Source organism: Excalfactoria chinensis, chromosome 4 (genome assembly GCF_039878825.1).
Source record: "Excalfactoria chinensis isolate bCotChi1 chromosome 4, bCotChi1.hap2, whole genome shotgun sequence".
Classification (NCBI taxonomy): Eukaryota; Metazoa; Chordata; class Aves; order Galliformes; family Phasianidae; genus Excalfactoria; species Excalfactoria chinensis.
In genome coordinates, this window is record NC_092828.1 from 4795648 (window position 1) to 4938897 (window position 143250).

General features: G+C 44.6%; 4 protein-coding genes across 6 annotated transcripts; 1 reads left to right on the top strand and 3 right to left on the bottom strand.

The window, feature by feature from the left end:
- Positions 1-23452: 23452 nt before the first annotated feature.
- Positions 23453-36226, bottom strand: SUCLG1 (succinate-CoA ligase GDP/ADP-forming subunit alpha). Its single transcript, XM_072335655.1, has 9 exons — positions 36069-36226; positions 30878-30981; positions 30175-30291; positions 29429-29641; positions 29283-29340; positions 27052-27135; positions 26250-26401; positions 25164-25352; positions 23453-24503 (listed from the first exon to the last, which is right to left on the bottom strand). Exons 1-9 carry the CDS (start codon positions 36118-36120, stop codon positions 24477-24479), a joined length of 996 nt encoding a protein of 331 aa, XP_072191756.1. The 5' UTR covers positions 36121-36226; the 3' UTR covers positions 23453-24476.
- An 11620-nt stretch (positions 36227-47846) lies between these two features.
- On the bottom strand, positions 47847-62309 carry RPIA (ribose 5-phosphate isomerase A). Its single transcript, XM_072335156.1, has 9 exons — positions 62025-62309; positions 59086-59146; positions 57381-57436; positions 54726-54785; positions 53896-53960; positions 53718-53786; positions 53068-53209; positions 51924-52023; positions 47847-49113 (listed from the first exon to the last, which is right to left on the bottom strand). The coding sequence occupies exons 1-9, from the start codon at positions 62208-62210 to the stop codon at positions 49016-49018; spliced, it is 837 nt and encodes a 278-aa protein (XP_072191257.1). The 5' UTR covers positions 62211-62309; the 3' UTR covers positions 47847-49015.
- A 2725-nt stretch (positions 62310-65034) lies between these two features.
- Positions 65035-103837, top strand: EIF2AK3 (eukaryotic translation initiation factor 2 alpha kinase 3). Its single transcript, XM_072335462.1, has 17 exons — positions 65035-65375; positions 70427-70556; positions 85643-85837; positions 88409-88539; positions 90085-90319; positions 90568-90730; positions 91487-91624; positions 92107-92229; positions 92362-92582; positions 92917-93029; positions 93914-94036; positions 95193-95342; positions 96342-97128; positions 99491-99658; positions 100183-100284; positions 101492-101554; positions 102595-103837. Exons 1-17 carry the CDS (start codon positions 65128-65130, stop codon positions 102769-102771), a joined length of 3267 nt encoding a protein of 1088 aa, XP_072191563.1. The 5' UTR covers positions 65035-65127; the 3' UTR covers positions 102772-103837.
- On the bottom strand, positions 102654-111207 carry LOC140251542 (histamine H2 receptor-like). Of its 3 annotated transcripts, none has more exons than XM_072335463.1 (6): positions 111032-111207; positions 110275-110468; positions 109589-109774; positions 108107-108392; positions 105749-105925; positions 102654-105319 (listed from the first exon to the last, which is right to left on the bottom strand). In XM_072335463.1, exons 4-6 carry the CDS (start codon positions 108373-108375, stop codon positions 104641-104643), a joined length of 1125 nt encoding a protein of 374 aa, XP_072191564.1. In that variant the 5' UTR covers positions 108376-108392; positions 109589-109774; positions 110275-110468; positions 111032-111207; the 3' UTR covers positions 102654-104640. The 3 variants fall into 3 exon arrangements, with proteins under 3 accessions (XP_072191564.1, XP_072191565.1, XP_072191566.1); XM_072335464.1 differs by having other exon boundaries at positions 103810-105319; positions 110275-110433; positions 111032-111082; XM_072335465.1 differs by having other exon boundaries at positions 104247-105319; positions 109589-109743; positions 111032-111093.
- Positions 111208-143250: the final 32043 nt, after the last annotated feature.

The following is a 143250-nucleotide window of genomic DNA, read 5'->3' on the forward strand; positions in this document are numbered from 1 at the left end:
TATGCCTCCAGACATACTAAAGGCCAGAGCTTGGGTGATGTCAACATGAACTGAAGGAAGAAGATCCTCCTCACAGGGGAGGCCCAAGATGTTCATCATCCCATAGAACAGCAGTATGTAGCCTACAACTAAATCAGTTCAGAAGGAGGCTTCATATCCACCAGTTGCTCCAACAGCAGTGGAGCAGGATGGAGGCTCCCTTGTGGGCTGGAACACTTGGGCTGCATGCCTCAATGTGGATCCTCCTAGAGACGTTCAACAACATCCCCATCCTTCAGGTTTCCTTCCTTTTGGGAGGGATTATAAATGAGTTCTGATCTCCAATTGGACACTTTTACCTCTGGTTATCATTTCTAGCCATTTTTTGGGTTGGAATTTAATGACAAGGCACATGCACAGAACTAGGTAGCTAGGAAAATTTGTTTCCTTAGGAAATCAAGCTAAAAAATTCAATTAACAAACCCAACAGCATCAAACTACCTTGAAACTTCAGTTACTTATTAGCTTTGCCTTCGCAGGTGTTGAAGACAATAAAATTCCCAGCATTGAAGCCCTAGTCAGACATAGAAAAGCAGCCAAGCTCCTAAAGGCTGGGTTGCTGGAAATAATCTGTTTCCCTGCCAAAGCCAGAAGAAAGTTAACAAGCAATTTAAGTTTCAAGGCAAGCCATTTTCATGTGTGTTGTTCATTTATTTGTCTTTGCTAGATAGGTGTTTTTTCTTTCCTTCAGTCCTTAACTTTTAAATGTGCAAGGCTGCCAGGGAGGAGAATGATGTGCTGCAGGGAGGATTTGGAAGGAGGTTCAGGCAACATAAAAGCACTTGCTTTAAAGGCAGAGACAGGGGGTGGATCAGGTCAGCTCTGCCAGATCACAACAACCTGATACGTGCAGAGCACTGAGATGCTACCATAAAGAAAGCCATCAGCCCACCTAACCTGAGGACAAGCCACAACATCAATCAGGCAGTGCAGATTCAAGGGTGCTGCTGTATTGATCACATCCCGTAGCTGCGCTGCCTCAGAAGAAATTCAGATTTGATGCACCAGCTCTGCCAACCACAGCCAGAACCACAGGCTCCTACACGAAAAGAAAATCCATCTGCAAAGGGAAAAACAAGGTGCAAGCTCCCAGCAGACTGCTCTGCAAAGGGCCAGAGAGCAATCCAACTATAGCCATGGTCGTTTTCCTAATGATCTCCAGTTCAAAGGAGAACTCACACGGTTACAAACGTTCTCCCCAGTGAATGCCCTGGGAAGGCAGCAGCTCTTCCCATCCTTCACACTCACACTGATTTACTGAAGCCTCTCTTTAGCTTCCTGTAATTCAGGTGCCACTGCTTTTCTATATGGGCAGGCTGCAAGTCACGGCTGATTTTGTGATTCAGCCATCAGAAGAGATTTGAGAGGAGGGGCTGTGGATGCTTTGGCTAAATTCACCCCCCAGCAAAGCTCTCTGGAGCAGCGTATACCTGAAGAGTGACTGAAAGGCAGAACAGTCATTTGCCAACTGGAATTCAGTTGGAGGGATTAACTCCAGAGATACATCTAACTACTCCTCCTGCTTCCTCCCAACATAGTTTTTGAACTCTCTTGGATATCAGAACTCGGGGGCCTTATCAGCTGCTTCCTCTTATTTCTTCCTTTGGATTCCAAACACATCCCTTTAAACAACACATGGCCCGAGTGCAGCTTGGCCAGGCAGGGGAGAGAAGTGCTGCTTGTGGAGTCAGGGCAGCTGTCAGAACTGCCCAGGAGCAAATAAAATCACTTCATCCTTTGGAAGGTAAACAAATGGGGAAGGAGCATCAAAGAGATCAGCACTGCCAAGGTCACACAGAGTCAGAGGGAGGGGACCTCATGCATCCCAGCTGTCTGATGGCCTGGAGGAACAAGTTGTCACTGAGCCTTTTTGCAGGGCAAGGGGTGACTGTGTATGAAAAGCATAGACTCAGATGTTCCAGGTAAGCACCTGCAGTGGTTTCAGTTGGTCTCTCACCACAACCCTCTGTTCCTTTGCCAAAGGGATGAGGTGGGCAGGAAAAAAAAAACAAAAGGCAACGACATTTTGGATCATCAGCTCACTTATTGGAGCCTCACAATTCCAGTTTGCATCTAAGCCACCCACTCCGTCACCGTGCCAAGAAACAACTGGAAATTGTTTTCCCAGCTGTCTTTTTGCAGCTCGGTCACCATCCTTAGCAATCTGTCATACTGCCTTTCTCCCCCCAGAGAATTCTAACTGTTATAGGTATCCTGGAGAACATACAGTCCTTTAACACCTCCAGGGATGGTGACCCCACCACTGGGTCATCTGTTCCAATGCATCGCCATTCTTTCTGAGAAGAATTTTATCCTTAAATCCAACCTGAACCTCCACAAGTACAATTTAAGGCTGTTACTTCTCAACCTAAACGCACACCATTAAATGGCAGCCCAGCAGTATGACAACGGACAACCACATACTCACAGCTCCTTTCTAAGAACAGTTCTCTTTCTCCCACTTCAGACTTACCCACGCCAATACACCAATTAACTTCTGTTTGTTCTTTCCTCCTCCATTGCACTGCTCCAGTGACTTCAGAAGACAACTTAAATCTCAAGGGACTGCCACAATCTCACCCACAGGGAACAGAGTTGATGATGGCTCACATTGTTAGCTCTGGTGGCACCTACACAGCTACCAAAGCTACAGTGTGTTCTATGAGTATAAGGCTTAAAGGATGGACTTCATAGAGTCATATTAGCTACAGATTGTTTTATGCATTAAGCCAGGCTACAGAAGAACTTAGAAATACCTAGATCTCAAAATAAAGTCACTAGAGAGACTGAGAAATACCTGAGCATCGCTAATTAACAGTGAATGTGCGTATCTTCTTATAGCCAAAGTCCTGTGAAAGCCTACAGAAGCCACCTGGTGGTCGGTGTCATCCACATGTGAGAATCACAGACTCTATCACTTGAATCCAGCAGCTTCTGCTCCCTCTCTTCATGGTGGTGACAACACAAATCATTCAGCCCAAGTTCAAACTAATATAAGTGGTTGGGATTAGACATGATGTTGTCATGTGTGTTTCCATCACACCTAAGGACCCCACATTACTGGATAACACACACACGTTACCTGGACAATGTCCATCCCTCAAAGAAATACTCGCTGTATGACACACATTGAGAAACGTCTTCCTGAATCCCACCAAACCTTCTGGTCACTATAGATAATTCCTAAACCCTTAGCAGAAGTCAGGCATCTCCAGCAAGAGTTTTGACTCACCTGAGGGATATGAACAAATTTCCTCATTGCAGGCACTGCGTTCCTGTGAGATGAAGCCCATAGAATCATAGAATTACTCAGGTTGGAAAAGACCTTGAAGATCATCAAGTCCAACTGCAGCCTGTCCCAGCACTTCACACATCTAAGTTCCCCATAATAACAGCTCTGCAAAAGCTGAGGTTCTGTTAACCCAGCTTTAGCACAGTGAAGATGAATATTACCCTCTCAAGCATCTTTCCAACTTTTCTTTCTATAACCACATGCTTAAGTTGGCCAGTGTTATTAACCTTGCTTAAAAGATACCTGCCCTGCATTACCAACATACTGAGTTTTGTTGAGGGCAGCAGGATAACATTTACTCACTGGGGTTCCTCCATGTGCAAAACACTGCATTTAAGCCCTACTTCCAAGGCAACGGAAGGCAAGACACAACTGAGAAGAGATATTAAGCCAAAAGCATCAAGTCACACACACTGCTATGTGTACAGGTTAATAGTGGAAATGAGGTGTAGGCAGATAACAGAGCTCCTGTCTGGTAGAGGCATGAAAACAAACTGGAAAGAAAAAAAACAGAGCCATCTAACTGTATATATCTGTTCCCCTTGTCTGTCGGGAGAATGCAATTAGCAATAGGTAGTCACTCAGCTTAGAAATGCTAGACCTTGTAAGGTAGCTTTTGTGGCATAACACAAAGGATATATAATGTTAAGTAGTTACTCTGCCTCAAGAGATAGTTTTTAGTTAATGCTTAAAAATCACGACTGCAATCAAATTTATCCTTCACATTCTAGTCTAATGGAAATATATCAGCTGAAATTTAGAACAAGAAACTCGCATGGACAGAACCGGAACATTTCTATTACAGTTCCCTGGCATCTCTTTTAGTTTTGCTCTACATTAGAGAAATAGGAGTCCAAAGCCTTTCTGTTTCCTCAGCACACTGAACTTGCTGCAAGGTAGACCTTCCTCCCAGCTCAACCAGCTGATGAGCTCCACAGGCAGAGCATCTCCCCCACTGGTAGATTTGGAGGAGCTGAACCTGATCTACTCATCACACTGATTACATCCTGTAGGAGTAACGCAAGCCAAGGAAGCCAGAGAGATGGTTCCTCTTAATAGTCAACTGTGACCAAGGGCAACTCTTCTGTTTCTTGGTCCAGTGCTCTGTGCCTTTGCATTACAGGTCTTAATATGGCCAGCAGCAGATGTCCAAGCCTTGTGCACTGCAAGGGGATCTTGCCATCTTTAAGCACTGCTACAACACAGTGTTCCTAGTGGTTCCCTAACAATGATCTTGACTGACACACTCGTTCACATCACCCATAGCTTTATAACACAAGCAGAATTTTAACCCACAACCATGACAAACAATACAGCTGGCTGGTGTTGTATGTGGAATGCACCAGTCAGATCTAGGGGACAGCACCGCAAACATTCCTCCTGCTCTGTGCCTTCCACCATTTTCCAAAAGCCAAGACAGATGGATTTATTTGGTCTCGGACTTATTTTAGGTTAGTGCATTGCCTGATTGGCCAAGCTTTCCTTTCAAGGGCTATATTAGAAGTTATGTGAGAAGCACACTTGGCTAATGAGTAACAATGTGTGAATCACTTACCTTTCACAGATGTTATTTGGGTTTTATTAATTAGGCAACAGGGAGGGGGGAAAAAAAAAGCCTTGAAACGCATCTATTGGTTATTTCTGGAATAGGGTTTGTAACCAGAAAATTATTTGACATTTCCAGCTTCGCTGGTTCACAAGACGACTTGGTTTTGATTTCATAGTGTTAGAAATCAATGCACAAGGTTAAGCATGACATTATAATCCAAGGTTTTGTGTAATAAACAGGACTGTGGTAATGCTGAATCAGAGGTAGGCCGAATTTACTGCAGAGTCCTAGACAGCATAAATAGTTAATTCATGGATATTGCATTACCTGGCTTAGAGGTAAAAGAGTTGTTAAGAACAGCTCTGGAGCCGTTCCCCAAGGCTGCACTGCAACTGCTGTCATTCATCTTCCATCCACCCCGCCAAGCTTCTGAGTATTTTGAAAGAGGCATTTTGATTTTAGCAATAAAAATAAGTAGCTTGAGTGTTGCTCCGTTTGTTGCTGTGCAAGCATAACAACCCCCCCCCCACACACACACACACAGCAGCTCCATGAGTTTCAGTTTAAAGGGATGAACCTCTCAAGCCTTGCCAAAGTGCTTGTAATATCATGGCAGAAACAGAAACCTTCTCAGAAACAACAACAACAAAAAAATAATTTCATATAGACATTAATAACAAGCTAAATGGAATGGAAAAGCTTCATATGAGAATAATTAGTACACGTGCAACCACGTCTACAAGCAGTATGCCTATAGCTACAGCCTTTACAGAAAGGGTAGTTAAGCACTGGAATGGGCTCCCAGGGGAGGTGGTTGAGTCACCATCCCTGGGTGTTTAAAAGCCATTTGGACGTGGAGCTCAGCGACATGATCTAGCAGAGGGTTGTTAGAGTTAGTGTAGTATGGTTAGATTGTGGTTGAACTCGATGACCTTGAAGGTCTTTTCCAACCTGAGCTATGATTCTATTCTATGTATAGTAGTGAGATTTCTATGTGCCTTTAATGAAGAAGGGGTTCCGTGCTTGCCTGAGAGTTTCTGTGAAGAACCCAAAAACATTTTGTTCTTGTGAAGGTCTTATGTTATCTTCTCTGTAATGGCTGGGAAAACACACCTCTGAAATCAACCCAATATCAAATACCACGCAAGTTCATTGCGATGCTTGGAGGGTGACTGGTTCAGATACCAGTTTGTTTCTGGAAAGCAGGTTGTTTGACAGAAGTAATTTATATTCCATGAAAAAATTTATATATATATTTTTGGTAGTAACCTTTAAAATCTTTTCCCCCAAATAAATCAAATATTTGAACCTCCTTAGGCTTTCACAGAATTGATTGCAAAGAAAAAGCAGGAATGGAATGAAAACACGCCTTTTTTTCTTTAAATTAGAATTACAAGTGCATGTTGCTTTACTTCAATATTTCCCTTTGAGGGGTAGAAAATAAATAGCTCCATAATAAGATGAATTAAAACAACATCAGCCGGACTCCTGACATTTTTCTTTTAAAGAAAAAATGAAATATAGTTGCGCGTGTAAAGCTGCATTCATAGATTTTGGTTAGCCATTTATTTTATATGGTTACAGCTCCTTACTTAGATTATGGCTCCTCCTAAGATGGCACTGCTCCATCTTACAGGGTCTCTAGATTACTTCAATAGGTTTTGATATAGCTTTGAATATCACAGGAGGGCAGGGGAAACGTAGAAAACTTCAGCTGACTTTTTCCCCTTCAGTCCTCAGCCGTTCCTTTTCACATATATTTATAGCCGCTTCCAGGGATGATAACTTCTTTGAAAGGGTTGCAATTTGAGCATTTTATACACCCCAGGTGCATTGCACCTATATAACTCTTATTACCATATAACTCTTTCTAACTATAAAACTCCTTTAGGGAACATAATATTGTCTGCATTAACTCAGGAACCAACCACCAGCATGTCAGGCCCCTCATACAGGGCATCACACGTGCCCACATCCTTTACTCCTCAATGACACAGGCTCAAGAGCCCTCTTATTCCTCTTAATGGCCAAATAGATTATAAAAACATTTCTCCACAAGAGCAGCTCTGGAGATAAGAAGAGTTTATCAGGATTCAACAGGAGCGAATTTCATTTCAGCAAGTTTTCATCTCTAACTTTGTTATTGTGCACCCAATGCCTTGGCGTGCTCGGCTTAGCAGGAAATAACGTAACGCCATTGCTGGCAACGGGAAGCCAACAGCAGGAGGTGAAGCTGAAAGCCCGTTGCACAGATGAATATTTATAGCCGTATCGTGAGCATCTATTTTTGTGCATTACACCAGAAGATACCATAACGCCACTAAAGGAAACTTACCCTATGACTTCAATATCCACGTAATTGCTGTGCACCGATTTCATTCATCTCCATTTGGCAATATTTTACGTGAACGGTAAGCTCTGTTCTGTCATTATTCTTATTACAGCTAATAAACGTTTTTACCGTAATTAATTAGCAGCTTTCTCTTTCAAATCTGTGATGAACAGCCAGGAGAAAGGTGCAATAAGAATTAATACCCAGGGCATTTAGAAACTGCTTGAACAGCTACACTGCTCAAGATCTTGTGCTAAGGACTTCTTACAGCTAAAATACATCTCTGGCATACCAGTGGCATTCTCGTACTCATTGAAGTGATGAGATCACAACCAAATTAGGAACGTAGGTCCCAATTTTCCTCCAAAAAAGTTTGTCTTAATTGCCTTAAAAGCCTCTTAAAACTACAGCAGAAGAGAAAACTTGGTCGCAATGGAAGCAAAGCTGTTTTTGTGAGTAGTGGACAAAAATCTTTGGTGGGTTTAACCAGCTTCCGAACCATTTAATGAGAAGCTGTGTTAGATCCCCCACCATAAGATAAGGAGATGTATAGGCACAATTCAATGCTCTAAACTGGTACCTTGGTGCATCTGGAATGCATGCACTGTGGTATCAGACAGCCAGCTGGAGTAGGCACAAACCACAAAGAACCTACAGGAGCTCCTCATTCTTCAGTGTTATGCCACATAGTCACTAAACCTGTCAACTAATTGCATGATTTCTACATATTTCGCCCTCACTGGATGGGTAACTACAGCATCTTTAATCACCACGCTCAGCACAAGTAAAGAACAAAACGCAGAGCATTAACATGATCAAACCAATCCCATGTTTGCCACTGATGCTTTTATCACTGCACAAACACAGGAAGCATTATCAGATGGAAACAGTCACCTTTAAAACACAGTGCTGAGAAGTACTTTGAAGCACATCAGGAGTCCATGTGCAGTCCTAAAATTCAGTAAAAGCATAGGTTTCTCTCAACAAAAGGCACAAGTCAGTCTCTTGTTGCCCCTAAAGACACCACGGAATCTGGGTCATCATTAGCCTGACCCAACACCCTGTGGGAGCAGGGAACTGTAGTAATACAGGCGAACGCCTGGAGAAGGTGGCTTGAAACCACTGATCTCCATCTCTTCCAGCTTCATCCATGACCTTCCCCTCAGCTGACTTTCCTTGTACCTCCATTGGTGCGTGCTCAGAGACATAACTGTATTTCAGATATGTTTGTGGGAAGACTGGGCTATTATTACTTTTACAACAGGAGTAGATGCACTGCGGTATTTTACGGCCCCATTTCACAAGGCACCGTACAGATGGGTCTGAAGAGACAGTCCCTTCCCTGAGCACAGTATGGATGAAGCAAAGAAAGACACTAAATTTATTAGAGTTACTCAGCAGCAAAGCAGAGGAAAAAGTGCCACTTCTGAGCTTGGTGTTCTGCCCAGACAGTTTCACCATTCCTGCCTTTTTAATACCTTTAACTTTCCCTTTAGCTGGCATTTTGTTGAAACAAACTTTATGGTCCATAGCATGAGTGGTACCAAAATATGGCAATTAATCACAGCCAGCTGCCAAGTTTCTACCGAGTTCAAGCGTTTAAGTCACAATTAGCAGACACAGTGTTTCAGGATATCAATTTAGACAAAACACTGAAACGCTGAACCGAATTTGATCTATGACATTGGCAGGGTTGCAATGAGTCCATTATCATACAGCTGCATTCATCATAATTTATGGTGAGCACTGCTGCTTTCAGCGGGCCATGAAGGAAAGGCCTATAAGCAATCTTGAATCTGCAGCTGGGATGGTTCAAACCAGCAAATCTCACTGCCCTGTTTCACACGCACCCAATAAGACTCCAAGAATATATACTTCACAGCCAAAAAGACTTAACTTTGCAGTAACAAATGCCAGACCAGCTGCACAGACATTCAGCTCCCAAAACCACAGCTTAAGCAATAGCAACCGACTCCAGAGAGAGCACGGCTCCTAACAGATGAGAACCTGCTCTCACAACTCTCCTCGTTGGTGGAACAAACAACTTCTAAACCTAAAAACGTAAAGGGAAAAAAGCTTACTTTGGGCTGTTGCAGAACGCTTCTTCCTCTCCCTTCTCTCTGCAAAGCTGACACAGTGATTCAGAAGGAGATGCTGGAGACCAAAGAAGAGAGGTGGCTGATGTTAGCAGGTTATGCAGGGTTCAGAGTCTTAAATCAGCTCACCAGCGAATCAGATCTCCTTCAGCATCAGCATTAGGTACAGCTGGAAGGCTGACACAGGTGAAGCACACAGGGCTAAAGTTTGCTCACTGAGACTCATGGCCTGCTTAGGCTGCAGGTGTGCCCATCCCCACTATGGCTGCAAGGGGATCATGAAACACCCCTCCCCATTCATCTCTCTGAGCTCTATTCACTGTTGCCATTGACTCCATTTTCATTTCAGACCAAGCAGAATAAAAGCAGACCGTGCATCTTTCTGTCTATAGCGTTGGCAATTATCACAAAGGAGTATTTCTTGAAAAGAACTTCCCCCTCTCCTTGATATTAATATTAAATTCTTCCCCAATAAAAAAAGTCTTTCTCTACAGGGTAGCTCTCAACAACTTCTTCTCCAAGCCTATACACGTATCTGGGATTACCACTATTCAAGTGCAACACCTTGTACTTGGCCTAATTAAACCTCATTAGATTCTCATGTGCCCACTATTTGAGTGAGTCCACGTCCTGTTGGATGGTGTCCCTCCCTTATATTGTACCAACTGCACCATTCAGCTTGATGTGATCAGTAAACTTGCCAAGGGCAAACTCAATCCTACCGTCTGTGTCGTTGATAAAGATACTGAAGAGCACCAGTGCTGAGATAGACCCCCTGGGGTCTTGGACATAGAGCTGTTGATAACAACCCTCTGTCTACAATCTTCCAACCAATTCTTGATCAATACGATACACTGAGAGATTCAGCCAAGGGCTTTTCCTTTAGGAAGGAGACTCTGATGTTGTCAATCCCACACTTGTAAGTCCATATTTGGATTCCCAAAGCTTTCATGAGGTTGTGCCCAGTGACATTAAAGTTCTGCTTGCAAATAAACAGCATGTAAAGGCACAGAGCATGTCCCACAAATCACATTTATTCCCTTCATCTTCCCATACTCATGGGGATAACTCCACACCCCAAACTCTGCTGGTCAACCTCCATCCACTTGTGCCCACCATCAAAGAGATCTGGAATAGATCAGCAAGGTGCTCTAGGCATTTACTTCACATGTGGGACCACACTGTTTTCCACTCTAGGACAGAAGACATCTTAGACATCCTGAAGGCAGGAATCCATCAGCATCCTCTGCCTCTGAGTTGTGCCATTCCCTGCTGGGCAAAAGCCATTTGGACCACAGCATCTTTTCAGCTTTGATGTGAGCATCTCCAAGCGATCAAAGCAATGGACGTCCCCATCCAAGGCTACATGTGACTAAAATGATCTGACTTCTCCATTTGTCTGGATTTAGAATTCTTATCAACAAGTTGCACAGAACCTATTTCTGACTTGGCCTGCTTTTCTACCCAGAGGACCTTTTATTAACTGATGATGCTCAAGATGATATATGGGTTTCCAAGAGCTAAAGTCAAATCGCATCACTAGGTTATTTTTTTGTTGTTGTTATTATTCATGAAGCCCATTTCAAAGCTCAATTCAAAGGGCATCTGTAAGCAGCCGGTGAAGAGCTGGAAAGCTTATTGCAATGAGTGAATCATTTCTCAGTAGAAAATGAAAAACTTACCATGTCAGCAAGATTGAATGCACATGGTATAGAGCACTGAAAGACAAAATGGGATTAAGGGACTGGAAATGCAAAGAAATCTTAAGATAGAGCAAAACATACGAGTGGAAAGAACCTCAAATGGGGTTACATAGAGAATTGTTCTTATGAAGTTCCTCAGGTGAACCACCTTGCAGACAATATATTCTCCATTCCTGTGGCCATCCAAGCTGATGTTCTCTACAGGGCTTCCAGTTTAACATTATCTTCTGAGCATGAGTTTTATATCTGAGTCATAATATGGACTCCCATAACATTTACAAGGAGATTTACGTTCCCTTCCTGGAAATACAGCTTGCCAATATTAGTGTCTTCTTTATAGCTTCACTGGCTTGGCCAGACACTGCCATCAGCCCAGGCTTCTTCCTCCTCTCATACTTCGTTTTATACTTGTGTTTTGAGAAGGCTGGTCCTTGTTCATGTAGATAACTGCTGAATAAATCTTTACCCTACTTCTGCTTTTCAGCCCCCTTATCTAACACCAAAGGAGGCAGCGATGTCTCTCCAATACACAGATTGCTTTTGAGTAATTCAACAATTAGTACTGATTTAAGGAGATGCGAAGGGCTATCTCTAACACAAGAACATCTCTTTTCACTCAGTGAAGACCCGTCTTCACAGCATAGCTGTTATTTAAACAGCAGGTCTCAGAATCCACTTGCTGTACAGATAACTTTAATATTGGCGTATGGAAAACATCGCACGATTCCTATTGAGATGCACAGGCAAACTCTTCAAGAGAGATGTAGTAACAAATAAAACAAGGAGTTATCCCCAGGTCTAAGTCCGTGTACCAGCAGTTTGCCGTGTGACCCGGCCAGCCCCATAACAAGGCGTGTTGCGCTCCGGGATAGGGAACAGGGTAGGGAGGTGGCAGATGGGTCTAAGAAAAGAAACAGTAACGACCTGAGGAGGAACAGTAATATACTAAAGGCAAGAAAGTCAAACAAAATAAGAGTACCCAAAGTGCGGGTCCTCACAGTAGCAGCCTGCAGGGGAAGCAGCGAGCCGAGCGGAGCACGTGGAGGGCGGCTGCGATCCGGTCCGGGTCTCTTCCTTCCTTCCTCTAAGCGCCAAATCCTCCCCGAATGCCGCCCCTCCCCTCCTCCCGAAGACCCAAAATGCCCATACAAGGCAGCCCACGGAACCAGAACATTAACTCTTTAACTCCCGCTGTTTCACACGGTGTTCTGATGGGGAATCATAGAATCACAAGGTTGGAAAGGACCTACAAGATCATCTAGTCCAACAACAAAAACAAAACGCAAAACTGCAACCCTTATTCCACATCACCACATCATGCTTAACATATATCTATATACATATATATATACATGGGATCACTGACTGCACTCCCCGAGCATCAAATTCCCTTGTACACACTGCATGTCCCCATTTTTCTCCATCATCCACAAAGTTCACCCGTGTCCCTGTGCAAAAGCATGAAGAGGTTTGCCCTTTCCAGAAGCTGGAAGGACCCGAACTGCTTTTCCCAACGTGTTCTTTACATGTATTACAGGGACCGTATCTCCCCCTACATTATGTAGGGAGCTGGATGGTGTAGGACCATCTCAACTGACCGATCTTCTGGTGTTGACCAGCCAGGTGGCTTCTGCCAAATTCTTCACCCAATGATTAAATGTTCCACCTCCCATTGCTTTCAACATGGTTTTTTAACAAGCTGTTGTAGCATTCCATCTTACCAGAGGCTGGTGAATGGAACTGGATATGATAAATCCACTCTATGAGGTGTTTTCTGGCCCAAATATCCACAAGTGAGTTTTTGAAATGAGTCTCATTATCTGACTCAGTTCTTTCTGCGGTGCCATGTCACCACAGGACTTGTTTCTCCAGACCCAATATGGTCCACAGCCAGCTCTCCAGTATTCAGAGAATCATAGAATGGTTGGAAGGGATTTTAAAGCCCGTTCAGTCCCAACCCACTGCCATAGGCTGGTTGTCCCCCCACTTAATCAAGCTGCCCAGGGCCCCATCCAGCCTGGCCTTGAGCCCTTCCAGGGACTCACAGCTTCTCTGGGCAACTTGTGCCAGTGCCTCACCACCCTCTGGGCCAGTGAACTCAAAGGGATGGATCACTTTGGGTATATAAACATACAAAGAAATGATCTCAATCCTTACCAGCTAACCAGGAGATACTGCTTTTCTGGTCTAGCCTTGGATATCATCTCCCAGACCACTCAAGTCAACAGGAAACGTTTCCTGTATAATCAGTTCTTTGTTCCCCTTTGGTAGCTGTACGGACATCTTTGTTTCAAGAAGCTTTGCAGTGTGTGAAACATACAGGGAAAGAGACAAGCCATTTAGTATCTTATTTACATGTTCTTGAGTTATGGAGTCCAAGTGAAAGAAAAGCCAATAAATTCACTGGGCAGATTTTTACAAGCATTCTCTTCATAGAGAACAGTACTGAATACCATACAGCTCTGAAGCAGAAGCACAACTTTGATATTAATTGTGGTGGGCAAAAGCTCTAAGATGTGTTTTTTTTTTCCTCTTCCTTTGACAGTTTGAAGATGAGTCGCTCCATTTCTGGACCGGGCAATGTGTATTTAAGAGCAAAAAGAGACAATTCAGGTGTTCAGGCAGGCAAAGAGCTTACATTAGGTAAATCTACTGGGGGTGCTGCAGAATCAATCCGCAAGTAGAGAACTGAAGTGAGGGACCATATTGGGAGCATAGAGCAGAGAAGTGCAGCTATACTTTCACCTGCAGCTCTGTGAAACAAAAGCAGCTACCAACATGAATTTACTGCAGTGACCCCGAAGCTGACCTTGAGCCTCCAATGGTCTCTTCCCAGCCCATGTTATCCTATGATCCTCTGTCATCTCAGCCCCTCACCTCTTGCTAACTGAGTTGTGCACTTAACACGAGTAGCGTAGCAGACTTTGATTCAAGCTCTCTGAGAACATTTACCCACATTACAAACCCAGAGCGCTGTCAAGCATGGTTTGCAGGCTCAGAAGAAGAAACAAAAAGCACGTTAGGAGTGAACACTGAACTGATGCACTGAATTCTGCAGAGCAGAAGTGATTTAATAGGCGTGTGGGCATTGGATGTCGGAAAGACCCATCATCGAATCTGACTCCTGAATACATGGGCTGAAGTGTTTTAGTTTAGCCAGTGATCTGCAGCAAACACTTCTCTGCAAAGATTATTTTGCTCATAAATGCAGTAGCATGAGAGGCATCTTTAGAAGCCGAAATACCTTGAGGGCTGAAATCCTTTTGAGGATGCCAGCATAGGAAAGAGGCACGGAAATCCTTTTTGCAGGCCTGGTGCTGTTCACTTAACCATTAAAGGGAAAAAGAAAGGAAGCCTGAACTGAGATTTAAGATCTCAGAGAAAAGCATTTGCTCCTTCAGCTGCCCCTGCTCTCTCCACAGGACTCACAGCCTGTGCTTAGGGCTGGGCTCATATCGTATTCAAAAGGGCCGTAAGATTATCCCAGGCTCTGATAACTTCTTCAGTATTTGGGGAATTTAAAGTGACAAAACTCACCCTTCTCTGTGTCAAAATTCACATACGCACCTTTCATTTTTAATCCAACAATATTAAAAATGCTCCTCAGCTCTGGAGCTACCTACATTTTTGCATCCAGACAGAGGTTTCAGCACACTGACCAGGCCGACATATCATCAACAGTGGTCAACATAGCAACCAATTTATGCCAATTTGGATGTCCCAAGCTGTCCCTTGGCCTCCAGCAGCCCATGGGTCTTCCACTGATGCTGCATCTGTGGAAGCTGTGGTTCAAATCTTGGTCTGTTTCACTTCTATTTTGCATGAAAGGGCTTCACCTGGCCATAAAGCAGAGAGCAGGGGTGATTTAATGCTCAGCTGCAAGCAGGAGGCAAACTAGAGGTCATTCCTGGCTCAGTTGAGTCGTCAGACTTTGTGGCCTCTTGCCCTGAAGGGCCCTTCTGTTGCCTGGGATAATTGGCATTTATGAGCTGTTCTTTAGAGCCACATGTGGAGAAAATCGTTTTCAAATCCCAAGGCTGGAATTCACTTTTGTAATGAGACCAAAAGATGCATAAAAACAAATAAGGATAAAAATAGTCACAAATCAAACACCAGCTGGCTGCTAATCGCACCTCCTCTTTGTTCACCTGGTGCGTTTAGCGAAGTCAAACAATGTTCTCATTGATGGGAGCCCCAGCTGCATTCATTCTCTTCGCAGAATTTCCCCAGAGCTGAGCTGACAGGGTACACAGTGCTCTGTATTCCTGTCTCATGGGAACGAGGTGTTTTGTAGGCTTGAACAGAGCAAGAAGTTTGGCAATGCTTTTCTCTTGTGCTCACTGCCAAGGGGAGCTTCTACCCTATCTCTCAGTCTCTCAACTTCCAACTCTTTGACCCTATAAGGATGGTTTCCTTGCTTGCAACAGGGAAGGTTCAGGTTTGATGTTAGGAGAAATTTCTTCTCAGAAGGAGTGGTGATGCACTGGAGCAGACTGCCCAGGGCGGTGCTGTGGTCACCATCCCTGGAGGTGTCCAAGATACAGACGTGGCACTGAGGGATGTGCTTAGTGGGCATGGTGGGGATTGGTTGGGGTTGGACTAGATGATCTTCAAGGTCTTTGCCAACCTAAATGATTCCTATGCCTTTGCCCAATTCAAAAGGATTTTATGACTGCACCCATCTCTGGAGCACACAGTGTAATTCCCTTTCAGTGTCTGAGCTCTTAGGTTGCAGGCAAGGCAGATTTTCAAGCTTTTCTTCACAGCCCTGGGGCAAGAAATAGCAAACTGCCACTCCTGGTACAGATGCAGTCACTGAGAGATGTCAGTGCTGCCTTTGGCTTAAAGCGTGGGCTGAACGCCTCTGATCCCAACCACCTTCAAGTTACTGCAAGACTGACATTCAGATGATCTTCACATTCTAAGGGGAAATGAAACAAAACTCGGTTCGTTACAACAACCCACCAACAAAAAGTTTGATGCTGTAAATCTTGGCGTGCAGACTCTACCAACATAAAAACAATCTATCCAGGCGAAGGCGTTCTTCCCCACCCCACAAGCATTATTCGCACGTTAAATCAGAACCGACAAAGCAATCTTTTCAGCTGAGCTGTTCGCGTTCTTCTTTTATTCTTTTATCACGATGAAATAATGCCCCCTATTTAACCACTTCCAAACGCTCGTACTGATGCATTATGGAAGTGGCAACGCGGGTATCCGAGAGGATGACATGTTGGACTTGTTTCATAGCAGTAAACAGACAGGATGTTAATGAGTTGGAGAAGTATTAAAAATGCTTTTGCAAAAGGAAATGTTTTTAACTGTATAAACCATCGCAGCAGCTATTGATTGCGTTTCCCCCACAACAAGGCAGGCGAAGGCTGATTTATGACAGCAACCCACCCCAACTATCTAACCAGATTTAATATAGTTGCCACTCCGTGACACAATGATGTATCCCTTTGTGGCAATCTAGAAAATAATTTGCAAGGAATAACAGTTTGTTCTTCAGCAATCAGCCATAAAGCTGTCAGGGGAGGGTCTCCAGGCTGGTGATAGGACAGTGATGGAGCGAGGAGGGACTGAGGGGAGAGGGGAGGATCTCAAATTTATGGATATGAGGATTTTCATGAGGCTCTGTTGTTACCGGTTTTATATTAACCATAAACTAAAGGTAACACAGTCTCCATACACGGTGTTCACCCACCCCTGACTTTTCATTGTCTGACAGAAATTCAAATGGGCCTCGCTGTATAAGTTGACGATGCAGTCATCAGTTGTTTGGACTCAGTATTTCCTGACAGCTCTGGAAGCAGCTTTCCCAAGGGAGCCTGGAGGCCAAGGTTACAGAGGGAAGAGGAAGGCAGAATCTCAGTTCACCTACACTTTTTTTTTTGCTTCTTCACTTGAAACATTCAGGTTTTAGCTAAAGCTGAGCAAAATAACAAATACTGAAGTCACTGAGAAAACGATCTCTTCCATACTGAAATACTTTGCAAGTCTAGATGAAATTGCTTTCATTTCATTTTTGTTTGGAGCAAAGCCTTGAATAAAACACAGTGTTTCATGAGGTTGGATCTTATGGGAAAGGCTGCTCAAAATGTCTCCTGGGAGTATCTGCTGAAGAGGACCTTGATATGGGACCAGGGCAGAAAGGACTGGGGTAAGCCAATGGTGTGATTTAACTGCCTCACAAGGAAGAACACCCAAGTTCTGTGCTTCAACCATGACTGTGTTAGAGCTGGGTAGTAAATACAGCAGCACTCATCCCTTCTACCTTTCTCATGCTGCCTTTTCTCTTCCGTCACTGAGACTCTTTGACATCCCAGTTACAAGAGAGTTGGTTATTTTGTGCTTTGTTTCATCGTTTCTTTGCACACTGTTGTGCCACTCACCATTAGGGTACACTGGCTTCCCAACCAAATCTCAAAGCATATCAGGTCCACAGGAGCACCAATATTTCCTAAGGTGCTCTAAGTGAACCTCAAGGTGGAAAGCAAAGAGGTCATGAATATAGTTGCCTGCTTCAGGTGGAGTGTTGACACCTATTTCCCTAAGGAAAAAATCCTTTTAGCGGCCCAGAAGCATTTATGGATGTCTTATTTAACCAGAATAACAAAAACAACAACAGAAACTGAAGCTAACCACTGAACAGAGCCCTGGCTGGAAACAAGCCAGGCATATTTTCTTTAGTTGACTAATTCTTGTTTATTTTCTGAAAGCTGCTGCTATAAAATGCACAATCCAATTACAATTTCCATGCTGAAAGAATGGCTTCTAATTATATTGTTTCCCATCATTGCTACAATCATTGCAAGAAAGAATGGATTAATGCTGTATGATTTTGTTCCCTGTACAAGAATCAGAGAGAGGCATTCTCAAGTGATTTATAAAAGACACGTTAAATAAACAAACAGTGTTTTTGCAACAGAAATAGACTGCGCCATAAACAGGGCAAATTGAAAAATACAGATTTGCTGCTATGTTCCAATGCATCAGAAATGAGGATAACGCAGTAACGACGCACACTGAGTATAAACTGTATGACATGAAATCAGGAGGGAAGCTCGAGTGGCTTCTGAAATGTGAGTCTGGGCTTTGGGAGAGCTGACTTGGGATGCGGCCTGGCAGAAACTTTAAGCATGACTTTGATTAAGTCCTGGCCAAGAGGAAGAGGAGTGCAGCTCCAGAGAGAGCCAGTCTAGCTGTATCCAGGTAAGTGCGACCATTCATGCTTTGGGTGTATGAGTTTCTCTTATGAGGGTTTGGCCAGAGATTTAGTCAGTGTGGATCAATGATCGAATTCGTCTACTTGAACACACTGGGGGTTTTGCTGCCCTTGCTTCATTTCTTGCATGCTTAACTCCAAACGCCCAATTCTGCCATGTCTGAATACTCTGGGAGATGGATGTGGATCTTGACCCAAAATCCTTCAGTCTTTTAGAACGGGGCTGGAACCAGAGTCTAGATTGGCATCCATGAAGCTCCAGTTGGATGCTCGCCTGGAGTAGTGATTGAACTCCTCTCCTACGAGGACAGACAGAGAGCTGGGGCTGTTTAGCCTGGAGAAGAGCAGGCTCCGAGGTGATCTGAGAGCGGCCTGGCAGTATCTAAAGGGGAGCTATGGGAAAGAAGGGGATGAACTCTTTAGCAGGGTCTGTAGTGATAGGACAAGGGAAAATGGTTTCAGGCTTAAAGAGGGTAGATTTAGGTTAGATATAAGGAAAAGGTCTTTTGCAGCGGTAGTGGTGGTGAGGCAGTGGAACAGCTTACCCAGTGATGTGGTTGATGCCCCATCCCTGGAGACTTTCATGGCCAGGGTGGATCAGACCTTGGGCAACCTGATCTAGCTGTGGTGTGTCCCTTCTCATTGCAGGGGAGTTGGCAGCTGGCAGCTGTTGGTAGTTAGCAGCAAGACTTGCAGACTGAAGGCAGAGCAAGAAAGGAGAGGATGACCTTGGACAAAACGCAGCCCTTCAGGTTGAGATTCCCTCAGAGGCATTCCTTAATGCAGAGGCATGCATACATCAGTCACTACCTACACAGTGTCTATTTCCACAGCTCCTAGACCACAAGACCCCTTCCTACCTTTTTGCACAGTCAACCTCCTCCATGCAATGGCTGAGGCTAAAGACCCTGAGCCAAACCGATCTCACCCCACATATCACAGAAAAGCAGGACTAGTCCAGTTCCCAATGGCACTGCTCATTGCTGGCTCCCTTCAGTGTGCACAGCCTGCTGTATGTGACTCCACAGAAGATGCTTCTCTTCCAAGGAGCCTCATCTCTTTCTGCTGTCCTCTAGAGAGTCAGCAGAGAGTGACTATCTCATAGCTTAGTTTATTATGCACTGGTTGGGTTTCTGCTTCTGCTTTTGTTGTTGTGAATGAAAAATATACATATAAAATCTCTCATAGGTGACAATTCGTTTCTCTCCTTCGTAACATCCCCACCTGTGCTCCTCCTCAATAGCCCTCCAGCCTTGGGCAACAGAATAAAAGCAACAACACCAACAAATAGAGCAGGTAAGCTCTGGAAGAAACAGCCCAAGACATTTCTTGTCCACATCAGAACTAAGGTCAGTATTTCTCTAAGGCAGGTCCCATCTGACTGCCAAAGCCACACAGTTCAGACAACTCTACTTGTACCAGACTGAAAAGCAACAAGAAATGGCAGCACTGTTGGCATGCTGAGAGCACAGAGTGGAAAACCAGCTGGGCCTTCTATCACCTCCCCTCAACTCAGATAAATGGATACAATTGTAAATCAATACAACATCCAGAAAGAATAAAGTAGTGCTGTTCTTTGGAAGGGATCTCAAGGATCATGAGTCCCCAACCCCCAGCACAGGTAGAGCCACAAACCTCCATATCTAATATTAGGCCAGGTTGCCCAGGGCCCCATCCAGCCTGACCTTGAACACCTTCAGGGATGGGGCATCCACAACCTCTCTGGGCAGTTGTTCCAGCACCTCACCACTCTCATAGTAAAGAACTTCCCCCTGACATCCAACCTATACCTTCCCTCTCTCAACTTAAAACCATTTCCCCTTGTCCTGCTGTGATTTCTTGTTTTCATCTTCTATTTCTCCAGCACAGTCTCAGTCCCCGAGTTAAGAAAGAGAACTCAGAACTGTTTTAGTGTCAGAACCTGCCACCTAGAGAGCAAAATGAATGCAAACAGGTTGGAGGGTTGCTGTGGGGCTTTTGCTTTTTGTTTTGTTGTTGGTTGTCGTTCTGTTTTTCAAGCAGCCATCTCGTAGCATTAGAGATGCTCTGGAAACTATAAATTCACTGTGCTGTCTTTTACAGCAACAGAACAGATTTTAAGAGACCTTTAATTATGTATCTGCACGGCACAGACATCATTACAGGCGTCTACTCTCAGCACAAACACTGCCTCATGTGGTTTAGTGATTATGGGACAGGAAAGCATTTTTACCCTCCAGTTCCTGAACGTGTGGTTTGTGTAAACAGGCTGATTCATGTATTTCTTTCTGAGATCACATCGCTGCTGCAGAAAGCAGTTGGGTTTTAATCATCAGTTTGGGACACTACGAACGGCAGCGGACTGAAAGGAGGCTGAAAAGAGATGGAGGTCTTCCTCTTCTCCCATTTGGTGGGATGGGAGGTAATGGCTTTAAGTTGTGCCAAGGACAGGGCTGGGGGGTGGGGGGGAATATTGGATGTTAGGAATAATTCCACCCCAACAAAGCAGTAATGCATTGGCACAGGCTGCCCAGAGGGGTGATGGAGTCGCCATCTCTGGAGCTGTTTGAGAACCACGGAGATGTGGCACTGAGGGACATGGGTTAGTAGTAATGGTGGGGATGGGTTGGGGTTGGACTCGGTGATCCTAGAGGCCTTAGTGATTCTAAAACCCTCCCCATCACCATACAGCCGTGGTGCTCAGCACCCGCAGCCCTCAGCCCTGCCCCAGGAGGCACAGCCTGCTGCCAGGTGGCCATAACAGCACAGGGTTCCCCATCACCACCTCAAGAAGCAGCCAGCAGGATCGAATCTTGACAAGCAAGAGGTGGCAGGCAATGCTTCACTCCACAGTTAACAGCTTATTAGCTGGGAATCAGAAACCAGCTCCTGTGGTTGTGCTTGAAATCACAGCGATGCGCCTCAGTGCTCAGATCCCAACGTTTCCCAGTCTATTTTGATCTGCCCATCAGGGCACCCAGCCACCAGCCCTGCAGGGACCAGTGTCAGGGTCACTCACTGCCCCAGGCCAAAGGACATTTTGTAGCTACTTTCAGACCATCTGAATTAGTGGTTTTCTGCCAGAGTGCAACCTCTGACCCACTCGTTACTGGTGAGGCCCATTAGTGAGTGCTCCCTCCTCACCTTAAGGCTTTCAATCTGCCATTCGATCCACAAAGAATCAAGTTTCATCTTCAGTTCAACTAAGATCACCTACACCATCTCAACGCAGCATCCATCCAATTCTAATTAGCACCGCATCAGTGCCAAGAGAAAGCAGGAATCCAAGAGGATAAAACACATACAACAGAGGGGTGAACCCCATGGGGCAAACCCCATAAACCCCATAAACTACAACAGCTGTTGAGAAAATCATCATCATTTTCTCAATAACCCCATATGGTTTTAAGAACATCTTGGTGCTTCGGCGTCCATCTCCTCCCTTCTCTGGCTCCCCAGCACAAAGATCTTATTTAACCAAAGCAATAGGCATAAATGTTTGCTTTTATTAGTGAGTTCCAATGCAATGAGTAATAAACGTCTATTTGCTGGAATCTAACAAGCATCTTTTTAAGTATAGAGAGAATAACATCGTCCTGTCCAAAAATATTACAGAAAATATTGATTCTGGACAACAACAAAACCACAGAAGAAAAAAGATCAGTGGCAGATCTCTTAATTCATCTCAAACTGAAGTATATACATACTTATGGGCAGCCTACATCAAGGAGAAGGGAGGGTTATTCCTTAAAACCTAATGAGGATTTGAACAGCAACCTCAGACATGCCTCTCTTGCACATAGAACCTATTTACTGAGCTGTAAAGTAGCCAGAGGTTAAGGCTCAACACCAGCTTAACCTTTTACTTTAAAGAATGAAACCAGAACAATTTCCCAGTTCGGATTACTTGAGATATTTATTCACAAGCACACGTGGTATGAAACAGAAGTGAATCTGTTCTTCAAAGAGACGCTGTCATTATCAATGACAAACATCATCAGGCTTTTACAAGTGCATATCTTTAGGCAGCGAGAGAAAACTGAAAAGATGAAGCCTTTCTATCATAGTCCGATTTCTTCTCCATCTTCAGAAGATCCTCTGCTCTGGCACTGACTGCATCCCCAGCCTTGTACAGAACCAGGCAGTCGCTAAGGTGCAGACCTGAGCGTCTGCTGTGCCCATTAGAATCAGGGTCACACTTTTAAACCCTTCCTCATATACTAACATATGAGGAACGCCTCCTCAGGGTAAAACAGTCACTGGAGTTTGTGGCTAAGATTGCTGGTGCCTCTAAAATAGCTTCTGTTTGAGCAATCCTTAAGCAGGAAACTTTATTACACTTCAGTTGTCCTGGAAGGTCATTTACTGTAACACTGGGGCAGTGATGGAAGCAAGGTGCTGGCACAGGCTGCCCAGAGAGGTTGTGGATGCTCCATCACTGGAGGTGTTCAAGGCCAGGTTGGATGGGGCCCTGGGCAGCCTGGGCTGGTATTGGATATGGAGGTTGGTGGCCCTGCCTGCAACAGGAGCTTGGAGCTTCATGATCCTGGATGTCCCTTTCCACCCCAAGCCATTCCATGATTCTACAGTCTATGAAATTCAGGTGGTTCCTCAAGAAACATCACCACCCATCCCTAAAGCTGTTGTGGAGAAGCCCACCATTACAATGAGTTAATTTGATGCAGGATTACAAGAAGACAGGCTGCAATATCCCAACATTCACTGGTGAAAAACTACACCCTTGTATGGATTGAGACATTTTAGTACTGATATTTCTTGTACTAAAGGGCAGTGATTTGTCTTTTTTGCTTCAGACTAAATCAGACGCTACTTGAAAACAAGAGCAGATCTACTATTCAATTCCTACCTGCTTTCATAGCTTTTATCAAATGATTTACTGTTCAGTGTTGCTCCCAGCTGTTTAGTGACTTGATTTCAGGTCCACTTTAGCAAATCACGCTCATGTTTTACAGCATCTAACTTCTGCATCCTACGGACCCCATCATCTGACCAAAGTCCTGACCGCATGTGAAGTGCACTAATACACATCCAGAACAGCAGATATATCATCTGTCCTTTTACACATTTCCTTGGGGTTTAACTCTCAGAACTGTAAATGTCAGCTTTGAGATATACGGTCACTGCTTGCATTAGGGAGCAAAATTGCACAGGCTCTTGAGTTAGAAAGCTCACAGCTTTAAACAAATAACGAGACAAGCTTTTGTAACAGCACCTTTATGGAACACAAGGTTAGCTTTAGACAAGTGCCAGGTTACAGGGATTTTCAGTCCTCTATATAAAGAAAGCAATCTTGGGTTTAGCCCATCCTGATAAAGCTTACAACACTAATTTATAGGCACTGTGTTTGGGCTATTTCCAAAGTAAAAAAGGGCTTTCCATTACAGTGCTTGGAGTGGTTAACAAGTAAGATAACTTATTACATTCTTTGTCAGAGATTACTCAATCTTGTCCATTGTGTCCCAGCATTACTGGGATTTCAGAACACACAAACAATGCAATCCTAGCTCAGGTTAAAGAGGAAAGCAAGGTAACGTAAGCCAAAGAAGAAACCATTTTCATAGTTACAATTGTGAATATACAGATTTGCATGGGAAATGAGATTCATTTTTCTGAATAAAAATTCCACCTCTCCATACAATAGAGTTATGTGTTAGTAGAGGATTATGCTGTGCACCGGCTCAGCCTTGAAAAGGAAGTCTGGACTGGAGTCATACCCAGCTACATGGATCAACAAGCAACCCCTTCAGATCCAGCAGCTTTGGTTTAAGTGGACGGAAACTTTGGCCTATTGTTCAAACGTACTTGTCAGCAACAAACAAGTAAGATCTTTAAAAATAAAGCAAACTATCTTATGTGCATAAAAAGTCAGTGCCTTGACCTTTAAAAGCATCTCTATAAGCGACTTTACCTTAAACTGGGCAGTGCTTAAGTTACAAAAGATTCAAGGCTGATTAGTTTCTTTATGATGGCTGAAGAAACGGTTCTGCTTCAGGAACTGAAGAAGTTGAATCAGGTTTAGGTAGTAGGTTTATTAATTTGCTGTGATTTACAGTGCAGTGATCACGTCTGAAACGAGGAGACATCGAAACAGGTTTAGCCAAAATGGTTTATGGCTTCCAAGTCAAATTCCATGACTGGTGTCAGTCATTTGGGCAACTGAAGACTAGCAAACAGAAGATAAGCAGAGGTCAGGTGCTGCACTGATGGTTTGGAGACGGTATTCCAAAGTGTCTTCTCTTACAGCAATTTCCTTTTCTCAAACTCCTGCAAACAGCAAACACATTCCGGATGGAAAAAAAAAGGCTTTTATGACTATTATATTTTAAATTGTTCTGTATTTTTCTTAAAGCTAATTTTAGGAATTAAAACCTGGAATGAAAAACTAAATTGGAATATACTCAATATGTGCAAATGTTCTCTCACCTCACATTAACTCACTGGCTATGAAAAGCAATTGAGCTAGATTGCAGTGATACCAAGGAACCACAGCATAAACTGGCTTGAAAAACACTAATTCTCTGTAAGAGCATACAGAAGTTTTTCAGTTGTGTGCATTCAGCTCTAATTCTGAATTAGTACTTAACAGACATTTCTATATGCCATATTGACTGCACTTTCAAAGCGTGTTTTTATTAATTTAAATTAATTTGGCTTCTTTGCTTCCTCTGATAGAACAAAATACAATTCAACAAGTAGATGTACTCTACAGCAAAACGTAATCATTTCTGTATTTTGCTGTTCACCTTCTTATAAAGGCAATAGTACCTATAACTACTTCTGCACATCATCTAAGTCATACCTACATTAACCAAGCTTCGAGCAACAGAGTATTTGGGTATGATATGCACCGCCAGCTCTTATTCCCTCAAAAGTAGACTCTTGCTTAGTGTGAGTGCATACATATACCAACTTCCAATGACAAACCTTATAGATGGTGCTGCCTAGCTGAGCAGGGGACATGCTGACAACGACACCAGCGCTCTGAAGAGCAGCAATCTTCTCTTTAGCCCCACCCTTTCCACCAGCAATGATTGCTCCAGCATGACCCATCCGTCTGCCTGGAGGTGCAGTCAGACCAGCAATGAATGACACCACTGGTTTGGCATTTGGACCCTGTCAATAAAGAAAACACTGAGTTACGTGGTGAAGGGTAAATGAAAAGAATTCTAGGTGACAGATTTCAAATAATACATCTTTGCCTGGCTAGTTCATACATTGAGGAGCTGGAAACCTCAGACCACATGGAAACATTAGCCTGAGGAGTGTGGAATACTTTACCTCCTAATAAAAAGCAATACTTTACAAAATACTTAACAAGAAAAGTAAAATGTTCCCTACAAATATCACAACAGAATTAAAAATCTAGAGCTGATGCTGCTCTGCAGTTAAATTAAACTGGGAGCTATAATCATGTTAAATTGCTCTTACATCAAGGTATGATAGCATGTATCTTTTGTTCTTTTGTCAGTAGAGGTTAGAAATGGAACTAAGCTTTCTTGTCATGGCAGAATGTGTCCAGAGAAGGGCAAAGAAACTTGTGAGGGGTCTGGAGCACAAGTCTTATGAGGAACAGCTCAGGGAGCTGGGATTGTTTAGCCTGGAGAAGAGAAGGCTCAGGGGAGACCTCATTGCACTCTACAACTTTCTGAAGGGAGGTTGTGACGAGGAGGGGCTTGGCCTCTTCTCCCAGGCAACAAACAGGACCCGAGGAAATGGCCACAAGTTGTATCAGATGAGGTTTAGACTGGACATAAGAAGGAACTTTTTCTCTCAGAGAGTGGTCAGGCACTGGACCGGCTGCCCAGGGAGGTGGTGGAGTCGCCATCCCTGGCAGTGTTCAAGAAGCATCTGGATAAGGAGCTAGGAGATATGGTTTAGTGGTTTGCTGTAGGTATGTATGGTAAAAGGGGGACGGTTGGACTAGATGATTTTGTAGGACCTTGTGATTCTATGATTCTATGAGCAGGGCTAACCAGCAACACATTTGGAAGGAAGCTCTTCAAAACTTACAGAATTATTTTCCTTCAAGAAAGCTGCTGCATCTTCTTCAGCATTTCCTCCAATTTCCCCAATCAATATGATCCCCTCAGTACGAGGATCCTTCAGGAAGACATCAAGACAGTCAATAAAATTTGTTCCATTGAAGGGATCACCTCCAATCCCTGGAAAATGTAAAATTGCATTAAAAAAATAACTCAAGCTAATGACACTGCATTTACATTAACAGCTTCAAAGTAAATTTTAACATGAAGGTTATTCCCAAAGACTCATAAGACAGACAGCTCTCAGAGTGCCAAAGAATCTGCTCTAAAACTCTCTTCCACTGTTCTACAGAGAGCTTGATATCCGAAGTTAAACGTATGTTGATAATCACCTTCCAAACCATAAGCCAAACACCACATCTTATACAGAGACTCCACACAAGATACAGCAGAGTTAAGACTCCAGCAACAGAATTTTATCTTAAGAAAAAATGTAAATGAGCCAACTTGCTCAGAATACCCAACTAAATGCCTAAGGATGCTCTACCCATTTACATCAATACTAAACTTCTCAGAACAATTTGTTTCAAAACTGACACCATGCCTGTTGGCAGCTCTCTGCTCAGAGTTATTTTCTAGGCTTTTATTAATCTCATGTGGAGATGGTAACAGAAAAGGGTTCTATTCTTCACAACAGACAGAGATCTCGTTTCTTAGCATAATGATAAGTCACTCAACAATTTCTAGGCTTGCTGAAAGAAACTGTTTTGAATGTGTTTCTGTGAAGAAAAAGCCAGTGAGTCTAACAGGCTGCCTCTGAGGAAACCTACCAACACAGAAGGACTGCCCCAATCCAACTTGCGTTGTCTGATGAACAGCTTCATAGGTCAGGGTTCCAGATCTTGACACGATACCTTTGGGAACAAAGGGAGGTAAACTTGACACTGAGTGCATGACTACAAGTAGCTGTTCTTAAATTCATCAAAATCACCTTACTGAGCTGCACACAAGATGTTAGGTTTTCCAGTTACCACTGCCACAACATGAAAACTATATAAGATTACATTTGTACTATTTCTTGGTTGGCATTTTTGACACTTAATTGTAAAGAGATTAAAGCTGCCCAGCAAAGCAGTTATGTTGGCTGAGAGGGCATTCTTCACATTACCACTTTACCAGGAAAGAAAGTTGGAAACAAACTAGGATACATACCTTGTCCTGTATAAAAGTAGCTTATACCTTGAAATCAAAACAGGGTTGCAACTCAATTAGGTTCTTCCAGAACCCAAAGAAGCCACACAGAAAGGGCAGATAATAGCAAGACAAGGGGAAATGGTTTTAAGTTGAAGGAGGGAAGATTTAGGTTGGATGTCAAGGGGAAGTTCTTTACTATGAGAGTGGTGAGGTGCTGGAACAGCTGCCCAGACAGGCTGTGGATACCCCGTTCCTGGAGGTGCTCAGGGATGGGGCTGTGGGCAGCCTGGTCTCATATTAAATGTGGAGGTTGGTAGCCCTGCCTGCAGCAGGGGGGTGTTGGAGCTTTATGATCCTTAAGGTCCCTTCCAAGCCATTCTATGACATAAAAGAGTTACCATTACTAAGATACTTGTTGCTGCACCTGAGTTGTTCTGCAATGCATATTTAACATTTATATTAGAGTATTACAAGAGACCACAACCCCAGCTAGACCTAACTACATTTTCTACAGCCAAAGTTATACACTGAATCATAGACTGGGATGTTTTATAGTAGTTTTATCTACTCTTTATACCATAGAAGAGTGCAAATGTCTACCAGCAAATAAGTGGGTTTTTTTTCTTACTCCAGCCCACAAAGAACTTCCTATTTACTATGTTTCAGATTGCGTGAAAGAAACTACAGTCCAAAAACTATTTTTATAGCTCACATCCCAAGATTATCAAATGATTCTTGGATGCCTCAGAGCAAGAGAAGGCTGGGGAGCATTCCACCAAAGGTGAGTGTTAAATGAAGGTGGTAAGATGACAAAGTTCACATCTTTATTCCCTGGCTTGTGGATCACCATAGAAAATGTTTCCAGCAGTAGTAGGACACCAGGATTTAAAACATCCTTTTGCCCTCCATGTGCAAAAGATTCATTCAGATTCCATGGTCCTGTGACTCCAGCAGACACTCAAGATCTTAACAGAACTTTGATTCAGAAGAAAGCCTGAATGACAATATCAAATGTCAGTGTCACAGTCACAGAGCAATGGCTTGATGTTATCTAGAAGGGAAATAACCGCAGTGGTCTGATTTTTCAATTTCAGGTTAGCCACAAGTGTTAATGCTTCCTCCATTCCAGCATTCACCAGGTACAGCTTAATCCTAAGTCAGAAGTGGTCAAGCAGAAGAAAGTTCTTCACGTTAGATAAACTGAGTACGATTAGTTCAGTACGCTGAGCAGCTTTCCTCACAGCAAAAAACACTTTTTACCAGAAGAATTACAAACATTAAGGGTGCCGTGTTCAAGTTAAACGAGCTACCCCACTGAGAGACAATGGCAGTGTATGCTGCTTGCAACATTTCTGAAACTCTATTAAAGTAGCAACGCATGTTTTGGAGCACTTTCTAAATGATGCAATGCAGGAGTTACAATCTGTTCTTATTTCTATCATTTAGGACAAGGAACCAATAGAAATCAGCACACAACACTTGCATGCTACAAGGTTTGTAATTAATATGTGGTTATGAACAATTCACTGCCTTTCTGATCTCAGCTCCCCTGTCTGAGAAGTGGGTGTGCTTGTCGATTCCAGTCACCATGGTAAAACTGCCTGAATTCTCAGGTTAGAAAGTTCTTTGTAATCCCTTCTCTTTGGAAGTGTGCTCAAATAACAGCGTTAAGGAAACAAACTCTATCACATTAAGATTGTGGCATTCAGGATTTACGAGAAAGCTAACTTACAAACTGAAGTACAGACAAAGTACAAAATACAGCATATAAAGTGTCTTCTGGGTAGGATGACATTAGCCTTGTGGATAAGAATACAAGAGTACCAAACTTTACTTTTAGATGATGAATAAATATTCAAGAACTCACCAATTCTTCCTTTTTTGTGAATGTGACCAGGCATGATACCAATTTTACACTCTCCAGGCTAAAGAAAGAATGGGAGAAGACAAATCAAACATTCAAACTATCACTAAGAATGCTTCAGCCTTGGAGCAAATTGAGAATTCGCTTACATTAATGACACCGGGGCAGTTTGGGCCCACAAGTCGAGTCTTATTCTGGCGAAGCAGTCTGTGTTTAACCCGAACCATGTCCTGCTGGGGAATCCCTTCAGTAATGCAAACAACTAGGGGCATTTCCGCGTCGATTGCTTCATTGATTGCAGCAGCAGCAAATGGAGGGGGTACATATATAACCGTGGCAGAAGCACCAGTCTGTTCTTTGGCCTACAAGGACAATAATAAAAAAGTTATTGAGCATTTAACAGGCCCAAAGAAAGCATCTGATTACTAGTCATTTAAAGTATGTCCACTGCAGGCAAAAATGAAGGAAATAGATAACATACAGATTTACCATAACCGTGCAAGTGTTAAATTCACAGGAGATGGACATACAAAGTGCAAACAGGGGACTGAAACCTAAGCACTATCTGAAAAGGACCCCCTCCAAAACACTGTTAGGTGATACTTGGCCACAGTTTCATCATACAAACCAGAATCAATCAGAAAATAGATGCAGGCATAAAATGTAAGCCTACTGCAAAGAAAAGTTATTTGCATCGCTGAGTGTGAAGACCACAGCAGAAGGCAGACTCATGCTTGACCACACAGAAAGCCTCTCTTACAAGGCTTCTATTTCATTGCTTGCATAGAGACATGCAAGGTTCAAATTTGCCTCTTTGCTATGAGGAATGGAAGCATTCAGCAGCATTAGTTCTTGGATTGAATTGTCTGCTCCTTCAGTCACTGCCACAAATTACCTCCTTCACAGAATTAAACACAGGAAGACCCAGATGTGTTTTTCCACCTTTCCCTGGAGAAATTCCTCCAACTAGATTGGTGCCATACTCCAGTGCCTGTTGGCTGTGAAAGGTGCCCTATGAGAGAAAAGGAACAAAGTTAAAATACATATAATAACAAATAAAATGTGGGGAAAAAAAGCTCTGATGACATCTATAATTCTGAAGACAATTTATTGCACTTAAATTTACAATGAGAAGAGGGTGACTTCACTCCAAATAAACAATCATCCATTTTGAAGAACGCATCAACTTGTTTTAAATCGATTTAGAATATGCTATGGGTTGTTTTTTCTTTTAAATTGAGACACACTAAAGAACAGTTTGTTCTGTGTTGCCAATACACCTGATAGCAGCCATGTTTTATTTTCCACATCAGTTATGGCAGATGACGAATACAACAATGAAACCAAAGAAATGACCATTCTCACCCATGGCCAGATGACAGGTTTAGCAAAAAGCAGTCTTCTCCCCTTGTAAATGTGTAAAAGAGTGAATGTCAGATTGAAATTAAAACATTTCTTTTCCACAGGCATCGATGTTCAAAGGCATTTGTGAAAGATCCAAAGAGCAAACTATAATCTCTCTTACGTGTTGCTATATATTATGGCCAAATAACTTTCTGCACCAGAAGGGTGATAGAAAAAATACTGCACATACGTACCTGCTTGCCTGTAAAACCCTGACAGATAACCTTTGTGTTTTTGTTAATATACAGATTTTTCCTTGATGCTGAGTAAGAGCAGTGCCGTACTCCATTCTGGTGCACTACAGAAAGGCAGAAAAGAGAAAGCAAACTATTAAAACACTGCCTTGTTATGCTCCACATTAAAAAATGCCCTATCAAATAAGTACACACACATCTACATCTTCATAGAATCATAGGAACGTCCTGGGTTGAAAAGGACCACAATGATCATCCAGTTTCAACCCCCTGCTATGGGCAGGGTCGCCAACCACCAGACCAGGATGCCCAGAGCCACATCCAGCCTGGCCTTGAATGCCTCCAGGGATGGGGCATCCACAGCCTCCTTGGGCAACCTGTTCCAGTGCATCACCACCCTCTGGGTGAAAAACTTCCTTCTGATATCCAACCTAAACCTCCCCTGTCTCAGTTTAAAACCATTCCTCCTTGTCCTGTTACTATCCACCCACACAAACAGCCATTCCCCCTCCTGTTGATATGCTCCTTTCATGTACCTGAAGGCCACAATGAGGTCTCCCTGGATCCTTCTCTCCCAAGCTAAACAAGCCTTGCTCCCTCAACCTTTCCTCATGAGAGGTGCTCCAGCCCTCCTCATCTTAGTGGCCCTCTTCTGGACCCACTCCAAGATCTCCACATCCTTCCTATACTGGGGGCCCCAGGCCCGGATGCAGTACTGCGGATGGGGCCTCACAAGAGCTGAGTAGAGGGGGACAATCACCTCCCTGTCCCTACTGGCCTACCAGAAAGACTATTCTTCAATATAAACTGCTGACACAAGAATAAGGTGACTGTTAGCAGGACCTTCTTTCTCCATACCATAAGAGCACTTCCACAGTCCCAGTTCAGCTGTCCATCCCGTATCTATTCTCAGATATTTACAACCTTTCACAAACATGTTTCCAAAACCTAATGTTGACCAGTTCTCAAATACACGGATATATTTTTCAAGGATAAGAAGCTTTCAAGTCTTTTCTTTTTCATACTTTGACAGCTTGGAAAAGATTTATTTTTCTGCACAGATAACTGAAAAACTGCTTAAATTCTCAAACTTTTTATGGATTTACTCTTGATAATACCTCATAAATGACAGAGTAATCTTGGTTTAGGGAAAATACAGCTGGCTTAAAATAGTCTGGCTATAGGTGTGAGCAGCTTGCTGACTTGGTCTGGATAGTGATAGGACAAGAGGGAATGGTTTTAAACTCAGACAGGGGAGGTTTAGGTTGGATATTAGGAGGAAGTTTTTCACCCAGAGGGTGGTGACGCACTGGAACAGGTTGCCCAAGGAGGCTGTGGATGCTCCATCCCTGCAGGCATTCAAGGCCAGGCTGGATGTGGCTCTGGGCAGCCTGGTGTGGTTGGTGACCCTGCACACAGCAGGGGGTTGGAACTGGATGGTCACTGTGGTCCTTTTCAACCCAGGCCAATCCATGATTCTGTAACTTCTGGCAGAGGTAGCTCAGCACATACACGTGTCTACAGAGCAATATGTTTTGAAGGAAACAAAGAAAAAAAAATCACTTTGTGCTTTCTGGGCTCAATTAGGATGAGAGATGTTTATTATTCTTTGTAGCTGGCACAATAGAGCTCACTGTTTCCCTCTATGACCTCATCTGAAGCCTGGCCACCAGCACAGTAAGAGCAGCAAAGGTACAGCTGGAGGTGAAGTTTCGCTGTACATGGCACAGACTGCAAGTCTTGAGTGCAAACAGCAGGAGATGAACAGACATGAGATGAGAAGGAAACAGGTGGAAATGGAAATGGCACGCCCAAGTTCACAGCAGGTAAGAGTCAGAAATAGAACCCAAGTCTCAATTTCCAGCTAGGACCTTTCATTCACCAGCTCATCTTGTTTCACAGCTTCCAACTGCTGTTCAAGCAATTGCTTCTGATAGAACAAATTAGGGTTCCTCAGTGTAATCCATGTGCCTTCAGGAAGACAGGACAAGAAATTATTTGCTCTTCTGCTTGCAAAGCTTCAGCAACGAGCCACTAAAAGCCAACCTCATTGCTGACACTACTTTAATGTACAGCTCTAACTCACAGGCCAAGCTGCAACAGCACAGGCTTTGTGTAAAGCCACAGAGCACAAGGACAAGTCTTAACAGACCCAGATCCAATCAAAAGCACAGTGGAAGTGCTGTATTCTGTCAGAGGTCTAACACTAAATCAGAGGTCTAACACTAATATCACTCTGCTCAACAAAGGCCTGTAATGCACCTTCAGAAAAGCAGGATGCAGTGCTAGGTAACCTTCCTCAGGCAATCCTTTTGGTTTCTGATAGTTTGCATTTATCCTCCCATGCCCTCAGAGCTTAGAGATGAAGAAAGATATTCCTTTTCCTTTCTATTTCCTATGCAAGAAAAGAAGAAAGCCTTAGAAAATACATGGGCTGCAGTACAGATGGGAAGAACGGACTTCAGGGCAAAGTCAGGGAAGGGAGTCAAGTCCAAAGATCACCAGGGAAAACACTACAAGTTTTTTCCATCTCCTTCCTCTGCCTACAAACACTGGCTGGAAGAGGACAGAACAGCAGCGGTTCTGGTTAGCTTTTTACGACAGAGTATATACATGGGGGGGGGGGGGGGGAACCAACAAGCTGAGTGAAGACCAAAGCGCTGCAGTGAAATTTCCAAGCTCACTGAATGGATGTTTGAGGTTTGATGCAATTTCTCATCCCAACCCTTCCTTTAGGTTTAGACCGTCATTATTAGGCCATATTCACACATGCATATTTGGAACAATTATCCATCTTCTCCCAAATCGGGCTGCAGAATTCAGCCCTGGAGGTATCGACTGCACAGGTACAAGATGATCCTTATTGACCAAGGAGATCTCATGTGATCGAGGGATTGCTCAGAATACCTTATTCGTTGTCTGAAAGAGGATTATGTGGATGACTGGATTTCTAGCTACTGCTCCTCAGCTTCTCTTCCCTTCACTCTTCCCTTGCCAAATTCCTGTTAATTACGGAAAATCCCATCTATGAACACAGCATAGGAGTTTAAGAAATAAATTAATCGGTCTATAAAAGGACAGATGCGATGACTATGCGACACCCATCACATTACACAGAAGTAGGACTAATGGCAAAGCGACATTTAGAAGAACTTCCATTTCTTTCAACACCCTTCATTCCCTAACCAAAAACTCATTGCAATGAACAATACTGGCTGCAATGGGCCATGGAGTCACAAAGAGAGAAGCTTCCTCTCAAATTTAAGAGCACGTGGAAAATAGGCACTGTTCTTCCAAGCCAACAAACTTTTTCCCCCTATATACTTCACTATGAATGCATGCAGCTGAAAGGCTGGGAACCCTCCTCCTCCTGGTGCTGCTCACACTGAAACACCCAGCAAATCCTTCAGTTTGCATTATTACTTCTTTGCCAGAGCTATGCCCATCATCTACTGCCATTATTTAACCTGAGAGCTCTCCAAAGCCTTTGATCACACCCAGAATGTAACACCCCAAATTGAAGGTTCCAGCAGACTTTTAACATTATCTAAGAGCACTGAACCAGATACATGTTTCAATGAAGGAATATTAGACCTCTGGGAAGTTTCTTTTAAAGAGTTTATAAACTGTTGCAAACAGAACACCTCTTGAACCACTCAGCCCACCTCTCCCCTTACAACCCAAAAAGCACCTTAAAGGCTCTTCCCTCAATCTGTTTTACTGCTGTTTGCAAAGGGAATGAAGTGAAAGAATGGGGTTTTAAAGACATAAAAAGCTGTAAAAAATTAGCTTTGCTGGAGTACAAATTAACCAACACCAGAGATGCTACGCGCCCATCCTCCAACAGTACTAATTCTATTGGTTTCACAGGAGCGAGTTCAAAGAGCTCAACATTGACACTGTGCTGAGGCTGCACAGCTTTCCACTGGTGCTTATGGGGGACATGAGGCACCCTGGGGCAGGGTGAAATTGCATAATTGAATGGCTTTAAGAGGCCTCCACAGCCCAAAGCACTGTTCAAAGTGAGCGCATGCAACTCATACAAATACTAAATGGTTTGGGTTGGAAGGGACCTTAAAGTTCATCTAGTTCCAACCTCCTCACTGTGGGCAGGGTTGCCCCCCATCAGCTCAGGCTGCCCAGGGCCCCATCCAGCCCAGCCTTGAGCACTCAAAGGATGGGGTACCCACAGCTCCTTGAAGTAGCCTGCACCAGAACCTCAGCATATAAAAGCCTCCCCTCTTTGTGTCTAAAGCCATTCTCCCTTGTCCTTTGTGAAAATTCAGTCCCCCTCCTGATTATAAGCTCCTTTCAAGTACTAAAAGGCCACAATAAGGTCTTCCCTTCTCTACTTCAAGAGAAATAAAGCCAGCTCTCTCAGCTTGCCTTCAAAGCAGATTTGTCCCAGCCCTCTGATCATCTCTGTACCCTCCTCTGAACACACTCCAACAGCCCTGCATCCTTCTTGTGCTGGGGGTCCCAGTACACAGTACTCCAGATGTGTTCTCACAAGGGCAGAACAAACAGGGTGAGGGGTGGGGGGTAATCACTTCCCTCTGCCACTCTTCTTTTAATGCAGCCCAGATTACAGTTCCGATGCAGTCATCAGCTTCCTTAGGCCTACAGGAAGTCTAATTACTTCTGAGTATGTCACAGAGAGAACAGCCTCCCCAACTTCCCATATAACTCCCCTCGCTTTTAAAACTACTGTGGTGGAACTCGAGGAGCATCTGGACTTCAATCAGACACAAGGTTTGAGTTTCGGGTTGCCCTTTGCGGAACCACAAGTTGGGCTCCATGATCCGTGTCGGCCCCTTCCAATAGGGATAATGTATCACTAAGACTCCAGCTCTCCTTGCTGACCGACAAGAGCTCGACTTGGCTCCTCTCCACCACGGCCACACCACAGAAGAAGCTGCCCCAGAGCCGAGCGCCAGGCTCCCCCTCCTCCGTCCTGAGGGGTTCTCCTCAGCGCCCCTCAGAGCGCAGCCCCGCTCTCCCCTCCCCAGGTGACCTTGCCCCGAAGCAGGCCCGGCCCCGACAGCGCGATGAGGAGGAGGCGGCCGGGCTCCCCCTCAGCGCAGGCCCCGCGGCCTAACCCGGAGCGGCGGCGGTAGGCGCGGGGGGAGCCGGTTGCCAAGCAGCGGGGAAGGCCCCGGAGCGCCGTCGTAGGGCGAAGGCCGGTACTCACGGCGAAGGAAGCGGCCCAGAAGGCGGGCGGCCGCGGCGCTGCAGTGAGACATCGTCCCCTCGCCAATGACACCGGCCCGGCGGCCCTGCGCGGCGCCTGAGCACTGCCCACCCCGGCACGGCGCCGGGCAGCCCTGCGCTGCGATTGGTTTGAAGGGAAGGCCCTGGGAGAAGGGGGAAGGCTCGCGGGGGATAGTGGGGCCTGTAGTCCGCAGTTCCTCGCTTGGGTGAGCGCTGGGCCGTGAGTGCCCGCCCGCCGCTGGGGGGAGCCCTGAGAGCTCCTCGGAGATCACCAAGCCCAGCCCATCTCCCTGCCGTGACCACTAACCGTGTCCTTCAGTGCCACATCTACACCGCCTCCAGGGATGGTGACCCTAAGACCCCTCCCCGGACAGCCCGTACCAATGCACTACCACTCTGAAGGCCATTATCTCTCTCCCTATCACTGTTAGCTGGGTACAGAAACCAGCTCTGCTCACTTGGAGGTAAGAAGAAATAAGCCTGTTTTGGGGCTGGTTTAATTCAGTGGCTTTGTTCCTAGCAAAGAACACTCTGTTCGGCCAACACTAATTTAACCGATTTAATCAGCTAAGTAGAAAGAATCCATTCAACCCAGGGAGAAACAATACAGCAGTGAGCAGCACTCAGGTGGCACTGACAGGAGTTCCCCTGCATCGCTCAGGACAGACTGAGCTCCAGCTCAGCGTGGGGCAGCCAAAGGGTTGGGTTTTAATCTCTGAACAGTGCTTGTCAGCCACTGCAAGAAGGAGTGGGTCTTCCTCATACACTTTTAACCTCGTTTTAAGAGCAACAGGGATCTTGGAGCTGAACCTTATGGAAATCACACACCTTGCAACAAGCCAAATCCCCAATGAAAACATCTTTTTGCTCTCTTACTTAGAGCTGGGCTTTGGTCTTGTTTGAAAGCAGATCTTTGTGAGGTTAAACATGGGACTTTCTACCCGGTGATGTCTACAGACGTCTCGACCTTCAGATAGAAAAAGGGAAAGAAAAAACAACCCAAAGGAATAAAGTATCGTGTTAATGTTTACCTACCTGGGAACTCCAGCAAGCAGCATAAGATAAAATCACATTGCCTGCTCACATTTTGCCTTTCCTAGATCCTTAGATGAAAAGGATTCGCTGCAAGCACAAAACTGAACTTCTTTTGATACTCCCTTAAAACTAATGGTAAAATGCTTTTCTTTCCTTTGCTTACATTCTGGTTGGACGGTTGTGGGACTTTGGTGCTTGGGATCTGTGCACTTCCTTGGGGCCATCGCAGAAATCAGTCGATTCCTCCCAGCCTCTGTATGAGAAAAGGCAATGCTAATGCTTTGTTTGCTTCCATCATCTGACCAAATGTGCAGTGTGAATAAAATCACCCTGAAACATCTGGATTTACTAGCACCAAAAGCAGAAATGCCACACCTGCATTTTCCAGGGTGTCCTGTTTACACTCCAGAGCCTATGTCTGGTATTTTAAACTGGAAGAGGGTAGATTTAGATTAGATATGAGGAAGGAATTCTTTGTTGTGAGGGTGGTGAGACACTGGAACAGGTTGCCCAGTGAGGTTGTGAATGTCTCCTCCCTGGAAGCATTCAAGGCCAGGCTGGATGGGGCTGTGAGCACCCTGGTCTAGAGAAGGAGGTGTCCCTGCCTGTAGTTGGCATAAGATGATCTTACAGGTCTCTTCCAACCCAAACCATTCTATGACTCTGTGATTACTTCCATAGCATATACACAGACTATGCTCCAAGCACTGGCACTCAGAAGCACCAGGATAGAATTGTCACCTGAATCAAACACCTGTCTCTCTCTTTTCCATGAACATGGACTGGCATCTTGTGCAGTTTGAGCCACCTCACAGCATCCCATTCAGCTTCTCCCTGCCCCTCCAGGAAGGCCTGGTTTTCCTGTAAGTCCTATACTTAACCAGCCAGCCTTCTGCAGGTGCTTCAGGTACTGCAAGGCATCCCAGACAGCACTAAGCACCTATATTTAGGCACCAGACATGAGCCTTTGCTGTCCAAATGGCATGCATCTAGTGAAGAAATGAATGTCCTTTATGCCAGCTGAGTACACATGTGCTGTCCCAGCTCTTGAGCCCTGGGAGGCCTTGTTGGTACCATGAGCAGAGACAGAACTTCAGTTCCTGCCAACCATCAGCCCATCCCCATCTTTTATTTCCCTGTTCATCCCTACAGTTGTTTTGGCACTGGTGTAAACCCACAGAATGACATTCAAATCCTTCCTTTAATGCATTTTCTTCTACTTTTGTTTTCTGGGACACCTTTCATCACCAGTTGTGGCAGAAAAGCAGCGGATGGCTGAACACCCCTGCACCACTGACTAGAAGGATACTCTTCCCATGGCTCCATCATAGAGAAAAACTGCAGGCTGGGCACGAAGGCTTGATTGTCAAATATACATACAGTCATATTCAGAGTGGGTATTTTTGTCTGAGTTGAAATAGCCACAAGTGCCACTAGATGTCACAGCTGCTTCGTTGTTTAACTCCTTTCCCAGCACTGGTACAAGTTTGGCTGAAGAGTAAAAGCAAAGACTGTGCAGTAAAGCAGAACCAGGCTCCTGTCCTTAGGCCACTGATGGGAGATGCTTTAGGACTGGCTTTTCTTGAGTAATGACTTTCATGCCCTGCTAAAATCCTCAGACTGCTCTGGCTGAAGGGAAGCTGCTGGAAGCAGAGAGTCAGGAAGGAGAAGGGGACGTTGAAAGGGCACAAAAAGCTTTGCTGAAGGCAGGAAATCCAAGTGACCACAAGGATATGACCTCCTCTATGCTGATAAGTTCACTGCAGGAAAAAAAGAAGTCACATTTCTACACTTTCTCTAGGATTAACTGATGGCATTTACCTTGGTCATGTTGAAGTTGGAGCCAGTTGGAGCTCACAAAGACCTGCTTCCTCCTGCTGAAATAGTTAAGAAATAACAAAAAGATGAAGCAAACATAATCAAGCCAAACTCAGGGCATTTTCTCTCAAAGGGAGCTAATTTTAGTGCCATGCTGCTGCAGAGATTGGCTGCATCCCTGCCCAATTCATGGCAGAAAGGCAAATAACTGCAGCACAAAGGAGCCAAGTAAGGGCAGGGGAAGAATATTCTTCCTCCCTTCTCAGATCAGCCCAATGTCTGCCTCCTCTCCTGTCACCCATAGGAACCTTTTCATTCTCCACATTTAGCTCTGAGGTTCCCACAGGAGGATCCATCTTTTCTGGAGGTTGGTTCAAACTAATTATCTCCCACAAACCTTCAGAGAATTTTCCTCCTCCTGAAGATGCTGTAGTTAGAGCAGCAGCCTGTGCCATCCCCGTGCACGTGAAAGTCATAACAACACTGGAGAGAATTAATTCATTTATTCACTCTGTTGTGACCAATCATTGCGCCTGTGGATTCTGGTTTCACTCCACTGGCAACACTTATGTTACAAACAAAACCAAAACCGAATTGCTGTGAAATTGCTATGAAAGCATTCCCTTAAGGGGAAAGCAAAATTAAAAACAAGGGGGAAAAAAAATCACCGTGGAAAAATTGATAAGAGGAGTCAGATGTGGTTCAGGAAATAGCTAAAGATGATTTCCAGTAAGCTTCAATGGCTGCATGTCATCACTTTGACTTTGTCCCAGACACCTTGGCTGCACATCTGTTCTATAGGAGGCTGCTACCAGGCTGTTGGAGGGCCCATTACCCATGGAAACCCCACCTGGCACCTCTGCAAACAGCATCCCTGTCTCCTGGAGCAAAGTAGCATCTGGCAGGACATGATTTGCTACAAAGGCAGCCTCTAAAGTTTAGCTTTGAAACAAAAGTTGACACTCTTCCATCCCTGGAGTCACTCAAGGTCAGGCTGGATGGGGCTCTGAGCACCTGATGGAGCTGTAGTTGTAGGTTTATTGCAGGGGAGTTGGACCAGATGATCTTTAAAGGCCTCTTCTAACTCTAATGGTTCTATGATTCAGCACAGAGCAGGCTCCCACTGCTGCCTCCTGTCAGAGCTGCCAGACGAGTCTATGGGTCAGATGGAGAATGTCTTTTGCAAGTAGGGACAGCATGGTGTCATCACACAACTCCTACTTCATGGTCTTAATGGGAATCAGTCTTATCTTCCCATGGAAATCAACAGTCAGAGAACTAACATCACAACCAGCAACTGCATTAAGGTTCCCTATTTACACCTGGAGGAAACTGGTGAGGAAACAAAATAACATAAATCTCTCTTCTCCAACCCCATCCTAACAAACCACACAGTCTCTGGCATGGATTTTGGTCTTACAGCCAGAAATGTTCAAGATAAAATTGATGGGGAACATTCCTCCTGAAGCAGCTTCCTTCCTTCTGCGCTGTGGCTCTTCAGCTCAGCAAATTCCCTAAGGAATACTTAAAGAAGGAGAGGGAGAAACTGTAGAATCCTTGGAGTTGGAAGGTACCTCTGAGAGCAGATCTGAAAGCACAACACGAGGTGACTTTAATCAAAGCCAGGAGTTTTTCACTTGGAAACTTCCACAGGATTTGAGCTCTCTAGTGGGCTCTCTCATTAATCGTATCTTAAAATGGCTGAGGTTGGAAGGGACCTTAAAGCCCATGCAGTTCCAGCCCAGTTCCAACCACTAGATCAGGCTGCCCTGATATGGTGGGAACAACTCATATTAAATCCCCATATCTCAGACCAGAGCAACATCAAACCTCTACCCACAAAATAGCCTTCGCAGCCTGCTTAACTTTTCACAGCTTCAACTTCCCATCATTTTCACAGCATTGTATCTTTGTTCAAATGCTGACCTAAATACAACCATTAAGATTAGAAAAGACCTCTGAGATCATCTAGAGCAACCCCAACCCATCACTACTATGTCCACTAAATCTTGCATGCCTTCTCCATTCCCAATCCCCCCATTTTAATGTTAAATTCTGTTTCCACACAGGGCAGGAAAGCTCCAACCTGTCCACTGTGATAACGTAAAGGTATCTCCTTTGCAGTCCATTGCTGATGAATTTTCTGCAAACCAGATGTACACAGCTCACATCTGCAGAGCCACACAATCCTGGGGTTGCTCTGAACTCTCTTTATTTCTCACTCCATCCATCAGCATAGAAACTCTGTATGCACCATGATGGCCTTACAGGCTCCAAGGCAAACGTTAAAGAAAGGAAAACCCAGTTTAATTCCATCCCTAAATGAAATGGAAAGGTGCAGGAACTTTGTGTCCCGCTGTGTTAATTCTTCAATATCAGTAGTAATTCCGTTCAGAATCAAAGGGATTATTCACAGGTTTGCAATCACCCAAGCCCAAGTATGGAATGTATATCACTATACATTCCCAACTGGACATACCCACATGACAAAATAGGATTTGGGTTGAGTATTCTCATTCAGCAATGGGAAATTTGTGCCTTCTGCAGTGATTCTCCCAAAGCTGTTCATCCTTTTTTACCATAGGACCATCCTATGTGCCCGCGAGGGCCATGTGGCAAATTGGAACAGATGGCAGCGCCCCAAAATTGCTCTTTTTTAATTCTTTTGTATGTAATTTACTGTTCCTGCTTGGTTAGACTGAAGTAACTACAGGTTGATGTCATGGCCTTTTGGATAGGGCTTTTAATGCCAAGTACCCGAGATGAGGGAAAAAATTAGATGTCCATTAACTAAGATTTAAAACAGCTAATTAAGATAACAGCTGATGCATAGCTAAACAATAGTTAAAATAAATAGCTGGTGCATAGCTAAGCAATAGCTAAAACAAATAGCTGATGCACAGATATATGCATCATCTTAATGGTCTGCAGAGAAACAAGCAAATTAACAATACTGTGCGAAGGAGAGCAAGGGCTGTAATCATATCTCAGATCGCTGTCATATTCATAGATCTTAATTAGTCAATGATGACAAGTCAACTATAAATATGTACTTCCAAGAGGAAAGCCATGGGGAAGTTAAATATTTTCTTCCCTTTTATCAATTATTTGCTGGACTTCAGTCATATTCCCAGCGTAATCATTATTTTAAGGTGTTCTACTTAATCTGTCTTAAAGAACTTTGGCATCTTGAGTGAGCAGGCACGTGTATTCATCACAGATTTGGATGTTGCCTAATTGTATGTGGAAAGTATCACATTCGGTTGCAATTAGTGCTACGACAAAAATACAGAGCTATTCTAAAGATATATAAGATACACTTGAATTACATACGTGAAGATTTTATTTTATTGATGGTCTTGGAAAAGGGTTGAATCCAGTGTTTTTTTCTTCAGTTTTAGCAATGGGCAGCGATTTGTTCATGTTAATTTATCCGTTCTTCTAATTACTCCTTGATGTGTCCTTGTTATCCCCGTTCCCTGCCAGGAAGCCCCACTGAGCTCATGCTGGCTCCAAGCAGCCATGTGACACTGCAGCAACATCAACACCCCAAAATCACACAGTCACAGAAGGCTTTGAAGGGACCCTTCGGAGGCCATCTGGTCCAACTGCCCTGCAATGAGCAGGGACACCTACAGCTCCATCAGGTGCTCAGAGCCCCATCAAGCCTGACCTTGAGTGTCTCCAAGGACGGGGCATCAACCACCTCTCTGGGCAACCTGTGCCAGTGCCATTACTATACTTACAGTAAAATCATTGTAAAATAATGCCAAATATCCTAAAAGCCAACAGGCTTATTTGTCTTACAGAGCTGTAAGTGAAAGGATTCTGGCCTTAATGTTTGGAAAATGCAGGTGGAGGTGGGTGGGAAAAATTAATGCCTGCAATACACTTCTGTACTCACGCGGATGGACTGTGTGTGTGTACTGCAGGTGCATGGAGTTACTGTCCGTGTTATGACCAGATGCTGCTGTGGATAGGGTAATTGCTAGGGAAAATCTATCTGCTTCAAGATCATTAGGAGTTCTGCTGCTGAGTGCAACACTGCCATAGTTATAACCTGAACATCGATTTGCAGCATCACTGCTGTGAGAGAGCCCCGACAGCGTTAGGTAAAATCAATGGGAGTGTTACAAATAAGCTGTTGACGCCATTAAAAGGCAAAAAGCCTGTTCAGGTCTTCTCAGATCCGCCTTGATGCTACAGAGAGTTGCTTTCCTGGGGAGGGACAAAGATGCGTTTTATACACTCCTGTCTTTGAACATCTCTTCTGTTGATGCTGCAGGGATTGGCAGCAGCACTGAGTAGTGAAATGCCACCACCCTGGGCAGAGTTACCAACCATGAGATCAGGCTGCCCAGGGTCCACTGGCAGCTCACTGAGAAGAGCTAGAATTCAGATTAAAACCAGTTCAGAAGCCATTTGTATTCCCTCGGGTACTGCATCCACTGTGTTGTGTTGTTCTTTTGGGTCTTCAAGTCAGCAGCTCTAAAGAGAGCAAGACTGAACCTCCTTTACTCACTTACGGTGGTGTAAATGACAGATTCCAAAGTACTGTTTTTATTTGTATATATATATATTTAGTTGTTAGTGTACGTCCTGCAGGTGCTGGTGGGACAAGTTCTCAAAGGAGCAATACAGACTAAGTTTGAATTCAGATGAAAAACTGAGACTTTACTAGCTTGGTATAGGACTCTCTATATATATGTGGCTCTGGGCAGCCTGGTCTGGTGGTTGGCGACCCTGCACATGGCAGGGGGGCTGAAACTCGATAATCTTTGAGGTCCTTTTCATTCTGTGATTCTCTGATTCTATCATACAGCATAAGTCGAGGGGTTTGTGTCTGTTGGGGTTTTTTTAATCTTAGCTGTGCCACCGACTCCAGTTCAGTTTCCTGCCTTTAAGCTGTCAAGATGGCTGAGAATTAACCACCCTAAGAGATTTCTACTGAGCAGACTTTCAGTGGATGGGAGCACTGCAGAAGGAAACTCAAGCATCCCTCCTACCCATTCAAAAAGCAGCAGCAGCGTGAGTTCTAAACATTTCCTGTACCCTGAAAGGCAGTATGATAAGGATTGGGCTCTGGGACTGGGGTAGGTGCGCCAGAGGGGTCAGGTCCTGTCTATAATAGATGGGGTGAGCCAACTTGGCTCTTTCCATAGGGCTCCATGTTTGCTCAAGCTGCACACGTAGCTTTTGAGTGGCAAGTTATATGGACAAATGCTATTACTGATGCAGTAAAAGTAGGAATAAGTTGCTCCTGTTCCTGCTTTCTCTGTTTGATCAGCAAAACACATGCAGAGAGAGATCGATAGACAGAGAAATGTATTAGAGCAGATGGTATTCATCCATGCTTTGCAGCTGTCTGGCTAAATAGCAATATCGATCCTGTAAATAACATCCCTAAGATATTGTCTGTATTCTTCAAGCAGTAAGTGTTGGCCTTGGGGCATGAATGTCTCCACTGAATGCATTTCACTTAGGAAAGGCATCATCACTATCCACCTCAGAGCACCTGCAGAATGGGCACTATCACACTGCAGTAGCCAAATGAAAACCAGAAAGTTAATCACATTTCTTTTCCCTCTTTTTCAATGAATACGTAGTCCAGAATTTATTTAACCCAGAAATGTTACACTTCAGTCCCAACAACCCCATGCAAGTGCTACAAGCTTTGGGCTGAGTGGCCCAAGTCACAGGGTGGGTTTGAAATGGAGGCCCTTTGTACCTCTTACCATCTCAGCAGAGAACAATGTTAAATAATGACTTGCTCTCCAATTATAGAAGAATTTTGGTATGCAAGATTTTAGTAAGGAGCTGATAGATTTGGATTCTTTGCTGGGCTGGTCCAATCCTCACTAATCTATACACAAAGTCAAGAAGAGAATGGCAAGATCCTCTCTGAAAAGCTACACTCTATTAAGGATATGAGGTAGGCAAGGCTCTTTCTTCAAGCAAGGAATTAAGGTAGTAAGAAAAACATCACAGTGAACTGTCTGGATTTACAGTGGTGACTTTCAATTTCATTTGTCATTTCCAACCACGTTGTGCTGAAATTAAACTGGATGGTTTATTAGAACCTCGTTAGCAGAAGACTGTGCGCTGTAGCAAGCAAATAACTTACGAGCTACTGAAATTAAGGCCTTGAAAATGTTTTAAGGGGATTTATGTATAATTAGTGATTTTGACCTTTGAGCTTAGTATTTTTTTTAATCAGCCTTGCACTGGAAGAGCACCATGAGGGAATGAGGAGGTTGGTGCTGGTGCACAGAGAAGAGATGACCCCAATTGCAGACACTTTGGCTTTCCGTGATGTTTTTATGCGTGACTGAATTTACGTTCATGTTTCTACTGATACGGCATCAGATTAACTTGGAATTTGGAATGATTAAAGAACATTCCTAACTCAACATCCCAGGTTAAACTGGATATTACCAGCTCCTCCAGACTTACTGTTTTCATCTAGATAAGCAAAGAGGCTTTCCTTGTTTGCAAGATGGCTCTGGCTCTACGGTTAAAGAATATTAACTCTCATTTTACTTTACTAATACTCATTACAGCTCATTTTTCTCACTGGTTATAATGCGCTCATGTTCTCTTTATCACTTGGGTTGGAATCATTTCATTTCATACGTGGAGCAGACATACTCTGTGCTGCCTGCTTAATTATTTCCATTTCCTTCTATGTCAGGTTCCACAGTGCAATAATTATATCAGATCATGAAGCGAGACCTACAGAGACAATAATAAAAACCTGACAGATGGAAACACTTGTTTGATAACATGTAACGAGGTGAATTACTTTATCTAAACTCTTAATTTATTTCTCCTTAGTTAATTCAGCTTAATTAGATAACCTGCTAACCAAAGGTAATTCAGTCGTACCTGAAGCACTTATATCATATCTGTATTGCTGTTCTTTTCTCTTTTCTTTCTTTTTGAATGATATTACTGCTTTATCACCTCTTTTCCTCATTAATTTTACTGCTGTTGTTGATCTTCCTAGAAATGTTTGTTATCTCCAAGGCCGAGCTCATCCATAATTCAGTGTTAATGGCCAGTCAGCTGTGCATTACCCACAGTGCAGAAAGCAATGCCAGGGTTCGCGTGCAAGGATGGATTGCAACCTCTCACAGTGGAATGCATTGGGTAACAGGGAAGGGTGACAGGGAATGCTGTGACATCGCACCCTAAATAGTCACAGCTCCCCTGCCTTGGGCACTGAAAGGACATCTCTTGCCGTTACAAGAGTTGTTACAACGGGCTTCTTGAGGCTGTTCTGGAAAGCGGCTTAAAAAATGGAAGTCAAACCAAAACCAAAGATGTTAAAATCAAACGCAGCAAACACAACTGAAAGGAAAGCAAGGGAAGGGATTGCGTTATGCTACATTGATGTGGCCACACCTCAAGCACTGTGAACAGGTTTGGGGATGCAATATAAGGATATCAAACCACTGGAGAGCATCCAAAGGAGGGCTGTGGAGATGCTGAAGCTCCTAGAAGGTAATGTGTATGAAGAGCAGATGAGACCCCTTGGTTTGTTCTGTCTAAAGAAGAGAAGGCTGAGGGGAGGCCTCAGGACAGCCTACAGGTGAGGTGCTCTCTGGTGACAACAATGGAGAATGGCATGGAGTTGCATCAGGGAAGGGTGGGAAAGGACCTGAAACGCCATCCAACTCCAACTCCCTGTCATTTGCAGTCACATCTCCCACCAGGTCAGGTTGCCCAAAGCCCCACCAGCATCACAGAATGGTCCAGGTTGGAAGGGACCTCAAGGATCATGAAGCTCCAACCCCCCCGTCACAGGCAGGGTGACCAACTTCCACATTTAATACCAGCCCAGGCTGCCCAGGGCCGCATCCAACCAGGCCTCGAACACCTGCAGGGATGGGGCATCCACAGGCTTTTTGGGCAACCTTTTCCATTGCCCTGAGTTGGTGAGAAGGGGATCTGCACCAAAATCTGCACAAAACCTCCAGAACCAGTTCAGACGCCAATCTTTCTCCAGCACTTTTAATTCTAACCCTGTAGTACACTGAAATGCACAGGTAGCCCACAGCCTGAGACCTGCTCGAAGATCCCCCAGCAGAGAAAGCTGTCACAGAAGTACCAGGCTGTGCCACAAGCATCTTAAGCACCCGGAGAAGCTGAAGAATTAGACCTGCTGCGTTCAGGCTTAGATTTAACGAGCCCCTGCTAAGCACAGAGCTGAATGAGATCATATTTGGTTCGAGGCCAGAAAGAAATGGTGCTGTAATGGTTTCATTGGCTTTTTGAGAAGGGGCTGTCTGACTTCAGAGAGTCAACAGCAACACTCCTCCTGCTAATCTCATTTTCAGAAGCGTGCTGTGTGAGAAGAAGCTTCCTCACAAAGTTTTGCTTGATTGCTCTCTGTTTATGTAGGATTACATTAGGAGCCCAAGACTATCAGAAAACAGCCCGTGGCAATCCAGACGGAGTCGTGATTTTGTGAACAGCTTCAGCAGCATCAGATTTGCAAGGAGAGAAACTTCAGCACTTCCAGCAAGTTGTTGGTTGGATGGTGGCCAGTTTGGTCAGTACGAAGAGCTTCACAATTAACAGGATGAATGTGCAGGAAAGGCAAAACATAAAGAAAGGCAAAAATGGTTTCCACACGCAGGTTTCAGACATGCAGATTTAAGACAGGTGCATAGGAAGTGCTGCAACTGACAAGTGATGGTTAGAGAATCTGGTTACTTTAAGATAATGTAGTGTGTTTACCTTAAGGAAAAAGAAATCAAATGCAACAGGATCAGGATGAAGCACCCACATGAGGGGAAAATGCAGACAGAAACTTTTCATGGAGCCAGAGCACAAGTTACTCTCAACAATTATTTTGTGTCGTTCCCAAAACAGTCGCCATAATAATGAAATTACCACCACGCCTGTTATAACAGCTCTTTATTTCGATGTCTGTAACACAAAAAGAGGGCTTGCATTTTGACACTGGAATCATGCAAAGCACCTATACACAGAGAACAGTATATTGAACGAGTGTCTATCTCCTGCTACATATGGTCAATTTAGGCAGGAAGACTCGGTTTTCCTTTGCATTCCACTCTATCCTTCTTCTAATCAACCAGCTGTGAGAGGTGACAATTAACCTTCATTGCAAACCAAACAATTTCTCACTGAACACTGCCCTAAAATGCTCAGATGTGCTTTTGTAAACTTCATCAAGTGCCCAGTTCTGCTCTCATTATACAAGGATGAAATCCTGAACATCTCCAGCTACTGGAACAGACTTTAATCAGAGGTACAGTGCAGTTGTAGGACAGAATTTGGCTCAAAGGATGAACATCTCTTCCACAGAAGCTCCCAGAAGGCCCTTATTCATGTCCCAGACACAGGGATGCAGAGAGCACAATGTCCCTACGCTCAGAGATTTGTCGTGTGCACTGAGGATGAACTAGATGTCCCGAACTATTAAAAAACAGTGGTATAGAAAAATAAAAGGCATAAAATACTGAACCAAAAAGGTTCCAAATAAGGCATCGGTAGGTCCCAACTGGATGCGTGCTCCCATTACGCACATCATCATCCTCCCAACCAGATTGGCTAAGGATGATTTATTAGGATCGTAATATCAATCACGGAGCACTATGAGTGACCAGGAGGGTTCAAGTTCAGCACAAAAAAAAAAAAAAAAAAAAAGGAAAAATGAAACAAAACAAACAAAAAGAACCATAAAAGAATCCCAAAAAGTATTCTTTTATTTCTTTTTTTTTTTTTTTTTTGGTCAATATTCCTTAGAAAAGAAAATAAAAACGTTAAAGCAATTCGTTCTTAACTGATTCGTTAAAAAAAGGACGACATTCTTGTAAAGTAAAAATATATCTCTATATATCTGGAAATAGAACATTTTTTTTTTGTTGTTTTGTTTTTTTTTTAAAAAAAAAAGACATTCGGTATCATATCAGCGGGTTCTGATCAACTCCCCACCCACCTGCTGTGATAACCGCAGCTCGTTAAGGCATAACGTCAGGTTGGCACCGTTACGACAGCTGAATCAAACTGACTGAAGGCAAAGCAGAGCAGGCAGAATTGCCACCATCAGCGAGGCTGCTTCTCCCGCACGCTGACCGAACCGTCCTCCATGCCGAAATACACCACCTCCGCCATGTCGATGAACAGCCCCGTCTCCACCACACCTGGGAACAAGAGTTCATGAGCCAGTTAGCTAATTAAGCCATCCAGAGGGACCTGGGCAGGCTGGAGAAGTGGGCCCACGTTAACCAAATGAGGTTCTGCACTTGGTGCTGCACTTGGGTTGGGGCAATTCCAGGTATTTATACAGACTGGGGGAAGATCTCCTTGAGAGCAGCCCTGCAGAGAAGGATTTGGGGGGCCTGGTGGACAAGAAGATGGATGTGAGCCAGCAGTGTGTGCTTGCAGCCCAGAAGGCCAACTGTGTTCTGGGCTGCATTAAAAAGGGGTGGCCAGCAGGGAGAAGGAAGTGATTGTCCCCATTTACTCAGCTCTTGGGTGGCCCCATCTGCAGTACTACATCAAGGCCTGGGGACAGGAAGGACATGGAACTCTTGGAGCGCATCCAGAGGAGGGCCACTAAGATGATCAGAGGGCTGGAGCACCTCTCCTATGATGAAAGGTTGAGGGAACTGGCCTTGTTTAGCTTGGGAGAGAAGGATCCAGGGAGACCTCATTGTGGACTTCCTGTACATGAAAGGAGCATATCAACAGGAGGGGGAACGACTGTTTGTGCGGGTGGATAGTAACAGGACAAGGGGGAATGGTTTTAAACTGAGACACGGAAGGTTTAGGTTGGATATTAAAAGGAAGATTTTCACCCAGAGGGTGGTGATGCACTGGAACAGGTTGCCCAAGGAGGCTGTGGATGCCCCATCCCTGCAGGCATTCAAGGCCAGGCTGGATGTGGCTCTGGGCAGCCTGGTCTGCTGGTTGGTGACCCTGCCCATAGCAGGGGGTTGAAAGTGTATGATCATTGTGGTTCTTTACAACCCAGGCCATCCCGTGATTCTGTGATTCTATGAATTAGTTCCAGAGCCACCCCAGTGCTGGAATCTTCTGAGAGGTGTCTGACTTGGATGATATTTCATCAGCCACACAGGGAGCATCTGGGAAGTCTTTTCCTCACAGCTGACTGCAGAGGAAACTCTCTCCACAAAGTAAGGAACAATGTTAAGACAAAGCAGATCTGATAGTACTTCTGCAATTTGTGGCCCATTAACAGATGTACTTTTGGTTGAATTTTATTACATAACTACTGTGTGCTCTTAACCTCATAGTGGTCACTGAGTCACAGTCAGATCCTGCAACCACCCAGGCTAACAGCTTCGAAACCAAGCAGATGGAAGACATGATCCAGCCACATGGGTTTGTATGAAACCTCCAGGGCTGCAGAAAAGCCCACGAGAAGTTAATCACATTAAGAGGAGTTAAGGGCAAGATGGGTTTGAAGCCAAAGACCAAAGAAGAGAGAAAACAAAAAAAGAAGAGCATCAAAGTTTTGCTCATGCAGTTGGTCTTTCCTTACACAGAGGAAAAAAAACAGCCTGGGGATGTCATTACCTCTGTTTTGAGGCACATTAAATCCTCATACAACTCTAATGCTGGCAGTTCACAGTGATGCACAGCTCTGCAGCACTCAGAGTCCTTTCAGGTGGCTGCTTGCTAACACACGTGGCTTGGCACAGCTTGCCAAGGCCCCCAGAGGCAGAGGCCACCAGCACTCAGAGCCAAGTACGCTGGGCAAGCCCTCATTTCACCAACAACTCCTGCTGCAATCCAGGACCTGTATGTAAGCACTCATTGGTTGGTAAGCACACATATTGGTTGCTTGCACAGCCAAACCCCAAATCCAATTCCTACCAGATGAACACAGTCCAAGAAGGCTGAAAAAAAGAAGTGTACAAAGCGCACAGAGTCCTCCTACCATCACTATATCCAGGCTTTAACAATTATGCTCTTCCACTTCTGGATAGGGAAGATGCTCTTTTCCTCTTAGCAGGCTCATTTCTGAGCTCATGGTTAAACTATGGTGTGCTGAAACCACCTCCAACCTGTCTATTTCCCTTTCATCCCTCTTGGCTGAGGGATACAAGGAGCCCATGAAAAAGATGCTGTGTTTTGTTTCTGCGGAACCAACCATTGTTTCTCTTGTGCACATAAAGAGCTCTAATAAAACACGTTTGTATAGCCATAGACTACAACTGCATTAGGGTACAGAGCACTGCACCAGGGACAGCCCAGACTAGCAGCACCCACCAGTCTATTTACATCAGACACTGGCTTGTTTAGATCAGCTCTTGCCAAAGGTCTTAACCTGCCATCTACTGTCGGTTGTGAGCAAGTGCCAGGTAATTCAGACTGCAAAGACATTAGGACAAGCCAAGGAAGAGGTAACATACCAGCAGTTTGCTCCTAGATCCAGGGAAAAGGAAATGGGTGTGTTTTCAGCAAATCAGCCTTCTAATAAGCATTGAGGGAAGCAAAGCTTACAAACAGAAGCAGCTTGAAGTAACCAGGGACACTTCACTCAGCCGAAACCCATGGATTCTGCCTGATGTATTCTAATCATGGTGCTACTTTGTGCAGGCATGGAGGTTTGTGCTACAGGATCCCAACCTGTTTCAATGTGCTCTGGTAAGACACAAAGAGCAGTGAAGCCAATGGTAGCTCTGCTGTGCACAGACAGCTACCTGGGATTAACTCAAAATACATAAGATGCACTCAAAAGCCAACCGGATTCAAGAGCAGATTTTCATCAAAATATCCAGCCAAGATATCTGGATGGGGCTGAGCAAGCTTTTGTGTGTTGCTCTAATGAAGTCTCATCACCCTTGGGCAGACCTTAACGATCCAGAAACAGCTTTGGTCTGGACAGCAGGTCTCATGCTTGTAGCCAAGCTCCCAGGGTCAGGGATTTGTAGTACAGACCAAGTCTTAGCCAGTTTTTGGTGTTTAACATCACAGACATTACCTGGTATCATTTTTATGGCAGTATTCACTTCGCTCCACTCGTGAACCTTGTCAAACTTCCAGTCCAGGATGAAGTTCCCATTGTCTGTCACCACGGGGCCCTGGGAAGCAAATCTATATGTCAGCACCACAAGATCCTGTTGTACCAAGCACAGCCTTACAACAGAAGCCCTCCCTGCTGCAACAGTGTAGAGAAGGTCATCGTTTGAGTAAATAAGGGCATAGTCCACTGCCCCATACAAACAGTAACCCTGTAAGTCAAACCACTGCCCAAGGCAGCTGTGCCTTCCTCATTCTTCTGCCTACAGTTCACAGATAATCACAGAAAAGCTGAAAAAATTGATATGATCCCATCACTGGGATAGAGGATCCTTTTCACAAGAGCAGAACTAGAGGAATTGCATGCCATAGGGAGGTATTGGAGCTGAAGGACTGACGGCCTTTGGTGTCTCAGATGTGCCCAGCACTCTCTCAAGCCCCAAAGTTGGGTCCTTTCAATGAGACAGCTCAGGCTGAGAATAAGGCGTTTCAGCAACTCTGAGCAGGGTTTGTAACCCACACATGGCAGGAAAGACCAGGGGATAAGACCACAGAATGAGACAGAATCCTCCAAGGACACAGCTCATGCTGGAGCATTGGGATCTGCATTCCCCAAGCAAGGCTGGTCTTGAGTTCATGGGAGACAACTGGCTTTCTCTTCTCAGGCTTCTATATATACCTCCTCAACCTCTTGGGCCAGGGGATTAAACATATTAAAAGTGTTAGCTCCAGCTGTAACTGGAAACAGTCCTCCTTTGCCATATGATATGCATTGGTCAAGCCCCACTGTTCAAGCCAGGATAGGACAGTGGAGACATAGCAGGTTCAGTTTTTAGTCCACTCTTGCTCTGTGTGGCATGCAGTAGATTGTTTGTGGCCAAGGAGAGACACAGAGCAGCCCTCAGACATAGAACAGCCACCCCTCTTCTCACTGTTCAGAGCTGCTTGATCTGGGAGACTTAAGACTTAGACAAGCAACCCCAACTTCTAAACACACGCAGTTCATTAAGTACAATTAAAGGAACCAGATTCAACCAGATGGAAGATCTTCCTCTTGGCTACACTCAGGTGGCTCTGTTGGGCACGGAGGGATGAGGGACACTTACTGCTTTGCTAACAGCCATCCGCAGCTCTGCAGCACCTCCAAAGTTTTTGGTCAGGGCTCTGGTGACAGGAACATAAGCCATGGGGATGACTTCAATAGGGATTCCCTTCTTCCACTGCTCCCCGAGGCTCTCTGATTTTTTCCTGAGGTTTGAGGAGGGATCAGTGTCAGACATTACATCATCACCACCATTAACAGTGCACTTATCACCACATTCTTTCTTGCAGACCGCTCGGATATAAGGCCCTGGAGGGCATGGCAATCAGTTTGCATGTGCATTCATGTAGGAACAATCAGTTTAGCGCACGAAGCTCTGCTCATACGCCCTGTTTTGACACATTTTGGACAAGCAGAATGGAAGTTTTCAACAGCCCTGAGGCTGCATGCTCAGAAGGGTGAATTTATTCCACGCTGACAATCACTGTGCTCAGTAAAAGCAGAGCAGCCTTTTCCCAACAAGCTCTGCTGACTTCTAAGCAGGCCTGCTGAGATGAAAATTAAGGAGGAAAAAAAAGCCAAATTCAATTGCTGAAGCACTGGGAGTTAAGCTCATTTCCACCTATTCTTGCTCCCCTGACACACTAGAAGGATTGTAGCAGCCTAACACAGGGCCATCCAAATACTTCCACACAACCAATAGTAATATTTTACCTGTAATCAGCAATAACGATGAAGCATTTTGCATATCCTGCAACTATCTTCTCTTGCGTCAAGCAACCACTGCAAGAGAAGAAAAAACAACCAATAAAACATCAGCCCGTTCCTCAGTGCAGCTCAGAGGACACCCAGCACCTGTGCCACGTACAGACACACAGACAACAAGGCTTACCCGCCTCCTTTGATAAGGTTAAGATCAGAGTCCACCTCATCCGCTCCATCAATGGCAACATCAAGCTGTAGGAAGACAAGAAATGCAGTGTGAAAACCTCACCCGGTTCACTGGAGCTTATGCCAGCCCAACCAGAGATGAGTGTCTGGTCAGTCACCCAAGGAGACCAGCCCCAGCTCAACCACAAGCATGCAAAAGAAACAAAACAAAACCAACTGTTGGCCTGCAAGGCAAGTCTCATCAGCCTCCAGTCTTCTCAGCTAAGTATCAGCATGACAGCTGGGGTTTCCTGGCAAAAATGTTTGCGACAACACTTCAGCAATGCAACATCCCCTGCCAGCAAGCCTCAGGCTGGAAGAGGAGGCCACCAGCTTAGCATCCTACTTGTCATCTTAAGGGACCATTCAGAGATGAGCACTGCCCTTGTTGACCACCTCCTGCGATCAGCAGTTGGTATTTTAGAGCATCTGCAGCCTCACCTCAAGTACTGTGTGCAGTTTGGGGCACCACAGTCTAAGAAAGACATGAATACTAGAGAGCCTCCAAAGGAAGTCTATGATGGTGGTGAAGGCTCTGGAGGGCAAGAGATGTGAGGAGTAGCAGCGGTCCCTTGGTTTGTTCAGGCTAAAGAAGAGGAGGCTGAGGGGAGGCCTCAGGACAGCCTACAGCTCCTCACAAGGAGCAGAGGGGCAGCACTTAACTGGGAGAACGGCATGGAGCTGCATCAGGAGAGGGGAGAGGCTGGGTGTTAGGACAGATGAGCCTCGAGCTTTATGAAGGACTGGGTTAGAGGGAGGTCAGTAAGGTCTCAGTCCTGCAGTCCCACTTACCTCTGGATGTCGGTCCAGGTCACTTAGTGTTAAGCCGTTCTGCAGGATCAGCTGACGGGCCTGTGCACCAAGAACACAGCAAACACTATTTACCAGCAGCAGGAAAGGAAATCAGACTTGTCATGTCGTTCTCCTCGTTGCCGCATGGATGGGGGCTGCAGTGCTGCATCCTGAGCTCGCTGAGAAGCTGCAATCAGCAGCAGAAATGTATGGCATGGAGGAAATGATGCTTCCAGAACAGAATTTTTTTCATCAAAATAATGCTGATTTGAACTGAAATGCTTAGATGGTGCAAAGGGATGGGGCTGCATCCAGGTCTCTCCATACTGAACATGGGGCTATCAGCCTGGTGGGAGACACCTGTACTTAAGCATGAAGGCAGGTATGGGATCCTTGAGTCCCTTCTGAATTCCTTTGGCTGAAAAACGGGAGCAGGAAAACGAAATATTGACATCATAAAGGGACTAACAATGAAAGTGTTTTTCATAATGAAAAGAAACAAACAACAGAAAGGCAAAAAAGAAAAGCATAACTCAGAAAACGTGTGGGAACATCTCCTGAAACAGCTCTTTGGTGGCTGTGAGTTTCCCTCTTGTGGCAACAGAACACGAAGCACCTGGAGTTACGCTCCCTTTGGTCCATTCACTGGCTTCTTAAATGGAAGTTCAAGCTTACAGAAGCTGAATTGAGTTAAATTTTACACCTTACAAACCATTGCCTGAATTACACCTTGCCCGAAGCTCTTCTCGAGGCTGAACTTTGGCTATTCAGAAAAACGTGTGTCACAGCCTAGAATTCATCTCAGGTTTTACCTGCTAACAAAGTGCACCAGCTACACGTATTGGCATCCTGGAAGCAATTACAAGAATTAGCCAGGAGTAGCCCCAGCAGTGAGATACAACCCCAATCTTTTACATTACAGTGGCACTCCTTAGCATGCAGTTTTAAAACCCAAGAGCTGTGGGCTCTAGATCAGACTATGCACTGGGCTTGCCCCGTAAGAGCTCACAAAATAGAAATGACTGCCGTCAGTGGGTTTGCATTCACAATACGGTGTTCATGTATGAAGATTTCAGAGATCTGGGAACTGAAAGCATTGAGAAACGCCGTGCTGTACATGCAGGCTGGACCCTCAACAGGCTCAGAGTCAGTAGTGTGGAAACGAGGTGGCTACCTTCAGGCTCTCTGCTTGCAAGGTGATGAGAGCAGACTGGCAGGAATCAAAAGCAGAGCTCCCGCAGTAGGGGACAAAGCAGCAGAAACTGCACAGCGCTGGCCTACCCACAGACGACCAGGTTAACCTCATTGCCCAGCACTGGGAATCCAATACAGTCCAAAGCACCACATTAGCTGGCTAGAAGGGTGGGTCCTTTTGGGATTAGGTGACAGGTCATTGCCAATAGCGGCTTCGCTCCGTGCTCTTGACAGGCATCCAGGTGAAAAGAAGAAACAACGCAAAAGCCAAGGGATGGGTACTTACCCTGACACTAGCTTTAGTGATGGTGATGGAATAACCCAACCTTACAACAGGGAAGGGAGAAGAATAAAAGCCCACTGAAAGCAATTCTTCCTTGCCAGTGACCTCAGGCAGCCATTTACACCTGTACATAGCGAAAATAAGATGCTGTTTTGCTGACTTGGGAATGCTTTACTCCTAATTGGTAGAGGTTGGACTACATGATCTCAGTGGCCTTTTATAACCCTAAAGATTCTATGAGGTCTAAGAGGCTGCATAAGATATGAATCAGTCCCATGCTGGGGGGATTTGTGCTCATGCAGGTGGAAGACCTACCTCTACCCTTTACCACCAACCCTGTTGTTTCACTGGTAAGAAATTCTGATGTTACACGAACACTTCAAGGCAAGGCAGACTCCAGCCCACACCTGCCGTGAGATCTTTATCAATATTTTCTGTAAGACCTAACAACTGAACTCAAAGGAACTTTCCAAGGTTCAAATGGTACATGACATCCCCAGGTGGGGATTGCTTTAGATTGAAGAGAGACTGCCACTGCAGTGCATGTATGAAACAGAAGTAAGGATAAGCCCTCCAGGGTACAAAGGTACAGCCCCAGAATCTATACCAGGACCAAGAAATGGATTAATACCCAATTGACCAACTGGGGGACTGTCATCTAGCCTTGAAAACCTTGCAGGTGGTCTCTGTCCCCCCCCCCAGCTGGTGACATCACCTCTCCCTGCCCTAAGGGAACAAGGTGCACAGCTGCTTATCAGCAGCACATTTCCACCTCAGGGAAATGTGGCAGAGAGAGCAAAGCCATTTGCCTGAAGGCATGGAAACAGCTCAAAAGCTTTCTAAGCAGCTCTACATTTTATCACCAAGAGCCACGTTCTCCCTCTTCCCCACCACCTTTCTCAACTAGTTTAGTAAGAGCTGATCTGTGCAACAGTGCACTGTGAAGGAAAAATTAAGCTGATGTTTCTTCTGCAATGTTTTGCAAAACCCAGCTGATGCACTCAAGTCAAGCTCCTCTTGAAAACACAAAAGCCCGCACCAAGATTTGTACAGCTTTCAGGGCCTGATACGGAATCAAAGGAGATTTTTGCATTATGTGCTTGGTTCACCACTGTGAAAGGAACGACCACGTATGTGAGCACCTGGACTGGAACAAAACCAAGGAGGAAGGAGCTTACCTGGAAAGATGTAGGGATGCAGACAATTGTCAGGTTCTCTTGTTTAACCCGCTCAGCTGTAGGAAGAAAGCAGAAGATTAGGTTTGTTCACTGCAGAATAAAAATCAAACCAGCTTTCTCTTTAAGAAATCTCACTTCAGAACAGCCCCTCTGAATCACTGCAATTACTTGCTTGGCTTGCAAATAACTCAGTCACGCTCAAAGCGCAAACAGGTGCCACCCTGCAGAGCTAAGGCTCCCCTTTCACAGATATGTTTGAACACCCATCTAAACTCAGCCCCTGACACGCAGCCATTAACCTCTGTGTCTCCAGCAACAGAGCAAGGGTTGTGCTTCGTCAGCAAAACATCACCTGGGAACTCAGCCCCACTCCCACTTGCGCTCCATTAGACAGGTTTCGCTGTGCTCCTTGTGCACAGAGCTGCAGCAGCTGCCTGAGAGGTTTTCTGGCTTGTTGCCTTGGGGACATCATGTCCACTTCTTATGAAACGTTTAAATATATAGCAGGCAAATGGCTAATAAAATATTGCGCTAAATGGGAGGAAATCTTTCCTCCCTCAGGTTAACCTCAAATGACTAAAATCTATTACTAAGATACAATTATGGGCAAAATGTTATTTTAGCAAATATAATACTTAGGAATGAGCCAAGAGCCTGAGAGTCACCAACAGAGCAAAGAGGTGGGCTGTAAACTTCAAGGCAACCCCACTGCCAGGGTTAAAAAGCAATACACAGGGCCTTGTGCTGTGGGAACTCTGATCTCAGTAGACTCAGAAACTTGCATTTGTTTAGAGATGGATCCAGTGTTGAAGTGGGGAACGGCTGTAACACTGAGCCAAACCCAGACAGCTGAATGACAGCTCTCAAGCCACCTCCCAGACAAATCTGTGCGTGGGGTGATGTGGGTGCAAGCAAGCAGGTCCCACCCTGATCCCATGTTTCCTTTGCTCAGCTCGAAGCCCTGCTATGAGCCAGCTCTGCCCAAGGAGCTGGGGTCGTGCAGGCAGGATGCTCTGAGCTCCGCTTCTAAACAGGAGCCCCAAGGCTAAAAAGAAACTTTAGACTTGAATACCCTCTGTAATGAGGCATGATGATAATTATCTTCACATTCCCTTTGCAAAATTGCATTTACCTCTCTTGAATATTTTGCAAAGAGGCTGGAATGTTCTGAATGACACCCTTGAGCTAACTAGCCCCTAAGGGCCAGCAGATCAACCTAGCTGTAGGGTATAAAAAAAGACACAGCAAGATTTCAGTCCTTGTTCTGCTTACGCCTCAGCAGGACCCTCAGTGTGAATATCGTGGATGTAAGCAAGCAGCATGAGCTGCATACAAATGGGTTAACAGAAACAGAGCAGCTGCATGGCCCAAAGCCACAAAGCAAGTCGAGACATGGCAGAGCTGGAATGAAGCGGAAGGTTTTTAGCTCCAATTTGCAGTGGGTGCCAGTAAAGTTCATTCCCTGGCCCTCCAGGGAGAACAGGTGGCAAAACTCAGCCCTGCCAAGCAAAGTCAAAGAAACCATCCCCTGCTCAGGTCTCCACGTGCAATCAATTTGCAGCACGAACCTTCAGCTTCAAGGACAAAGCAGTGGATGAATACCCCTAAAGCATGAGCTCCCAGTCCTGATCATTTAGGGCTGGTTTTCAATTAGCTGGGGGGGCAGCTGGACAACAGGACTTCCTGCAGCAGAGGAGCATCCTACCTAATCGATGCACTGCGTGGACAATCGTAGAACCACTCCCGATGCCAAGGACTTGGTTGTTCTGCAAATCAAAGGGAGACAGAACAGAGCTGTTAACAAGGCCTCTTCTGCTTTTCCCAACAGACTCTGGATTCTGGATACATGCAAAGGGGACAAAGTGCGTTAGCACGCTTCAGACACAGAAAGGAACTCCCTCCAGCATGGCAGGGCTGCTGTTTGGTCTAGGAGAGGGTGACTGTGAGATTTTAAGCAACTCACCCACTCCTTAGAGGACACGTAGGCACTAAGCATCATTGTGCTCTGGCTCTTGAGGCGTTCAGTGCATGCTCACTGCTGGTTACTGGCAGCCTCAGCAGCAGTACATCAGTGTTTGAATTCCAACTAATCCTTGAGGGACTGTGATAAGGTCAGTAAAAAGAAAGCGGGGCTTTTCCTCCCCCCACAAAAATCCAGTGCAGAGGAAGAAGCCTGAGAACCACTTCCACAACTCCCACATCACCACGCTTGCACAGGAACTGGCAGCTCAGCCTCTGAGTGCTGTGAGCCAGCAGCAACTTTGAAACAAGCCCCAGCCCTGGCACAGGACAAGCCTTTTCCTTTTGAAAGCGGGCGATAGGAAACCATCAGCTCTGCTGCACAATGATAGGCAACACAGCACTCCACCCAGAATGCTCCTGCTGGAAAGCCAAGAGCTCCACACAACCCACAGAGGAAAAAAAGCTGAAACAACTTCAAGATAACATCTCCCATAGAAGCCACATAGTAATAATGCCGGGCTGCTGCCAACGGTATTGTTAGTAAACAGTACGGATTCAAAGAGGAGAGCAGCGGTTCCTAGAGGATTATGAACACCAAGCTCTAGAAGCACGTAAACTGGCTGCAAGAGAGTCCAGCGACACTTGAAAGATTGGGTGAGCCTGGCAGCGTGTGCTGGAGAGGATCACAGCTCAGCCCTGGGCTTTCTCTGCTTCTGGTCTGGCTTACAGATCACCGTGGCCTCATCCACAACACAGACGTGCTTCTAAAGCATGCCACAGGGTGCAAGGATTTATTACCTCCCAAGAGGATGCTCTATGTAAGTCTGCGGTTATTATCCTCTCAGCCTCCCATCCAGGCAGAGCTACCTGCCGCCTCTTGTACGCTCGTTTTCAGTGTAATTGCCCCTTCTTTGGATGGGATCCAAAGCTGAAATTGACTTAAGGAGGCACAATATCACGATGGAGACTTCAGATGCTCAATTTCAACCCAGCTGGAGTTGCAGGCACAGAGTTGCTGAGCGTCATTTCTCGGACGTTAAGCAGCTTAGGAACCATCCTCTATGTGCAACAAGTTGTGGACAGTGCCACAGCTACAGCATTTTAATCAACTGAAATGTTCTTGGGCCATGAGCCTGCCTGGAAAGGTGGGGCTCAAAGCATTGCAGTCCCCCAGGATTAATGATTTCCCTCACTTCTGCACATTGAAAGCTTAGAAGGAAAACAAAGCAGTTCTCAGAAACACACAACAGCTCCAGCCCTTCCTAACCACAGTGACTCTGCAAAAGGGGAAAGCCACGGGTCACAACCGTATGCTTGCAGCACTACTATGGGAGAAACCACACAGCACCCAGCGTTTCTGGGTTTCACCTGCCAAAGCCAAGCACAGCAGCTGCAAGGGGAGAGGAACAAGGCTTGTTTTGGCCATGTATGAGGCAGTTTGGACTCCTTGCCGTCAACTCCAAGGGCTGGGACAGCTTCTTGAGTGTCTTAAAGGGACAGTGAGAGCCTCATTTTCCTCCTAGTCCACTGTGGCAGTCATACTTTAATTTAAAAGAAGGAGAGACAAAAAGCTCCCCTTTGCTAATCCCCCCAAGTTCCTCATAAGTTCTGCCATGGGCTGCCCAAGGAGCTGCAGTTTGGGATGGGTGCAAGCAAGGATAACAGCCCCAATGCCAGAGTCGAGCAGGAGAGACTTGTCCTCCACAACCCAGCAGCACCTTCCACATGGAGTCTGCAGCAGAGTTTTTGAAGCCAGCATTTCCGAAGATTGCACAGCTCCTTCTGCTAACAGTGATAGCAACGGCCACGCAAAGAGCTGTTGCAAAAAGCAGCTGCACCCTCCCGATAGAAGCTGAAGAGGAGGCAGATTTTTTTTGCAATAGCTGTTCCGTGGGGACTCCAAACTTGCTTCTCCACCATTGCTTCATACCAACTCACACAGCAAACATTGCACTGCTGCTTCCAGTGCTGCCTACTGAATCGTTAACAAAACCAACCCAGACTCAGGAGTCGCATTTTGCTGCAAAACCCAAAGTGTCCAACTCCAAGGTTCACTTTCAGCCTGGAGCTGATGCACACCAGGCTGCTTTGGAGGAGGAAGGAAAGGCTGTAAAATAAGTGAAACATTTATGGCAACTGGGTCTGGGGGCAGCAAGAAGGAAAAAGGTTTTCTCCCCTAAATGCTCACATCGGGCTCCTTGGCAATGCAAAGGTTTTCTCCCCTAAATGCTCACATCGGGCTCCTTGGCAATGCAAAGGTTTTCTCCCCTAAATGCTCACATCGGGCTCCTTGGCAATGCAAAGGTTTTCTCCCCTAAATGCTCACATCGGGCTCCTTGGCAATGCCTCGATGCCCTTTCATCAGTGCTCTTGCAACACGGCTTGCACAGCAAACACTGATAAACCACCGCTCAGCTTTAACCATTGACCCTCCATCAGCCTGCGCAGCTCCAGCCCTACCTGAGCACGGAGGGGACGATTACAGCCCGGCAGAGGACGGGGAGCACCCCCATCCAGGGCTCGGAGCACCCTAAACTTTGGGACAGGCGCTTTAACCCGAGCTTTCCCCCCAGCCCGGCTCGCAGCGATCTGCACGGGGAAAGTTAAGAGGCGCGGGACGTGACTCCCAACTCGTGCTGCCCCGCAGGGAGGGCAGGGGATGAGAAGCCCCGGGTGCCTCACCTGGACGTGCTTGTCCACCGCCGCGCAGGCTGCCAGCCTCTTGGCCTCCTCAGCCATGGTGCCGCCGGGCCGCCCGCGGCTGAAGGCTCTCCGCCCGCCGGCCCTGGCCCTGGCCCTGCCCCTCCCCGGCGGCCGGGCAGCCAGGGGCGTGCTGCGGAGCGGGCCGAGCCGGACGGGGAGCCGCATGCCGCCGCGGCCCGCCCCCGGGGGGCTCTCCCGTACGGGCTGCAGGCCTGGGCCGAGCCGGCTCCCTTCCTACTCCTCCTCCTCCTCCTCCTCGCCGTCCTCCTCCTCCTTCGGGAGGCTGGGACTTGTAGTGCGGTGAGCCGCGAACTACAGCTCCCACAATGCATGACAGAACGCGGCGCGGCGTCCGTAGCGAGGGATGGTTGGAGCTCTCCTGTAGGGCGCACGGAAGTGTTTCCCCTGAGCCCCCAGCGCCACAAGGAGCTGGAGACGTTGGAGAGGATCCAGAGCAGAGCATGAGGATGGAGTGCCTCTGCTATGGAGACAGGCTGGGGGTGCTGGTGAGAGTTCAGTGTGACCTTGCAGTGCCTAAAGGGCACACCCTGCAAGGGAGAGATGTTGGAAGGGAGCTTAAAAGCCATGCAGTCCAACCCGTCTGCAATGAACGGGGACATCCACAGCTCCATCAGGTGCTCAGAGCCCCGTCCAGCCTGAACTTGAGTGTCTCCAGGGATCAGCACCTCTCTGTGCAACCTGTGCCAGTGCATCACCATCCTTATCACTAAAAACCCTATGCAGTTACCAAGCAGAAGACACAAGGCACTATAAAACCTGATGGAAGCCTCATTTCAGGGAGCACATAACCTCCCCGTTTTCAAACCTGGCAGCCGAGTTAAGACAGGCATCTCAGGAAAGAAAAAACCCCTTCTCTATGCTGCAATCGAAACGGAGGCTGATGGGAGCTGCAGGTACAAGGTCAGAGCACATCGAGCAGGGAACGATCCTATTTGCACAACACAAAAGCTGCTGTTGACTTTTAAAACAAATTCTATGCGTGACTGACTTGTTTTGTTGCCAACCTCTCCAATTCTGCCCCGATTTTTAACGGTCCTAGAAACATTTCCTTTTGTTTTCCCTGGGCAGGCACAGCAGACTTTGAACAATGGGGTGTTCTTTCAACAAAGACTCTATTATCATTAGCCAGGCTTATCTGGGTGAGTTAAGGCCTTACCTTTCTGTACAGAGCAGGTGACTTGCTATTAAGGGCATGTGACTGCTGTAGGGTGCTTTGGGGGTTAGCTGGTCATTTTATTACAGATCCAGTGAGCACCAAACAATCTTTCCCAGTATATTTAATGCATGGTGTGCTGAGAGTTGCTTGTACACAAAAGGGAGAGCACAAGAAATGGATTTCCCTTGGGTGTCAACCAGCTCTATCTGCAAATGGAAATCATTGTGTGCAAGCCCGTTTTTTGTCCCTTGTCAAAGCCTCTCTGGGAGCCAAACTCAGCTCTGCTTCAGCACGGAGGCAGATGCTTGAACCTGCTTTGTTTGAACAGATGTTTTCCTTGTCCAACAGGATGTCAACCTTAACAAAATGCCACATTGAAGGGTAGAGAAGCACGGACTACCCAGGCTGGGAGAGCGACTGTATGATTCCAAGTGCTAAATCCTGCCTCCGAAGCTGAAATTACACGTTAGGAAATTACACGGTAGCTGAAATAACAGCTTGCTGTTGACAAAAAGATTCTGCTCTTTACTCCCTTCACCCGCCATGCACTCTGGTCCTGGCTATACAGAATGCACTGGCTCTGGCATGCACTGTGCTGAACCTGGTTCACCTTGCCACAAAGGCAACAAGAGCAATTTCTTGTCAGGTAGATGAGGTTGAACTGGCTCAGCCAAACTTAATAGGAATGGGAATGTTATAACTAAGCTGCTCTGCTACATATATAACTAAGCAGTGTCCCTAGAAAGAAATGTTCCACCCTCCAGTCCATCCCTTGCCAAGTTTCCCTGCAACACTGGTTACATTATACGCGTCTTCTTGAGGCTCTGAGGTTTTCTGGCTATAAACTATCACGGCTACTAATGGCCTTTGGTGCAGGGCAGCCACGAGGTGGCACGCTGAGCTTTCACTGCCGGGCCTCGATGCACTGAGAGCAACTTGCTAGAGAAAAGCAGGCAGAGATGGGTTAGAACGTCATTCCTATTAAGTGCGAGCTTTGATTTGCAGATCAGCGGCCGGTTGAAGTTCTTGTCATATGATTGAAATAGATCCCTTATGTCACTCCGCATCTGAGTCACGCTGTGCAAAAAAGCAGCGAGTTTGGGTCCGTTGACACGAGTGTTATTTTAACGCAGAGAATATTGTGCAGCTGTATTGAAGTTTGCCTTAAGGATATCTGAATACATCCCATACATTGAAAGTAATGGCTTTTAGATTACATTGCACAGCAGACACCCCATGACACTCTCCTACAGGCCTATTGAACATCGATAACGATGCAGAAGCGTTCGCTGCACGTTTCTATCTACACGTATGAGCAGGAGATACGTGTGTGAATCACTTCGGCCCATCTGTAACCAATGAAGCTCCCCTGTTTTCTAGGGACAACTGCAGCCTGTGAGGAGGCGAAGAACCTCCGTGTTCCTCCTCCCCGTTCCCGCCCGACGCTGCGCACGCCGCTTCCCCGCCCAGCGGACACAGTAAAAGAGCCACGTCTCCAACCCGGCGTTGGGAAGAGGCGGGGCTACGCAGCCCGGTTCTCCAGTCAGCAACACATGTGGCGCGCCGCCTCCACCAATGAGCGAACGGCTCGGTGAATCATGCGCTTTCGATTGGCCGCTCGTTGACAGGGAGGGGAGAGAGCGGCGTGAATCCGATTGGCCCGGCGGCTCTGTTGACAAACACCTCTTCCTCCCTCCCTCTCCCTCAGCTGCGCCAATGGAAGAGAAGCGGCGAGCGGAGTGACGTGCCGGCGGACCAATGGGCTCTCTCGTCGCCGTGAGGGGCCGGGCGGCGGCGGCGGCAGTGCCGGTACGTGGCGGGCGGGCGGGGCGCCCATTCCGCAGCGGCGTTTGCGGCGTTGGCAGCGTTCATGCCCTAACGGCTGCCTTCAGGCGGGGCCCCTCCATGCGGGGCCCGCGGTGCCGCAGCGCTCTGGCCGCCCTCACGGTTCTCTTCTTGTTGGGAACGGCGGCGGGCGCTGAGGAAGCTCCGCAGGGCGATGCCGCGGTGGTGGAGGCCGCTTTCGGGTTGGGGGCGGCCGCCGCCGCTTTGCCGGCCGGGTCAGCCGATGTGACGGTGGAGGACGACGTGGCCGCCGCGCCGCTCGGCGAGCAGGAGGCGGAGGGCAGCGGGGAGGCTCGAAGCGGCGGCAGGTGGGGCCTGGAGCTGCGTGGCGGGGGTCGGCGTGGGGTGAGGAGGCCGGGGGTGAGCTCGGGGGGAGGGCAGCGCGGCCCGGCCTTGCGTTGTGGACGTGCTTGTTCGCTTTCTGCTCTTCCCTCCGTCCCTTTGTGGGCTGGGAGGGAGGAGAAACGCGTGGGACGTGTTTGCCCGATGGGCAACTTTGAGAGTGAAGCGTGGGGAAAAGGGGGACGCTTCGTAAGCACAGGCGGAGGGATGGTTTGAATCAATGAGTCAAGCAGCGTTGCTGGGCCGTTTTCTGTCTGTTTGGGAATTGGCTGAGAGCAGATGAGGTGATAAACCGCAGAGAGTCAAAGGGAAAAACGGCGTGACTTAATGCTTCCTTTCTTTGAGAACCCGTTCTACAAATGAAAAGCCGGGAGCTTTTAAATTAGGTTAAATGTAGGGATTCTCTCGTTGGTCAGCTTATTGGAGTAGATTTGCTGCCGTCAAGTGATGGGGCTGTAGTATTTGCCTGCATTTTTTCCTCTTTCTTTCCTCTGTATTTGTGAGATGTCTGCTCCCCTCAGCGAATTGTTCTTCGGCTACAAAATATCCCTGTAATGCAATGAAGTGTCAGTACAGGCTGAAATAAAAACCACTCTAAACTGTTTTCCCAGTAGGCAAATTAATATCACTGTGGTTTTGAGGAATTTCTCTTTCCTAGAAGCAAGTAAATACGATGGAACAAGAGGGAATGGTCTTAAGTTGAGACAGGGGAGGTTTAGGTTGGGTATTAGGAGGAAGTTTTTCACCCAGAGGGTGGTGACACACAGGAACATGTTGCCCAAGGAGGCTGTGGATGCCCCATCCCTGCAGGCATTCAAGGCCAGGCTGGATGTGGCTCTGGGCAGCCTGGTCTGGTGGTTGGTGACCCTGCAAATAGCAGGGGGTTGGAACTGGATGATCTTTGAGGTCCTTTTCAACCCAGGCCATTCTATGATGGTTGGTGGCTTTGGAGTCCAAAATTAGGATTGTGTTTTTTCCAACTGAAGCGAGAGTAGTAGTAAATATTGTACCTAAGCAATGATATGTTCTCCTTTCTTTTACTAACCAAAATAACTCACTTGACTAGTTGCAATTCTGTAGTACAGTGGAAGTGTGTGGACAGGCCAAATCAGTTCTCCTCTGTCCTGTTGGCGTTTTCCCTTTATGTCTTGGCCCCTTTCCTCTCATTGTAGGTAAATGAGACCTCACTTAGGTGAAGTAGAGCAGAGCTGAGTTCAGGCCAGCAGAACTCAAAAGCTGCTGCGTTCTTTATGGGCTGTCACTGTGGTTATGAGTCTCGAGAGAGCCCTTTTATAAATGTATGACAAACTCTTTAAGAGTCTGTTGCGTAGTTTTGAGGGGGAAAGTTGTAACTGCCCTTTAATAACAAATTAGTGAGAGAGGAGAGGAAATGGTAAGAAAATAGGTGTGCAGTTAATTGCAGAGACTAATTCTGGCTGCGGTGTGTTTGATGGGGAAGTATTTTTACATATCATGTTGGAAAGCGAAATCTGACAATATAGTGTTAGTGCAGACTATTGGCTGCTGTGGTTAGATATCTTTGTACGCACTGTTATACTTGTCTTTTGTCTTAGTCCTTCTGCTGGACCCAGCAGGGGTTTCCTCCTCCTCCATTACCTGGTTCATAATGTGCTGTGGAGCTGTAGCTGGAGACAAGGGAAAAGTACACAATTGTCTTTTTACTGACGTTTGTTAATCAGGAGCCTGGTTGATGCGTGCTGGAATCAAGAATGCTGTTATTTCAGGTTGGATATTAGGATAAAACTCTTCTCAGAAAGAGCTGAAATGCATTTGCACAGGCTGCCCAGGGAGGTGATGGGGTCATCATTGCTTAGAGATGTTCAAGAACTGCGGAGATGTGGAACTGAGGAACATGATTGTGGGCATGGGGGTGGGTTGGGGTTGCATTAGATGATCTTAGAGGTCTGTTCCAACCTTAATAATGCCCTAATTCAATTTCAACTTCATGTCAGTGACTGAGCGCTCTAACTGCAACCAGCAGCAGCTTGTAAAAAAGATGAGTAAAACTCAGTCGTTTGAACCTAAAGTTTCGTTTTCTTCTGTTCTACCGATGTATTTGGCATTATATGCTACAGTAAGCATAGGATGGCACGGTGAGGTGACAGAAAGGAAGTGGCTTACCCGTTTCTAAGCTCTGAGTGAAGCAGTCTCTTGAAGTAGCCACCGAAGTCAGTGTTGTCAGACTGTTTATCTACTCCTTAATCGGAGCACCTGCAAGTTGGGGAAAAAAATCTTGTCACCACTTCTTGCTTTCAGTACTCAAAGCAACAAGCAATGGAATCTCACAGAGAAAGGAGATGTACTTCCTCCCTGCCAGGTTTTCCAAGTTTATAAGGACAGCATCAGTGTAAACGGGGCACGTGTAGATGAATCAGAAATACTAAACCAATTAGAGTTCAAGTGGCAGGACTTTAAGTCACTGGAGTTGATCAGAGATGGAGAGAATAGGCGTCTATTTGAATGTCTAGAAAGAGGCAGTAACGGAGGATTTTGCTACAAGAGCTAGGAATCATTAGTGTGTCTTTTTGCTGTTGAAAAGCAAAGTGAAGATGGGGCCAGGGATAGAGATGGGTTGGTCCTGGTCCTGTCTCATCACAATGTTTGTTCAGCAGGTGGTGTTTGGGAAACAAAGTCCATTTTCCAACTGTTAGCTGATGGAATAAAGAGTGCTGAAGCACCCAGAAGGTGTCGAGGGCTATTAGGGTATACAGTAGCTGTGGACTGAAGCAGGTTAATCAAAAGGTGTGTGTTGTTGGTGCAGAAATTCCCTCTGAAGGCAACAAAAACTTTCATTTTTAATGTGCTGAACTTAAAACTGAAGTGCAGTTACGTTGGGATTTATCTGAGATGATGGCGTGGGTACAAAGTCAAAACCTGCCACGTCGGGTGGCAAGGCTTCAGTAATGAGGGCTCTTGGGGGAAGGCTGATATTTGCATCTGGTGAGAAGAGACCATGTGAAAAGAAACAGGCATAAAATATTCCTTACTCGGGGTTAATGGAAGCGGGAAGAATTAGATAAAGAAAAATGAGCTGGGAAGGAGGCAGATCACCCTGTGATGTTAGAATCTGTCTTTTCTACCTGCTGAGATGATCTCCACTCCAGCTTTCCTTTCATAACCAACTTCTCCGCTGGACCAACGTAAGATTGAAATGGGTCCACTTGGAGTAATACCTTTATGCAGTGCCAGAGAGCTTCAGATGAGCTGTTTTACAGTAAAACAATCGGATTCTGTTCAATGTGCATCCAAGGCCCTTAAGGCACGTGTTTACCATGCATGAGAACAGCCTCCTGCGGTCCAGTTTATTATTAACCCGATCTTGATTTCTTCATGGTTGGAATAATTATGTGTACTCGGTTTGTAAAAACACACATATTCCACTGTTCAAATATTTGCACATCTGACACTTTTCCTTAAGAAGCTTATGGAGGAATGTATTGCTTGGCTGCCTTTGGAAATAAGGGCTGCAATTATTTTTTGCTACAGGTCAAAGATGTATTTAGTTGTTCCTTGCTCACCTGTGTGAGCATTTCCACCCCCCTCCTGCCCCCTCCCAACCATGTTCCAATCTGCCTATCAGGTTTATTTGCACAGTTCCTCATTCTCATTGAAATCAATGTCTATAAAAAGTCCTTCTGGGTCACTCAATCCTGCCACCCTCAGTACACACTGTAAAGAGATCAGACCCTACTCCCACTGCCTTTGACAGTCGGTGAGCTCACAGCAAGCCAAACCTGCCTACGCATCCCTGGCTTCTTCTGGTCAGAGCACAACAAGTTTTAAGGAAATAAAAGTTCAAATCTGCTTCATCATTGCTTTGTCTCTGGACATTTGTTACCTATGAATTCTATTGGCGTATGTATGTATTTGGTTTGTTTTTAATTAATGCTTGAATTCTGGCCTGATCAGGATTGCTTGTTCTAATTGCACTACAATGTAGGAGAATCGATAAGCTTCAGGCTCTGTAGAAACCAGCAGCTGGCTTGCTGTTGTCATGCATTTCCAGATAGGCTACTTCAAGCTTAAGTGGCATAAGTCAATTTTGCTTGCTTTGCTCCTGTAGTGGCTGGAGGTTTCTAGCATTGTGTGTTTCTCTTGGGTGAGACTTCTTTGTTTTAGGATGCATAAATCTCCTCCAGGATTTCCATCCAGAAGCACTGAAAACTGAGTTGTGGCTTAACTTTTTTGGGGGCACAATGATTTACTTGATTTATCGTTACTGATTTTGTTTGATTTGAAAGGATGAAGAAAGGTTGAGGGAACTGGGCTTGTTTAGCTTGGGGAAGAGAAGGCTCCAGGGAGACCTCATTGTGACCTTCCTGTACTTAAAGGGAGCATTTAAACAGGAGGGAGAATAGCTATTTATGAGGGTGGAGAGTGATAGGACAAGGGGGAATGGTTTTAAACTGAGACAGGGAAGGTTTAGGTTGGATATTAGAAGGAAGTTTTTCACCCAGAGGGTGGTGATGCACTGGAACAGGTTGCCCAAGGAGGCTGTGGATGCCCCATCCCTGCAGGCATTCAAGGCCAGGCTGGATGTGGCTCTGGGCAGCCTGGTCTGCTGGTTGGTGACCCTGCACATAGCAAGGGGTTTGAAACTGTATGATTGCTGTGGTCCTTTTCAACCCAGGCCATTCTATGACTCTATGACATGTTGAAGTTCTCTGTGAAATCAATTGGATCTATACAGTTCATAACTACTTTGATATCCAGTATTGTTGTGGTATCACATGCATGTGGGACCAAGAAATCACCTATGTCCCTTTGAAATGAACTATGAGAGTATCTTATAGCATATAAATTAGCTTGATATTTAGCAACACACTTATATTTTCTCTTCTTGTTGGTCAGGGTAGAACTATCAAATCAAATGCTATTTTGTGGTACATGTCAGCATAGGTTTATAGTCAGTGCAGTGTGATTCCAGCTGTAGAAAACATCTAACTGATCAGCTACCTGTTGCTGGGGTTTTGACTCTGGATGTTTCCACTTGCAGATCTCTAGTAATTATCAGCACTTTGGATGGACGCATTGCTGCCCTGGATCCTGAGAATAGTGGAAGAAAACAGTGGGACCTGGATGTGGGATCGGGTTCTTTGGTGTCATCCAGCCTCAGTAAACCAGAGGTAAGGCTCAATCTTTCTCCTGACTGTCTTCTGAAACAGAATTGTCAGTAATAAATTGAATGCCATTTCTTCATTGTTTAATATCTATTAAATAATGCGGCAAAATTAGCATGGGCAAAGTTTGACAGCTGGTCTCAAACTTATTTTTACGAGCCTTACATCATGTTGCTGTTTCAAACTTGAGTGGGTCCTACTATTGGCAGGGTTGGTAACTATCAAACTAGATGATGTAACTGGGTTTGGGAATTGTGTGCTGGGAACAAGTTACTTGAAATTTGAATGGAACAGAAAGATCATCTGCTTTGTATTACTAGAGTATGTTTTGGCAAGTACTGTCATTTTTTTTTCCCTCTCAACAAAAGCAAAAGTCCTTGTGACTTAACAAATGAACAAAAGATTGTTTCTTACACTAGATAAGCAGGCTGCCTATGAAATAGAATGTATTAGCAATGAAATAGAATGTATTAGCAATGAAATGGAGCACTGAAGGTCACCCTGAAGGACTTAATGGGGAAAGGTTGCATCATGTCTTGCAGATAAGCTGTAACAAGGAAATTTAGGGAGTTAAATTTCTTGTTTGGGGCCATTTCCTCCATCTGTGGGTTGTATTTCCACTGGTTTTGAATTCACTTAAGCTAGAAATCAGATGAGGTTTTCTTGCTTCTTATTTCTTCTTCCTACATTGATGAAATGATCCATGAGTTGATACTGAGCTCTCCTAGAATTAGAAGGAGTAAAAACACCAACTGTGAAGTGGTTTGTGGTGCTGGCAAACTGCGTGGTCCTTCACTGCCACAGATGGTTGAAATTGATAACCAGTCCTAGACCGTACTTCTATGCGATGAGCAGCAAAGAATGAAAGTTGAATGAGGATTATTCAGACTGCATGAGTGTGGTTGTTGTGGCTCCTTGTGACAACTGCATGACCTCTGTTGAAAGATTTGGTTGGATGATGTTGATGGGTAAGAGCTAGTAATAAGTATCCCAGACTGATTGCAAAGCTGAAGTGAATGCTGACCCGTGTTTCCTTGTTTCTTAGAGTTTTATTCCCAGATGCAGTCTTTTGATGCTTGTTCAGGTATATTTTTGTGTTTATGTCCTTTTGTAAAAGAAACACTGTGGGAAAGAAGAACTGCTTCAGAAATGTGTTCTACAGCAGAACTGAAAGGAATGTGAAGGCTATAATGAGCTCAGTAAAGAAGAGGGTATCCATTAGGAACTGTCATCCTTCACGAGTATCTTTTGTACTAGGAACTTGAAACGTTGGCCTGATCCCAGTTGCTGTGAACAGTTTCAGATTAGGAACAGAAATAGAACAACCAACCACGTATAAAACAAACATTTGTAACCAATATGAAGAAAATCAGTTTTCATTACAAACTAAGATGTGAGTCCACGTTCAAGATATACAAAGAAACTAGGAATTCTGGCATGTATTAATGCATGAGTTTTCTTACAAATCTCTATTTTTGTGACTAAACTGGTCAGAGTTTTGATCTTGGGCTTCAGAAACTGAATGTTGATGCCTGAACAGCAGGAATTGTACTTTGTTCATGCACTATTTAGCTCATTTCTCTGACTACAAGTTAGTAAGTTATGGGAATCCCTAAATTACAGTTTGAGTGTTGTTACATATATGGGGTATGTTCAGATGGGCTTTCAAACTGTTGCATTTCTATTTCTATGGCCAATGACTCTGATGGCTTTTGGCAGTTAACATGCTGACCTTTGGGGGATAACTGATAAATGTAAGTAAAAGCTCATTCTGACCTTTTAGAAGCTGTTAAGAATTATGAATGTAGGCCTTAAAAGGCCTTTATCTTTACCCTTTTGTAAAGACACAAAGCTTACTGAAAACTTAAGTAATGAACGTTCCACGTTAGCTACACTAAAATGTTTCAGTATTTAAGCATCAGTATTCAGGTGAAAGATTTCATAGTGAATCTTGGGACTATTTGATGGAATAGTTGGCCTCATTAGTGTTGTTGGGACGTCTCTATGTATATTAAATTACCTGAGGTCTCAGGGTTTGTCTTCTCTCCACTTGAGTGTTTCTGCTCTGATTGGGCACGTGGCATGTTTTACTCAAAGTAATTACTGAGGCTTTTTCTTCCTCTTCCAACATTTTGGAGGTAGAAAGTTCTCTCCGTTTACTACCACAGTATTACTCTCCACGTAATATAGCATAATTATGTACATTGTTTATCTACATCTTGCTAGGAACGGCAGTTGGCAAGTTCCTTTTGCATTACATTTGGAGTGTTACTGTGTTGTTTCCGAAGGAGGAGAGTGTGTGCTGCTGTGTCTTGGTTCTTTTTGACTCTTCTAAAACTTTTCATCTATTTTGGGTGAGAGCACAATGAATTCCAAGTCCTGCTGCCAAAGGATCAAATCCATTTCTAAACGTGCTTTAAGAAAAGACATGAAGAATTCAAACTTATATTGTTTAATAAAACTGTAGTTACTGCCTTTGCCTAATTGCAAAGTGTTAACTTGTCTATTTGGAGCTCGTGTGTTAATTAGGAAAGCGAGAGAGTAAGATTTCAAATGTTCCAGCAGCTCTGTCAAACACTTCAGATCTTCAAACTACTTCTTAAGACGCTGACAAAAAGAGTTGTTCATCATTTGTCATGTGAACAGATCCATTAGAAAGGCAAGTCTGCTGAACTACTGATTGTTTGTCTGGGTAACTAAAATAGCAAAATTCTTCCTGTCTCAAAGTTCCAATGTACACAATTATGGTCAGTGTGCCAATGCTGAAAGAGTATGAGGTTGCTTTTCAGCCCCATGCATCAAGACTTCAGCACTTTGTTTCCTTAGCCACTGCTAAAATGAGAAGCCCTTCTCTCAAAGCTGCGTATTGCGCCATCAAGACCTGTCATTACCTGCCCCTAAAGATTGCTTGCTGAAGTTCATGGTGAAGTGATTGAAGCTTACCTTTTCCACAAGTGAACTTACTTGGAATGAAAAACATTTACTCCTTAAACTTTTTACTGAATACACCATCTGTAGTTAGAATACATTTTGGAGCGTTGACCTGTTAAAATTAGAGCTGCCTCTCAAGCAATGGAAGTGGTTTATAACACATTGTTATGAGACTGTTGTCATGTACTAACAAGGGCAATGTGTTCTCTTATTTGCATAGCTTCATACTGAATTGCTTAATGGGATTCTGTCTTTCTTTCATGTGTTACCTATTACACAAGGTGAATTAGTGTAAGCTTGGCAGCATATTCAAATGACCAGCTGGTAGAGGTGAGCGTGACAAGGGGAGGCTGGAGAAGGAGTGGTAGGAGGCAGGCTGAAAGGTGGATCATCTGTGGAAAAGCTGGTAGCTTTTCTTCTGGTGTGTTAAGAAAAAATAAGTAGCATACTCCATTGTGATGATGTGAGAGTAACAGCTTAAAGATTCATGACTGACTTGTTTTTTCTTTGCTGTCAGGAATATTGCAGGGAGTTCAGCCCGGCAGAGTGGCACCAATTGTACTTTCTGTGGTCCAGGTATATGGGAATATACTCAATAAAAATAACTGCCTTGGTCATAATTCTGTTGTTACAGACTAATCCCACTTGGGATTATGGAACAAAAAGCATTTTAGTCCATGAACACAACACTATAGGAGTATAAACATGCCACCATACACTGGAAAAAAAGAAGTGATGGGTTTATATATGATAGCGATACTCATCAACACTCTTATCACTAAAAGTTCATGGTGTAACCACACAAAATAAGACTTGCTACAAACTCAAGGAACTGTGAGATCTTTTTTTGGACCTAAAAGTGGCAGGTTTGGTTTTGTTTTGTTTTCGAAGGATGGCCTGGGAATTCCTGCAAAGAAAAGCAGAGATTCGAGAGAAGTTTTATACTGAAGTCAGTACGAAGCTATTTGTATTGTATGCGAAGTGGGTCTATAGATATCCTCAGCAGTTTGCTCCTTTTTTCTCCTTTGGAGAAGACCAGGCTGCTGCTTAGAGCAGGCAGTTGTGGAACAATTTCAAGGTCTCCAAAGCTCTGCTGGTAACAGGATTTAATGTGCAATAGAAATGTTTTGGGAATATTATTATTATTATTATTTGCTTGAACTGTGTCATAAACACCGTAGAATTTTCAATGCTTTGGTTCTCCAAAAGGAAAGAAATGAGGATTTTTGCTGTAAAAGCAGCTGCTTTCAGGTGCCAACTGCCTGGACCTTGCTGCACATTGGATAAAGCATCTGCTGCACCCAGTTCTGGACAGAGAAGGGATGTGAGTTATCCTGGGTTGCTTTAAGAACATGGGAGAAGATTCAGCCTCACTCATCTTTTGGCCTCTTACAGAAGAAACTGCCAAACCTACAGTGCAGCCGGTCAGAGCAAGTCAAGAGGTCAGCTGCCCTCTGGGATCCTGGCTTGTGATGTCTGGATTCTCTTCTGTGTGCCCTCACAGAGGTTGGGGGTGGGTGAATAATTTAACTGTCTCTTTGAAAGAGAAACCTTGTGACATCAGCTGCAGGAAAATCACACCCATCACTTACAGCACCCCTGCAGCAGCATTTTATTAACCTGAATTAAAATGAGGTTTTTTTGTTTGGCCCGTCGTTTTCTAGTTTAGTTAGTTTTCAATTAAGTCACTGTCTGTAAATATCATCCAATGAAAAGCTGAGATGTGCTTTTTGGGTATGGGTGGGGAATACTTCAGGCTGTCAGTCATGCAGTCATGTTTGTTCGAGTGCTTTCACTTAAAGGGTTATTATAGCAGCTTTTGACTACAGTGCTGAATATTCTGAATTTCTATCAAACCTGTACAGATCCTTCCTGATGCTCCTAGCAGTCACTGGGTAGAATAAAAGGAGATATGTTTCAGTCTGCACAGAACACTGAGAAAATGGCTGTCTTGGCTCTGGCTTTTTGCTTACAAGCAAGTTGCTCTGCCTGGCTCGCTAGGGTTAACCTTAACTTTTAATGTATTTGTGCATTTTAAAACATCTGGCACAGGACACGTCAGCAACAGAAGCAATCTGTTCTGCTTAGCACTTGGCTTTGTGCGCAGTTCAGGCTGCTTGCAGGAGCAAATGCTGTGTAGTGAGGTCTGTCTACCATCCACAGAGAAGAAGTTGGTCCTTTTGTGCTTCAGAGTATGAGAGAAAAACTCCCAGAAGCCAAACTTTACTCCAGAAAGGGAAGAATAAAAATGTTTAAAACTTCTAGTGATGCTGCAAAATTGTTTTCCAGCTGTTTCATGTTGCAGCCAGGTGCAAAGCCCCAGATTGCCACTCAGTTCAAGTAGACAGAGTGTGTAAATCAATTGACTCGTTACTCAGGCAAGTAACTTGGAGAAGTCCTATTTCCTGACAGGTGAAGTGATATACTTTTAATTGTCTGGATGTGCATATTAGTAGAGTTCCTCATGTCCTTATTTTTGTATACTACCAGGGTAGATACAGGACCGCCACATGCTCCAGTTGCTGGAGGTATCATTCCTCTGGAGGAAGGCATAAGCCAGTTCTCCATCATATGTCTTGTCTGTAATAGAAATGGAATTAAACTGTACTGAATGAAACACAAGATGTGGGGATTGATAACGACAATGTTGATGAGGGCTAGAGGTGACTGGTTTATAACCGAATATTGTGTGGTAAGAGGTCCTGTGTCAGGTTATCAGCTGCCATCTCTATTCCTCTGCAGGGGAAGGAAATGCGATCCTGTGCTGCTTGAGGGCAGAGAGAGATATTAGAGTCTTAAATGGTCCTGGAAAAGCTCATAATGAATGAGAAGTGAGTGTCCAGAATTGTACTTCAAAGGAAGATAAATTCTAATTGCAATTGAGCCAGAAAAGGCTTATTAGGGCTATCAAGGGGAGTGGAGCCTGTGTTTTACAAGAAGAGAATAGATGTGACTGCTCTTTAACTACACGGATGTATTATGATTACTGATGACCCAGACAGTTCTTTTTATTTTGCTGGCAGCATGCAAGGTGCACTTGGCAATAAAGCCATGAATGCTTTGCAGCCTTGCCACCTGCTTGCTGAGTGCAGATTTTAACTGCTTTCTGGGTGAAACTAAAATTCATCCGACAGTCATTTTACTAATATTTAGTGGACAAAATATCGTTAACGAATAGTTTTTAAGGAGCTGCATGGCTAGAAGTTGTGCTGTTGTAGGAACGTGTTAAGGGGAATCGCTAATTGACGCTTGAGCGAAACAAGGGGTTAATGTGCTGCAGCAGCATGTGTTTTGGTTGGGTGACAAGTAGTTCTGTTGCTTAGACTAGTGGCCTTGTGCTGTTTTGATAAATGCATTTTCAAAGACAACAATCTGAGTTTAATGACTTGTACGATTGAAAAACAAAGGGCTTCCTATAGCAGCAGCTTGGTGGCTTTGTTGCTGATGCTTCAAGTAGTTAGCAATGATGAAGCTCTGATAAAGTGCTGACGTGTGTCTCTAACTTGTGCTGTGACAGTGTCTGAGGGGGTGCAACAGCTTCCAATACAGGGCACGTGGGGAGCTGGACTAACAAGATATCGTGGCTGGTGTGATATCAGAGCACTCAGTACTAATTCTCACAAGTGATGCTCTTCCTTGAGCACTGCCAGCAAAGTTTTTCCTCTGACAGTCATTCCGGGTTAATGGTTATGGCCAACTTTCATCTGTTATGCTGACAGACGTGGTCAAAATGTATTGCAGCAAATCTTGGGTAGGTCGTTAATCATCATCTTGCTGTCTCTGTTTAGCTATCTTTTTAGTAGCCTGTAATTGAATTACATATGGTACACTGCATGTTTTGTATTGGCTGTTAAGCAGCTCCAGCGTTTTCTGTTTTGAAATGGGTTGGCTCTAGTGATGCTTAGGCAGATGCTCATTTCAGAACAGAATGAATGACTTTGTTGCATTTTGGGCAGTTGGGCTCCAGGTATCTCAGTGATTTATTCTGCCCCACGTGGCTTTCAGACTTCTGGCATGTAACTTTATCTGTAAAAGGAAGTGCTTGTTTCAAGCATTAAGTACTTCAGGCAGTTCAGCAGATCATTCTTCTAACAGCACAGCTGCTGCTATCCCATTTCCAGATTTCATCTGAACTTTACCCTCCACGCACAGGCAACTTTGTTAATCTTTCTCTCAGAATCGCTGCAAGTTCCATGCTTCCTGTCCTCTAACTTCGCGACAGCCTTTGTGTTCTTGAAGGAAGAGGATGCATTTGGGATCTCTTTATTGGGATCTCTTTTTCTCATAGGAATTGCTCTGTGACAGTCTTTCCCCAACCCTGGGACTCTGTGTCCTTATCTAAAAGGCCACCCTGTCCAGGTAGGGCCAGGGAAGAGGTACAGCTGGCCTGGTGGAGATCAGCTTAAATCTTGGACTGCTGAAGTGATGTGGCTTGGTGTTATTGCTTGTGTTTCCCATCTCTTTAGTGAAGCATCTTGCTTAGCTTCCTACTGATGCTGTAGGAGCCCATATAGTGATAGGACAAGGGGGAAAGGTTTTAAACTGAAACAGGGGAGGTTTAGATTAGATCTTAGGAGGAGGTTTTTCACCTAGAGGGTGGTGACACACTGGAACAGGTTGCCCAAGGAGGCTGTGGATGCCCCATCCCTGGAGGCATTCAAGGCCAGGCTGGATGTGGCTCTGGGCAGTCTGGTCTGCTGGTTGGTGACCCTGCACACAGCAGGGGGTTGGAACTGGATGATCACTGTGGTCCTTTTCAACCCAGGCTATTCTATGATAATCCTGCATGTGGAATGGGAGTCAAAACATCTTCAGACATCCCAGTATTGGAACAATACCAATTTTGACACAGTGACTAATGAGCTTCCATACAGTGCCCGCTTCTTTAGATGGAAGATGTTTGGGGTAATTTTCATTTTCCTCACTGACCTTTTCCTTTATATGCTGTTGGTTTCAGTGACCTCAGGGCTGGACTCAGTAACATCAGCTCCAGCGTGCTTTAGAAAGGACCGCTCTGAACTTCCAGAATACTACTGAAGTCTTTTCTTTTTAATAAAGCTTCGTGTTAAAGAGGGGGATGGAATAATGTCAAAATAAAATCTTTCTTAGAGCACTGTGTGTTTTTTATTATTAAGGAGAACAGTTTTTAAAAGTCTGTTACCATAGCAGCAAAGCAGGCTGGCATCTCTGCAGTCAAAATCCCAAGCCTTGTTTGACTGTGATTAAAGTAATAGTGTTATTTTAGTTTGCTGCTCTTTAGAAGAGGGGTCTGATTGCACAACACAGTGTTGGAGAACTGATCTCTTTTGAAGCCAAGGCAGCCTAGTTAACATGCTGCAGTTCCTGTTTCGCTGCATGGCTGCTCAAGGGAGGGCAGAGGACAGAGTAGCAATGATTCTTTTGATGGTCGACTTGTGCCAAACACAATACCATGCCCCTAGTGCTGGCAAGGAGTGTTTTAACTTTCAAGCTGTTCTGCTGCTGTCATATATTACTGTTAACACTGCTCAGTGTACAAATCACTTTTATAAGCTGCCAGGGTCCTGACACTTGATCGGGTTTTAAGATCTGAAGTGTAGAATTATGCTGGAGATACTAAGTACAGTCATTTAATAAAGTTGTTGCTTTGGGGGGGAGGGGTTGGAAAAGGAGTTTCCAGCTTCCCTACAGTTCATTCAGGCACAGGATTATTGCGTTGTTTCTGCTCCGTGGCTTTACTCTGCACTAATCATACATGAAACACAGGGCCTTGAAAGTGAAGTCCATATTTTGTCCCAATCTTTTCTAACCAGTGAAAGATGAAACTGACACAACCAGGTATTGGAGAGGAAGGTGGAGAAAGCAAAAAAAAAAATCTATTAAATATTAAATTAAGCCTAATTTCAGGTGGTTCTTAATATGGGTAGAAACAGGGGAGCAGATTTGGATACTTCACAGGTCCTGTGAACTCCTGTTTCTGGGTGAGCCACGATTATAAAAGTCATCCTGAGGTTTTAAATTCATACATGTTCACTAATTCTATGCAAAGCTGGGGTGCCTTTTCGCTGTATCACAATCTGATTGAGGTGAAGCATATTTCCTCAACTACTCTGATGTGCTGCTTGGACACAGGCTGGCTTCTTCAGAGCAGGAAGGTCTGATGATGCCTCCACAGGCTGCAGCAGCAAATACTGATATATCCGAGTTCAGGTGCAATCTTTCTCAGTGCGCTGGTCTAGAAGATGTTTTCAGCGTGCATGCCATTTAATAGGATGCTGTTAGGAACAGGTATGTGTTTTGTAAACAGCTGCTATGCAGAAAGAGGTAGTTTGAGTAAGAAAGTTTGAAGGAAGGCATGTCCTTATTCTAGCTGGTCCTTTCACACCCGTGTATTTCTGTTTGAATAGGGTTTACCTGTTAGTAATGCTGTTGTCTTTGTGTACCCAGTGCTTCAGTTACCAGCAGAGATTCTGAAGGGAAAATGTGCATCAACCATCCTGAAATCCAAGCTGAGGAGCAGAAATAAGCTTTCCTCTTGGAAGAAAGAAAGAAAGAAACCAGTGTATCTGTGCAGATACCTCCCAGCATGCATATCAAGAAGATACACAATAAATCAGTTCTGGACAAACCTGAGTTAGTTGCATTGTAAGGCCATGCCCTGTGTGTGGCCTAAAAATCTGTAGAAGCTTAGTTTAGAGGTATCCCTACTGTATGTGCCTACAGTTTCTTTTTATACATGGAATGTGAGGCAATTGCTTTTTCTTTCCTCAATTTGTGTAGGTTCTTGTTTCCAGCCTTTATAATGAATTTGCTAAGATCGTCTCTTAATATGTTCCCCAGATGAATTTTAAAGGAGTTTAAAAGGCACAGTTCTCACTGAAGTAGCTCTAAGAGCACACCTGATGTTGGCTTTGATCTTGTTTGTTACAGTAATCTTGCTGTAGACGCAATCACAGAGGCAAAGAATCGGTACCTTTATTTGAGATCACGTAGCTTAGTTAATTAGTAACTGCAGTGAAGCTCTTACAGCAGTGATAGTTTATGATGAGAATGAGGTTTGAAATCCACAAGCTGAAGTGTTAGAAAAACAAATGCACTCTGCTTCTTATTCTAAGGAAGGTACTTTACCTCTGATGAGTTATTCCCTTGCAGTTGCTGGGAAGTCTAGCACGTCTGATAGCAGTATTGACTGTTTTGGCATCGTGTTTTTTCAGATGTCTGCATGTGAACACCCTTGATTAACATGGTAAGGATGGTTAGGTATGGCAATGAATGTCACGCTTGCTGTTCAACACCTCGTGGAAGCTTTTTGATCTCTGTATACACGACTTTTTTTTATCCTTACAATAAATCAAGCAGCTTTCACCCTGCGCAGGTTCAACCTGGCATGGGAGCTCTTGTTGCAGCGCCCTCCTTTCCAGTAAAAAGTCTAGACAGCAAATTCCCTGGTAGCGTATGCCATTTCGGATCGTTATGCCTTTTTGCTTTTTTGTGAAGGCTTTTTAGTAACTGCATTACCTCACCCGTCGGCTTGGAGATTGAGCAGCCCGCGTTGCTGATAGGCCTGCAGCAGCCTGCGCTGAGCCAATGGACAACTTGAGCTTCAAACTCTTTAATGAGCAAAAAAAAGAGCAGCGTCTCGTTTAGGGCTCGATAGTTAATGTGGGCTTTTTTTCTTCTTCTTTTTTTTTTTAAGTGTTACTTCTGAAAGACAAGCTACTTAACAATTATGTGCCATATTGCTGACCAGTGAAGCTGAACAAATAGCTATTTACATTGACAGATCAGAGGAATGTGTAAGTGCATCGTGGTAACCTACATTTTCTGTGCCAAGAGATTTGCAGCTGACTGCCTGGGTGACTCACTCCTTGGATTAGGAGATGAGGTAATGCTTTTGAGATACAGGGTGATGTCATTCCTTTACCTGAGCTGCATGCCGATGCTAGTTGCTATACTTTCAAGGAAAGTCCCTTTGCTGATTCTGATTTACTAGAGCTGTATAACTCCGAGGAATTGATATTGTTTCTGTGCTCTGCATGTAAAACCACATTTGTGTGTCCACAGATGCCCTTTTGTTGTATGGATATATCTGCACCTGCAGGTATACACATTCGCATACCTGTTCCTTTACTCAAATAAAGCTGTTTTAGTGAGAAAGGAGCTTTGTGTAATCAGGTACAATCCCCCACTCCTGCCATGTCACACGTTCCCATTTATAGAAAAGATTCATCTTAGAAGGTGAATTTGTTCTTGCTTTTGTTATTCCAGTTGGAGCTTTCTATGAAATACCTTGTTTGTGATGGATGGTAACTGCAATGTCTACTTACACTTATCCATGGTCAGTTTAACCCCATCCATTCCTCCTCTCTTTGTCCTTCAGTGCTGTGGCTCTTTCTGCTGCCTGTGCTTGATGCCCTGATACGTTCACCAGCAGCAGCTGTGTCTTTTCTCAGCCTTTATTTCCAATGTCACACAGGACATTCTGCTCCCATGGGCACATTCCCAAGGTTGGGAGCACGGGCAGGTGATCAGAGCTAACCAGAGCGGTCTCATCTGTTGTCTGAGGCTGCTGAGGACCAAGGCTGTAACAGATGAATGGCTACCATTGGAAAATTTCTGAAGGCAAACAAGGCATGACCTGATTAGATCTTGGGAGTGTACAAGCAGGGGTTGCTTAGTGAGCATATTCTATACTGGGGATTTGGGTGTGTTGTTCCCAGAAATGGCTGATGGTTTTTTTTGCCAGTTTGAGGAAAGATGAGAGATAATGCTCAGGGTGCCATATGTCTTGCTGTGCCCATAACTCACAGGGTTAACTGAGAGCCTCCCTTGCTCAGAAGAGACTCCTTGCTTTGCAAAGTGATGACAAGGTGTTCTGAATATACCAAGCCACACAGCCCCTGCCGTTGTGACTTCCAGGGAGAATATCTGGAAGTCTGAACCCACAAGTAGCTGTCTGGCTGCCAGCAGTGTGTGTGTGTAGCTTGGCTAGGCTACATGAATTTGGCTGGCTGGTGGCCTGGCTGAATTTCTTCTGGCTCCAGCTCGAAGTCAGCCTCAGGTCTGTGGGAATCAAATGTTGTTTCTGCATTTAGAATAAGATAAGAATATTTTATTTCAAGATCTCATTATATAAGTGAAGCAATTTGTAGTTATTAGGTAGAAGTCATAGGTACAAAACTGCAGCTCCTGTCCAGCTGTCTGAAATAGAACTACTGATTTTTGGTGCTGGACAAATAAGACCTGAGTAATAAAGGATCCAAAGAGGAGAAGTTAAAATAATTAACAATATACCTGTATAAACTAGCAACAATGTATGTTTTAATGTTTTGTTGTACGCATTGCAAAAGTATACAAGTCGTGACATACCTAAGGATGTGCCTGAAGAGATATCGGGAAGGACTGGAATCAACCCCCCTCCCCGGGCTCTTTGTTTAACAAAGGTCTCTGAGACAGAATGGACGAAGCTTTGAAAGAAATCAACATATCAATACGATAAGAGCACCGAGACATCTTGGAAACAACAGCAGGATGGCGACAGACTGCACCTGAATTAACAAACTTCAGAATGTAATTAACAAATGCAAATCTCGGGTAAAATTGTAACCTCGAATACCCAACCAAAGGGGAAACGGGAGGGGAAAAGGTATGGGAGACAAGGTATAAATGCTGTAACATCGTGTCCTTAGTTGCGCTTCTGCTATCAGGGCGCCCGCCATTGCAATCGCGAATAAAAACTGCTTTTATCAGAGATACCGTCCTGACCAAAAATTATTGAGGATATTTCCAACAGGTCCTTGCTGATGTTTTGCATATCTTGTGAGGTGAGGTTGTGTGTAGCTGGTCTGCAGGAAAACAAAGTATTAGCACAATGCTGCTGATCCAGAAGACAGATTGGGACTGCTCAGATGTATGTGGCTCACAGACAGAGTTGTGACACCTCGATGGCATAACAGGGTGATTTGCCTGACTGGGGCTCTGTGTGCTGAAACTGTGCTACAGGGGCTTCTTTAGCTTTTGGTTGGTTGGAAAGTTGCCTATGAAAAGACCAGTGTCTGTTGTTCGTTCTTTTTTTCTTTCATATGGAATATCTTCTATTGCTGGAGATAAATCACAGCTCTCCAAATTACATGCAGGTAACTGAACCGGGTGCGGAAGGAAGCCTTATGGATAATTTATTAATGCAGTACTGCACAGGCTAAAAGTTTTGATCATTATTATGTGCTCCTGAAGGGCTACATTATAAAACCATGATACTACTATTTTGATACTACTATTCCGTGCTGAATATTGTAACAAAATACTTCAGCATGGTTAAGGCTATAAGTTTGGCACAGGCTTCTTTTGTTGTTCAAAAGTGTTTTCCCACAATCTGCAGGTCTTTGTTTCTAAAGATCACAAGGCTTCTCTTGCATATGAATGTTTATATAAACCTTTTGTTTGCTCTATTTCTCCACTAATCATGTGATTTCTACAAATAACCCCCTGCACAAATGTTTGCTTTTTATTGTTTTATTCCTGTGCACATATGCAGTCATGTGTATGTGTCCTCCCCCTACCCCTCCTTGGTAAGCCATACTGCTGCATGTTCTGTGGATCACAGCTCTCCTCCAGTATGTTTTGGTCTTTTTTAATCATAATGTAAATATCCAGGAGGAAAATACATACGTATTTCATTTTGTTTTATAAAAAAAACAAAAACCAAAACAAAAAGAATCCCACTGCTATTCATGGGGTTATTTTTATCATCTCTTCAATTACATGTCATATTCCTGAGAAGGATTCTCAGTCATCGTGAAGCTTTTCAAAGCTGGGAAGCATTGGTCTTTGATCCCTTAGGGACCTTAGGTGCAGTCACCAGCATTATCAGGTAATGCCCCTAAACTTCTTCTCTGAATGAGGTGTATCCAAGCGCTGCAAGAAAAGAGGTCAGTCGCGACGTGCGCATTGACAAGATCTGTCTTTTCTTCCCTCTTTATGTGAATCTCAACTTTGCTCGTGCTGTTTGCCCTTGTACAACCCACTTAAAATAAGAGGTCTCACGTTAGAGAGCATTTCAATCATGCAGAAGATGTAACATCGGAACTTACATTAGTTCCAAGCAGAAAACTCCTAGATCACATGTGAGTGTTTCCTTTGAAGTGACTAATATACACGTACCAAAAGTAGTCTTTAGTATGTGTAAGGGATCTGAATATAATGAACTTATGTTGTAGGGTACTGCCCAAATGGACAGAAGGTCTGCAAAAGCATTAAAATCTTCCATGTTAATCCATATCCTCAAAAGCTAAGATTAGAGGGATTACGGTTTCTCTCTTCTTGACGGGCGCAGCCACCGTGGCTCCACAGTATTAGTTATGGTCTATCACGCTGATAATGAGTTTCTTAATAAGTCCCTTAGTACTCATTGACAATGAGTCATGCTTCCGAATGAGAATCTCCTTGAATATCTGTGTAATGGATGAAACTGTATCCCGGTGAAGAATGTTTGACCTATTGTGTGTTTTAAGAAAAATCAGAATTTGAAAGGAACTGTATAGAAGCATAAGACTTTCTGGGGAGGAGAAGTTGGATTTAACTGTTTTAAAAGCCAGAAATGAAATCTAAGGTCTGTCAATGGTAATTGCTCTGTCTGCTTTAAAGGAAGGTGGCTATTCTGGTGTAGCCATCAGTTGTAAAAGGGCACACGTGCAGCCTCAGCTTTTCTTTTAGAACAGAATTTAGTTGTCTGATCTGGAGAGAATGCTCAGTTCTGTATTTACTACTAAATTCACTCTGGGGAAGCGCGTAGAAATGTACAGCTTTACCTAAAATGCCGCTGTCTTGAAACAGTCACAATAATGTGCTTAGTCTTCAGCCACTGACTGACTGTTCAGTCTCTTCAAGACTGCTTCTAGCCTTATTTCTCTGTTTGGATGATAGAAATCAACTGATTGAGCTTTGAAATGTTGTGCTTAAAATGAAACAAGCGCGTGTTACACACCGAACTGTTCTTTAACTAAAGTCAGCATGTGATGCCTGAGAGTGTTCTTTGTAACTTTGAACAATAAGATTCTGGGATACAAAGCCATAAAATAAGTTGCTGGAGTATAAATCACTGTACTTGCTCATGCTGTGCTTCATTTTGCATCAGTGTATGTTTTGCTAGAAGTAGTAGCTTATGTTCTGCTGTCTCGTTTTAGGTATTTGGAAATAAGATGATCATTCCTTCCTTGGATGGAGACCTTTTCCAGTGGGATCGAGATCGAGAGAGCATGGAAGCAGTTCCTTTCACAGTTGAATCTCTTCTTGAGTCATCCTACAAACTGGGCGAGGATGTTGTCTTAGTTGGGGGGAAGTCTTTAACAAGCTATGGGCTGAGCTCCTACTCAGGGAAGGTAAGAGCCTCTAAAGTTGTCTTGTGTATCTCAAATTTGTGTGTCTTATGTTTCTAATACTATCTTGCAAGTAAATTGTTCTTAAGATTTAAGCTGTGCTGCAGTTCTGGTGTATGACTGCACAGCACCAAAGAACAGAATCCAAATTTCTTGGGAAACAAATAAAGCAGGCTGGAGTAAGACTTAGCAGCTGGCGCAGTTAGATGACACTGCTGGGAGCATCAGTGCAGTGTCGTCTTGTGTGTGAGCTTCTGCTCTCTCCCTTGTGCTGCCTCTGTCACTTGCCATTTGCTGAGCAGAATCAATTTGCTAACCTAAGAGAACACTCTTTGCTTTTTATTGGATTACTTTTGTGCTGAGTTAGCAAATTCAGAGCAAGGGGAAGAAATGACCCCTTTCTGCCGAATTGGAAGATGAGTTCAGCTTTATTATGTGGCTCTGCCTGGAACAGCCTTCACAGTTCAGCTTACTGAACATCAAATAAAGTTTTAGGTGATGCATTTTTCACACTTAAAGATTTAATTTTTTCTCGACTAGCAAAGAGTGCCTGGTTGAAAACAAGAAAAGCATTCAATGTACATAAACTTCTGAGTTTTGTTCTTGATGCCGTTAAGTTTACTCTATCTTACAAGTCCTCCTTAACTTTTAACCTCATGCAGAAGTTAAGTTGAAAACTCCTTTCTATCTGACTGGTTCAGAAAGTGTTGTGGTTTTTTTTTTCTGAAATCTTCTGGTTGAATGTTGTATACTTCTAAAAAACAGAAGGGAAAAAAGGGATAAAATGCAGGAATTGATTGCATTGAGTTCTAGACTTTGACTTTCTTATCCTCCCCTTTCAGTGTCATGTATTGTTTAAGTGAGCGTAGATACTTTGTGTAGTGAATAACGGATATTTGCTCAAATCAGAAATGTTTTAAAACAAGTAAAAAGAAAAACGATGATCATAAAATCATAGAATGGCCTGGGTTGAAAAGGACCACAATCATCATCCATTTCCAACCCCCTGCTACATGCAAGGTTGCCAACCACCAGACCAGGCTGCCCAGCGCCACATCCAGCCTGGCCTTGAATGCCTCCAGGGATGGGGCATCCACAACCTAAATATTTTAATGCTTTTAAACCTTATTGTTTTTATAACATTTTTAAACTTTAAACTTCCAGTGTTTGATTTTCAAACAAAACTCAACAAACTGCTTTTTCCACTTTGACCAGGTGTTTTCATGTAAAATGCTGTTGTGGTTTCTATAATGATCACTCATGACAAGGGTCCAAAGCAATAGTTTTTGCAATCACTCAGATTTTCTCACTGATGGCAAAGGGCACTTGTACCAGCTGTTGAGGAAATGGAAATTTCAGTTCCTGCTTTGATTCAGGCCCAGACTTGCAGTGCCAAAGGTGCTGCACGCAGGAAATACTGCTTTACACTTCCATGTTTAGTGTTTTGGCAGTGTGGAACAGGCTGCCCAGAGAGGTTGTGGATGCCCCATCCCTGGAGGTGTTGAAGGCCAGGTTGGATGGGGCCGTGGGCAGCCTGGTCTGTTATTAAATGTGGAGATTGGTGGCCCTGCCTGTAGTGGGTTTGGAGATTTATGATCTTGGATGTCTCTTTCAACCCAAGCCATTCTGCGTGATGCCTTTGGCGCTGTAATGTCAATTCACGCTTCCTGAAAGTGTGTCCAACTTACTTTCAAAACACAAATGGTTGTTCATATTCCAAATACTGTTTGAGAATTGGACTGTTGCAAAGTCTGTGTGACAGCATTAGTTGAGGTCCCCATCCCGTTTTAATAGCAGAAAAGACCAAGTGAGATGGCTCTGTAGTATTTTATATAGATCAGTAGTACTTAATTTGAAGTTAATAAAGTTATGCTGAGGCAGATATAGCAAAAAAACAGAATTATACTATGAACCTACTTCTAGAAATTATCTTTATGTCAATAGACATCGTGGGAAAAAGAGGAACTATGGTTTCTTTCTGTTAGAATAGAGAACCATGCGAAGAGTCATTAAGTCAGGGGTGTTCCAGACTGTGAATTCCTAGAACTTTTTGCAAAAGCAGTTCTCTTAATCCGTGCTTTTCAACATCCATCAAGTTGAACATCAAAAATCATAGCATCATAGAATAGCCTGGGTTGAAAAGGGTCACAATGATCATCCAGTTCCAACCCCCTGCTATGTGCAGGGTCACCAGTCACCAGCCCAGGCTGTCCAGAGCCACATCCAGCCTGATCTTGAATGCCTGCAGGGATGGGGCATCCACAACCTCCTTGGGCAACCTGTTCCAGTACGTCACCACCCTCTGGGTGAAAATCTTCCTCCTCATATCCAACCTAAACCTCCCCTGTCTCAGTTTAAAATCATTCCCCCTTGTCCTATCACAACCCTCATAAACAGCCATTCCCCCTCCTGTTTATATGCTCCCTTTGAGTATTGGGAGGAGCTCTATATCCCCTGTGAGCTGAAAATGTACTGCAACAATTGTTAGTTTTGAATATTCACGTTGAATACGCTTTTAATGGTCTTGAAGTTGTTCACATTTCCAGGCTGTGAGTCTCATGCCTTGTCCCTTAGGTGAAGTACATCTGCTCGGCTGTGGGCTGTCGCCGGTGGGATGATGATGAGGCAGAACAGGAGGACACTCTCCTTTTACGCCGAACTCAGAAAACAGTCCGTGCTGTTGGACCACGCAGTGGGAATGAGAAGTGAGTATTATAGTTTTAATTGGTAACACTTTAAGAATTTGACCTTTTTACTCTCAGTAGAAAAGGAATTGCACGAGGGAGTTGGGACTGTTAAGCAAAGGAATGTCACAGACTTGTTATTTAGCTCCTAACTCTTCCGGTCTTGAATGTTTCAGTTTTAGACCATTGGAAAAAATACTTGTCCATATTTATTTCCTCTAAGTCAAATGATGGTGACTTTTCTTGTCCTTGTATACCTCGAAAGTCTGTCTTTTCTCTACTGCGCAAGACAAGTGTTTCCATTGATTATCCAGCTGATCACTTGGTATAGCAGGAGGTAGCCTGAATGCCTTCTGTGATTTTTTTTCATTCTCTTCTTAATTGCTTTACCTACTCATGGTAACTGTCCCTTATTCATACTTGATGTTCTAGCTTTCATTTTAAGTTGACAAAAAACGAACACATTAAGGCTGAAGTCATTTCAAAAAGCCTCGTTCTTACATCTCTTTTTGTTTCGTGATGTTGGTGTTCTTTTCTTCACAAGCTGTAGAAATGCTTTGTCTGTCATTTCCCTCCTGCTCTGACTTTGAAGTTTTCAGTACACTGAGATTTCTAAAAAAAAAATAGCAAACACCCAAAACGAACAGTAAAACCCAACCCAACAACAACTCAACCAACCAACCAACCAACCAACCAATCGCCTTGCTTAAAAACAAGTTTACAAGGCTGGTTGCTATACAAAGATACAGTAACTGGCCAATAGTTCGGTGGAGAGCTGGTCATTCTGTGTTCGCCTGCTCCCTCTTCTGTTTGCAGCAGGATTTGATAGAGCGTGTCCGTAGTCTGTGAGAAAGAAGCTAATTAGAAGTTGAACAGATGAACAAATGAGAAGTCTTAAAAGAGAAATCCTGATTCTTAGAGACTGATACTGTCAGGGAGAGGTTGAAGGGCTTTAGGCTGTGCAAGACAGCTCTGTGTTCTTTATGCAGTTGTATTTGTTTCAGAGTATGTTAACCTGTAACATGAGCCATCCTGGCTTCATTGAATTGCCTGTCACAGAGATTCGGTTACGTTTTCTGTGTGGGGATAAAAGAAAGAAACCAAAAAGAATGCACCATCCCTTCTCTTGCTTGAAAGTCTTGCATTTAACATAAAATATCCTTTGTTAGTGAAGTATGTCTTCTGTAGAATGCTGCTTTCTAAATGCTTTATGGTTTTATCAGCTATGTAGCATCTCTCTCCCTAAACAGAACTAGCTTAATTATTATTTGATGGTATTTGATTGTCTTCTCCATATGCTGCACCTTTAATGTCACTGCCACTACTTCACCAGCTGTTTTCTTACCTTGGATATCACGCAAGACAATGAGATTTCGTTCTTGTTTGGTTTGTATTCTGGATACAGTGATGGGATTAGCACTCCCTCTCCTGGTACAACTGTGTTAATCTGACTGACGGTGCCAAATATGGGTAATTCAGTTTATTAATTATTGAATTGAGGGCATGGTACTTGCTTCAAGTATATAACTAAATTTTACAAAGTCTTTTTTTCTCTTTTTCTTTTAGGTGGAATTTCAGTGTCGGTCACTTTGAGCTGCATTATGTCCCAGACATAGAAAATAGAGCAGGATACATTGAGAGCAATTTTAAATTACATGTGAACAAAGAAGAAACAAAAATAATTTCAGATGTGGATGAGCAGGAAGCAATGATGAAAGATACAGTGATAAAGGTCTCAGTAGCTGACTGGAAGGTTATGGCTTTTAACAGACGAGGAGGACATCTCGAATGGGAATACCAGGTGCGGGAAGAGACGGAATAATAACTGTTACAGTTGTAGAAGCTATGCAGCTTTTGTAGTTGATGTCTTTCATCCTGAGTTTTAAATGCTGTCTCTGTGTTTAAAAAGAAAGAAAAAAATCTTTTTGGAAGTTACTTTAGTAAAGTTGTGCTTTTGAGCTGCTACATTTGCTACACAAACTAAACATAGGGATTGAAGACATCTAATTAATATGACATTAATTTCCCTGTTATCTCTTTCTTCTTCAGTTTTGCACTCCAATTGCTTCTGCGTGGCTGGTTAAGGACGGCAAGGTAATTCCAATTAGTCTGTTCGATGACACAACTTACACCACAAACAGTGAAGTATTAGAAGATGAGGAGGATCTTGTGGAAGCTGCCAGAGGAGCCACAGAATCCAGTGTCTATTTGGGTGAGGCACCAGCTGTTGTAAACATCATTTTCTGTGAGCTTTTAGTAAAGCAGATCTTTCCATACTGGTAGGATTAATTTCTATGTCTGTTTGACCTGAAGTGTTAAATAAATGATGTTTTGTTTTAACAAAGAAAAAGACATTTTAAAGCCACATATCTATTCCATTTTGATTCCGAAACGTTTACTACTTTATAGGCACAGTACTTTGGAGATGATTGCATTTCAGAGATAGGCTTATAGTTAACAATGAAGTCTTATTGCTCAGAAAGCTGTAAGAAATATCTCCCTGTAGCCCTCTAACTTTCCACGTTATTTATTTTTCTTCTGCACTGACTGCAGCAACTCACTGTGAAGATATCTCAGTTAAGCTCTTATGTGACTGAGTTTTTATCCAGCTATTAGAATTAATTTGATGTGATTTGTGACAGTTTGAAATAGTGGCTTCAGGCCCTTCTTCTCAGCTGTCTATCTGTCTCTGCATGCTAGATGTGCTTTGTTTTTCAAGGACTTCTTTTTTTCACTTAGGCTCCTTCTTGCAGCCTTTCTTATTAGTGGTAACACAGTAAGTTCCAGTCTCATGCTTTTCTAGAGCAAGGGGAGTATGTTCTACTTGAATTCAGCCAGTATCTCAGATTCTCAGAATATAAAGGAATATTTCAGAAATATTCTAAACCATACATCTCAAATGAACGATTTGAGGCTGAGAATGAAGGATACCAAGTCTTAATAATACTCTCTCTGTTTTGTTTCTCAGGTATGTACAGGGGCCAGCTGTATCTTCAATCATCAGTCAGAATTTCTGAAAAATTCCCAACCAGCCCAAAGGCTCTGGAATCCAGGAATGATAATGCAATTATTCCCCTCCCCAAAATTAAATGGAAACCCTTAATCCGTAAGTAACAATGCAGAGTCTCATTTATTGTCTTAGACCTAAAAGCGTCTTTCTGATTTTTTTCAAGCTAGTCAAATAGTTCCTGAATGAGTTCACAGCTGGGAACATCTGTGCTCTATTAGTTGTTTGTTTTTTTTTAATGAGGTATTTGAATTGGAAGCGACTCTGTGGATTTGATGGGGTCTTCTAAAGTGATGGAATGTTGGTCTTCTAAAACAATTGTTCTACTAAAAGAAGAATTTTTCTGCATGATGTGGATATGAGTTAGTTGACTTGTCCAAAATAGCGTTTAGGCTGAAAAGTAGTATTTAGTGGTGCTTGCCTCTCTTGATTTTCACCTTCTTTGTGTTTTCTTGCATTAATTTTGGCCTTTATGGCCTGATCTGGCAACCTGATGTTTTCTAAGATAACAAAATTATTTCTCAAGGGCAGAATTTTGTTAATGATCATTGATCTCAGAAAGTCATCTCTTCTTTGCTTAGATTCTCCTTCCAGGACTCCAGTGTTGGTGGGGTCAGATGAATTTGATAAGTGTCTCAGCAATGACAAGTACTCTCATGAAGAATACAGCAATGGAGCACTCTCAGTTCTACAGTATCCATACGGTAGGTGGGCCTTCTGAATTTTGAAGCAATACACGCACCCAGTGTCTATTGAGAAGGCTTATTTATGAGAAACAATTGCTTTGTAGTTGCATACAAACAAATCTATGCCCTCTTCGTGTCTTCTATATGCAGATAATGGTTATTACTTACCCTACTACAAAAGAGAGAGAAGTAAACGGAGCACCCAGATCACTGTTAGATTTTTTGATGATATGAATTACAAAACCATTCGCAAAAAAGATCCTGTTCTTCTGCTTCACTGGTGGAAAGAAATCGTTGGCACCATTATATTTTGCATTGTGGCCACAACCTTTATTGTACGCAAACTTTTCCATCCCCATCCTTACAGCAGAGTAAGTATATATTTTTTTCCTGAATCCTGAATCCGGAAAGTGTTATTCTAGCCTTTTTCTTTTGGTTTTGATTCTGCTCTGTGTGGTGCTAATAATTTATGAGATAACGTAGCCTAAATTTATTATTTAATCTATCTGTGAAGGCTGTCAGCTGCCACGTGCAATTTGCTTATCTGTCTCAGCAAGCAGATTAAATTGCTTCAATTGTATCTGATTACTTTTTTGGAGAGGCTTGCAGTGAAATAATGGAATGCTTTATCTCCAAGTACAAACTGATCTCAGGTACTTAGGACTTGAATTTTTGTTTTTGTTCTTGTTTTGGTCACCGTATTAGCTGCGGAAGGAATCTGAAACGCAGTGTCAGACTGATAGCAAATACGAGCCTGCATGTGGGGATGTTAAGGACACCAGCTGGAGTGATGTCAAGAACTCTGGATACATATCAAGGTGAATTCAGTTCAATACAGCTCATGCCAAATTTTTAGTCAGTGTGAAAACTGTCTGGAGAAAAGAGTTGGTGATCATTAGTTCTTACCTACCCATAGTCCTCCTACCTCACAGAACAATGAAAAATAACCTTTTTGCCCCATTATCAATTGGAGATTGCTGTTATGATTGGTCTAAGCAGTCCATCAGAGCCTGCACGGGACCTCTGCTTGGTAATGTTGCTCACTTATTTCCTGCTGATAGGTGAAATGAAGGACAAGCAGAGTATGTAGGGAAGAAACCTTTGTTGCTTATTAGGAAAGAGTTGTTTGAAATGGGTGTATAGGGGCTTGTCAGTAGTACTATGGAGAAAATGTGACCATTTCTAATTTGCCAAAAATAGGAGCTGGGCTGTTTAAAATGAAGGAGAAGAAGGAAGGTAGTGAGGTTTAAGAAGTGATGTTTCAGAAGATGTGCTCGGGGTTAGTAGCAAAAATACTTGTGGTGGGATTAAAAACATATCATGATTTGGAAAATACTCGTCTATCACCACCTAATTTGGGCATGGGAATTAAACTGAAATATCTATAGTCTGTGATCCTGTAGTCATAAAACCTGGCACTCTGGAAGGCTTCTTCAGTTTGTCAGGAGTCTTGCTGAGGATGTGATAGACGCTGAATAAATGCATAATCAGCACCTGTCAGTTTCCTAAGCAGGTAACCATCTGATTACCTCAGAGGGTGGTTGGGTAGAGGAGAAGGAGGAGAAATGCTTGAAGTCATTCAGCACATTTTGCCTGTACATGGTTAAACCCCTTCCCCTCACAAAAAAGAAAAAGGGAAAAAGAACACAACAACACAGCCTTCATTATCTATGTCTATCCTAATGCATTTTTCTCCATCCAGATATCTGACAGATTTTGAACCAATTCAGTGTCTGGGCCGTGGAGGTTTTGGAGTCGTTTTTGAAGCCAAAAATAAAGTGGATGACTGCAACTATGCTATCAAAAGGATCCGTTTGCCTAACAGGTACTGACTGAGCTTGCTGAGATCTAGAAAAATTAGCGACTGGCAGGATCTTACACAGAACCATCTGCTCCTGAACTGATTTCCCAGATCCTCATTAGGATGAATGACATACTTTTTAATGGGCGGGCTGACTTAATTTTGGCATCAAGAGTTGGGCATACATATTCACAGCAGAAGGGTGACCTGCTTGGCTAAGCTACTAACATAGCAGGACCCTTGTGAGGATGCTGCAGCTACATGGGAACTCCTTTGATTTCCTTGATGAATTGAGCCTTTAATAACAGCACTAGTTATTTGTAGCACTGTTAATTTGCTTCTCTCCTTTCTTTCCTTACCTTTCCTATTCCACCCTTTCTTTTTCATCCCCTTTCCTCTCCTGCTTTTTCGACTCCATTTATCCACGTGTTTCACTTTCCGGTCCCACAACCCCTACCTTTTCTTTCAGTCATAGGTGGTCAAGCCTTGATGCTGAATTATCCTACACAGAACTTCCTTTTAGTGGGAGATGGGAGACACTGCTTCTGGAAATCTCAAGTTAGAACAGCAACAGGCAGGCCAGTAGTGGGAGGGGGTAAAGCTGTAAAATCTAGAATTACTATATTTTGAATGTGTTAAATAAGCGTGATTATTTAAGATAAAAGATTTTGTTCAGAAATTTAAGGGAGCCTTTTCCAAGCCTATCCAAATCCATTAAATAAAACCATCAGACTTCATTTGATTGGAGTGTTACGATCTTAATAAGAGGTCCATAGAATGAAGATAGTCTTCACGTTCTGCCAATTGAAAAAGAAATGCTGAGGTATTACTGTCTGTTTGTTGTGCCAGTGTCTTCTACATCCCTGTAGAATACTGCTGTCTAGTGGACTTCTGTATTCTGTCCTTGTAAACAGCTGAGAACAAGATGAACCTTTCTTTTCAGTTCAGCTGCCTGTAATTGTTTGAAAAGGGGTGAATAAATGCTTAGCTGTTAGGAGGACACTGCTCCTCCATCCTTGTAACATAAAGAAGTTATACTGGGGAATTTGGGTGAGGAGCGATACTACGAGCCTGGCTTATACGGGGTCAATTTGGTTAAATTCTTTTGCAGAGTTTGCTGTGCTGTGCTGTTGCTTTATGTGACCCATGTCTCTTTTTTTCTTCTCACCCCAAATCTTAGGGAACTGGCACGTGAGAAAGTGATGCGGGAAGTCAAGGCGTTAGCTAAACTTGAGCATCCAGGTATTGTTCGGTACTTCAACGCGTGGCTGGAAGCTCCACCTGAGGGATGGCAGGAAAAGATGGATGAGCAGTGGTTAAAAGATGAAAGGTAACTCGTGGGTTTTTAATCAGTTGAATTTGAGGTTGTATGCCAACAGAACAGGGGAACTGGAAGATGAAGTAGGAAAGAAATTGTTATTGACTGTCAAATTGTCGGTTTAACAAGGTACAAATGCGTCACTTTTGTGCATGGCGTTTCTTCATTTCTGGGTCCTCTGTTGTATTAAGGCCTTTCTTTAAGCTTCAGAAACATCTTGTAATTCTTAATATTGCTTCCCTAACTGGGAATCTTGAGGATGATCAGAGCATTGTTTACTACTGTGATTTGGTTTTAAGCTTTGACAGCTCTGTCCTTTCTGTTCCTTTTCCACAACTGTCCTTTTCTGAATTTCTATCTTGGTTTTGATAGCTCTGATTCAGCACTTCAGTTAATTTATTTCTGCATTAATCTGTGAGGGATTATCAATCTGATGTGTTATAAAGCTTGGTAAAATTGGGTTAAAAGTGAAAAATTAGATAATGGACGTAGGCGTTAGGAGTACAGAAAAGGTGGGTGTATGTTATCAGCATTTAAAAGTGGCAAGAAAGAATGAGGCCTAATATTCTTCTGATCCACTATTTAGTAGTCTCATAATAACGCCTTAACATGCCTAACAATTCTTAGAATAGAGTGGATTTTATATTTTAGGTACCAAATTAACATTTCACAGCTGTAATTCTTCTAAGGCACTTTAAATAGTCATGGCAATGCTTGTTCTAAAAGAATGAGGTTTGTTTGAGTTGAAGTTGAGCCTGATTGCGCATTGCGAACTTGGCAGTAGAGCTTGCTATTTTTCTTTTCTCATTCAGGAGATGCTTTCTATAACATTCTTGTCTCAATTAGAAGATATTATACTTGCTAAGAAAAACAGGTGACAAATCCTGCTTATTAGTGGTTCCCACGCATGGGTAGTTGTTTCCTGTTTTGCCGTGGTACTTTTGTCTTCTGAAAATGCATTCTAATAGGATAATGTTCTGTAGTACTGACCTCTTTATTTTGTTTTCCTAGCACCGATTGGCCACTCAGTTCTCCCAGTCCAATGGATGTCCCATCATTTAAGATCAGAACGGAGCCGTTTTCTACGAAGGACCACATTGAAGTTATTGCTGCTTCATCAGAGAAGGGAAGGTCTTTCTCTGTGGGGATACCACGTGGTCAGTCTGATTCATCAGAAAGCGAGTTCTCTCCTCTGGAATTTTTCGCTTCAGACAACAGGGATTTGCACCAGTCAGAAGATCCACTCTTAAACCTTCAGGACAGTGTTCTTACAGGCTGTGATATAGAAGACAGTACTATCAACAGTAATGAGTTGGGTCACTCCGAATTGGATTGCTCCCTGGAAGTCTGTCGTCCTGCTGTTCCTGTGGTACACCTGAGGGAAGGGACCTCCTCCTCTATTGTGTTTGAGGATTCTGGTTGTGGAAATGCTTCTAGTAAGGAAGATAGAATTGATGCTTCATGTGATGAAAGCCTTTCTGAGGACAAGCCAACGAGTACAAAGGAACCCGGTAACAAGAAATCTTCAGGAAGTCCCCTGTCTGTTTCTCCACCAAGGCCGACAAGTTTAAGCCTGGACCTTTCTAAAAATACTACAGAAAAAGTCAAGCCCACCTCTCCAAAGGTGTATCTTTACATTCAAATGCAGCTCTGCAGGAAAGAGAACCTTAAAGACTGGATGAGCAGAAGATGCATAATAGAGGAGAGGGAAAGGACAGAGTGTCTGCAGATATTTCTGCAGATCGCTGAAGCAGTTGACTTTCTGCACAGTAAAGGATTAATGCACAGGGATCTTAAGGTTTGTGTTCCTCGGATACCATAGGAAGCCTTTTTGTCTGTTGGCATGGTTGTGACCAAATGTCTGAAGTTTCCATATTCTGGTTTTAATTACTTTATTTACCTTACTGGCAGTGTCCTTTAGGCAAACATTTTTCTCATTTATTACCAGGAGATTTTCTTAGGAGCTGTTGTAACTGAACTGTCTGTGCTCTAGTATTGTAAAATTCCTGAAACACATGGGCTGACTCAGATAGCATTATTAGCTGGAGCGTTAGCAGTTACACATCTTACTGCTCCTAACACAGCAGTGTCAGAGTGTTTGGCTGTGTCAAGTTCTGCTTTAAACTGACAGATCATGTGCTGTTACAGGTAGGGTTGTGTGGTAGTGGTGGGTTTTTCTGTTGTTGTTCTGGTTTGTTGTTTGTGGGGTTTTTTTATGTGAGAGCAGTACAGTATTGGAGAGAAACCACAGGATGGCTGAGGCTGGCAGGAACCTCTGAATCCTTCTGGCCCAGCCCTTTCCCAGCAGGAACACTCAGAGCAGGGTGCCCAGGCCCACATCCTGGCAGAAAAACACAGATTTGGAGTAAACTCCCATTCTCTGGTCCCTCTGTCAGCACTCCAGCCTAGCACAGCAGTGCTGCCTGATGTGCTGGGAGAGCTCCTGGGCTCTCGATTGTACCTGGGCACCACTGAACAGAGCCTGTCTCTGTCCTCTTGCACTTTCCTGCAGGGATTTGTGGACACTGATGAGATCCTTGTAAGCCTCCTCTACTGTAGGCTGAGCAGCTCCAGCTCCCTCAGTTTCTGATCGTAGGACAGTCTCACTAAGTTAAGTCAGTGCTGACTCTCCAAAAGCAGCTTTCTTTTAACGTCTGGTAATATCCAGGCTGTTAAGACTGGAAGTGAGTGCTGTAAGCATGGGAATGGCTGCAGTTGTTTTTACCTCTGATGTTGAAGATAACTGAAGTCAGGCATGGCATGACTTTTGTACCTCCTTTCATTTTGCTTCTGAACCAGTGTTAGTTGGTGCCTAATCTTGATGGAAGTTGTAGCTCTGGAAGTGTCAGTATTTGTTGTATACTGCCAGAATTTAGTTAAAGAGCCCAGGTGAAATTAGTCTTCATCTTCTAGGCTATGAGAAATTGACTCCTTTGTTTTTGTCAGATGGAGATGCAGTATCTGTTATTTGAGGAGGCATTGTTGTCTACCTCGGTACAGTAAGCACTGAAATGCTTACAGCCATTCTTGTAGCTCCTCAGATGGTAATCGTCTGGTAGCAGTAGAAGCAGAACATGAAGATACCATCTTGGACGTGGCAGTGAAAGGGGATTCAAATTCAGTAACACAAAAAGATCACCAAAGTTAGAAAAAACTCATAAACCTATCCAAGTATTTTCTCCCCACACCAGCATTAAGCTATTACTTAGAGCCATTATCTGAACAATCTTTAGTGCTCAAGAAAATGGCTTGAAAAGTAACTTAATCATTATGTTAATATGTTGCTAGATGTTAATTAATAACATTTCATAACAGTACTGTCTGTTGTAACCCTCTGCAGGCTCTTAGGTTGCTGTTCAGTAGAGCTTATGTAGATAGTCTTGAAGCTGATTCACTCTCACCAGTTGCATGGAGTTTTGTTGGAACATCTTAAGTTCAGTGTTATCAACTATTTGAATGTGAAGTTGTATTTGATTTGCTTGGTTGAACAACTTGAGAAGGCTTTCCCTAAACAGGCTTAACAGGGCAGTAGCTTTTGTGCACTAAATGAGCTGTGACTCCAAAGGACATTCAGTCCTGGAAAGTACAGTGGGAGATAAGACCTGGCTTGGGTGGCAGTTTTACAGGCAGGCTGTGGGTACTGTGGAACTAACAGGTTAGATACCTCAATAGCTCAGCAATAAGCAAATAGTTGTGTTTTTTACATGCTTATGAAAACAAGAAGCCTTTTCTTCTGTCTTTTCTGGCACGGAGTGGGTTTGCTTTTAACTGAGGACGCTGGATGGACTTTGAAATGGGAATTCTTGGGATCTGTGAAGCTCTTAAGCACTGTTACAGAAACGGTTATTCCCACAGTTAAACTATGCAATGCCAACTGCAGGCTGGAAATCTAGGAACAAGGTCTGCTTTCATTGATAAGATAAGGTGTTGTGCCACATACTGGTTAATAATGCTGCAAGTGAGTGTAATACTCAGAGATTGGAATTAAAAGAGCAAGAAAAAAAAACTTGAGTCAGACACGTAATACGTGATGTGAATCTGCCATATGTTTGCAGAGTTAAGATAACTTACCTATGCCATTCCCCACAATGTATTGTATCTACCAAAACACAGACTCGTTTATAATATACTTCTTTCTTTCCACCTGTTTCTTTTCTCAGCCTTCCAATATATTTTTCACAATGGATGATGTAGTAAAGGTTGGGGATTTTGGACTGGTAACTGCTATGGACCAAGATGAGGAGGAGGAATTGGTACTTACCCCAATGCCAGCTTATGCCAGACACACAGGACAAGTAGGGACCAAACTCTACATGAGCCCAGAACAGGTTTGTGCTCTCTAAAGCTATTTCCAGCACCACCTCGTAGGCACTTGAATTCTTGGGAGTTCCAGGATCAAGTAATCTTTCTAGTAAACTGTTACAATCAGGTTTACATTATTTCTCATCAAAATAGAGTTTTGAGCTGAACTGAATTCCAGAGTAAATATTTTTTAACATAAAATAGCAAAAAACAAGCACAAAAAAGGGGCTGATGATGTGTACTTTGGTGCACTGATTTATCTTGCTCTTCATGTATTAGGCTAATACTCAAGTCAGTAAAGAGCGTGGTGTTGTACAGGAGGTTTAAGCTGTGTTTAGGTCTGCAAAGGGGAGCTGATGATAGGAGTTGTTTATTCACATTCTCTTGCTAAAGTTTGATGTGTCAGAAGGCTGTTACAGTTAGCAGCTGTTCTGTGCTTTTCTGCTCTGCACAGAGCTAATCACTTCCAGGTGTGGGAAGTTGTTTGATTACACTGTATGTAATTCCAGTGATTAGACCAGCTCACCTAACCTGAATTCTCAATTTTCAGATCTGTGGGAACACCTATTCTCACAAAGTGGATATATTTTCTTTGGGACTGATTCTCTTCGAGCTGCTTTACCCTTTCAGCACACAGATGGAGAGAGTCAAGGTAGGTATGGTGCAGCACCAGGAGCTAGCCTCCGTTTGGTCACTTCTTTAAAAGAATTATTTGCTTCATGAGACACTTAGAATCATAGTACCATAGTATCACCAAGGTTGAAAAAGACCTAAAAGATCATCCAGTCCAACCGTTCACCTATTACTAATAGCTCCCACTAAACCATGTCCCTCAACACAACATCCAGTCTTTCCTTGAACAGTCTTTCCTTATACTTGTGAGAGGTTCTTCTCAACTCTAGAAAGTAGTGTTGGAATTAGGAACATGGAATCTTTATCAGCCTTGTCCAGACTCCCTGAATCACTGGAAATGAATTGCAGCCTTCCTTATGTGTGCAGCTGAATTGAGTTTCTTTACAAAGCTTCTCTGTTGTGGTGCCAAGTAAGAGAAACTATTGAACTGAGATACCCAGGATCTTAAGCAAAAAATAAGAATTGCAGCTACCAGCCTACCAACTCATTCTTCATTCAGGAACTGCAGCCATGCTGTGCATTATTGCTATTTCTTCTTTTTGCATTTCCAGTGCATTTTTTTAAGATAAAAAAAAAAAAAAGTGAAAAATTGCTCATTTTCTAATAATAAAATCTTAGCAGTAAGTAACCTATGAGCCCAGTACATTCTGGGAGTCTGTGACCAATGACTGAAGAATCCCCATAGGAGGAAGGTAAGACCTGCCTCTGTCTCAGCCTGTTAGCAGTTACTCTTTGACAGTACACTTTATTTCCAAATTAGATGTTTGAAACCGTATCACTAAATGCAGCCTGACTTGGTAGAGAAAAGCACTGTTTGAAGCAGGTTACTGTAATAATCTTCAGCTCTCATGAACTGGGGTTTGACTGTTGCCCATCACTAACTGGTTAGTTTGTACTTCCAGTGGAGTAATAAATACATTTGTTTTAACTTCAGAATTCGTGTATTTTGTGCTCGAAGTTTTGCAGCGCTATGCTTTCGTGCGGAGGGGAAAATACTGTCACTAGGTGGAGCCAATGTGCTCCTTATGGAAGGAACAGTGAGCTGCTTGACTAGGGAAGAAGCAACTTACTCATTATAGAGTGTTGTGATCTTAACCTGTAAAACAAAACTTAAAAATAAAGCTTTTCTTCATTAGGCTGCTTTGTTTGCATAGCTTGAAAAATAAGAATAATAGTGTGAAATGGGGTTTTGGAAAAGCTTTATCTTTTTCTTAACATTTCTGCAGACCCTGAGTGATGTTAGAAATCTGAACTTCCCAACATTGTTCACTCAGAAATATGCACAAGAGGTGAGTATATCTCATGCTAACAACTGTAGCTTTTTTCTTTGATTTCCAATTGCTTTGCAAGTAAAAAAGAAAACAAACAAAAACTAACAGAGTGCCAAACCCACCAGCTTTGCTATTAAGACGCATTTCTCTGTCCATGATGTATTTTACTGTGTTTCAAAGTTACAATAATGTGGACATTGATATTTCTGTTGCAGGGTTTATCTTCAGTAACTATACAGCGTTACTTAGCTTCCCTTTGCCACTAGGTGTCATTCATGTTGCATACATCTTGCCATGAGTTCTTGCAGCAAATCCATGTTCACAAAGAGAACATGCGGAGTTGTAGACAGGTAGAAGTGGAAACGGTGTGGTAGCATGATGTAGCGTTGTGGCTGCATGGGATTTAGCTCCAGGAACTGCATCTCTCAAGTAGGAAGCCATATTCAGGATTAGTCATCCTTAGAGCTATACACTTTCAGATAAGGAGGAGGTGATGAACAAAAAGCATAGATGCTTTTGGGTTTTCATGCTAGCTCCTGACCAGTAGCTAAATGAGAGCAGACTTTCTGGTTTCACAGCTGCCAAGTGACAGGGCCAATGGGATGTGCTGTGCTCAGTTGGAACAGGACATTGTTTTTCACTAATAAAGATGTTAAGTAACTGAGACAAACCTTCAGACTACTCTCAGACTTAAAGGAAAGCCTTCAAAAATTACTGCATTGCTTTAAACGTGGTGGTTAAATGTGAAGCTGAAAATTACTCATAAATTGCACTTAATGTATTTTAAAATTCTTATGATTCCAAATACTATAAATGTTCTATAATTCCATTGAATCATGGGCCAGTTTTGGTTCGCCAAATTGATTGTTGTCCTCAATACTAAAAACAACTTAAGGAATAAACTACAGTAATGTATTTTCCAACATTTAAATCACTCCTGACTTCCATGCCAAAATACTGATTCCCAAATTGTTTATATTGACACCAAGTTTCAGCATTAAATAATAAGAATGAATTCATGGATTGGTTTGTGTAGCACATCTGATGTTTTCTTTCAGTACATCATGGTGAAGGACATGCTCTCTCCAAGTCCCACTGAAAGACCAGAGGCGGCCGCAATCATAGAAAATCCTGTATTTGAGGACTTGGAACTCCCAGCAAAACCAGTGCTAAGGCAGAGGTCACGGACAATGAGTTTATCAGGAAATAAGCATTCAAGACAACCAAGCAAATAATTATCCTCAGGATCACTTCTTCCACTCAGCAGGTCTCAAAGGGATTGTTCATCAGAAGGATCCTATGATGCAGAATGTCGATCTTGGAAATGTTTACTTATACTTTCTTTTGCCATAGCTGATGTTTAAAACATTGGACAGATTTTTGTTTACTTTGACAGCCAACGAAAGTCAGTAACCACACTTTCCACATTCCATTTATCTTACCTTGGCAGGTGGGTTCAGCTACTGTGCTTACCAATGGTGTGCTCCATTATCTCTTTTTGGGTGGGTTGGGATTTCTGGAAGATTTTTTTAATACCTTATCATTATTATTTTTCCTGAAGCTTGTACGTCTGCTTGCTGGGTAAGTGAGAGATCTGTAACATGTAAATAGAATTAAAATACTGTATTTTTATAGAGCAAATTACGGTCTCTAAGCCTAGTGAGTGTATATCGGAATCACTTGCTCTTTGGTGAAATGAAGATGATTTTGGAAAAACAAAAACCACAAGAGGATGACTCCAGTTTTTGTCCCTGGTAGGTAAGCTGGGAATCTGCACTATTTTTAAAGCAAAAAACAAATTACCACAGCTGTACATATTGTCACTCTCCATAGCCAGTCTTTAGAGGAAATCTTTTTGCATATTTCTACACTGTAGTAGACCTTAGGGAATGCATTTTATACAGATAAACCTGTAGGGAAGGGAGAGGAGCTTTTTGCCATTAAAAGAGGGCTTATAGGCAATGGTTGGAAGAGCCATAGTAAAAATGATGTACAAAAAACTTTGTGATTCTGACAGTTTAAACCTTAATGAAATCATACGTGTCGTATGTAATCTTGTAGATTTGTACTTTAAAAAAAGAAAAATCAACTGGTAGGCATTTGTGTAATCTGCTAATTTAACTGCCTAATGCCGTGCTTTTATTTCTCATTGTAAATATGTTAATTTTTATTTATAAGATGCAGAATCAATCCATTTGGGTTGGTGGTGTACAGAATGCACTCGCTATAATTGTTGAGTGCATTAATTATTGTGACTTATTTAAAGTCTAAATGATTTAATAAACTTTTTTATTTAACACAGTAGTAGTCGCTTCTGTTCGAAACCTGCATCTGTGTGCTGCAGGTGGCAGTCTCATGCAGCTAGAACTGGCACTCCATATCTGTAACTGGTTTACTCTCCTATCCTCTACTTGCCCGGTGCTGCATGGAAAGGAGATACAGACAGAGCAGGAAGCAAGGCATGAGGTATCTCAATTTTTTTCCATAAGTGTGTGGTCCATCAGTACTGTATAGCTCAGCTCATAGCAGAGCTGCCCAGACATCACAGTGCATTACAGGAAATACCTTTGCTAGTGTTGTGCACCTGTGACCTGCAGCTCAGACTGCATAGAGCATGCAGCTGAGCCCCGTGCTGCCTGCATTGAACAGCAACCTTTGCTCTTTGGCCACATCCTTCCCATCACCTCCCATTCACAGAATGACTCAGGTGCATTGCTAAAACTGGTTAACTTTACATTATAAAGTGCAAGAGAAGAGCTACAGTTGCTGGATCAGAAAGACTGTTCCAACTTAAGCTGTAGGAAATGACCACGATGTATACAGAGTAAGTCAAGTTGATGTTACCATACTGAAATATTTCTCTAGCATGAAGATTGAATTCCTCTTAGGAAATACTCATTTTAAAAAATAATGACCCAGGAAGGAATTTGCTCCATTTGCTGCAACAAACTGATCCTTGCTCATAGAACTGTGGAATAATTGCATTTTAACCATACACCCCCCAACTGTCACATTCCAGTCCCTTCTTCCCCTATTTTCAAGACATTCATTTTTCCATTAGGACATGTTTTGTACCACCTCCTTCCAGAAACTGGTTCTGAACCCTACTGCTTGGGCTTGCCCTTCTGGGCGTCATTGGGCACTGGCGCTGTAATGCTATAGTCCAAGTCTGGAGCAGTCTTAGTGAAGGTGGCTATGGAAACCATGTCTTCTCCAATGTCCACCTGAGACCTGTGTCTGCAGATGAGCAGCTTCCTCAGGGCCCGCTGGAAGTCCCTGTTGAGGAAAGCATAGAGCATTGGGTTGATAGTGGAGTTGCAATACCCTAACCAAGTGATGACCTTGAAGGTTTCAACCAGGACTGTGCTTGCTGAGTTGCTGCCCCTGGCAGCAAGCCACACGTTCAGGACAAAGTACGGCAGCCAACACAGCACAAAGACAGAAATGATGATGCTAATGGTCCGTGTGGCCTTGTTCTCCAGCTGCAGGTGGTTCTGCCGCTTGCTGTTAGGGTGGTAGTGGATCTCCAGGGTCTGAGACATGATACGAGTGGCCTTGAGCCGGGAAGCTCGATAAATGAAGAAGTACATACTGCACATGACCATGAAGGGGACAAAAAACGCAAGAGCAGATGCTACGATGGCAAAAATCCAGTTGGTGACGAAGATGCATTCTCTGCCTGCGTCAAAATCCACTCCGGGGATCTCATTCCAGCCCTGCATGACGGGAAGGAAGGAAATAAGGGAGGAGTATACCCAGACTGTGCAGGTCATCACAACGCATCTGCCAAAGGAAAGAGATGGAGAGGGGAGAGAGGGTCTGAGTTACTCTGAGTTGAGAACATCCAGTACAATTCAATCCCCATGGTAACCGTTGTGGGATATCACTGTTCAATAGTCCCAGAGGGTTTTGAGAAGCCACCGAGCATAGGAAAAGCTGGAGTACATTGAGTCCATGCATGAACAACTCTAATGGCTGAGTTCTAGATCTGTGGCTTATAGAATTGGGGTCTCCACCCTGCAGTCCTCACTACAGTGTTTCACATGAAACCTTGACAGGAGCAACATTCTGCAAAACTTTAAACGGTTCCTTTTGTCATATAATTCTGACCTGGGGCAGAAAATGCCAACAGCTTATTTGGTCCCTACTTGTTACGGGTTGTGGCCAAGTGAAAATCTGGAGGGACCTGGAATGAGGAGCAACTGCACTCACCTGCCATGGGACATCCTTCTGGAATAGTGAGATGGGGTCACCACAGAGCAGTATCTGTCCAAGCTGATAAAGCACAGAGTGACAATGGAAGCGGTACAGAACATGACATCGAAGGAGATCCAGACTTTGCAGAACAGCTTCCCAAACAACCACATCCCCGTCACCTCGTAAATGATGCTGCAAGAGAAATGGGTAGAAACCAAAGCTAGAGAAGCTAATTTAATGTATTTCAGGATTGCACTGAAATAAATAATATTTTTCACATGGAGGTGCTCAAGAGGAGTGCAAACCAAAGTGAAGATCAGTTGGACACCCAAGATTTGCCCTCCAAGAGCAATCCAAAGCATTAACCCATGCGTAGAACATGGCTGAAGAAGATCCAACCCATGCTTCCTGCTTGTGATGTAAGAAGTGCTCTGTCCCCAGAGCTCCTCCTCGCATTTACATCTGCACAGCTTTGTTTACCACAGCTTTTTCCAGTGCCCTTTGAATCACTGAGCTTTATCAACCCTCCCCAGTTCCTAAGGTGCGCAAGGTGCCCACTTTTCAACTCTTGGGTTAAAATAATAGAGGCTAGGAGGAAGCCTATGCAGCTTGTATCTTATATGGCTCACAAACACCACAGCCAAGGAAACACACCAGCAAAAAGCAAGCATTATGCCAAAATTATTCCCAACAAAGTCAGAGGGGCCTGTAAGAAATGAGCAGCGATGGAAGGAACATATGGCAGCTGTAGGAAAGCGTTCAGCTAGATGCAGTCTGCTTCCCCTTTTTGTAGCTCCTGGAGTGCTGCTGAAATAACTGCTGCGTGTGGATTTGATGTGGAAGGCTGAGTAACAACCTGTTCCTGCAAAGTTTTAATTATCCTCTAACTTCACAGCTTTACAGTCAAGTACAGTGGAAACAGAACCACAGCGCTGCAGTGCCTTTAGGTGGGCTCTTAGGTTGGCAGAAACAGCCAACGTGATGTCAGGAGCTGGGAATCAACGCCTGCTCTGCATTTAATTAGCTGCAGTTCATTAAAACTACTGGGAAAGGTTGTTTCAGAGCACGACAACTGCTCTAAGGGCATGAGCAGAGTACAGTGCTGCTGAAGGGCTCCAGCTCTTTCCCTTCCCTTTGACGTGTGCTGCCATGCCCACTGAGGAGCAAACTGCAATTCGGAAGAGCAGTGTGGATGTGCAGCTGAGAACCACCAGCAATATGAATCTCCTGGTGAGGTCTCTACCTTATTTCCAGTGATTTCAATGGGGTAGGAGCAGGTTAGGTCACCCTACAGCCAAGCTGTAACCAGGTCCCTGTGGTAACAGACTTCACCTGCTTTATGCAGCTCCAAGAGCACTGAATGCAGTGCAGCCACCCGCCCTACACGGTCTTATGGCCACTGTGCAGTATGAGACAGCAGAGCCCACAGGCAAGGTGCTTTGGTTTCCTAGAACCATAGGATCATCCAGGTTGGAAAAGATCTTCGAGACTACCAAGTCCCAGCACCAAACCATGTCCCTCAAGCCACATCCACACATCTCTTAAATACCTCCAGGGATGGGACTCCACCATTTCCTTCATTAAATACAGGGAGAGCATTAATTACCCTACTTCTACAAAAGCAAAATCCTTACTTTTGTGCAGAGAGAGAAGATTAGATGGCCTTTGTCCCCACGCCAACAGTGACAGCTATCAATTTGCAATGGTAATATGTGTAAAGCAATTCCCCAGACTCAGTGAATCACACTTGATTTCCCACTGAACGCTGCAGTGTTTCTTGTCTGTTTACGTAAGCAAATGATCAGTCTTGAAAGGTCACCAACCTTCCCAACAAACCCTACTGCTGCGTTGTCTGAGCCAGGAGGAACGATGAAAGTTCAGTGTTTTGCCATGAATATGAAGAATAACGCCATTGCAATGGCCTATCACGTCCAGTAATCTGAAATCATTCATTTTCTTACCCAAGTAAGAATAAAAGGATTATTTTTTACTTCTCCCTCCCACTACCAGAAGATAAAAGAGAAGGTTAAAGCAGCGTAAAACCAACTGCACATAATTTCACTGTGCTGATGTCTATAGACTGGGAGAGATGAGGGGAAAATACCCTCCGTCATTTGCTCTACCTTGGAAACATCAGCGGCACCCACGCAGTCATTGCAGTTAATGATGACACACCAGGGACTGCCCCCACCTGCCAAAACATCCAGCAACATTCAGGCCAGCTCCATCACCCCGGAACCTCTCCATAGCCATCAAGAGAAGCTTCTCCATTCATTACAAAGGAAACCTCACCAACAGGTTTGGGTCGGGAAACTGAGGCATGAAAACATAATCACTGACCCAGCATTCAGATCTTAAGAGAGCACTTCTTACCTGAATGGCATGACAAGGCAAGCTACGAGAAAGTCTGCCATGGCCAAGGACATGATAAACATGTAGGTGACAGTCCGCAACCTCTTTTCCACCACCGGGCAAATAAAGACTACTGTATTTCCCAGCAGCGTGACCAAGTCAATGAGGGTGAGTATGAGCCCAATGGCCACCTCCTGGAGGCCGATCCCTGCCCATCTGCCAGCTCCTTTCACAAAGGAGGATGGAGAGGAGAAATTAGAGAGCCACGACTCGTTTTTGTCCGTCAGCATCTTCCCACTGTTAAGAGCTGAAAGAGGGAATAAAGGGGGAAATATTAACACTTCAATGCACGGCGAAAGGAAGTACAAAAAACATCTCTGCTAAGTCCCACTTAGCAGCAAGCTATAGCCACAGAATGCAGCCTTGGGATCAACTCATGCTATCCACAGACCAGGTGAGAGCACTTCCCAGGCTGGGTGCTTTCATAATCCATAGTTCAATATACACAGCCTGAATTGTCCTGTTTGTTTTTTAGGGCCTCAATGTATAATTTTTCTTCCCGCAGGTAGAGAACAGTGAGCAGCTCCACCCCATGCTCTGAATTGCAACCAGAGCTGCCAGTCACCCAACTGGGACCTTATGGCAAGCAAGTAATTTAGGGTCTTGGGTGTAGCAGACTTGTGCATAGGAGGGAGAGGATGCTCCCAGCTCCTCAGTGGGTCAGGATAAACATCCCCATAACCCAATATACCAGTGATGGGCCCTTTAATGTCTGCCACACTCCCCAGCACCCTCATCATCACTTGGTCAGCACGAAGAGCCCTTAACAACTTGCTTATTCCTCATACAGAAGCAATTTCAGGCTCCTGGACACCCCTGCAGATCTTCTAACACTGTGATAGACCAAACCTGCAAACAATTTCCTAGACGTAAAAGCACTGTGCATTTATATAACGACATAATGATGTTCCCTGTTTTGTCTCTCATTCCTTCTCGCTGCAGTTCCTAATGTTGTTTGCTGCTTTTGATTGGCACTTAGCACCAAGATGACCTCTTCATGATCTAAAGATCTCCTTCCTGAACGGCAGTGCTCAACTTGGAGCCCACTGCTGCACACACAAAGGTAGGAAGCAATCAGGTTCCCTCCTTTGCATCATTGTTGAACTCTGCCACCTTACAGCCAAGTTTCTCTTTCCATTTAATGCTCAGTCACTGAGCCTCATAAAAGCTTTTTCAGGTCAGGCCTCACAGCATTAAGATGGGCTCTTAAGACATAGAAAAAATCAGATTTCACTCCATTTCAAGTTTTTCCTCCTCTTTTTTCCTTTGCCATCGAATAATTATAGATTATAATTATAGATGGGAGAGCTGTGTTTGCTGTCTGAGGGTTTTAGATGTGGCACTGAAACGCGAGCTTAGCGGTCACATCTTCCCTCACGTGCAAGCCTTGGCTGTGCCCACCTGATTCTTTGGTATGTACAAACAAAGCAGCTCATTACTTACACACAGCTGCTCTGGTGATGATCCGTGAGCACACACTGCACTAAGACTTCAAGATCTCAGTTCTTGGAGTCTGTCTTTGCCGTCTCTCTGTGATGTTCGAGTACCACCTTAGTTACTGGTACAGGCTGGCTCAGAAGGTCTTTCCTAGTGAGAATCTAACAGCAAGCTGCTTAATGCGGGGTACATCTAGGAGAAGGACACAACAGTGCTCAAACAAACATGTCCACACTCATGAAACATCAAAGCAACACTCGTATGGTTGTTTGGTTCTGACACAAAGACAAACTGGGCAGCTAGAAATCAGCCGCTCCTCAGCTGGCTGGCTGTGCCATTTCTCCAGCAAGAAACACTCAGCCAAAAAGAAGGGATTGTGGATGCTTGAAACCCTGCTAACCCAAGTAGTAGCACAGGGCAACATGCAGCTGTGCCTCCCCCTGGTGCTCCCACGTGTAAAGCAGTGAACCACAGAATATCCCGAGTTGGAAGGGACCCACAAAGCTCTTCAGGCTCATAAAGCATGCATAAAAGGAGGCTGCAGCAGCAAGCACACCCCAGCACTTCTTTCTCTTTTCCATCTGCAGAGCAGCGTTTTTAGCACAAAAGATGATTCCTTTCCACCCCCAAATCAGTGCAGAATAACTCCAGAGCAGGTCTGGAAACACACCAGCAACAAGCACAGTCCTTACCTTCAAACCTGACCGTAGCCACAGCCAGGTGAAGCATCGCAGTGGTATCATAGAGGAGCAGTGAGGTGCAGCATGTAGGACACTACAGTCCATTCCCACTCAGTGCTCAGAGCTGGGCTGCACATGAGCATTGCATGCTCCACCGCCGTGCATCCAACCCTGCAGAAGTGAGGCTGCTGCACTTCTTCGAGGAGCTGAAACGCAGCAGCAAAACTCAAGGCAAAGTTAAACCCACAACGTTAACACAAGGGAGGGCTCACAGGTGTCGGGGGTGCAAAACCCCAAATGGCAATGTGTGAACTCCATCCTGCAGGGATGCAAGCTTACAACTCTAGGGCTGCGAAATCCCAACCATTGGGGCTGCAGATCTTCAAGATGTGAGGTACAGACCCCCCCAACCCCGCGGCTACCAGCACCCAAGATACCATCCTGCAGCCTCTGGGATGCAAAACCCCAACCGTGGAGGCTGCAGATCCCCAACCCTGGGGCTGCCAACCCACAGCCCTCAGGATGCAAAACCCCGTGATGTGAGAGTGCAAAACTCCATCCCCTAGGATTCAAAACCCCATATTCTGGGGGGTGTGGATTCCCCATGGGCGAGCAGAGCATCCCTGAGGGTACAAACCCCCCAGCTCCGAGCACGCAAAGCCCCAAACCGCGTGGAAAGCCCCCAGCAACGAGAGCTCGGGGAGGCACAGCCAGCACTCCCAGCTCAGTGCCGGGGGTCTCCCGGTGCCCCCAGCCGGGCTGTACTTACCGGCAGCGGGCGGTACCTCGGCCCAATCCCCCGGGAGCACTCGGTGCTGCCGCCCCGCCCCGCCTCCCGGAGCCGCCTCCCCTTTTGGATGAGCGAGTGTGGAGCGTTTTACGTCGGGTTTGTTGCTTCAGAAAGAGCAGATCGTCTTTTGAGAGTCACAAAGTCTGCTTCAAGTGGTCCTTTCCAACTCTTGCACTGAAATTAAACGGGAAAAATGGGGAAAAAATAGACATCACAACACGTCATCATTTAAGGATAGGGGGTTTTGTTAAAAGCACATATACCAAACTCTGTTGTTGTTTCTTTTTCTCTGGTGCTGGCAACCAAACCAACAAGCACAGAATGAATCGATCAGTCTATCTACATACCTACCTGCCTTCTCTATAGGGAGCTGTTAGACAGGGTCTGGAGGAGGGCTGCAAAGATGATCAGAGGGCTGGAGAATACAGGCTGAGGGAACTGGGCTTGTTCAGCCTGGAGGAGGGAAGGCTGAGGGGTGACCTCACTGCAGCCTTTCAGGACCTAAAGGGAGCCTATAAACAGGAGGGGAGTCTGTGAAAGGGTGGATAACAGCAGGACAAGGGGAAATGGTTTCAAAGTGAAGGAGGGAAGATTTAGGTTGGATAGCAGGGGGAAGTTCTATATAGAGAGACTGGTGAGGTGCTGGAACAGCTGCCCAGAGAGGTTGTGGATGCCCCATCCATCCCTGGAGGTGTTCAAGGCCAGGTTGGATGGGGCCCCGGGCAGCCTGGGTTGGTATTCAATGTGAAGGCTGGCAGCCCTGTATGCAGTGGGGGGTGTTGGAGCTTCGTGATCCTTCAGGTCCCTTCCAACCTGGGCCATTCTATGATTCTATGACACTGTAAATAATATGGGACTGGATAAATAGGCCCAGAGGGATGTCAGATGTGTTTGTTTTATCTTCCTTCATCTTTTCAGGAGGAGCCTCGTGTGAAGGTACAGCCCGTTGTTCAGCGCTGTTTGTGCAGGGCAGCTGCATGAGGAGTAGAAGGAAGAAGTGAGCATTCACTTTCCTGTCTGTCTTGATTCAGCCAGCTGTGAAGCTGTACGGTCATCTCAGCAGCTCAGCTGCTCTGCACTGCTTTTCTACTCCCAAAATATACCCTGTGAAATCAGTGCGAATTGCTGGAGCCTAGAACAGAGTTCATCAGGTATTTGTTATCACAGCAATCATCACTTCGAGGCAGGAAGATTGATACAGTTGTGGAAATACAGACAGAGTAGAAAAAAATAACAGCGAGTGTTTGTAAGCACTGGGGTGTTTTTATGAAGTGCACAACATTTTTCATCCTATGGGGCAATTTTCATAGAATCATAGAATGGCCTGGGTTGAAAAGGACCACAACGATCATCCAGTTTCAACCCCCTGCTATGTGCAGGGTCACCAACCAACAGACCAGGCTGCCCAGAGCCACATCCAGCTCATGACTTACAACGGTGTCAGTTCCTGAATGCTTTTCTACTTGTGTGTTTGAAATGTTTGGTGCTGCTTCATTTCAGCCCAACCACAGATGGGCATTTCTCTCTATGGCAGCGAGCAGCACCGTCTGAATCTTCATCTGACACCTTGAGGGGACCTTGGGCCATTTATCCCCTGGAAAAAGATCTAATGCTGTCAGATCTCAGTCCTTGCACATGGACTGATGATCCGCTGACTGATGATCCAACAGAAATCTGTAAGCAAAATGCTTCTGCCTGTAAAAGGGCATGGCCTAATTATCAGATGGTCAGGTTTGTAGCATGGGCACCCTCCTTTCCCTGCTTACACCACTGCACTTTCTCCTATGGATCACCCTGTTTTGCAAACAAGTGCCTACCGTCCCGAAGGAGTGTTGGTATTTCCCCTGTGAGCCATAAACCCAAACCCAGTGAGTAAGGCCAACATTCCCCAAGTGCCCAGACTGAGATACCAAGGCTGGGTTTACAGCAGCGTTGTGTAACTCAATGGGCACTTTGGGCTCTCAAAACCCTTCAAGAGATTCAAACCCAAGAGGTACCACAGCTCTCAAACTGAGTCATCAGAAACGGGTGGACGTTTTTGCCAGCCTCCATCACTTGCCAAAAGCTGCTCAATGAATCAGCATCAAGGTCTGAAAGAAGCAGCCCTGGGTTCTGTGTGATAACGTTTCGTGTCTAACGTGAGGGAGGGGAGTTGCAAATGCTTACGTGGAAGGAAAGGGCAACAGTGCCAGAGTGCTACGTGCTGTTCTGAGTGGGAGGAGGGCAGAAAACCGCCAGAGGAAAAAGGCAATTTATCCCACAGTGTGCCACAGTCCAGTGCCTATTTAAATAGATGCAGAATTTTTACTTACCTACAGCAATTGTGTTTCATGGCTCTACTGCATTTCTGGCAACAGCAATGAGACCGTATGATAAATCTCTGAGGAAACAAAAAATCATGTCTGACACTTATCATGAAAACCACTTCTCAGGCTGAAGTAAGTTGCCAAAGAAGATTTTCTTCTCCCTTTCTATTATTGTCCTGACAAGCTGGACAAGGGCTGCTTTCTCTTGTGCCGAAAAGATCTAATTATATACATACATGAAAAAGCAGAAGGCAGTAACCATTTGTCTTTTATGACTCATCACTGTCTTTCCAAATGTCATTGATGCTGGCAAGCTAACAACAACCACGAAACATGTTAATGCCTCACAAGGCGGCTTGGCTTGATGGCAGGCTGACAAGGATTGGGCTGAGTAATTGGGAGGAGATGGGAGGAAGGTTTCCAGTGGACAACTGGCATTACTGTGCACTGCAAACAAAAAGGGAAACCACTGAAAGACAAACTGATCTCTTTAATGGCAACTCCTGTAGCAAGGTGTTATTGTTTCTGCAACCCATTAATCTTGAGGAAACAGAGCATTGTCCAAGTGGAAGAGGAGACACCCACATTGGCAACACCTAAGAGCAACAGTGACATGAACGCAGCCAATCCGTGGGTCTTCTTTTCTTCCATACACCATCGCACATCCCAGAGGGCAAACCCAGACCTGCTCCTTCCAAGCCTCTGCTACTGTAACTTGAACTTCCTGCTTGGCAATGGGAAGCATGGTGGAAGGGACCACGAGCTCTGCAAGGTTAGTACAGGAATGCAAGAGATGGAGCTGCCAGGGGAGCCAGCCAGAACCACTGCTCATGCTGGTCAGATATTAAGGGTGTGCATGCTGGCACCTCCACTGTGCTGCCCGGCTGTGCCCGACACATGGCTGCTGGGCTCAGAAGGAGCAGCAGAAAGGAAAAATCCATCACTTGTACCACAAAAGAGGATTAAAAAGGATTGGGCACCTCATCTACTAAGATGAATTACTGTGTGATGGAACACGTGACTTTTTAGGAACAGAACAAAAATCCATCAGGTAAAAATCTTATCCTTTCCAGGAGCGAATGTAAAACAAGTGGAGAAATGAATGAAAAACGGTAGCATGAATTGCTTTATGTAGCCAAGAGCTCATGTACAAAGCCCAGAAATGTACTGCTGACCAGGCCAGGATCCCCAAAGATCTCCTTTCACAGTAATGATCTCCCTGCTCTCCACTGCCTGACCTGGAACACTGAAACATAGAATTACCTTCTTTTTACTTATTCTGTTTTTCATGTCTAGCTCCAGTTCTGGCTCTGACAACCTGACCTTAATGGGATTTGGAAACATGTAATTCTGCTGAACGCCTTTCTCATCTCAGTGATGCTTCCCAATCAAAAGGCTGCTTTCAGGGGAAGTCAGGCTTCACCATTACAAAGCTACAATTTCTATAATAAATGGAGCAATATTCTTCCTCCTGTGCTTTCTTCTATGAATTTTATTCCCATCCTTGGGAGAGCAGAGTGCTGGAGTGAAGTCTGTATGATTTTAGAGTCTGTCAGACCTGTGATGTTCTGCTCTCTGCTAGGTGGTCTCCAAGGTTTGCATGCAACCCCAGCAGAGATGGTTGGCAGAGACTCAGCTGGAAACCAAGCCTCCAGATACTCCAGATAGCTGCAATTCCCAAAGCTGTGTCCTGGGGAATGGGTCATCTCAATGGATCTTCAGGTGTTAGCAACCTGGCAATTTCACTAGATTATTTCAGCCCAGAGATATCAAGATGACATTTCTGGCTGTTGGTTTTGTGTGTTTGTTTTTTTTTTTCCCCTTTTCTTTCTTAAAGTTCCTGTTACACAGACCATTAACGGGGAGTGCTGTGTGCTGCTCCCTTTTCAGTGAGAACACAAGATGTCCTCAAAGGCTGCACTAATTAGAGCAGTTCAAGCTCTTCTCCAGTGAGCTGACTGCTTGCAAAATGCTACTCCATTAAATATATCTCCATGTAGATATAATAGAAACACGGACAAGAAAATCACTTGGAGGGCAGAAACCAGAACAGTTTCCAGCAACAGAATCAAATCCTGCCCTAGTTTGGGGTCCCCACTGCCCAGTTCAGACCCAGCCACCATCTTGGCTGTTTCACACATCTTGGTTTTGCTCTATGTCTTGGTAAAGCCTTTTTGTCTGGATAGCGCTTGTTATAATGGCCTCAAGGGAGCTTTAGATGTTCATTTACTTTACCGGGGTCCAAAAATGCTTAGCTCAAGTCAATTAAGTTTTTAATTAGACACGCATTAGGAGGGGAACGTTGCGTGTAAAATTATTTCATATCTTTTTTTCACAGGCAGAGCAATCAGTAGAGTTTGGCAGCTTCTGCACCGCGAAAAGTTAAAGCCCAAGAACTCCTCTCACATTCACTTCTGAACTGCATGACTCACAAAATTGGTTCTCCCAGAGCAGAAACCCCACAATTCAACTTCTTTTCCCCGGGGTGTTGATTTATGTATTGATCGTATTCCCCAGGCTCCTCCGACAGCAAGTTTGCCATTTCAAAAGCAGCCACTGCTTCATTTGTGGGCACTGAGCTTCTGTGGATTGCAAGGCCAGTGCAATTCTACAACTCAGCTGTTAAAGCAAGATTGTGTTGAATAACTGATCCGCACCAGCATCATCCACCATTTGAATGATAACAGATATCTTTAAAAGATTGGTCTGGAAAACTAGAAAGTGTCTGAAGTGATCCAGAACAGAAAGATGTGCTGAAAATATGTTTTGCAGAGGCTCTTCTGGGCAGTATTGTATCTTAGATTGGTTTGAGTTGGAAGAGACCTTCATAGGATGGTTTGAGTTGGAATAGATCTTCATAGGATGGTTTGAGTTGGAATAGATCTTCATAGGATGCTTTGTGTTGGAAGGGACCCTAAAGGCCATCTGGCCCAACCCCTCTGCAATAAGAAGGGACACCTACAGCTCCATCAGATGCTCAGAGCCCCATCCAGCCTGACCTTGGGTGTCTCCGGGGATGGAGCATCCACTACCTTTCTGGGCAAAGAGATGGTATTGAGAAGATATTTAGATACCGGATACCCAGAAGAGATAGTTGGTGAGACTGATGTTAAAAAAAAGAAGAGCTTCAGCCTCCTTAATGCCCCAAAATCCCATACCAACTGAATAGCAGGTTGCAGACAGCATTTCTGTCAGCAGGAAGGACCCCCAGCCTTTTGTGCTTGATAACAGGGAAACATTTCTGAAGCTTCATACAGTCATTTGCAGGGAGATTGCTAATGCTAGAGGCTGAATGAGGAGAACATTTTAACCCAGAAAATACTGCTGAGGTACCCAGGAGAGCCTAAGAGTTTCCAGAGGTGCAGACTACCAAATGTATTGATTTACTTTGAGAAGAAGATTGAAGAAGCCGCAGTTGTCCGGGTATAATAGTTTGTGGGTTGTTGGAAGCACAGCTACGCTCACTGTCCTCCTGTGGTTTGTCCTCATCACCATCCCTGATAAATGTGGGATAAGAAATGCAGGACTGGAGCCCATCTGTATTTTTTCATTTCAGACTTTGATGTGTGAAAAACAGCCTGTTTTAACCTTAGTGATCTGACTTCAGTATTTGTTTTTGAGGTCATACTCTCAATATGAATTATAGCTGGGCTTAGACCATCCACAAAGAGGAATTGGGATCCTATTCCTTAGGTAGACAGACAGCTCCCTGGAGATCCTTACTACCCAAACCATAGGGATGCACAGGCTTCCACTGCTGGCTAGGTACAGCTTTCAAGGCCGTAACTGTGATTTCTGTACCTAAATCTCTTTATGGCTTTTCTTCACCATCTCTTTAATCTCTTTTCTTTACCAGAGTGGGTAGTGGTATGGAAAGAGCAATGCTTTTCAACTAAGAGATTAGATTGAAGGAAGAAATTATTTACTTTTTAGATACTGGACCAGGATGCCCAGAAAAGCTGTGGCTGGTCCATTACTGGGGGTGCTCAAGGCCAGGTTGGATGGGGCATCTGGGGAGGTGTCCCTGCCCACAGCAGGGAGCTGGAATTAGATGGGCTTTAAGATACCTTCCAACTCAAAACATTCTGTGATTTTATGTCATAGCCATTGACTTTTAACTCACTTTGGACACTTTGGGAAGCAACCTGCATCTAGAAAATCAGTTTTCAACATTGTTATAACAGAAACAAGCTTTATTTTCCTTTTCCTCTGAAGGAATCTCACCAAACGCAGCACACAAGGCCTACCAAGCATGATCAGCTGGAGGTGAACAAGTACGTGGGGGGAACCTGCTGCAGTCTGCAGGGCTGGTGTAGGCACTCAGCGATTGGTTCACCAAAAACAACATATTTGTACACCAGGAGATATGGAATCATTGCCGTGAGACCCCACAGAGGAATACCAACTCTTCCATAGCATCAGCAGCCTGCCCATACTATACATTAGTGCTGTAAATAGCACAATGTATCATTGGCCCTACAAAGCAATGGCCAAGGCTCTTACGACAGCTTGGAAATACTTGGTGGAAAACGAGCCATATTATGCCTATCATTGGGTTGAGACACACACACACATAGAAATATTCATCCATACGCATGAATACACACTCATGTTAGGCAGAAAAATGATCAAGACCAAACCCTACCCATAAAATTGAGCATCCTAAACTGGTTTTCATCCAAACTAATCAGGGCTAGCCCTCTGTAGCAGCCTGTCTTGTGGAGTCATGGAGTTAAGGTGCTGCTTTGGTAATTCAGCCTGGCCCTTTGATATAGCAGCACAGATGTGCCTTCAGGATCCCCTTTTCTCCAAGATTTGTTTCAGTACCGGCAACACACACACACACACACAAGTCTTTTCTCACTATCACCCTCTAATGTGGCTATTGATTATTCATAGCATTGAGGTTTTTGATTGAGAAAGGAAGAAAGGTATGGGTCCCTCCCATCTCAATGGGAAGAAAAGAAAAACACAACAGTATTTGAGTAGTAAAACCTCTGTTATAGGATGTGAAGTAACTGTGGCAAATGTGAATCTGGGAGCAGCTTTATGAGGAGGTGACTCAGGCAGCGGTTGTCCCAGAAGAGAGGTCTCTGCAATGTAGGATGGCATCTGCACCACAGACTGACGTGGCTTAGTGGGTGACTGTCATCTCCAGCCTCTGGTTTCTGCCCGTCACCAGGAAACTGAAGCTCACGTTCCGACATTCTTCCTCTCCTTCTTGGGGATGAAGCTGGGGGAAAGAGGGATTCCTTCAAAGCCATATTTGTACACAAAACAAAACAAAACCAATCTTTTCTGGCCACAAAGCTATTTAAAAATGGAGATGGATGTCTCCTTGTTCTGGCATTGCTGGAAATATGTTGACTGTAGGAACACCTGACTCTGCTCTGAAATAGATGAGAAGTTGGATTAGGTCAAAAACAATTGGAATAATACCATAATTTTAGGAGGAAGTTTTTCACCCAGAGGGTTGTGACACACTGGAACAGGATGCCCAAGGAGGCTGTGGATGCCCCATCCCTGCAGGCATTCAAGGCCAGGCTGGATGTGACTCTGGGCAGCCTGGTCTGCTGGTTGGTGACCCTGCACGTAGCATGGGGTTGAAACTGGATGATGATTGTGGTCCTTCTCAATCCAGGCCATTCTGTGATTCTATGATAATAATTTTCTGAAAGACCAAATATTGTCTTTTCTTAAGTCCTTTTGTTTTCCTGACCTCTCCTTAGACAGCTCAAAATGTACCAGTGAAAGAAGATGACCTGTTTCCATTTCAAAGACCATTCCCAAACTACTTTAAACTGTAGCAGAAATGCTACTTCGATGTTTTTTTCCTGCAAACTCAGTGTCACGCCCATGGCTGGCTTGAGGAAGAACTGTATTTAAAGCCAAAGCACCAGATCTAATAGCTGGTATTTCTCACACTGGCTGCATAGCTCTATTTGGAATACAAACCACTTACTTCCTATTAAACATCCAGAGAACTAATGCAAGAAACACAAGTGCTAAATGCCTACCATCTCAAACATGTTTGCTGGCTGGATTTCAAGGCAACACCGAGCAGGCACAAATACACTGATAGAACCAAGAGTTTCATCATCAGCATATGGCTCAGGCACATGTTCCACTCTGCAGAGCCCTCACTCACCTTCCTGCACATCTTAAGGTCCATGAAACACCACGGCCATTGGCTGGCAGCGTGTTCTCTGCTCCATGGACATATAGAACTGTAGACTGGCCTGGGTTGAAAAGGAACACAACGATCATCCAGTTTCAACCCCTCTGCCATATGCAGGGCTGCCAACCACCAGACCAGGCTGCCCAGAGCCACATCCATCCTGGCCTTGAATGCCTCCAGGGATGGGGCATCCACAACCTCCTTGGGCAACCTTTCTCAGTGTGCCACCATCCTCTGTGTGAAATCACAAGGGCCTTCCCTGCTGAGGAAGAAGCAGCCTCCCAGCCTCATAGTCTTGACTTTTGTAAGATGCCCAGGTTTCTTTGCACAGGACCTCTGCCTCATCCCCACACTCCATATGGACTGATAGCTCATCTTCCTCAGGCCCACCAGCTCCTATTAATCTGTTTTTCCTTTAAATCTGTTTTTATTTTTATTGCTGTTTTTGCAGGACACAGCACTTGCTCTTGTTGAACCTCACACAGTTGGCCTCAGCCTCTTGATCCAGTCTATCCGGATCCCTTGGTAGGACCACCCTTCAGGCAGATCAACGCTTCCTCCCCAGTTTGGTGTCATCTGCAGACTTGCTGAGGGTGCACTCAATCCTCTCATCCAGATCATCTCTAAAGATATTAAACAAGATTCTGACCCTGAGGAACACCACCTGAGATCAGTGGCCAGCCGGATTTAACCCCATTCACCACCATTCCCCGGACCCAGACATCCTTGCACATTCCTTGAGTAAACACGGGGCCATCTCCTACTGCGAACTGAGATTAACAGTACTAACATTTAGCACAGCCAGGCTGGGAGACTCTGAAGTGTTTATTAGATCAGGAGCTTTCTGATGGGACCATTTGCTCTGCATACCTACTAAATTAATTGGCTTATTATTAGCAACTTGGCCAGAAGCCTCGTTTCATCTGCTGGAATAGCCTGTAGAGGATTAAAATCTATTTTTCCTATTGTTTTGGCATCTCATTCTACCACTGAGTAGCACATCACATCTGTCTGTTCCCATCTGGATGTGGAAGAACTAAAACTGAGACAGCAAATATAGTGTGTTTCAATTAGATACTGTTAAAAAGTAAAAGGAAGGAAATGATGCTTATAGGCTTGGTTTGATATAAAACTGGCTCCTCCTGAGGAGGAAGGCATGGCTGGATGGCACCATTGTTCCCTGGGAGCAGGGCAGTGCTTGTGTCTTCAAAGGCCATATGATGGAGATTGGGAAGAGTGGCTGACAGCTGCTTTATTCCCAACTACCAAGCCATCAGCTGCTTTGCAACAAGCTTTTCTCTCTTCTCCTCCTTTCTCTCCATCTCTTTTGATCCCCACTCTTGGCTCAAGAAGGTTACATTAAAGATATACTACTCCCAAAGCTCTGATTAATTGACACCCCCTAATGAATGAGAATAATTTTGCTGAAATATATCGCTTTCGAAGTTGGGCTCTTGGCCTCTGCTTGTAATTCTGCTGTGTTGGTGGCTGAGCTGAGACCTGGCTCTTTTCTTTTACAAACTGCACTTTATAGCAAGCTGATCTCAAACACTGTCGTGGCTCTGCCGTGTTCAATTCACTTCTAACAGTCATTACTGCACTAATGCCCAATCACTTTGAATGAGCTCTCCCATAAAGGATGCCTGGAGTAAGTTCAGTTTGTTCTTCCATGCTTGGAAACAGAGAAGACAAAATTAAAGGAGGGAATTGCTTCTCTGTGATGATGACGGTGATGGAACATCCTTTTCCCACAGCAGACATCCTCATCGTGCATCTTAAGGAAGAAAAGTATTGAGCAACAAAGTGGATGGGGCACAGTTTGTTACCCCAGTGCCACACTCATACACCCCATTACTAGCAGACAGCCTGTACAGCTGGGACCAAGTGGGCGTCTGGACACACATTCGCCCCTAAAGGGAGAATTTCCCCTTTCACCCAGGAGATGGCACCAAGGCACTCACAGAACATCGCTTCCCTACTGCGAACTTATTTTCCCTGAAGTGATGCTTGCAACGGTGAGAAAACCTCCAGGCCTCATTCACTGGGTTGTGCATTCTGTGATGGGATCAGCTGAGTGCCCTAAGAAGGAACATGTGTCTGATGGCTCTATGGAGGTCATCGCTTGGGTTTGAACAGGATCAGCCCCCCCTTGGTTCCATGTTTCCCACCAGAGAATGGGATCAGGCCATCCACTATCCAAGAGTATCCCCTGGTTTCAGACACAGGCCAGCACCAAATGCTTTGGAGGAATATTCCTAGTATCAGCCACAGCAGGACTGGGGTGACATGCTCCTGGAAAATGCTTCTTGATCTCCACCAGCCACATTCTGACTCATTTCTCACTTATTTCCCTCCGCTGTTTTGGTTTGTTGTTGTTGTTGGTTTTGGTTGGTTGGTTTGGTTTTGTCTTTGCTTTGGACTTTGCTGCTAGTGCAAGGCCCCTCTGTAGAAAGCAAGGCCTCTTGGGATGGGAAAACTAACATAGGTGGCTCTATATTTTTCACCTGAGAAGTGATTTGATCTGTCTTAGTTCCTCAGCTGCCAGGAGAAAAGGAATATCCCATAGACTGAAAGTGCCACACATTAGTGGAGCCAGTATGAAGCTAAAGACCTCCCTGGGTGTCCCTGGAGGGTCTACCATTCATTGCAGATAAGCACACAGTTAAGGACCCCATTAGCAAGTCCATGGTTAGTTTGCCTGATTGAACATCTTCATTACTACTCTGATGTGTGCATCACAAGTGTATCATCCAATGTGGACATTTGTTTCCATCATTGTTGCCCATGTTGATAGCAGTGTATTTTCCTTTTTCCCAGGGAAGATGACTCGAAATTACCTTGTATACATAATTCATCTCAACACAGCCCCTGTCTGCCTATCAGATTGTTGCTGTGGAGCAATGCCAGCATGTCTAAGGAACAGTGAACGACTCCAGCATGGGGAAGTCAGGATAATGACGTTTTTTCATAAGATAAACCTATCAGTGAGATCATATGATTTGCTTTAACCGGTACAAAAGTGCACGTTCCATTACGAACATTTCTACTCTCGTGGTCCCATTCCACAAGGAATTCAAACAACTTCTGGAACTTACATTGTAAACAAGTATTTTTTTTCTTCCTGTTTTTAAGGTAAAGGTGGTTTCATTGTTTTTGCTTTTCAAATTCTACCCGTTGTACACAGATGCAGTGGGAATCCCTACAACATCCAATGCTGTGCTGACCGGGTCAGTGATATCCCATGCCCAAGCATCCTTCTATTGCATGTCCAAGAAGAGTCATAGAATCATTTAGATTGGAAAAGACCTCTAAGATCAAGTCCAACCATCATCCCATCCCCACCATGCCCACTAACCATGTCCCTAAGTGCTACATTGACACAGTTCTTGGATGTCTCCAGGGATGGAGATTCCACCACCTCCCTGGGCAGTCTGTTCCAATGCATTACCACTTTTTCAGAGAGTAATTTCTTTCCTAATATCCAACTGAATCTCCCCTGGCACAACTTAAGGCCGGACTTAAGCTGGGCAGAGCTGGGCAGGATCAGAGCCACCAGCCATTCCCAGCGCCTTCCATACATCCGCAGCCCTGCAATGCCACCTTCAGGCTGGCAGCAGCCCTGCTCCTTCCACACACCCTAGAAATCAACCTAAACCCCAAAAACACACAGCAAAACCAATGCTGGCTGCCCTCAATAACATGCACGAGGCTTTTAAGACAGTAAATGGACACGGTGGTTTTTAACAAGTATGTAAACTTAACTTTGATGGGTGCTTTTAGCTCTGCGTCGTCCAAAAAACCCTTTTTATTTCAGTTAGAAAAGCTCAGGTTTCTTCATGAAATCTGTGCGTAAAAAGGTTTCTGCTGAACAATTTAGAAGTATTTGGTAATGGAGGGTTTGGAAGAGAGATTTCCAGGCTTCCAGGATCTACGATGGAAAATATCCCACGGCTTGGATATCTCACTGGGCTGTGTCTGGTGCATCCTCACTCTGGGAGGACAGCCCTTGGGGCTTCAAGGCAGAGTCAAGCTCTGCAGTGTGGCCTTTAGATGCCCGATTCAGCTTCTGCAGGTGAACGCTGTAGTTGTCCTTGTATTCAGACACCCAGTGGTTCCTGTGGAGAACATGGAGAAGGTAATTAGGAGTGGGTACAGTCACTGGGACCAGTCACCCACCAAGACCTGAGTGTAAATCTGGAATATATATGTGCTATGGGGAGGTGGGGGGGGATGAGGCAGCAGGGAGGAATTACCTTTCTGGTGAGAAATGAGAGCTCAGGAGCAGTTTATGCCTGTTTGTTCATAGTGTGCAGATGAGTCACCTCACAAACAGCTCCTGCCCTGTCTGATCCAAGAGCTTCCTTCCCCAGGGGAAGCCCAGGCTTTGAAATGTTGAGATGTGTCCTCCTGTGCCCATCCCATGGGACCCTCAGATCCTGCTTCCTGAGGGGAAGTGCCAATAGTTGCCCCAGGAAAAGCTTCATACCAACCCCACTATAAAACTTCCCAAGTGAAGGCTGAGCCTTGTGGGCCCCGAGGGAATTCATTTGAACGCATTGCATAATGTGGACATGGAGAAATACACTTGAGAAACACCTTCGAACTCCAACCAGCTCCAAAACCTCTCTCTTCTTCTCTTACCCTGTCCCCATTCCCAACCCACTCCCCCAGCCCAGCTTTCCCTTACTTGCGGAGGAGTTCATCTTCAGTGAAAATGTGAGATTGATTCTTATTTGCTACACAGCTCCCATTGTAGGCTGAAGGCTGGCCCTGGAAGTCGATGCTGTAGGTAGTTCTCCGGTCATTATCACAGCAATCTAGTGACAAATAATGGAGAGGTCACAGTGGATTGAGCTCTGAGCACCTGATCTGGCCGTAAATGTCCCTGTTCACTGCAGGGGAGTTGGACTCGATGGTCCTTCCCTTTCAACTTAAATGTTGGTTCTCTCACTGGAGCTACCATGACCATGAAGGAGGGTTAATTAAGGGAAAATGCAAGAAGTGCTTCCTTGTTAGGAATGGAGCTATTTTAGCCCTCATTTCCTATGGCCTCCTTAAGTGTGATTGAAGTCACACAAGACAGATCTGGAGAGGGTGTCCTGTCCCTTGTGGACACTGTCTGGTCTGCTACTATATATTTTCTCCTGCTGTCTTTGTTTTCCTCTTTTATCATGTCAGAGCAACACATCTTTGCCTTTCTTCAAGGCAAAGAACAAACAAAAAACACTCCACAGCCCATCCTGTGCAATGCTACCACAAGAGGATGCATGGACACCGATGTGTGGCTGAACTGGGTGTCCATGCAGGGCTGTTTCCTCATTTCCATTTATGTCTTTGGATGCGTGCATGGAATTAAGTGCACGAGTGACCCCCAAATAAAACCAGTTTGCAGTGACTCTGTGGTAAAACCACGCTCCCTGTCTGCAGGCTGCTGATCTGCTGCCAGAGGGCTGCTCTTAGTGCAGAAACCACAGATATCTGGAAACGGGACAGCAGCTCAGCCCCACGCTGTGGGGATGCATGCAGGGAGGGCAGCCTCCAAGTGAAGATCATCACATCTGCTTTTCTTTTGTCCCCAGAAATCCCTGCAGGAGCTGGCTTGAAGGGCTGTCATGTCCTCCCCTTCATGTGTGTCCCTCTGACCAAATGGACCTGCCTGCAAAAACAATGTTCTGCCAACGCTCACAGCATAGCAGCAAGAATGCACACAGAGCCACCAACTCCAGCTGCACCATCTCGAATGGCCCGTATGGAAATGGGGATAGAAGAGATGTTATTTACGATGCTCCAACCCTTTCTGGATCAAACCTATTTTCCCTGCCCTACTTCTTCCCACCAACAGGTGGATGGCTGTGGGGATCCTGCAGGCATTTCCCACTGTATTTACTTCACCTTCTTCATTCGCATCCTGTAGTAAACTCAAGAAGCCCAAAGTCAGGCTGAAGGCCACAAATCATCTGCCGCAGCCTCCACCCACTGACCTTTCACCAAAACCGATGAGCCCAGACCCATATTCTTGTTCTGCTGAGCCTCGTGTTGCAGGGCCTGGCCTGCCTCCAGCATGAAGTGCTGGTAGGTACCCCAGGTCGGATCCAGCTTCTGCCTATACAGCATCAACCCTAAGAAATGAGGGAAGACATCAGTGCATTAGATGGGAAAATCTATCAATTACCCAAATACTGCCCTCGGGTGAGAGCAAGCAAATAACAGCGGCAACTTGGAGCCTCAGCTGGTATAAATCAAGGGAAGACTCGTTCCCTTCAGCAGAGCTTTGCTGAGTTGCATCAATTTGGAATTGATTCGGTTCACAAAGCCAGTGGGGGAAAGATTTATGGTGATGTGAAGTGAGTGGAAGGAGCCATGCTGTCTCCATGGTGCTCTCGAGTGCTGAAAGGAGCTGAGACCCTTTGCAGGTCATTGTATGAAAGAAATACAACACTGCTGGGCTATATAGGGACAGAGCAAGAAGGAAAGAGCCCACAGCAGTTGTGTCACTAGCACAATACAGCATAAGACGGGCTCAGCAAGGAGCCTTCAGGTCTTCAGAGGCATCTTTAAATGGTTATCTGTCCAAATGGAGACATGCCCATGTGAGCTACTTATCCCAGCTCTCCTTCTAGTGCACAGAGAGAGAGAAGTCCTGCCAGGGTTCACTCTATTTTGTGCTCTGTCCTTGGAGATATTCAAGGTCAGGCTGGATGGGGCTCTGAGCACCTGATAGAGCTGTAGGTGTCCTTGTTCTTTTCAGGGGAGTTGGACTCTCAACTTGATTCTATTATTCTAGGATCTTCAAGGCATCATTTAGGCTACAAGAAATATCTGTGGCTTTTCTCCCCATTGACCATGAGGTGAGATGAGAGCTCCAGACAGACAGACAGACATCCTATGGTGGAAGATGGGAACTCAGAGAGAACATCCCTGCCCATATCCCCCTGCTTGATGCTGGAGTATGGCTGAGCAGTGCTCCCCTCCTCCCTTCCACCTTGGAATGCAGAAGAAGATTTCCAGTGCTTTGGGAAGATCAAACTGATTTTGATCACTGATTTTGTATTCCTGATGTCCTAGCAAGGATTTTTATCAGCATTTTAATCCACACAAGCAGGTCATGAGCCTGCTACCCTGCTAAGCCAACCTGCAGCCCACTGGTGCCCAGCCAGCCCAGGGCAGGGGGACCTGGGATAGCGCAGCCCAGCAGACAGCTCTCAGGTGCTGGATCTGTCTGGTGTCAGCTGAGCAGGGTTACCTGATGCTCCTGGGCCACTATCAGCAGCCTGAAAGTTCTGGAAAGAAGACAGTTCCTTTTTCAGCCCACTGAGAGCCTGTGGCCTCTCTGGTCCGTCCTGAATTGCTGCCAGTTCAGTGGTGAGATACTGCTTTGGTGCATGGCTTTCTGTGAGGGGGAGGTCAGAACTGAAGTCCTTTCTCTGCTCTTCATGAGCCTGCTGCAGCACTCCGGAACTGAGGGCAATGCCTTCTTGCTTCTCACTTGGTGTGGCTTCTCTCCCTTCCCCGACAGCCTTGTCATAGTATGGTATTATTGGTGGCTCCTGGGGCACAGTAAACTCTTTGGCTCTGAGCTTCTGCAGAAAGAAGCAGACGTGGTGAGGAGGACAATTATTGAAGCATCATTAAACAGTGCTACCTGCCCACAGGGACACCGCAGCCACAAAGAAGCCACACAGCTATCGTTAAATAATGCACAGAACATTAAGGCTGCCTCCTTCTTAGAATTATACAATGGATTAGGTTGGAAGGGACCTTAAAGATCATCTGCTTCCAACCCTCCTGCTGTAGGTTGGTTACCAACCCCTAGATCAGGCTGCCCAGGGCCGCATCCAACCTGGCTCTGAATGCCTCCAAGGACAACAACTGTGGGCAGCCTGTGCCAGCACCTCACCACCCCTAAGTAAAGAATTCCTTCCTAACATCTACCCTAAATTTCCCCTCTTTTGGTTTGAAGCCATTCCCCCTTGTTCTGTCACTATTAGATTATATAAATAGCTGCTCCCCTCCTGCTTATAATCTCCCTGCAAGAACAGGGAGGTCTCTCTGGAGCCTTCTCCAGGCTGAACAAGCCCAGCTCTCTCAATCTTTCTTCATAGGAGAGGAGCTCTAGCCTTTAAATTGTCTTCACATCCTTCCTATTTCTGTCTTTTTATGGCTTGCTGGGCACTGAGACCACCTGCAGCAGGACAGCAGCAAGCCCAGGTCTCTCTGGTTGTAGCCTCAATTCACAATTGGTTCCACATTGGGATTTTCTGCCTGGTCACTGTTTCCCACTGTCTTTCTATCTTCCTATGTCTTTCCAACTTTTCACGTCTTCCCATTGTGGATGAGCACATCCCTAGGCAACGAGCAGAGCAGGTGGATGGAAGAGGCAATGACCTGACAGGGTGAGAGGAGGCTGCCGAGCTATGGGGACCACCTGTATTTGGGAGTTTCTTCCCACAAGGTTACAAAGAGCTCCTCATGAGGCATCTCTGGAGGGACAAGAGCCTCTGGAAACCCCTGGTGGGGATGACAGAGCAGATAGTGCTTTGTGTCTTAACCCAAGGGTGTCTTCAGCTTCCAGCATGACATCACCCAGATTTCACATAGAAAATCTCCCAAGTGGCTTTATCCACTTAATGAAAGCAGATGAGAAGGTCCAAGAGCAAAACTTAGGTTTCCCAAGGACCTCATTGGCGCTTGACCCAGTGAAACAGCTTTCCTTGCAAGTTAATAGAGGGTCAGTGAAGAGTCAGTGGGAGATGCAACCCAGTGAAAGCAGTTACATCTCAGTTATTTCCTCCCTTCGACTTCATGAGGACCTCCACAAAACGCATACAGCCTTCCGAAGCTGTTGAGAAAAACAGTAATAATAAATAATAAAGAAGTTGAGGTGCATGGATTGGGCACCACGACCACTTCTCCCTGTGCCACAGCAGGCAGGGGTTAACCCTGCCCTCCTGGAGGCCACCTGAGGCTTGGGCTTTCCGGGAAGCACTTGTCAGCCCAGCAGAGCCCCACTAATGAAGGCTGCTGGCAGCGGGAGTGCTCCCAAGAACAGAAGGAGGGGAGCTGGCAGCAGGGAAGAGGGGAGGAGAGGAGAGGGCTGAGGACAGCAATGCAGCCAGGGCCTGATGAGAGCCACCACCACCCTACTGCACAGACAGCCCCAGCGGGCACCTCCACACAATGATTCCTCTGTTGTTGCCCACTCTCCCTCCCCAGCCTGAATGCTTTTTTTTTTTCCCCCTCCTTCTCTTGTGAGCGAATGAGCCCAAAGTGCTTTAGGAAGCGAACATGCCCCCCACCACTTCTCGGCAGTGGCCCGGTGCAAACCACAGCTGTCCCCACTGCGCTGCCACAAGCAATTAGGGCAGGGCAGGCGGAGCGCAGCAAATCAGATTAAATAGCTCAGGGGGTCACTCGCACCGCCAGGGGATTAGAAAGAAAACAACGTAAGCTTCCCCTCAGAAACCTTCTCAGGCCCGTGTCGGGGCATGGAGGCATCTCCATCCCAAATGCAATCCTCCTCCTAAAGGCGGCACCGGGATGGATCTGATCCCGATCACTCCATTGGCCCCACAAGGAGCAATAGGAGTCTAAGGCTTAGGTGCGGTTCAGCATGCAGCCGTTAATGCCCCGGCTTAATGAGTGTAATTAGCACAGCCTGCCCAAATGCTTACTGGAGGGCACAAGGGGGATTTCCAGCTGAAGGGTTGGGGGCAGAGACCTTGGGCATTTGGGCATGATGGAATCTGCTGGTGCATCATGGCAGTAGGGACCAAAGTGGACCAAAGAGACTCACACCTCTGCACCCACCGAATCCCAGGCTCACCCAATCCCAGGCAGTCCCATAGCCGAGTGCAGGGAGCTGACACCAAAAGATGTGAGCAAAGCAAGGAAATGCCCACAGTTACCTGCACATCCTCCTCAGTGGGTGGTTTGATCTCCTCGTTCCATGTGTAGTCCTTCTTGTACATGCTCCTGTACATACCCAGTGATACAGGTGGCTGGAAGGAGAGGAAGGAAACACAAGGAGCTTCTAGGGCTTGCTCACCTACTGTCACCTTCTAAAGGTGGTGACAGAAACACAGAATCATGGAATCATTAAGGTTGGAAAAGACCTCCAAGGTCATCTAGCCCAACCACCAGCCCAAGCCCACCGTGCCCACTGACCATGTCCCTCAGTACCACATCTCTGTGGTTCTTGAACACCTCCAGGGATGGTGACTTTACCATCTGCCTGGGCAGCTGTGCCAATGCATCACCACTCCTACTGAGAAGATATTTCTCCTGATATCCAACCTGATCCTCCTCTGCCTTCTTATGCTAAGAGGAGAACAAAGTGCTCTTCTGGATGCAGTATCTGTCCCCTGGGATCAGTCCAACAGGGCCAGCCAGCCCCTCACTTAGTTAAACCTCAAGAAGGGTGACCAGGAAGGTCCAAGATCTTTTGGCAACAACCTTTCAGGTTCTTCTAGTCCCAGGGAACACCTTCCTCCTGTCTTTCTCAAGCCTCCCTGGACAGATCAGGGCACAAGTATAAAGTTGCTAAAATACTTTCATCAGTTGATGAGGTCCAGTGTCAAGCAGGTTAAGCTTCTGTCTCACATTTCAATATTTCCTGTGTGCTCCTCACATCTTTAAAGTCAAGCACTGGCAAATGTCAATATATATTCTGCAAAGCAACTGGAGAAAATATGGAGGAAAATTGAGGTTGTGACATCAGCCTGGAGACCAAAAATGAATGCAGTGTAAACTTCAGGGGATGTGCAGAGGATTTTAGAGAAGAATCACTATGTGCTCATCCTGCTTCCCGTGCTCCCCCCTTGGCATCCACCACAGCCCACTGCTGGAGACAGGAAAGTGGGTGAGATGAGCCTTCAGGCTCATTTTGGTGCTTTGGACAAAGTTGAAATACTTAAAGCACCTACTGAGATAAAAGGAACCAATAACTGTGCCAGCACACAGCATCTTACAGAAGGTTCCTTGTGTCTTGCCAGCAGTGTCATTCATTATGTTCAAGAATATATTCTATATCCTCATGACTCTATTCCAGCATTTCACTCGTTTCCCCCTCCAGGCTTCCCAGACGAGTGGCTGCCTTTGGCCAGGACCCAGAAACCTGTTGTCACCAGCTCCTCTTATCTTCCCAACCTGGCAGACTGCAAATCCATTACTCAAAACCCAGAGAGGGAGGGAACCCCTTTTGTATTTCACCTTCGAATGCACTGGTTTCCTCATTGCATCCTCTGTGGTGAACCAGGAACCTGGACCAGAAGAAGTCATTCCTTCAACAGCTGGCATATCAGATCTTCTCCCCACTGCCCCAAGGGGCAAAGGATCTAGAAGCTTGGTATGGGTCCTGGAAGGAGGAAAGGGATTCAGATGTGGCTGTAGCATCCCTGCATACCCCAAACTGGTGTTTGGAGTATGGCTGACATCATCCAATCTCAGCAGTGAGAAGTCTATACATCCAGCAATGAGCACCTATGGAGCCAGACAGCTCAGGAGATGCAGCTTGGCAGGACCCAGCAGAGATGAGATGACAGCAAGCAGAGAGATGAACCTCTGTGTCCCTTCTCAGGACAGGAGAGGTGCCTTGCTATGTGCACGATGGGATATGTTTGGTGGCAGCAGGGTTTCCATGGAGAAGGGAAACCTCCTGCCCTTTGTGAGACACCTGCAGTTTAGAACCCTGGAGGCCTTGGTGGGAGGGGACCTCATCCCATGATGTGTGCAAACACAGGGAGCTGCTACCTGCTCCTTCAGCTAAAGCTGGGGACACAGGAGAGGGGAGAAGTTCCTCTTTGAGGCCTCGAGGGGTTGCAGTCTTCTGTCCCATACCCATGGAGCAGCAATTTGAATTCAAAAACATCAAGCATTAACTACCTTTGGATCCATCTCATCCAAGACTAATTTCAACTAATTGTAGATGCCTACAAAGAGGATGTCTCCCTCTGAGCTGAGCCTTCCTGGCCTCCTGGCTCATTTAGCCTGATTCATGTGACCAGTGGAGACAACATATTTTGGGAAGAAATGAACTGCTTTCTCGGAAAGCATAGGTTTGGTCAGCTGAATCTCATCCAAGAGTCCAATTTCTTTAGCCACATAGAAGCCTGGATATCAGATCAGAAAGGAGATTCTCCTGCACTACAGTTAATGCAGATAGTGCTAAATGCCAGTGATGATGCATGAGTCACAAATATAACATCTCATCTCCAGGATCCTGGTCTGACTTTACTGAAAAGCAATGAGAGTAAAACTCCCAGGCTGACAATTACTTTGGAAGGATGTGGAGAGGGCCCTGGTCTATGGGAACTGATTTCTGAAGGGTTTCTGATTCCTCACACTGGGACAGAAAATTCCTTTTAGTTCTGTGCACACTGGATACAGAGGAAAGCAGTCAGAGAGCTGGGTTCACAGACACCATTGGAATGAGCTGAATTCCAGAGCTGTTTCTCTTTTCACCCCGTTATGCATCGGTGCATAACCAGAGCCCAAGGATGCCAATGCCAGAGCCACGTGCTGCTGGCACCTCAGCACTGGAGCCAGGCAGAAGGAGAAGCCCTTCATCCCTGCTGTATTTTATGCGAATGAATATCAGGATAAACAAGATAAACAAGGAAAGAATTTATTTCCAGAAATGTGAAACTCTCGTGTTCTCCTATGCTTATATTAAAGGGATTACACTCCATTTCCTTCTTAATACAGCTAATGCTCTATGGGAAGCCCTCAGGCCAGGGATTAAAGCACTTATTCAATTAATTAGGAACAAACTTCTGCCTTAAAGTCAAACACAAAAAATATCAGTAAGCTCTCAAGGGTGTCTTCCTTCCAGAGAAGGGATAAAGAATACTTTTCCTGATGGTAAATGAAACCAACCTGCACTCTAAAATAATCAAGACTCAAATATGTTGAGAAAACTCACTCTTAACATCTCAGCATCATCTCAAGAGACATGGTTTAGGGGTTTTCTGTAGGTGTGGTAAAGGGGGGACGGTTGGACTAGATGATCTTATATGTCCTTTCCAACCTTTTGATTCTATAATTCTATAATTCTATGAGCATCCTACACAGCACCGCAGCACAGGAGGTCCCCCATCACTTTTAACTCAGCAGACAAACTCCCATACAGGAGGAACAGAATCAGATCCTATGAGACTATTATAAATGAGACACAGTTTTAGGATGTAACACTGGTAACGAGCTCCCAGCTGCAGGCACAGCAGTGCTTGGCTACGTTTGGTGTCATTAGTGAAATCCTGGCCCTGCTAAACTGAAAACCAAAATGCTTATTCAGTAGGATCCGAATTTTACCTAAGGTGTCTGATTCATTGCTGAGATAGGAAACAATTTCCAGAACCTGGCTCCAAATTCTAATCTTCCTTGATGATGGCTGGATCCTTCCGTCTTCTCGCAGGCGCAGTTCACATGAAATTAAAAGGCACGTTGCCAGCATAGGTCATGCAGGAGCAGCCTTCTATTGCTTCTCATTTCTTCTTCCCTGGTACCAAATGGTGGAGTTGATAATTACCAATGGGATCCCAATTAGAAGTGGGTAGGAACCTACCGCCCAGCTCTCATCTTCCGCTGCCTCTGAGTGAGCATATCTGCTTCTTCATTGCTAATTCAGATACGAAGAAAAACTAAACCAACCACATACTGTTTTGTTTTTTTTAGTGTTTTTATGCACTTAAAGACTCCTTTCATAACTTCTTCACAGGTGCCTATGGGCTCTAATGCCATTACCTCTCCCATGATACCAACTCCCTGAAATGCTCCCTATGGCTCTGGTCACAAAGGAACTGGCAGAAGGATGCTCACACATCACATAAATCAGGCACCTGAATGGAAGCGCCCCTGTTTCTTTGGGCACTGATCATCTCAAACAACCAGAAGTCTCCAGAGGTTGTTGGTGCTTTTGACCCTTTCACATCATGCTTTGTGAGTGGGCATAAAGAAACCACAGCAAGGCCAATGTGCCAGCTGGAACCAGATTGTCAAAGGTAAATGGCATGTTTTAACAGCATCTGGAGTGAGTTTTCCAGAGACCAAGTGTGTGACAGCTGAGTTCAGGCCCTGATGAGTTCAAATTACAGTCAGTGACCTCAGTGATAATATAAAGATAATATAAAGCAATGAGATTTGTGTACCTGATCAGTACAACTCCTCCTCGACACACTGCTGGACATTTCCCTGTGCTCAGAGGTAGCTACATACCTCTGCAAAGTCAGTCTCATAGCCTCAGTAAGACCATGGTAGCACAAAGAGAGATTTCACTTCACTTTGGCCCTATCTTCCTCCACCTGTTGTCTTTTTCCACTCCTGAGATGGCAACGTTGCTATCTGAGCTTGCATGGCTCTTGTGCAAGGTGCTGGCAAGGTTTGGGTCAACCATCTCAGTTATTATGAATTAAGTGCAAGAAAACATGTCCAAGGAGGACATACCTCCTGTCAGTCCAGCTCTTGACAGGTGCTCTTTGGCTGGGAATAAGATTCATTGCCCCTGTAAGGTTGTTGAAAGAGGGAAGTGCTCGGTAAGCAGGACCCCCATCGTGTGAAAGAGGCAGGGTGTAATCTGCGCATCTCCCTTCCCGTTATCACCACCAGGAGATAAAGTGCAAAGGGGAGACTCTTCTTCAAGGGACGAGTGCTGACAGCCCATTCTGTCAGCACGAGGTCAGTCATCCATTTGGTCTAAAAACATGAACTCTTGCCACAAAGCAGCATGTCCAGCACGAGAGGGTTTCCCATAGTTTATTTCATGCTTTTCTCCAATTTTATGGGTACGCTGGTAGAGGCATTTATGGCACCAAGTGAAGCAACCAGCGCCCTTCCACCTGCAGCCATGCTCAGGCACCTGTAGCTCTATTCCAGCCACATAAATCACACACAGGATGACCCCTGAAAGTCAAACTCCTTGCAGCTGGTGAACTCAATGGTCATGTCCCAGGTCTTCAGGCACTTCTGCTTGTAGCCTCCCAAAAACAATCCACTGTTTGCTCACAGTCTTCCCCCCAACAAGCATCCATCAGCAGAGGACTGCTAAAATCTCATCACTGCCTATGTGTGAGCATTCTGTGCGCCATGATATAAATCAATGCATATTTATGCACCTGCGTGAGGTAAATACATACATGTATTGTTGGAGAGCCTAACTCTGCTCACTAATGCTGTTGTTTAAATAGCCCTTTAACCACATCACTTTTCTCCTCGTTAGGTTTAAGTCACTGGGGGTGAAAAAGCCCTTCCAGAATGGTTTTCACTCACTCACTCAGTCCAAAGTAAACATGCCTCTGGGACCATTATGTGTATCAGATATCCAAGGCTTTGTTAAGAGCTTGCCTGTTAGGTAAATTCTGCTACTCTTTCTCCTTGGAAGGAGAAGGTTAAATTTGGAATTAGGCTAAAGGACTGTGGCAGAACAGCCTGGTGTGTTACAGAATAGCAGGCCAAAATCAGAGCAGAGCTTTGCAAACAAGCCGAGTCTCAGGGAGGCTCCTGATCTAACTCAACAGTATTACAATGGCTTGACTTGTGCCTACCACCTGCAATCACATGTGCCACAGATCTTCTGCTGGTCAAGAGTCTTTCATCAGCAATCAAACTGCTGGTCCAGAGTTTTCACCAGCAATCAGTAGAGCCACCACAGAGAGCAGAGAGCCCAGAAGAGCAAGCATGAGCCCTTGGTAGCAGCCAATACAAGGGGGCTGTGTGTTTATGGTGTGTCATGGAAAACCCTCAGTCCATATGCCCCCATGTCAAGGAGCTTCATAGACTCATAGAATCACTGAGACTGGAAAAGTCCTCTGAGATCATCTAGTCCAACTGTCCACCTACCACCAATATTGCCTGCTAAACCATGTCCTTAAGTTCTGTATCTCCATATTTCTTGAACACCTACAGGGATGGTGACTCCACCACCTCCATGGACAGTTTGTTCCGATGCATTACCACTCTTTGGAGAAGAAGGTTTTCCTAATATCCAACCTCAGCCTCCCTTGGTGCAACTTGAAGATATTCTCCCTCTTTCTATTGCCAGCTTGTAGCTGGCTGGACTCATCCCGAGTCCCATGCTGATATGCAATCCCATCTTAAACATTTGGCAGGATCACAACCACTCAAACTCTAGAGCTCATCCAAAAGCAAGTGCAGTGAAGAGGAGCCTCTCCACTGACTGAACCAAGGTTTGGACTGGGTCCACATCCAGGTCTCTTTCCCACTGCATCCATTAGCTGACCCAAACCTGTCGGGGAGAATAAAGCTACCACCTGCTTCCACTGACAGAAGAAGTGAAATGAGATCAAACGTTAGCAGAGGGAGAGAATTTAAGCAATGTGAGAGGTGGTTGCATGTCATTTCAGAAGTCACCTTTTGTCTTTGATCTGTGCTTGGGAAGTGGGCACCTCCTGGATCGGATGGTCATTAGAGAAGCGTGCCACCAAACTCACCTCACCTTGAAGTCTCAAGTGTTTGCTTTCCCTGGGGATCCCCCTCCTACTTCCGCTCCTGTGTAAATCATCTGCCCAGAGATTTCCTTTTAGAGGAGCCAATTAATACTTATGGGGAGCAGGAGCTGAGGCTTGTGTCCTGCTCTAATTCCAGGACTGTTCACAGCCATGAAACTCTTTTATAAGTGCACTGTGCATGCACAGGTAGGTCCTCCAGAGATCAGACCGAGTTATTATAGAAGCTGTTAGACAAACAGAAAACCATGAAGTGCTTACACTCCAAACACACCAGACAGATAAAGGACTTTGTCTTGAAGGATTTGAAAGACAAAGCACTCAGAGACAAAGCGAATCTGTGGATAAATCCCACTTTGCTGAACGCTCCCTCCTGCTTTTAGCATCTCTTTGGAGCACTGCCTGCTTATTGCTAACAAAGCATTTGTTTCAGCAGCACATGCTGGGAAAAGAAAACATAATGCAGTTTTAATGCAGCAAGCACATGCAGCTACCATCTAAAGGCAGAGATTTATAGCAGGTGTGCATTCAAACAGTTGCACACTCTGGGCATTCAATAGCCACACTACTGCAAGTGAGCTCAGTTTGTTGATACCTTCAGTGTATTTAACAAGAGGCAAAATCATGAGGAAGTGAGAGCCTGCTCTCAGGTTACCCATAAATTGGTTAAGGCTGCAGAGAGGATTATGAGCCCAGAGCCATCCTAAGTACCAAGATGTCATTACGGTGAAATCAAAGGTAACCATGGGGCTTGGCAGGTAACTGTCAACAGTGACGGGAAAGAGCCGTCCCGGGAAGGAGCTCCACATCAGGATGAAATCCAGCCACCTCTATTTTCATTTCAGGTGAGGGGTCAAGCAGAAAAGCTATCCCCAGCGGCCTTTATTTACAGTTTTCAGGGGAGCGGCTGATGAAGCGTTTAGAGGAAGAAGGATGAAGCCGCTCTTCCCTCGCTCCCAGGGACCAGCGCGATGACAGACGGAGGATGCTGTAATGGCATGAGAGCTGGGAAGGTGCCTCCTGGGAATGAAATGAAGGCAGCAGCCCTACTGAGTGATTAGCAAAATTCCCAGCCACTTGAACAGGGCCAAAATGTTTTCCCATCAGGACATTTTCTTTCTGCAGCATAGGAGCATACTTCCAGGAGTGACAACACCAACACCCTGTAAGCAGATTTCAAGGCATTTCTTCAGTCTGAGTTTCCTTTCATATTTCTTCTCTGAAGAAATTTCTAGAAACCTGTGACAAGTTCGTGTGTTTCCTCCTAGACAAACAGCCAATTTGCCACCAACCCCTCTGAGTTTCTTCGGCATTTCTCTGGCTCTCCCATTGATGGGTATAGAAGCAATAAATGTGTTGTCAAGACACAGTCATAGAATCATAGAATTGGAAGAGACCTTTAGAGGTCACCCAGTCTAACTCCCCTGCAATGAACAGGGACATCCGCAGCTCTATTAGGTGCTCAGAGCTCCATCCAGCCTGACCTTGAGTGTCTCCAGGGATGTGCACCCACCACCTCTCTGGGCAACCTGTGCCAATGCTTCACTACACTTATCATTAAAAGAACCTTTTTTCTCACATCCAGTCTAAATCTCCTTCCTAAAGGAAGGAAGGAAGGAAGGAAGGAAGGAAGGAAGGAAGGAAGGAAGGAAGGAAGGAAGGAAGGAAGGAAGGAAGGAAGGAAGGAAGGAAGGAAGGAAGGAAGGAAGGAAGGAAGGAAGGAAGGAAGGAAGGAAGGAAGGAAGGAAGAGAGAAAGAGAGAAAGAGAGAGAGAAAGAGAGAAAGAGAGAAAGAGAGAAAGAGAGAAAGAGAGAAAGAGAGAGAGAGAGAGAGAGAGAGAAAGAAAGAAAGAAAGAAAGAAAGAAAGAAAGAAAGAAAGAAAGAAAGAAAGAAAGAAAGAAAGAAAGAAAGAAAGAAAGAGAGAAAGAAAGAGAGAAAGAAAGAGAGAAAGAAAGAGAGAAAGAAAGAGAGAAAGAGAGAAAGAAAGAAAGAGAGAAAGAAAGAAAGAGAGAAAGAAAGAAAGAAAGAAAGAAAGAAAGAAAGAAAGAAAGAAAGAAAGAAAGAAAGAAAGAAAGAAAGAAAGAAAGAGAGAAAGAAAGAGAGAAAGAAAGAGAGAAAGAAAGGGAAAAAAAATCTCCTTTTTCTCTGCTCATACATGAGAAACCCTCCTTCACCTCCCCCTCCTTCTTTAAAGACCTAAAACCCTGACAGCAGCCAGTTTTGCAAGGGTTAACCAGCATGAAATGAATGTGGAGAGACAGTCCGGGACCATAATCACTTATTATTTTCAGGTAATATGTTTTATCTCTGCCTAATCTCCTCATCTGGAGAAACACTCACTGCAGACAAGAGTCACTGAGGTTATCTCTGATGATGGGGCTCTACGGACTGCTGGCTGCGAGGGACCGAGGAGAGGCCAAGGAGAGGACTTCAATTATGGCCTGAACTCTGATCTGGTAGCTGAAAGGCCATTGTTTAATCTACTAGAAATCATCTATTTTAGCAGATAAAGGGATTACTCGGGTTTTCTTTTCCCCAAGAACATTGTGTTATTCCAACTACCAACGGAACATTCGGTATTTAATTAAAGAGAAAGCACAGGGAGAAGCAACACAGGCATCAACATCACTTCTAGGGAAATTCAAATTGATTGTCACCCTTTGATGCTGCTCAATCACCTCTATCACGTTCACCCTTCCTACAGCCCAGATTAAATCATCTGGTTCTATCCTGCACATTTGATTATGTTTTTAGGTTTCCCATCCAAATCTTTGGGACTATGCAACATGAATTTTCTGTTTAGCAGAGACCTGCAAAAAGATCAACTAACCCAGATTCATCAAGAGGAGAATGTGGAAATGTGGTTTTGTTTCTTCTTTGCTTGGTGTTCGTTGCTGTCTGGCAGAGCTCTCTCCATCTGGTCCATCAGAGTGACTTGGTGTCAAAGACGAAGATAGGTCCAGTGTTTGGAAACTCCAGGTGGCTTTATTGCTCAAGGATGAACCTGAAATTGCTGCATGCAAAAGACTTGTATTTCCCTATCATTTACGCTGACTGTGTCACCTACATTTTCAGAGAGATTTCCTCATTTTTTTGGGTCTCATTGACAAGTGGCCACCTGGGGGTGTTCAAGGAGTGACTGGATATTGTGTTGAGGGACATGGTTTAGTGGGAGCTATTGGTAATGGGTGAATGGTTGGATTGGATGATCTTTTAGGTCTTTTCCAACCTTGGCAATTCTATGATTCTATGATTCTATGATAAAGGACAGTTGCAAGTTACTCTGAAGTTCACCGCTGTGTTCAGCAAATGCAGACTCATTTCCTTATGTTATCCATTCTCCTTCAAGTCCACATACTGCAGACCCAAAGTGTCTATGAACTATGGTTAAGAAGCAGCATCTTATAAAGGTAGGTGTCAATTCAGTATCCAAAGGTCTGTCCTTCTGAAAAAACAAAACAATACAAAACAAAATGAGAAGTGCTACTTGTGTTTCTCTTACCATCTTATTTCTCTTCCCTTTACCATAGCAGGGTACCTCAAAAGTGATTATCCAGCCATCCAGCAGCCAGATCACAAGAATTGGCTCACATCATTGACTCAGTTCTGTAAATTCTATCGCATGCTGTCTTATTTCTGACATGGTCTGACAGTCTGTAATAACTTGTTGTAAATACCAACTTTTCTTTTTGTGATTTGACTTCCTTGAAAGTCCATTTCTCATCGCACAGAGTAAGAACAGGGACTACTGATTAGCTTGATTTTTGTATCCGTGACTTTTCTTTGTCTCTTTGTGACTGTTTCAGGTGATGTGCATCAGAAGGCTTCAGCTACATCCTCCTTCAGATCACCATAGAGATATTTGTTGCTGTCCTGCATGCTGAAGTTTCTTAGATAAATAGGGTTGTCCATCTTGTCCGCCCTGCTGCTACCCGCTCGTGTAGTTCTCATCATTTCTGCCTTTCCTCCTGGTCTCTGTCTGGCCCACATCAATTTTTGATCTGCATCACTTACCGTGGGACACAGCAACCTGACTTGGCACATCTGATGAACTGGCACCACTAAAAGACGTGATTATCCTGAGGCTCTCAATCTCCTTGTCTGACTTTGCCCCAGATATTTGGTGACTATAACTCCATCCTTCACTTTCTGTAGGCAGCTCCAGAAGTTGCTGTGAACTATCAGGTCACCCTGTCTGCTACCAGTCATTGTGATGAACCAGTTGTTCAGCTTGCTCTTGACCAGGACTGCTGACCTCACCTCTTCATAATGTTTTTCAGCAGCTCCTTACACATATCATATAGCCCTAGGGCACTCCGCATAGCTATTGCAACACATTGAGTCAAATGACTTCTTGAAATTGTGCAACTGAAGTTCTTCCTCTTGGTATCTCTGAACTTGTCAGTGATCAGCCTCTCGCAGTGCTTTTGCTCTACCATCCCTCTTGCTTTGTGGAAACTGAATCTACCTTCTGAATCCTCCTGCAAGGAACACATTGAGGAATTTGCTCAGAATGCTCAAATGCACAGAATTTGGAAGGCCACCATGATGGGTTTTTGTTTACTAGGATCCACTTTTCCCTGTTTGTGAGATCTTTTCTTTCTTGATAACATACAATTGCTTCACTGAGTCAATGATCCGTGTTACAGCTCCACTAATCTACTCTCAGCCCCTCAGCCTTCTTCAGCCTCCTGACCCTTCTTTGCAGCTTCTGCCAGCAAGATTCTTTTTGTCATCCAGCTCCTGAAGCATTATAATCTCCCAAACACTGCAAATCTCTTCATCTCTTGATCAGTCATCTGTATAGAGTCTGGTGATATTTTACCCACCTCCTCAACCTGGCCTTCTATGAAAGTAGGGGGGCTGGATTTAATGTTCTGGAGTTCTTCTTCCTTAGCATTTGTTCTAAAAGGACATCCTGACTTGGACTTTCACAAGAATATTTCAGTGCTGTTTCCTTTTTAAAGGAAAGTCTCCTTGACTGACCTTACTTTTCAACCTTGGCTCAGCTCTGGGAATGCTTGCTGAGGATATGCCTTTTCACCTATCCCCTGTGCTTATCAATGGCCACATGGAGATTGTCCTCCTACACACAAGCCCAGTGGCTGCCTACCATCTGGGTGTTAAGGCGATCAACATCAAGGCTTGATGAGTCTTGTGTAGGTGGTTCTCAGTGGCGATTTCTGAGTTGAGTTCTAGGCTGAATTAATCTCCCTTACTCTTTTGTACACTTGGTCTTTCTGTCTCATCCATGTTGTACCTGATTTCACCAGCCATGAGCTGATCAGACATCTGAGTTCACATTTCTAACCAAGCCATGTTAGAGATATTGCTGAGACAGAGGATGAGGTTATGACTGCAGAAGACCAATGATCCAGGAGATATACAGTACTTCCTTTACTTGCCAGTTTTGGCCTCCTAAATTCCAGTCAAATCTTTCCAGTTCTGCTTCCTGTTTAGTTTGCACTGACATCCATTTTTTTTGTGGGTGTAGAGTCTGTAGGGCCTCGTGAATGCCTGCAGGCTTCATCTTACTTGCTCTTGGTTAGTACTTTCATTGCCAATCTTTGGCATGTGCCAATCAGTCATGTACCACAGTCACTGTGTACATGAATGGTTCACTCTGAGGTATGGTTTAGGCATGCTTCAACTGCTGGAAAATTGCCTCAAATTATTTGAAGAAATCAAGGAAATTCTTCCTTGTTATCTGTTAAAGGAGCCCATATGCCTTTGTGTTCTACAGCACCTGTTTCATAGTGTTATATCCTTGTGAAACCAAAGGGCTGGTTTCTGAAAAGTAACAAACCTTAAACTGACTGGGATTGTTTGATTTTGACTACTGTGATTCCTGCTGATGCCTCTCTTGTGTTTTACATCATTGCCTTAAGCCAAAGTTTTCCTATATGGAATGGCTGCCTTGAGTCTCCACCTATCAAAATTGCCTGCCTGAGTGGGCACTAAAACCTGGACTGAAATTTTATTGCTAAACTTCTCTGCACTGAGCAGAAATAAGCACAGCACAAAGAGAGAAATCAACTGAGGAAAGTTCTGAGTCTGAGGCTGGAAATAGCAAAGTGACTGTGTATAGTGCAGTGCTCAGGATACAACTGACAGTGGGAAAAGGGGAAGCTGGGAGATCACTGTGTAGAGCTACATGCATGAAGGAGAACTCGGGCTCAGGTTTCCCTTAGAAGCAGTCTTCTTTCAAGTATGTACTAGAAAAAAATGTCCCACCTTGATTTTAAGCAGAGGAGAATCCACAATAACTCCTAGTAACTTCTTTGAACAATTACACGCTGTAGTAAAAATTGATACCTTGGGCTTAAATCGATCATACACAAAGGTATTTAGAGCTGTCTGAGGTTTCCTGGAGGATCTGAGACATCTGCAGTGTCTCACAGGTTTGAAACAATACCAGTACGAGACCAGGAGACTACACTGAAAAATCATGTTTGGAGCTGAGAATTTGCTCAATCAAATAGTGTTATTGTGCTTTTTGTATCTGCTATAGTTTCCATGGAAATGAATAGGAGCATTACTTTTGGAGCAACCTACGGATCGACAGCAACCACGTCAGCCATAATCATCCCTTCCCATGTGTAATTAAAATGAGTTCCTTGAGAAGTTTTAAGGCTTAACTGCATGCTGTGAGCAGTGGCATCTTCTCAGGAACACGGTTCCTACTGGCTGTGTTTGATGATCCCCAGCTCCTGTCTTTGAATAAACTGTAAAGAACCTTGTTGTCTTCATTCTTGATGTTATAGGCACTATAATTTAATGCAGAACCAATATGAAATCGTTAACTTAATGAAAAACGATGAATTTCCAGGATGGTCTCCGTTACCTCATCAGATTTTGTTCCTAGCTCTACTGTTCGCCCTTCTATATTGAATTCTGTTCTGCCCATTTGCTCCATGCAGAGACCAAGGTACATCTGTGTCTATGGACTGTCCATTGTTTATATATGTCTACATAGCCTCAGTCATCTAAGACTGTGCAAGGATCTAACCTAACACATTAAGTCATCAATGGTTCTTCGTTTCACCCCAAATCAATGGCAAAACTTAGTACAAATCAGTATTTCACCTGTTCCCACAGGATTTTCCTGCAGTGAGACTCAAGGATTTGTTCAGAGTAACATTCTGAGACCAATGAGAACCACTCAATTTGCACCATATTGATTTTATACCTTTCTTTTGTTTGTTTTAATTTAAATGCAACTCTGATGAATCAAATGCTTCCAGAAGTCAGTAACAT

Bases quoted from the DNA above. Each gene is read 5' to 3' on its own strand.
- RPIA (XM_072335156.1), bottom strand. From the start codon at position 62,210: ATGCGGCTCCCCGTCCGGCTCGGCCCGCTCCGCAGCACGCCCCTGGCT. The intron at 54,786-57,380 runs GTAAGCTCCTTC...CTTGGTGCACAG, and splicing joins GCATCCCTACATCTTTCCAG to GCCCGTCAGCTGATCCTGCA. The intron at 53,961-54,725 runs GTAAGTGGGACT...GTCTTCCTACAG, and splicing joins ACCTGGACCGACATCCAGAG to CTTGATGTTGCCATTGATGG.
- SUCLG1 (XM_072335655.1), bottom strand. From the start codon at position 36,120: ATGTCTCACTGCAGCGCCGCGGCCGCCCGCCTTCTGGGCCGCTTCCTT. The intron at 30,982-36,068 runs GTGAGTACCGGC...GCCTTTCTGTAG, and splicing joins TCTGGGCCGCTTCCTTCGCC to TGCACCAGAATGGAGTACGG. The intron at 29,642-30,174 runs GTAATTTGTGGC...TTGTCCTTGTAG, and splicing joins TGTTTAATTCTGTGAAGGAG to GCCAAAGAACAGACTGGTGC.
- EIF2AK3 (XM_072335462.1), top strand. From the start codon at position 65,128: ATGCGGGGCCCGCGGTGCCGCAGCGCTCTGGCCGCCCTCACGGTTCTC. The intron at 70,557-85,642 runs GTAAGGCTCAAT...GTCTCGTTTTAG, and splicing joins CCAGCCTCAGTAAACCAGAG to GTATTTGGAAATAAGATGAT. The intron at 93,030-93,913 runs GTGAATTCAGTT...TTCTCCATCCAG, and splicing joins AACTCTGGATACATATCAAG to ATATCTGACAGATTTTGAAC.
- LOC140251542 (XM_072335463.1), bottom strand. From the start codon at position 108,375: ATGCTGACGGACAAAAACGAGTCGTGGCTCTCTAATTTCTCCTCTCCA. The intron at 105,926-108,106 runs GTAAGAAGTGCT...TTTCTCTTGCAG, and splicing joins TGCCTTGTCATGCCATTCAG to CATCATTTACGAGGTGACGG. The intron at 105,320-105,748 runs GTGAGTGCAGTT...TTCCTTTGGCAG, and splicing joins AGAAGGATGTCCCATGGCAG to ATGCGTTGTGATGACCTGCA.